Here is a 105007-nt window from a genome sequence, read left to right on the forward strand (position 1 = left end):
CCAGTCGTATTTAAATGAGAAAAGAGAAAGGCCATAAAAAGATGAGATGATAAATTGCATGTACAACATAAAGTGTCAAGAGACAGATATAAATTGAAAGGATTGGAGGATACCTACGCTAACTGGCAAACAAACATACAGAAACATACAAAACTACAAATAAAGTACTATTAATTAGACAAAAAACTACATAAGAAATAAATAAATAGTATATAATACAGTTAAAATTAAGATTTTTAGATTATTTATTGTGTATATAGATAGATAGATAGATAGATAGATAGATAGATAGATAGATAGATAGATATCTATCTATCTATCTATAATACAGTTAAAATTAAGATTTTTAGATTATTTATTGTGTATATAATTTTTTGTACATGTTCATATTGTTGGTTTTATGTTTTATTACACTATCAAGTAAATAAAAATTAATATAGTTTCTATGTCAATATTATCAATATAAATACTAAGTACGATATTTTTTTAATGTATACTTAATAAAGATGAACTTTTATGTGTATAATTTTAAAAGCTTGTACCGCAGAAAAAACATTTATTTTTTATTTTTTTATACTTTTATATAGTATCGAAACGAACATTTCCAAATCTTATTAATTTCTTATTATTACACTAAAATTCTTTAGGCGGATACAATAACATATATGTTTATTGTACAATTTAGCAAGGTTTTGGTACCTTCGCTGGTGCGAAACATGCAACTCTACCATTAAACAAAATTTTATCGAACCATCGAAATCATCACTTTCATTGTAAAGAAATGCGATAGTATCAAGTCCCTACTACCAGAGCGCGTGGAGCGGGGCGAGTGAGCAGCTTCAGTAGAGCAACAGCGATGCGTGCGCTTGCCGCTTTAACCACGGTAATCGCGTGGTGCTTCGCGCTGGCACTGACTGAAACGCGATCTCGAGAATCAATATCGCCTTTTCTGCTCAATGTACTAGGATTTAAAACTCAAAAACCTGTGCACCGAATCATTGCCTGTGCAAAAACACTCGGACCCACAAAATGTTTAAGCGCTTTAAGTGCATGGCGTGCCAAAAATGCTATCGATGCATTCAAAAGAGATCGAGGGACACAGTTCAACTTGACTTCCGACGTTGAGCGGTTCCCCTGGGAACAGTACACCAATACTACAGAAGAACAATTGTACTCTGAACTCTGCAGTGGTACAGAGAAGTTGCTACAGTATAGAACATTGAAGTTTACATTAGTACCTGGTTACACATTTAAGCTGGATTCAAAAGGGAATGGAACATTAGGTGTTGATATTTTAAGAAGTAAGTGCCAGTATTTTTTAAATTGACTATCTATTTCCAGTAGTTTCACCTGCGTGAACTCGTATATCCTGTATCGGAATTTCAAAAAGTTCTGTCTTAGTTGTTCTTGTTATTTATGTAGATATAATGCAAAATTTCATATTTATAGAACCAGATGTTTTGGATTTACTTTAATGTGTTTGCTAGAGTTTTCAATCAGAGGGTACCTTATTAATTTTTTTATGCAAGTTGGAATGACAAGCTAATTGAGGGTCTATTTAATGGAAAGTTATGAATATCGTCTAAAAACGTCACTACCCTGGACATCATAGAAAACGCTATGACATCTATGAATCACCTTATATGTTTCTATATCTACGGACAAAGTCGTAATATCTTTATAGACATCCTATAGGGTGTATTTTACTATCATATTTCAAACTTCATAATAATGAAAATAAGAACGTTTAAGAAAATGTTTATTAAGAGCGACAAACATGATTAACACACGAATAACGATGAATAACTCTATTAACTTACACACAGCATTAAATGAGTTGTGTCTACAAAATTAAATTTTCTTAATTTATTTAAGTCATTTCGTTTTCCACAAAACTCTCGTGTTATAATTATATAATTATGTATTAAGTGAAACTGAAATAGTTGAAATCTTTCTCTAAACTGTGTGGTATAAATAACGGATGTACTGACTGCATTAATTTAAATTATTATTCTTCTATACAATAGTTACCATAATTATATGATAATTATTCCATAAATTTAAAAATATTTATGTTATAGTTAATTGTATTCCATAAAAAACTAACTTCAATTGTGACTAAAGCAGTTATTTTAATGAACTAAACTACTACACCGATTTTGATATTTTTTTTGGGAACCAATCTGTAAGTATATCTTTTTAGATAAAAAAAAAATATTAAAAAATTTTTCAATTCTGTTTAGAACTGATGGAGTTATGAGGTGACAAAAATAAAAAAAATACAACCAATTTAAGAACCTCCTTCTTTTTAGAGTCGGTTGAAAACAGACTTATTATGTGCAAATTATAATTATACTAATATCGTAAATGTGAACTATATACACTGTACATATACCAGTAAATAAATAAATAAAATAAATAAATGTGATAGTTTGGAAAAATGTTTAACTGTTTGGATGTTTGTTACTCAATCACGTTTAAAGAGCTGAAGAAACTTGAATAAAATTTAGTATACAAGTAGGTTATGTCTTAATATATAGGATAGGTAACTTATACACTGATCTGATTCACGCTAGTGAAACTACGGAGTCAAACTAGTAACTCTATAAGTTACATGTTAGCTTACCGATACAATGCTAGTATTACAAAAATAAATAGGAAGAGACGTATACAAACAAGATTAGGAACATCCTTGAGACAGTATATAGAAAATATATACAAATATTCAATGGCAGAAAGGATATTAATGAATCCCTAATTTGGCAGTCGTAAAAAAGCAATTTATATGCGGCTGATAATAGCAATTAATGTGCCTTATTTGAAAAACGAGGAAACAAATACACAGGTAGCTTTATGACAGCATTGACATTATAAATGTAACAATCTAATTGCTAGGACTATTTACGTTCATCTAAGTACCGTACGATAACTGATTACCCGACCGCATCGAATATACCCGTTATAATGTGCATAGGTAAGCAGGTTTAGAATATTTATCTGCACATGATAGCAGAAGTAAGATAAATTTTCACATGTTTAATGAGTTTTTGATAAGCTAATAACTTCTTTCAATAGTTTTTACGTGATTTTTTTTATAAGTAGTATATATACCGGAGCGATGAAGCGATATTATGGGATACATACCCATTAAAAGCTTATTATGCCATCTGATGTCTCGGAAGACGAATCATGAGTTTGCGTTTACGGTAGAGACCGTGACCATAAATGACATATAGTTCATTACTATAGATCACTAAAAATAATGGTAGTAGATAAAAATATTTGCTTGTCAATTTAAAGGGTCGAAATATACTTTTCTAATACTCTTATTCTTGGTAGAATGTGATCAAGTTGAGCGTCGCGTTTGAATCAATCATTTTGACTAATAACTAAAAGTGTGATTATTTATTTGTTATTTTGTAGCGCCTTAACGCCTTAATCAATCACTTTGAAATGTAATATTTTATAATCCTCATTAAATACGCGTGACTAGTATATCACGCGGACGAAGTGGTAGGTAAAAGCTAGTGATAAATAATATGCATATATGGGAAAGTTTATTTATATATTATATGCATATTGTTTGCTATTTTTAAGGATAAAGGGAAATAACAGCGTGCTATCTGGATAAAATATGCGCAGAAATGCGCCATATAAATACAATTTTGGTTGGATATATATAAATCGGATATTAAAGATGGAATCCAAGTCATTGACAATAATAAGTTTTCCTTATACATTCTATTACATGGTGTTACGTATTTTCATATATTGTTAATAAAGTTCTTTGAGTATCAGAGTATTTTTAATTATAGTAATGTTAAAAGAGTTGTTACGAGAGAATGAAAACTAAATAAAATAAAACCTTATTCCTCAGACCTTAATTTATTAGACCTTAGCAGTATTTCGGTCCAATAGCCACTGTAATCTCTAACACAAACAAAATTTGTCTTTAGAAACGGTAGAGCAGTTTATCCATGGCGTTATTAATTTCAAAGGGCGTTTACCATTCACCATCATATTGACCGTAACTCCCTTTAAACATAAAAAAGAAATACACAAAACGAGTTATGTTTGATCTGTACAAGCGATTCGTAACTGAATGTATAAATATATATATATATTTTGTTATTTTCAGGCAATGAAATAGAAACCGCCCGTGGCAGTATGAAGAAGAAATTCTACAATATAGTACCTTATTTATTATTACCTGGACTGATAATGTCTGCCATCTTGCCTTTTGTCTTGCCAGCGATGAAGTTGATGACGATAGGTGCGGTCATGCTGAACAATATGGCGTTCACTGGAGCAGTCTTCACACTTCTAAGGAATAACGCATTCAATGATAAATACGAATACAAAGTGAAATATATTAACGCAGGTTACACTAACGAACATCTCACGTACGAACACGATGATGCACATTCAGATCATTACAATCATTACGATTTTAAACATAGTGGCAGCCATTTAAATGATGTTATAGATGATCATGGGCATTTTGAAAACCAGGAAGCTGTAGAAGATATACCTATTAATCCTGATTGGACCAATCAACATTACAGTGAAAAGGAATATATACCTGTACACTTCGCATCTCAAAAATATAATCAAGTTCTACAAAGAAACCTTTAGTTAGAGTTTTAGTTAATTTACTAGGTACCTGTACATATATTTGCTGCTAGTCTTTGCCTTTCCAATTAATTGTTTTACAAGTTAATTATTCATTGACGAATATTTGTTTACAACATAAGATTTAAGACTTTATAAATGAAACTTAAAAAAGATTTCTAGTATCTTTATTTCACCCTATATTGGAATATTTAAACAACACAATTATGATGGACTATTATGTAGTACTAAAGACTTTTTTTCTATCTTACTCATTTGAAAAAAATATAACAAGATGATGTCTGTCTATACATGAGATATATTTGAGAAAAATTGATATGAGAGGTCTTAATAAAAACAATAAAAGACAAATCAATATTTTTTAGGAATGTTATTTGTCTGTCTGTCTGTGTCAAATTAGATGCGGTTTTCATAAAAAGTAATAGATAATCCACTAAAGTATTGAATACTACGACAAATTCATCAAAAGTGTACGTCTGAAGAGAGAGTGTGAGTATCACGCAAAAATCCGATATCAGTTTTTGATGGGTATTTACTAAAATATTGCATAAGGGACTGACAATAAATTGGCATACATATTATTATACTATTCCTTACTAAGAGACTGGGAGCGGAGCGGTTCTTTTTTATATTTAGTTCATATTACGTGAAATATTTTGTTCGTTATAAGGTCAACGCCATCTATCGTTAAGTAGTTGCAACAATTTGAAACAAAGTTGATATATAAACATCATCACACCGAAATTTAAAAAAATAATATTATTATTCGTTATAAACTAATAAAAATATGTATCACTACGTTGTATTTGAGGTTTCTATTAACAAAAGAAAGTTAGCAATATTTCCAAAGAGGGATATTTTTCATAATATCGACAACGCCATCTATAATACTAAGTAAAATCTATCTATCTATAATACACAGGTACAATAAAGCTGCACCGGTAGTAGGTATGTATATTAAATATTTTTCAAAATATCAATCGGAGTATATCATGCACGTTATGCTCTTGACATAGAAGAAAAATATTTTTTAAATTATTATGTGTTCGTAGTACCAAGCAAAATCCAATGAACAGATTTTGAAGAAATGCACTAATATCAAAGTACAACTGCCGCAATGAAAGGCTCTGAAAATGAACTAGCATACATGTTATCACACTATTCCTCATAGGAGTAGAGCAGTGGGACATTGTTCTTTATACTTAGTATCTATTAAGTAAATTAATAATTCATAGTAAAGTCAACACCATCTATCGTTAAGTAGAAGTTACAATTCAAAACAACGATGAATGTTGATATCGGAATGTAATCATAACGAAATTAAAAATTATTTATATTTTTAATTTCATTATGATTTTATTATTTATATCTAAATGACTAGCAACGTTTTCTGTTGTCGAGTAGTCTTCGCTTGGAAATTTTTTAGCCTCAAGAATTATTAAATATTTTGTTTTATCATCAACATTACTAGAAAAAGGTGAGATGAAATATTGTGCCAATGTGAAACTAAAATTAAAAAACAAAAATTTTGTTAACGACATTAGATAAGTACTAAAACGACAGTAATTTGTATTAAAAAAAAAAAAAGGTTCTTTTTTTTTTCAGAACTTTACTAGCTCATATGATAATAAAAAAAAAAAAAAACGGAAATTGTTTCTTTTATATTTGTAATAAAATTTCAGGCTAGAATCTCAGGTTTTGTTAATAAATACAACGCCAAGCACGAGGTTCTCTCTGCCTATCTTTTCATGTCAGGTGGCATGGAAACAAAAAAATATTGTAACGAAAAGTACAAGGTGATTGCTAAGTAACAGCAACAATGTAGCATCAGCTACACAGAGTTGGTTTTTTATTTTTCTGTCTACGAACGACATCGCAGGAACAGCTAGTCTTCAATATGAAGATAGATATAAAAGATAGAGAAGATATAAAAACTGCAATGATGAGTTTACATTCAAAAAGGCAAAATAAAATTTTAAATACTCTACACAAGTAATATAAATGTTAATTTAAATTGAGTAAATTCTAAGTCAGATTATTGACCGTGTTAAAAATTAACTAAAAGGGTGATAATAAAAATTAATTATTATTAATTAAAACGTTTCTCTCAGCTCAAAATATCCTCCTTCCTCAAACATATTGAATTACTGATACTGAAAGGTAATTAAAATTGAATCCAGTGAATTCTCATTGAAAAAGACTATATGAAGACGCTTTTCGCCGGATATTGTATTTAATATATCACGAAATTGGTAGCAATAGATTCAAACGTAGTACATAATAAAATGAATTAATCTTATGAATACAGAATACCTATGTATTTTTTATAATATTGTTTTATTATGCAAACATTTCGAAAGGATAAGAAAGCACTGCTATTAGCAATTTACAAGCACTGACCGTCGTGGTGGTCATGGTAACAGTAGTGACAGCCTCCTTCGTGTTACAAATGGCGTAAAGGATCGTGACGGTGGCGCCCTCTACCGCTTGCGGCGTGGTGAGCTAACCGTCGAGGGAGAAGCCGTCAAGTTCGTGTCGAAACCTCTCCCAGTTTGTCCCCCATCTGAATGGCAGTGCGAGAACCAAAGTGACCGTAGCAACTAAAGCAACTAGGCTTGCATAGCTGCGTATTGTGTGTGATATTACAGGATACGGAGAGATCACACTTTAGTACTTGCTAAAGTGTGATATTTCCGTATCTATATATTTAGATATATGTATATATTTAGATGGATTGACAGTTTGTTTACCAATACAACACCCGTAACTTATAGTCTTTCTTTAATATATTATTTTCCATTCCTATAGTACCAGTTATCAGTATGAGGAAGTACAAGAATGTTTATAATCATTAGAAGAGAAACAAAAGTAATTTATATTTTAAACTTGATACAAATTCAATTAAAATATTCTCACTGAGGTTCAAATCGAGTTTCACAAATCTCAAATTTCAATATTACTTTATAAAACTTACGTACCGAAGTCTGGCTGCTTACATAAACCTGTCATTGTTAGCACTCATGCCACTTGATTACCATGCCAGGATGGGTAATTATTATTATTTTGGAGCAAAACATTTTATTCATTGAAATTTAAAAACGTACCTATTCTAGAATTTTTTTTATCGCTTAAATATTATTGGAGAATTTATATGTCATTTATGCATCAATGATCTATGATCTTAAATTGAAATTCAGCAATGCAATCTGCATTGCTGAATATCATTACTTAGTTTGGCACAAATTCACATACGTCCCTACTACTTACGACTATAGAAAATTTAATAGTGTGCATAAATTTGGAAAATTTCATATAATTTGATCAGATTATAGATTTTTAAGATCTATAATTATCCTGATCTATAAATATCGTAGTAGGTTATTTTTTTTTACTTTATTATTGTATTAATAGTAAAAAATCTGATAAAAAAATACATAATAAATTACAATCCCACGGCACATTTATCTATTAGTATGATAGGCTTAAAGATTTTTAATGTTTTTCAACTCCTGTTTATTTGAAAAGTTCAATTTTACTTTTAGAATACAAATGCAAATGAATACATATATGCCTATTTTCGATTTTACACTGTATTTAAAAATATAAAATAAAAACCAATGTATAATAAATAATTTATTTATTAAATTATCTCTTTCATATATTAATTAATAAATGGTTTAGATAATTTAGGATTAGGATCTTGCATTACATTTAAATATTCACTAAGAGCCTACTACATTTTTGGTTATAAAAATTGAAAAATGAAATACCCATCAAACAATATAGTTTCCTTTTTGATAAAATTTTTCATTATTTTCCAAACAACTTTATAGAATTATAATCTCAATCCATTAGAGATTTAGGCATTTCAATAATCTTACTCGTAATAGGCCCTTAATAAAATATATCAATATAGGTTATCAACTAGCAGTCACCGAAAATCTTCTAATGATCCTATAATTATATCAAAGAAATATTGTAGAAAGTATTTATTTTTAATCTAAAATCCAATACAACAATATCACATTTAAAATACTAAATATATATATCTAATTATTTCTAAATTACTAGATACTAATGTCCAGCAGTAGATAATTTGTGTCATAGAAACCAAAATAAAAATATATAAAATTACTAAATACAGAAAATGTTTGTATTCTTCCACAAATGATTGGTATTTTCTAGTCTCTATTAAATTATTTAAAAGTAAACTGATATGCACAGTCACGGTAACAAGCTTTAAATGGTCAAGAAACAGATGCAAAATTTCTAATAAGCCAAATTATGAATACAGAATTTGTGTATGTTCAGTCCATAGTCCAGTTCTGCCACCAATAATACAGACATGCAGACTATTTAAATTCCATTCTGAACTAGGTGTCAAATCAAATACAAATAAAAAGCTTTCGATTCAGATTACAGACCAAAACGATATAACCATTAATAATAATGACTAAAATAATTATTCTACCATTTCAGACGAAAATCTTACTAAAACAAACCCTGACTATTTCTGAACAACCAATTTCATCACGTTCATTGATAAAAAAAAATAACAAAGGAACAATATAATATAACACCTATAACATTTATGTTTCTCAAAGAAATAGTAGTCATTTATATAAAAAAAAATAGAATTCTATCTTGCTTATTAAAGTAATAAAATATTATAACAACAAAAGACTATAATATACAATATAACATGTATATATTAATATACAATAGAATAATCGAAATACTAGAATCTGAACGTAAGTAAACTGGCTTGTATTTGGTATAAAACCTAGCAGATAAGTTAAGAGTGTACTGTAATTACCCGACCGCCGCAAATTTTAATCCTTGCATTAATCGCATTTAAACTAGACTACAAATAGCTTAATTACCACTTATTAGATGGAAGCATTTAATCTGACTTTCTATGCGCAATTTCAGCAAGTTTTCGATCTTCCTCAGACATATCTTGGTCATCCCATCCCCAAACTGGATTTTCTGGGTGATAATGATGATCATTGTTAAGAGTGTTTGAAGCTTTAGATGATGGATGCGTACCGTCACCAGTCCTCGATGCTCTTTTGATTATCATTTCATTCGATACTGTCTTCAAGTCATAAGCCAAACCTGGAAGTTTATTAAAGGTAATTAGAATAATCATTATTCATTAAACTAATTTGGAAATGTAAGATCTCAGTCTCTCTAAAATAATATCTATCACACTAAATTTGGAATAGGTACGTAAGCTTATTTAAAAATAGTTTATGCATATTCAATGACATAATTCTACAAATTTACACTCAAATACAGGTATTCCAAACATTTGTTCAAAATATAAGTATTGCTTCATAGTTCTATACATACATATATCGAAGGTTATTAAAATCACAACAAAATTCGATATCGCAGCTTATTTTTTTTTCATAAACAGAACATAATTTTCATATCTTTTGTAGTATGGCTCATTTTTATTCAATTCAATCTACGGAGAATGAAGAGACAAAGTCTAAGACAAGATTGTTTGTGAACATGATTTTTTGGGAAATCCATTACAATCCTTTGAATAGTTAGTTTTAATAGAAATTAATGAAAAAGTAAGTAAACAAATAATTGACCTGTAATAATAATAACAATAATACAAGACAAGAATAAATCCAGTCATTGTATATTTCGATTTGTCACTAATTAGATTTAGAGTGTTGTGATAATTTCAATAAAAGTTTCATCGAAATTTTAATTAATATTCTTACCCCATTACTTACCCCATTTAGCAGCAAGGTCAATCAGTCCAGTAGACAAGTTTGTACTATAATTGCCAAGTTCAGCCGCTTTGTAGTCCCATGGGAAAACGTGGTGATAATTATGCCAAGCTTCGCCTAATGCCAAAGTAGCTACCAACTTGTGGTCAGTAGCGCCAATATTCCTAAAAAATAAATAAATGAACCGTCAAGAAAATAATAAAATATGACTTAATGCTAAATAAATCTCTATGTAAACTATTATCGATATCTTTTATATAATTGAATTAATTTTATAAAATAGTTCTGATTTATATTTCGTAATAACTACTTTTATTAAAATTTCTCAATCAATAAAAAGATATATATCAGGTAATTATGATATCTACTCTATGCTTGACTGGTAAAAAATCCATAAGGTGTTCGTGCACATTATTTTAAATAAATAAATATTAACACATATCATTATACAAAAAAATATACATAAAACCCTATTTCAATCGTTCAAATAATAATAGCTCCAAGTGGGTAGTTGATTTTATTGGAATAAAATTAGGTACTCGGCGTATAAAAGGAAAATGACTTTCACAGATGCTATTTATAACTGAAATATGTATTCTAATAATAAAGGTTAAAAATATCATTGAGTGTTATTTCACTTGAAATTTGTTTTATTATTATCCAATTATGAAATTAGTACGCTTAATATTAGTGTCATTCCATAAGAGTAAAGTATAATTGAACTTTAACCTATTATGATGGCGTGACAATATTTTAAAAATTTTAAGCTTTGAGTTTTATCATTTTAATTTACTTGCTTGTTTAATGGACCTGAACAGTCTTTTAAACAGGCGTTAAAATGATACTTGAAAATCTACCCAAAAATCAACCAGATTTAAGTAATTATTAGACTATCGATGAAATCAATTCATAAAACAATATACCTATGTTTAAGTACTCGTATATAAATATTAATTAAAAGACAAATTCAAATCAATTATATCATAAAAGTACGTAAGTACGATAATGTATATGAAAATAAGTTTACCTCTTAACGGCTTAACCGAGCAATATAAATTTGATTTAAAATACTACATGGGATAGAGGACGTAATTTGGTTAGATTATAAATGGACTACGATTAACCCGCGGTTTCGTCCGCATAACCCGAATATGTTCACTGACCAGGATAAAGCTTATGTCTTTCTCTATAATATATAGTAGGTGTACATCAATTTTTATAGTGATTGGTTAAGACGTTAAGATGATAAAAAGGGGAAATAAACAAAAAAACTTACTTTCGCGTTTATAATATTCGTAAGGATGATTTTTTTATATTGTTCTACAAAGAGAAAGTTGAATATTGTAACAAGAGTTTGTTTACAACCACAACCACAACAAGCGATATGCTATACCGCACTACTACATAGTTGATGACTTGACTTTCTATGATTGTAAGATAAATAATAATAAATAGGTAACGAAATACTACTTACTTATCATAAGGTTTGTTGCCCCAGATATGAGCTGCGGAGTTGACCAGCCAAGTGAAGTGAAGCGACACCGTATACCTCGTGATGGATGCGACGTACCAGGAGATCCAAGGATCCTCTCCCCACCAGTATACTGGTATCATAGCGGGGATGACAAAACATAGGAGAGGCATTCCTACAAGATATGTTCTGGAAAAAAAAGATATACATATATTTTATCATACTAACACTTTACCAGACGTACATATATATAATATAAAAAATCTAAATTACCTATCTGCTAATGTACCTCTGTCGATCTAGTGTTTTTATTGTGAAACACCAGCTTGAACGCCTATATTTCAATTTGTTAGTTAGGATATGACAGTAAAATTACAAGGTATGGAGGCATAACACCATAGTTCTCAGGAATGGCAAAACAAGAAGGGTACCATGAGCATTATTATTTATTCTGTGCTCTTCGTTACTATATATATATCCTAAAAACGCATTAATTTTCCACTGCTGGCCACGAGTTTCTTCCTATAAGAGGAGAATATTGCCCTAGTATTACCAGCCTAGCTTGGTACTAGTTTGGTACAGTTTTGAGTTTTCCTTTTCGAACACTAGTTATAATAGGTATTATACTGATTTCTCCTAAGGACAGTAAATCCGTCGGCCTGTAAGTAATAAGTAGAAGCTTCTATCACCTGTGTATGTGCTAGCCTGACTCGAGGAATGAACGATCATACGATTGTACTACTTTTATAATTGCATGTTAAGGAACTGAACCTGAACTGAAACTGAACCTGAACTGGCAAAACTCCCCAAGGGGAAGACTTATGTTCAGCAGTGGACAGTTAAAGGTTAATATGATGAAGCACTTACTTTTTTTGAAACATCACAATTGGATCTTTCTCCAAATCGGACATGTCAACTAAGGCACCTTTTTCTAAGACATCTTTATGCTTGCGAACCATCAGCCAGCCCATGTGGGAGAAGAAAAACCCTCGACGAGCATTGTGCGGGTCCGCATCGGTTTCTGAGAACTTATGATGTACCCTGTAAACATATAGAATTTTTAACTTTTTAAGGAACTCAAATCTCGATCCCATATATACTGACTCTTTCCGTTTATGAGTAAAAATTGGTAGATCCTTAAAATGTCAGGCGCTAGAGACTTTTACCTTGTTAAGTGCATTTTTGTGCAGATATACATATTAGAGACCTAGTTTTGTAGAACTGAATGAATATACAATGGAATAGAAATAAAAAAAACAGATCTACCTAGGTAGAAAATTTTAAACAAAATTTAATATTGAAATAAAACAAGACTGTGATTAATATTAAGGTATTAAGTTAAGCATATAAATACTAATAAGAATTAAGCCAGCAAAAAGTTATTTTAATGGTGACTTTATATGAATATACTTGGAACCAACATGTGAGAAGATAACCTTATCGGCTGCAAAAAAAAAAACTATCGATAACAATATCGTGAAAATAAAATTCTAATTTGCTGTAAACATCGAATAACATACAAAAAACAACGTTCTTCGTTTTAAAGTCCCTTTGATTTCAATTTGATTTATTTTGTAGTACAAAAAATGTTAAATGTCGGATGTTGTCAAAACGACGACCATCGTGAGAGGAGATTTGTTTTAAGATTCTACGTCGCCGAGTGTTTTATGGACGGAAATTTGCTTTATGCGTGATGTCATAAAGCAATACTTTTTGAAACGAGGAAATATTATGTTACATTACATTATGATTCATTAAATTCCACCAAGGTGCTTGGTTGCTAAGAACATATTTACATGAAAATTAAACAAAGTCACATACATTTTACGGTATTGACAGAAATACTTAATAAAATTTATTTATGCAACTAAGTATGAGCCGCAAGATGTTAAGTTTGATTCTAAACGAACATCAAAGTCTTAATAAACATATAGCGTAACATAATTCTATACCCAGTATATATATAGTTAAATAGGTAGCAAACTTACATCTTTACAAAGTTTCAAATTTATAATATCATAATGACATATGTGTGTTAAACCTATATATCTCTACATTTAATGTAAGTAGCTTTGCTGATCACTAAAATAATAAAAAAAACTCATGAAACTTTAGTCTGACTTATAATGCCTAAACCCTTTCCAACTTTCGATAACATAAGCTCACATTAATGCAGTACTGCAATAGTAAATTGTCTAAACCAATAAACATTAAATATAGCTTATAGATTTATGATAATAAGTATGATAACTATCGCTTCCCATAAATGCACTTTTGAAAAGTATGACATAAATATGTCATACTTTAAAAAAAAATAGTAAAAAAAATATGTTCAGCTCACGACTTTACAATCGTCCTTAATCGAGTAACTAGAGACTTGTATGACGCTGATTGTTGTTACTGTTGTGGGGAACTCATTTCTTCACTCAATGTAGTTGCATCATCATGTTTATATTGCTATTCATATAATTACAGATCAGCATCACATGATACACTTTTTTTTAGTTATACAAAAGTATACGTACGTTCCTATATTCGGAATATACGAAATATTTTCAAAATTCCCTCGGTTTTCTAAAATTATAAACTAATCTAGAAACCATTAATGTATATTGGGAACTATCACCGAAATTTTGCAGTAATGCTTGATAAATCAGTCATAGGCATTATCGCCGACATTGAACGATAAGAGATTAGATGACGCTTCACTGAACATATTCAAATTCAACGTGATTGGGAACTATCGTCAATTTTATGTTCAATAGCATTTGCAATTTAAACAGATAATGTTATATTGATTCAAAATAAAGAAATATAATAATAGTCAATAGATGCAAGTAACGCCTATTAAAAGACCAATCTAGTTATTAATTTATTTTGTGTTGTTTTTTGTATGTTAAAGAATATCTTCACTAACTTTAAAGCGATTTACAATTTTATTTATATAACTTATTTTCATTACTTATTTATTCATATAACTAGACAAAGGGAATTCAAAGAATTTCTTCAGTTTGTAATTGCCGACAATTAATATTCGGTTATATCCATTTGCATAATATGTGAGTATTGATTCTAAATCTATTAATTTGTTTGTTCTTGTCTATTAGTGACTCCAACTTTATGGAGAATGGAATTCCTTTATACAGGTGGATTGCCAGCTTGTATGCCATTCTAAAAAAATAAAAAGTTAAATTTACATATTCATAATTGACCCTATCTTTACGGAAAGCGGCCTTCCTACATAAAGGTAGGTTGATAGTTGGTTTTCCATTCTAAAAAAAAGTAAATTATACCTGTGATCGCGGACCCATTCGTAGATGTGGTTTTGGAAAGCCATTGTCTGCATAATTGCAAGAAATAACCGCAACGGCCATCGTGCTTTATACGCTCGGTGAGCCCAGAGACGGTGGGCACCCGCCGTCACGCCCAGTGCTGAGCCTATAGCGAAAATTATACCTGAAAAATAAAATATAAGTCACAAATTCTCCTTCACAAAGCTCTTTGTAAACATTAAACTTTTAAAACATACTAGGCAACCTCGTTCTATCAAAAGTGATGCCATACGTTAGTTTCTAGAAACAGCTTGTATAGGAAAAAGAAAACTGCCCTTTTTACATTTTGCTTGAATTTTTCTCTTCATAATTTCAACAAATATTTCAAATAAAAGAAATAAGCTAACATTGCTCCAGCCGTTCTCGAGTTTTGTGCTTAGCAACACATTTAGCGTATTTTTTTAATTTTTATATCTATTTGTATTGACACCTATCATAGGTAATAATAAATAGTATATTTTAATAGAAATTAATAAAAAAAATAACCAAGTTTTATTGACATTATTATCGAAACACTATCTAAATGTTATGATTAACAAATCTGAACATTTTTATCAATTTGTTTATGTTACTACTGGACAGACTGTCTTATGATCGGATCAATTATTCGTTTGTTTACATTTTCATTAAATTCTATTAAAACAGACCATAAATAATTATTTAAATTTTACTCTGTATATATATTATATAGCGTGTGTCATGTGGTCCCGGCATAGAATGGGTCACCCCTTCCTTTTCCGTGGGTGTCATAAGAGGCGACTAAGGGAACTTAATGGTCGAGGGATGGGCAGTAGCGTCCTTCTTAAAACATCACCAAAAATTATTTGAGGTTGCCAATCTGCTTACCAAGCGTGACATTGTATATTTCTTGTGTTTAATAAATAAATAACATTTAACGGTGTCTATTTTCCATCTGATAGACCAACTTATTTCCAGTCTACATTGCATAAAAAATAAGTTTAAAGTGCCTCATTAATAATAAATTATGACACTTACCAAATACATATGTCCATAATCTAGCTTTGCCTGTGAAGATTAAGTATAAACCGTACAAGGCGGCAATGTGCATGTACACAAAGGCTAATACGTTTCTCCACACTATCTGCCATCTGAAATGCAGAAAAAAAATATAATTTTACTTTCTAGTGCATACTGAAAGTAAACACTTTCTCAGTTCAACCAACATATACTATGATGTTGTACGAATTCTGTCAAATGAATTACATTATCCTCAGAAATTATAGTGTATTCTGTCTATGGTGTTATGCATAAGCGACAAATTACTATTATCTATCAGGTGGGCCTGGTCAGGCTTTAAGTATCACAAAAAATCGTGTAACAGTCATGTATTATACAGAAAGTAGAAACAAGTTTGAACTTTTAGCGCCTAGAAATAAGAATACGCAATAAATTGTCGTCTGTACATTTTATTATCTTTACATTATAAAAGGCTTTAATTAACAGATGGTAGCTATTTTATTTATTGATACATCAACACGACATTTATCAATTTATAGACAGCATAAATTTACACTGGAATCAGTTATAATGATTTTATATTACATACCTTCTTATCTATGTATTGTGGGTACTTATAATAGTAATACTTGACCTTGTCATTTTCAAAAATAGATATTAAAATTTGTTTCAAAATCGGAATAATATTTTTACAATTCCGTTTAAGAACCTTCAAATGACGCCCTCAATAATTAAATCGTACTTTAAATATAATGTAGATATTACAATTACCGAGTTATATAGATTTACTTACTTGTAATACGTCTACTGTACTAGAATAGAAAACAAAAATTTAAAAATTATGGTATTTAGTACACGTAAAACAATAACAAATCACGTAAAACAACACGTACTATAAATACAACTCTTAAAAAATATACAAACAAATGAAAATATTCGTAGGAATTTTATTTTGGCATTTATTTCCGTGAAGTATTTGAAAACGCTTTTATGGATGACGAGTAATTTTATTCCCCTTCCTACATTAGAATATAACCAACCAACCTGAAAAGAAGTAGATTCTCAATTCGGTTGTGTTTATGTTTGTTATCTTATGACTTTATCAGTTATATACCTATTTAAAAGAATTCACAACAAACTAATCCTATAAAATTTTGTTAAAATCGCATCAGTACTTTAGCTTTTAAATCACAATATTAAAGGTATATAGATATTTGTATATATATTTTTAGTAATAAGTACATTAATATACGTATAAAAGTATAAGTAACAGTAATCTCGAAATCGGTCGCAAATATAATTATTAAAAATAATAAAAACAGTCGGACAAACCACAAAGTATATATATTTTAAATTATATTATATAGTCAATATAATGATGTTCCGTAACTCAAACAGTGAATCTAAATTTATAATATAAAATGGTTGAAGTTTGTTCGACAATTTTCACCCTATGATAAAAAATACAGACATCAAATACGGCCCAATTTCATTATAATCCGTTTCAATAGAATTTAATGAATACGTAACCAAACTTTAATAAAATTATTACAGAAATACTCTCTAAATAACATTGATAACAAATCAAATTAATCTCAATAAATCAATCTGTTAATCTATTTTCGATGTATACTAGGTACTACTAGAAATCAGGAGACTGTCTTTTAGTCGGATCAAATGTTTGTTTGTTTACATTTTTATAAAGTTTTAAAGGGACAAACTATAATATATCTACCTCAACATGTTTATTATATTAACACACTTACTCGTGGCTTCGGTTCTTTTGTTCCGAAACATTAAATATTTTTGGCATGTCATCTTCGTCCAACGACTTCGCTTGCTTTGTCAAATAAGTGTTCATTGAAAGCAACGGAGATCCTGGCATATTGTACAAAATCTGGAAACAAAAAAATAATTCATTAAATAATGTAAATATGGATATGTACAAAGTTATTATTAATTTGCTTTAGTTGTATTTTATTACATTTAATGTTATTTTCATAAAGTCCATATGACTGGTTAATTAATTTAAATTATTTTGTAATTCAGCTACCATTTGTATAATTCTCTTAGTATTAAATGTTAATAGTCTCACACGTTCTTAAAATATCAAAATTAAAATAAGAATAATAATAAAGTGGCTAATTATTTTAGCTGAATAAAAAACGTTGAAATTAGCTTCCTCATCATATCACCCATTCAGCAGTGGACAGTAACCACTGCTGACTATAGACCTGCCCCATAGGGACCTGTAGGAACATAATAGTCGGTAGGTTAGTACACCATACTATTCCATAAGAGCTAAACTGTCCACTGCTAAACATAGGCCTCCTACTATTAGGGAGTTTTCCCAGTAGATGTCATGCTTGGCAGGCGGGTTGGCAACTGTAGTAAAGCTTTGGTATTATTTTAAGAGGGAAGCTGATTCCTTGACCATCTTTGATCATTACATTTCCATAGTCACCTCTTACCCACGGGAAAGGAAGGGGTGGCCAATTCTATGCCGAGACCACAGGGCATAGGGATTAAGTAGCTTATATTATGCCAATTGTCATTTATAAGTTACTATTTTTACTCGCGACTTCGTCTACGTAAGTGAGATATATTGATTGACCTAAATGAAAAATAGCCTATAAACATTCTTCTCTATACCCCAAATATCACGTATATACTAATATTCCATGACAATTGATTAATCTATTAAGACGCCAAGAGATAACAAACAAACGAATTTTTCATTTGTACTTGTAAAACTGATTAGAATCGTACATCAATGATAAAAAAATTACATTATTTATTTTATGGAAGATAATTAAACATTCCTCTAGAAAAATATATCTATTTTATTTCATCATCTTTTATTACCACAGATAGCCTTCCTGATCCCTGTGAAATACCCTTTTCGAGGAAAAAAAAGTCAAAAACTAATATGCTCACACCTAGTACCTAAGGTGAAGCGTTCAATTTATAATTCGATTTATCAAATGCAAACACAGTCACAGGGAGCAAGTCATCCATAATTTCACTATAGATTAATTTGATTCTCTAGCGATGTTTTACCGTCACGGTAGAGTTAATCACAAATTTTACCAAGAATTTAATTTTTCTCAAAAGCGATGAAAAAAGTGTGTAACATTTGTATCACGATTATTAACACCTACGTGCATCCAGTAGTATTCTTCAATTACGTGTGTCAATTCATGTAGTTTAAAATTGAAAAAAATATTATTTAATATTATTTCACATTTCATTTATCTTTTATGAAAATGACACAGTAAATTTTTTTCTCTCAAATAACTAAAATTCAATTATTATAGGTATCAATGGCAAATAAAATTACTACTTTAATAATCAAATTTAATAAGCATCAATTTGTAATCTGTAAGATATTTTTATAGAACTTAATGTTATAATAAGTTATTAATAAGACATAAAAATACGAATTATTCGGTATGCTATTATTATCTCTACACTCTATATTATAAAATTTTAATTAGATCGAGACGTCTTAACTTGGTCTAAAATAGGGATATATATATATATATATATATATATATATATATATATATATATATATATATATATATATATATATATATATATATATATACCATATATATATATATATATATATATATATATATATAGTGGTAGTTAATTCTCGGTCTTCCTCTTCCTCAAAAATACTTTTGACTGGTTAAGAGTTTTGACTGCAACATATATACTTTTTAATTAATATAATGATTGGCTGTATCGTTAAAGCTTCAAGAAGTAACCAAAAACAAACACATTCACTTTCACATTTATAACGCGTATAAGAATAAGGATATTTATTTTATGGGTGAAAATGAAATAGTGACCACGTTTGCGCTACGGTATACACAGACAGGGCAAGATGCGGAAAGTGAAAGGTGAGGAAGAAGCATGCCAATTAACACGAATTCAACAATTATTAACGATGATTTCCAGGGGGAACCGCGTGGAAGTCCACCTGATAGGGTGTATTGCTAGCAATAGGACAGTTAAACTTCATTACTAATAATCCCACTCCCATCCCCGTATAAGGATACTTAATCATAATAACAATGTATAAGTAATATTTACAAAGTTTTTAATTACTTTATGTGAATACGAAATTAAATAGAAAGTTGAGCGGACAAACTGCAATAAGTGAAAATCGCTGTGTGACTCCGATTGTCTCTCTAAAGTAATAAAGTGTCTGTGAATTTAGAGACAAAAGTATAAACAGTAGACAACTCATAGACATGCTGCGTCTACTTCTTTATGCCGACTTTACATTTTATGAATTATTTAGGTTCGTTAGATTATTGTTATTAAATACATTACTTATTAAATACATTTTTCTTTAAACATAATATTTATAATTACTTTATTAAGTAATCTTATTAAAGTTTCTTATTATAAATGAAAAAAATTCTGAGAATATATATTTAATGTTGCTCAATCACACTATACAGATTTACATGAATTTTTTATTAATTTCTAAACACAAAATCGTCAAAATCAATCAGAAATTAATTATGTGTAATGGGTTTTATGGCCCTTGATTTTTTTTACTTAGAATGACAAATAAGCTGACGATCTGATGGAATGTGGATATATAAAAAAAGTAGATAACAAATTTTTATGAAATAAAATAAGAAATATTGTTACTAAATAAAAATTATTTTCGAAAAAAGATAATTACGACTTTGCTATAATTCGACAAGCTTTAGTATGTATAAGTTTTGGAGAAAGAAAGTAGACTTTTCCAAATGGGCATAGTAAAAGAAATTTTTTGAGCTTAAATATTATTTATTAGTACCTCTCTTTGTGTATGTCATCAAGCACCGGAAGTACAATCAATCAAAAACAGGTTCACTTTCCTCTGTCGAAAAGAAGTGTGTCATAAAAGTCGATGAAGAGTATGTCGAACACAGTGGATTAACGAAATCTACTAATACAATGTGTCTAACAGTAAGTGGTACATCAACATGATAAAGTACTTCAACCTTAGAGAAAGGTGTAGAATGACGTATAGTATATTATTTATTTTTGTTGCTAGTGGCATGTATAAATTATATACGAATATGGAAGTCTTAAGAGTGTTTTAAAAAGCGACGATGATTTTGTCGTATGGCAGGGTTGTGATATTCAGTCAGTTTTAAAAATTAAATATTTATTTTAAACTGTTCTGAAAGCAAATTATATCATGTAAAAAAGATTTTAAAATTTATTATTAGCTAAAGGAATTTGAAAACTTCAGACGTAAAACATGAAGCAAGTGAAATTTTTACTCTTTATTCTTTATTGTACACAAAAGGTTATTAAAATGTAAAAACAAACATAGTAGTGCACAAAGGCGAGCTTATCTCCAATAGAGATTTCTTCCAGCAAATCCAATATGAGAAAACTGACAGTTCATTAGCAGTTACAGTTACAGTAGTAGATTTAGGTGTAACATACTCTGATTTACTAATTTATAGAATAAATATCTGATAGAAATTCCACATTTTATATGAATTTGATTTTTTTTTTTCTTTTCTGGAGCTTATTTCTATTATTTAATTTTTTTATATAATTTAAAATTCTAAATTAGTTGACGTATCCACGTAATAAAAAGCAATAGGCGTCGCCTATAGATTTTAAAAGTATGGTACCCCTCATCCGTTACCATTCCTATGGACTAAAATATTATACGTGCATACGAATATAATATAATTTCATTGCGATATCCCACCCTTCAAACCGAAACACGGCCACATAAAAACAGCTGCATGCTAATTACTGGATGCTTATTACTGCTGGAATATTAGTATAACAAATAGGCCCAGTTGCTTATATTGTCTTAATGCCTTCAATTGATGGGTAAAGGAATATTAGTTATAGGCCTATTGCTGACAATTCTCTATCAGGTCGACATCCACGCGGTTCTCCCTGGGTAATTTATTATGAAATTCGTTACGATGGGCCAACTGATCTGCTTACATTCTCACTTTCATCCATCACTGATGCTTCGCCAGACTATAGTGATAACGCAGGCGAGATTACCATACCACTATCACTCACTAAAAAATTTCCTTTAATCTAAAATGAATGAAATCTAAAAAGACCGATTCTTGTTTCTCAGTGAGGCTAATGATCATACTTTACGCAGTGTCAATAACCTCCGACTTAAATTTCCCACTCATTCTTCTTCCTTTTATTCTAGATCCTTTACTGTACAGGCAGTTCGTCTATCACTACCTACCTCTATTCGGTGCGCTCAAACTCTTACTAGCTTCAAAACCTCTGTTAAATCTTACTAAAGTACTATTTTCCTGTGTTCTCTCTTCGTTTTCCTTCATCATTTTTTTCTGTTGTATGTATGCTGTTAAGTATGTGTATGTTATGTATATATTTAATTGTGTATATATTATATATGTATGTGTATATATTATATATGTATGTGTATATATGTATGTATGTATCTATATATGTTTGTATATGATAATATTTATATAATAGTGCGCCACCTACTCTTTGTCTTTTTCTCAATGTCCTCTACCCAAAGGTTGTCTGGAAGAGATTGCTTAGCGATCCGCCTTTTGTATCACTTTCATTAATATAATAACAATAAAGTGTAAATAAATAAAAATAAAATAAATAAATGAATTCTTAAAAATGTAAAAATATGGATTAGTACAATAATTTTGACTGAAACTATCTTTTTCTTATAATAACGTAATAAAAACATATATCAAAAACAATATGAAAAATAAGAATATAAAAATGCAGAGATTTAAAAAAAATTAACAAGATTAGCATATTTTGATTAAATTTTTAATTTACAAATACAATGTGTAATTTTGCTCATAATATTTACAGAAGAAGATTCTTAAATTGACTCTATTTTTTTTATAACTTGCAATGACAAACAAGTTGATGGTCCATGTGGTAAAAAAACGAGTTTATTTTTTTAAATAATTTAGTACCGATCTTAAATAATAATGAATTTTTTTAAAGCACTTGCTTTATTTGTTTTTTTTTTGTGATGACTCTGTTTATTTATTATTGTGTAATAAAATTTGAGCAAATGGCGAGCTTAATAGCATATGGTATTTTCTACCATTACGTATACTACACATAAGTACTTTTATTAATATAACTTAATATAATACTTAATAATCAAACCAAATCAATATAACAAATATATATGTATGTATTGTCTCCATTTTTTTAATAAAAAGAATATTTCGTTTATTGGCCATAATTAAAATATATCAAATCTTTATTACTCATGACCATATGATAAAAATAACGATCAGCCAAGAATTATCATTGCCTAGTATTATATGTAATATGTACACAGTAAAGTACACAAATCAATAGCTTCATGTACGTATCTATTGATATAGATTACAAATATATGGACAAATAATATAAAACTAGTCTGCACTGTAAAGCACCTCTGTTAACATACGGTTCGCGTGACTGAACACATCATTTTAGTTGTTGCCCTATTTTTAAATATTTAACATAACCCGATAATCATTCAAAGGTCCGTAATCCATACTAAACTACACTCGAACACTCATAGGTATATGAAATAAAATTCCTAGTTCGCCTCTGTAAATAAATAAAAAAAGCGCAAGATGCAGAAGTAATGTAATAATGTAACTCTTCATAGGGTAACACGTGTTTCTTGTATTTAGGATAATAAAAATAAAATAAAAAGAAAACAATAAAAAGAAATAAACGTCTGCAAAAAAAGAAAGAATACGAATGATCAACAACATTACATACAATGTATGCCACAGAAACACAAAATAGTCACAATTCAAACCACTGCTCGACACCAATCTCTCTCAATTAGAGAAGGACATTAGCCTACTATTACCAAGATGTCCAGGCAATTTGTTAAAAAGTTTTAAGTTTTTCTTTAACAATTGTGTATGGTGATTTGATCCTTAGTAGTCTCTTAGAACATCCTGGATTTGAAATTATTAGTGATAGTAACTACAATTACTAATATCATATTTATTTCATATGGAAATATAAAAAAAATTGCTACTAAACATTAAAATTTGACGGCAAATATTATATTTAAATTGAAAAAAATTAAGAAAGATACGTACAATGAGAACTACTTTTACTAGCTGTAGTGCAATAATTAAATTTATAATTTTATTAAAACCAGGTAAAATAATACTTCACCTGCTTCTTTCAAATGTAAATTGGACTTTTAGTTTAAATGACAATCTTTAGTACAAATTGGGTATGATATACCGGTAGTCCAATTTAGAAAAAGTAAAATTTGTATCTCGTAGATATTTATTTATCATTCTTTCAACTTCGCATAAGGAAAAGTTTGCACAGACATTTATGTGATTATTTGTTTATCTTAAAATAATTAAATTTTGTAAAATATTTGTTAATTGTATAGTTAAACAATGGTGTATTTTTTTAATTTGACAAAAGTGGGCTCTTCCAAACATGCCTATTCCCGTTGAAATTATTTGCATAGATTATGCATATTGTTATTGCATTGTTTTAACTTAATGATGGTATTGTATTCCCACAGCTTAATGCCACCTCAAACACACCTATAATATTCAAAAGAATGACTAGTGGAATCTAACAAGTTTTTACAATGTAAGCATACTACTAATGTTAGTAATTACTTTACACTCTATGAGAGGACGATGTTTACTAATCGGTCTTATAGCGCTATTAAAAAATTACTATAAATACAAAAATACAAAACATTTTCAATATATTATCTACTGAATATATTATATTAACGTCATGTTTTCATCTAGGGAAGGATTTTTGATAAACATAGTTCTTTAACCATCAAGTACTTCATCAGCTGAACCTTACTTTTCTTGTCATATTATATGCTAAAATTATCAAAAACGGAAAAATGTTTACATATGTTATTTGTATTGTATCTCATTAAAACAATGACACCATTGCCACAATGCCGATTTTCCCTTTAACGATACGTACGAGGAATCCCAGTATTGTATTGTATCAGGTAACAGACACGATAAGAAGCATCCTATTTCCATTGTAGCGTAAAAAACACAAATTAATCTTTTAATTAATACAAATGCGTAGGTATGTATTGTACAAATACTATTACAGGTTTTATAAAGAAAATTTATAAAGAAAATTTTATGTATTTCATTTTATACTTTAATCGTTTGCTCTTAAATTCAGATTGTTATTTGTAGTATTTATTTAATTTTCGTCTTTTGTTCCAAGTATAAAATACACTATAAAGATGAAATTTCTTAAGAATAATTAATTAGTTAAATTTAATATCAATAAAAAAATTAAAAGAATAGTCGACGTATGACCTTTTAGACACCCTTCTTTCAATGATATTATAATAAAATTTTTATTGTATAAGTAGGTAGGGTATTATATTTATTTATAGTGTATTTATTTATGTAATATTTTATTATGTATTTTAATATTTTATTTAACTGTATATTTGTTTATGTATTAATAGTTGTAGCACTTCAGCTACGAAATGCTTTTATATTGTGTATTGGGTTGACTGGAAGAGATCTCTGTCAGAGATAAGTCCACCTTTGCTCACAACATTTATAAATACATTATTTTATATGTAATTTACAAGTGCAATAATATATATATATATATATATATATATATATATATATATATATATATATATATATATATATATATATATATATATATATATATATATATATCCACTCGAGCGACTACTAATTATGTTCGAGCACGTTGAAGGAACTTTTTCCGTAGACAAGAGTGGAGGCAGCAAAATAAGCACTGGTATTGAGCTTACTTAATAGTGTCATAAACAAATATCCGGACTTGGGTATACTATTTTGTGAAATTATTAATTTAGCAAAATAGCAATAAATTACTTAGAAAGTGTTCCATAATTAAATTTTATTATATTTTATATATTGTGCTTCCTAAAGGAGTGAAATGAAAAACTGTCAAGCTGCCTTTGTCGGTAACAAATATTTAAAACAACAAAGATCGATACGTTACCAACGTCCTACGAATAAAACTTGGGCAAGACTTTAATTAGCGCTTCTAAAAGGGAAAAGAAACACTAATTATCTTGTTTATTATTATTATGTTAATCATTTCAAACTTTTTAAATTATTTGACAATATTAATACATATATACATATGTATATACTCTTTTTTTACGTTGCTATAGAAACATTGCATTTCAACCTGACTACAAAAGTACAATAAGCTGCTTTCATCTACAAGTCCATTCTATTTCATAAACATCATGTTGACTATTACTTATAGTAAATATGAAAGTTATATGTGAATGTATCAACGAACACACTTTCACATGTTTGTCACTGTATAGGTGCAACGTATATACGATAATATACAAGTTTTTATATTAGATGCATGTAAGTACATTAAACATATTACGATAATAAAATATTTTAAAAATAATAATTGTTTTCACCCACGCATCTCAAACTATCCCATCGTATCGCAAAATATCCTTATTATAAATATGAAAGTGTGTTTGACACCTGTTGGTTCCTTAACGGCTTAATTAATCGCCATGAGATTTGGTCTACAAGTATTATTTCTAGTATACAAGCCGTAATACTAAACCGTACTCGATATGATCACGTATCATCAAGCATATTAGCGTAGAAAATTGGGATAGGTTGTGTCACTAAAATTATTAGCTTTGAAGGCATACAGCTTTGATTTTCAGGAATAGCAACGCATAATGCTACTCTATAGGTTTTGTACTATATATGTAATGTTCAATGGCGTTTTTCATGTCTGTAAGCGACGGCTACCACTCTCCATCGGAAGAGTAAATCAGTTCACATTTATCAACCTTATTATGTAACATAGAAAAAAATACAACTATATTGTGGTTATTTTTTACATATTTATCGATACTCTTTATTGTTACCTCCAAAAGATAACAATAGTAAATATTATAAAAACAAATAATTACAAGAAAAGGTTACACTTTCTTAGTGTAACCTTTTCTTGTAAGTGTTTGTGCAATGGACTTAGAGCTTTTATTTTAAAAATTATTTAATAAAAATTACTATTGTGTGACTATACATATATATGACTTTTCCTATTCCATTATTTGATCATTTTCAAAGATCAAAGCATTATGCTTTTGTACCCTGTAATTTTAATATAGAATGTATTTTAGAAATGTATGCCGCATGTAAAAAATAATCACCATTTTTTTACCTGCAATTTCGCCCGCGAGATCGAAACATGTTGATTGAGCCTAGTTAATAGGCTATTCAATGTCAAAAATAATTTTCTCTATCCTATATAGTACATGCATAATAAATTTCATAGTAAATAGTGAACACGTTAAGACGATCAATAAGAGATAACAAACTATCTTGAAATTAAGATAACAAAATAAATAAACTACCGGCACAAAACATTTTATGAGTGCCCTCTTTATTTGTAACAAATTTTAAAAAATCTCCGCGCCTCTACCACCTAACTGTATATTCGATTACTTTTTTATTACTATGTTTTTGCAATGCCTCTCGAACTCACACCTAAGCAAGAACTAATCCAATGTCTTTGCTCAATACTATGATAATAGGAATGTGCAAACTTTATAAAGCGGTAAAATAGTGGATAAATTTTTGGATTGCCATTTTATATTTTAATTATAGTAATTTTTTTTTATTATGCAAACAGCGTAGTATATTTTTATGCGTTCTATAGAAATTTCACATATCTTCATATTGAAATGTCAGTTCATAACTGTGTTTTCTGCTAAAACAATGGATAGATTTTTACCTTTTTTCTTAAGTTGGTTTCATCAAAAAACTTGTTAGCTAGATACCTTATAAAACATATACCCATTACTATTTATAAATGTGAAAGAGAGTTTTTTATTTATTTATTACGTCTCGACGTCCTAAAGACTCAGCTAATTATCATAATATTAACTATACACACAATATTTAGGCTGAAGAAGAACATAGGATACTTTTTATGCTGGGCAATTGATATATCTTAGTTACGCGGATAAAGTCGCTTTTAAAAACTAGAATGCTGTATTTTATTCTTATGTTTTTTTCTTGCATACGTAATATCGAACTTTGTTTGGGATTATGATAAAATTGATACAAATCTTAATGTCCTCTTATTAATAATAATTACCAAGATTTGTTTAATAAAAATTAAAAAGGTACCGAGGCCTAATTTTCTATATTTAGAATTCCCTTGTTATGTAATAAATGTTCATTTAAACTGGATGCCTTATAAATATGTATCATGATAATCAATGCGATAGGTACTACCTTTGTGACGTCTTTTATAAATCATTGCTGGATTTTTTTCAGAAATTATGGGTCGTATGACTTCTCGTAAATAGAAACACAACTACCTTTGACTTTAGATTACATAAATACTAATAATATAAAAAATCGTGACTGACTTATTAAAAAAAAAATTACATTTAAAAAGGCAAAGAAGGTAACGGTCCATCTAATGAAAAATAATAACCGTCGCTTGACTAAATACACATGAGCAGCACCATAAATAATACAGAATACACTGTAATGTTCATGAGCCCACATACGTTACTATGAATATTTTTTCAAACAAAAATATAAACTGTATTAAGTATTACTAGCTAATATTTATTAAATTTTAGAGCACAATCCAATACATCCAGACCTGAGTTGTTTAGAATAGTTAATTTCAACAGTAAATATTACTCTGTATATAAACATATATGCAAAGTTGCATATTGTTGCTCTACGAAGGCCAATAATTCTATACAAATAATATTACAAGATGAATACCGTACTGTTTATTGAGTCCTGATTAAATATCCTGAATAAATATATTATTATCATAGGGATACGTGTAATAAATTTAACATGTGTTAGATACTTAAGTGTGTACTATTTTTTGTGAATTGTCTATAGATCCAATATCGTACCTACTTAGTAGGTAGGTACTGAATTATTTTTTTCTTTTGGTTATTCCATAAAAAAATATTGATGAAATGACTAACTCCATAATATATAATAACTAGAACAAATTTTGTAACCTACTATTGCGAGACACTTTATAAGACTAGATCTTTTTTTAATAACAGCAAAGATAAAATAGATACAGTAAAAAAATAAATACCACTAAGCATAATGTAATCTAATCCCAAATTAATCTGAGCTTGTATTACGAGTACTAAACAACTAATATACCTATCTATTTAAGTACTTCTTTCTTTGTAAATATATATGTTTTTTATATTAAAAATATAGTAGATAAATATTCAAAAACTAAGAATATCTTTATGTTTCAAAATAAACATTCTTTCATAAACGCAATTAACAAAAAGAATTCAGTTTACGAACTATAAAATTTAGACTTTTAACAATCTTTTACAGCCGCCATCTTCATCACCACACAAATCTTACGGGACCAGCGACCGTTAGCGTAATCTACTTTTAATTACTTTCATTTTTTTCTATTGTGGTTGTTACATTAAAATATATTTTATTCCAAATTATAGTTCCCTTTAGACGATCGCAATTTCATCACATTTTTATACGTAAAAGAACTGTAATAAAAAAAAAACTTAGATTATTAATGCCTTTTTTACGATATCTCATTTGTTGTAGTTCAGGAAGGTTTCCGCCGAAGGTAATATATCTGTGTTAGGTATACAGCCAGCATAATTGATGTACCCGCTGGAATAGTCCCTTCTGATATTAAAAACATGAAAGTGAGTTTGTTTATTACCTTCTGGCACCTTGACAGTTCGTCATGAAATTTAATATATACATAGTTTTTATCATAAAATAATATAGACTACTTTTTAACTTAGTCAAACGAACGAAATTGCTGGTAAAAACTACTATTATATGTATAAAGACATTTCTTAATTATTTTATATGTATATCCGGCCTTAATTCTCGCAGTCAATTTAGAAAATATTTTTTTCTTCATTGACATAAGTCTAAGGAATTTAAGCCGGACGTTTTCGTAGGAAACAGGTTATTTATTTATTATTGCGTAGCAATCTGTCGTTGCCATCTATACATTATGGTGTAAATCTATTATCAATTAAAATATTATGTAAGAGGAAAGTAAAATAATAATAACGACATAAAAGAAAGTAACGTAAATAATCAAATACCTAATCGCAAATACTTTGACAAGTACGTAAAAGTATAAAACTAAACATTAACACGTTGTAACGGCAAACTTTTACTTCCTCTCAATGAAAAGTAAACATTACGAACGAAACCTGTTATGCGGCTGACCTCGACTCTGAAGCCAATAAGATTGTATCGAGATACGATCGCGATTTGCAGACGAACGCCACTTTCTCTGCGCGCGCGATGCATAAAAGTGAAGTTAGACCACATATCAACTTATAAAAAAATGCCAAACATATATATCATCAGAAATTACATAGTTATCTACGAGTGGTACTTTGTCATACCAATCTAGAGCTAAATATTTTGAATTTAAGGAAATGATGAATAATTTTTAAAAAGAAATATATATATAACGAAAGAATATTCTTATATATATATATATATATATATATATATATATATATATATATATATATATATATATATATATATATATATATATATATATATATATATATATAATAAAGTCAGAAGAATACAGTGGGGACGAGAATTTATCCATCAGCATGACTGCATTTTAAAAATTTACTTTGGTTACTTGATTATTCGGTTCACAAAGATTAGTGGAATCTTAAAAAAACATATTAGTATTATTCCCTCCCGTAATATTTAAAATAACTAATACATACATAATAAATTAGTCATGTCTTTTGTTTCATCCCACTAATTAAGTGTAAGTAATTATTATTATTAAAACTGTAAAACATGTGGCAGACTAATCCATCGACAGAATCGTTATAGTCGAATGAGAATACAATATCTTATTCATCTCATGTCATCATCATCATGTCTTGTCGGTACAGCAAACTCTTTCAGACAACCTTTAGGTAGGGGAGAAAATAAAAAGGCCGTAGCTATTTGGTGTATTAAGAATATCTAATAAAATAAAACACAATTAAAAATATATATACAAATAATCATATAAATACCGCTAAACTCAGTGTATCTACGAGGCCTTATCACCGTCAGATTACATCCCTACGTCCTATTATTCGACATATCACTAAGCAGATTTATATACATAAAAAGAGGATATATTCTTCTTAAAGTAAAACACCTATAACAAGCCGCTTAGCGCAGCATTTCGAATTTTCCTTTTTTTCCCACTAGTGTTTTTTTTTTCTTCTTACATAATCCTGAAAAAAAGAGTGGTGATGCTGTATTTACCTAGATAACGTTTGATTAGAACAACACTTGTATATCAACATAATCGAGGCTTGACAAAATGTATGTACCTACATGTTACATTTTACCGTTAATAAAATTTGAACATATCTTGACCTGAATGCCTGTCTATTGTATATTTGGTGCCAGTAATAATAATATTGTGGTTTTAACAACTTCAAATTCACCGTTATTTTCTAAATAATCAAACATAATGCTTACAACAAGTGAATTCGTGAATCATTATTGAATAATTGTAAATGTAAATTTTAAAATTTGAATATATAATATAATTACCGATTGAAATATTTTAAATATTTGTAGTTATATAAATGTAATATATCTGTCACTAATTGCAACACTATTTGCAACATTATCTATGTAACATGCAATAAATAAATATATAAATAAAATAAAATTTAATAAATTTTCAATTTAGTATATTATAAAGTTTGTATTCATTACTTATGTGTGTTTGTATTGATCTGAACATTTCTAATTATTGTAATGAACTTATATTCATGTAATATAGCCCTGTGATCCCGGCATAGAATGGGTCACCTTTTCCTTTCCCGTGGGTGTCGTAAGAGGCGACTAAGGGAGCTTAATGGTCGAGAGATGGGCATCAGCGTCCCTCTTAAAATATCACCAAATCTTAACTGCGGTTACCAACCCGACTGCCAAGCATAGCAACTACTGGAAAACCCTCCTTTGTAAGGGAGGCTTATGTTCAGCAGTGGACAGTTAATGGCTGATATTATGAATGACTTATATTTAAAAGAAAATTTAGTATATGTATTAGATTTCGAGTATCTATATTTATAAACTCTGCTAGGTTTGGCATTGTATAATATTTTATTTCAGAAATATATTTTTTATTAATTATAGTACTTAATTTAAACATATCCTGTTTTTATTGTATGAACGTGATAGTAGTTCTGAAGCAAATGACAATAATATTATACTAAATACATAAAAAACTTTTTGAAGTTACTTAAAAGAATATATAATGCTAGTGTTATTATTATAGTAAACAATTACAATTGACCATAAACAAAATATTGAATTGTTCAAATTTAAAGAGGATTACGCCTTTATTTGTGTATACTGTAACCTGAATATTACTTTTATATATAGTTTAAACTACATATAAAAACTGTATCACATTCTTCACACATGTTAGTACTTTCTAAATGTAAATTATTAATGTTATTATGTAAATGAATCCTAGAAATTTTAATTAATCTGGATTATATACTTTCTTTTCGAATGACCGACTTTTGTGATACATTATGTATACCTAATTATTTCTAATTATGTAGGTCTGTAGTCGTAGACTATGGCTTATCATTTTAAACTAGGATTTCTACACATAAGACATCAAACGTCAACAGTCATATTGTTTAAGCGTCTTGACGTTATTACTTAATGCACAATTGTACTCGTATACCTAAGGCATTTAGGATCCAACTATGTTTTCGAATGTTTTACAGCTTGCACGACCTAGAAACGGTTTAGTCATAAAATTTATTCAAGCTATACAAAGAGGTCGGTTCTTATAAGCATACGCACTCTTTAGCAATATTATTATGCTATGATGTGTTCTACAATCTGATCCAACTCAAAGGAATAAATATTTATAATTAATACACGAAACCACATAACATTTGAGCATGTTTCAATTTAAATATCTTAAAAAATATTTTCTGTCATTAAATACGTTTTGACGTAAATAGTGCGACTATATAAGCATGAGAGTTGATGGACCAAAACCCCAAAGATCTGACCCTAGTGGTTAGCTAAATTGTCATTCTGCATTCAACACGACGTGCTGTGATAACTCTCTAAGAAACTGTTTCTGGAACGTGACGATTTTACACTTATTTTAAATAAGTTCGAGATCACATTTGGCACAGTTTTCAAAAAGTTACCTCAATTGAGTAGATGGTTGTGAGGTTGAATCTGTCTGACACCAAAACTTTGTGTGTCAATTTATATTTCTGAACCTCTCATCAACGTCTTGACCATTTGAGCACGCAGCGTAGTGAAAGTAATGCATATATAAATTTTATATAGTACGTAAGCACCAAGAATTCTAATCTACTTTGTACCTACACTTACAAAGTAACTATTGTAGTAGTAATTACGTATTTTTAATAAGAATGTTGTAAGTGTAGTTAATGTAGAAATTGATGATAATATTATAATGTAATCAAAGATATACTTATATACCGCAATTAATTGTAAATCTCTTTATTATAAATTTCATTCATAAATGGTCCTTAGAATAATTATCTTTAATAGATTTTTAAACTGGAATTATTGTTTAAGAGAAATTTCAGAACCGATTTTGCTATTCTCTTTATTTATTAATTTATATTTTATATTATTTACTAAAAAATTGTTAATATAATCGACAATTCGAGATAAGAGCATTAGAATACGATTAGGATACGTATCTAATGTATTAATCAACTTAAATAGTCTATCTGTACACTAAATTATATACAAATAAATTCAGGCATTTTAACAAACCTTCGTATTTATAATTTTATATCATTATACAATAGGATGATGACCTATCTAAAAATTTCTTGCCTAAATAAGCTACAAATTTTAGTAACTAGAATTTATTCTAAAAATACATCCATACGCATATTCTGGTCCGATTTAATAATGTAGTCGTAAATAATTTGCAATTTTATCATGTCTGAACTAAAATCACATAAGATATTTTTAAAAAGAGGAAATACTCTTTTGAGAATATAATATATATAAATATATGCATTTTATTGGATATAGGGAATACATTTTTATACTTTCTAAAAGTCTTTAATATGAGAAACGTAAATCTAAAAACACTATATTTAAATAAACTAGTGCACTAAGTCATATAACGAGTATAGTTGTAAAATGACGCAAACATATCATTAACATGATTTAATGACGGAAAGTAATACCGAACATTTTCAACCTGCTTTCATCATAATTTCCTTTGCGTGAACTCCTAAAATCCTAAAATTGTTTTTACAAGAACAAGTATATATATATATATATATATATATATATTAGTTCTGATACAGTTATCTCACTAGAGGTTCTGATATCACTAGAATACGATTTAGACCAATTATTTTAAACTACTATGTTGTTAATTTTCGTGCATCTATTGCGCATGGTAGCAATCGACTGATTAACTGACGACTAAGTAGTCCATCGTACAGATTTGACGTGGAAGACGGTTAATCTAAAATAAATCTAATTCCGTATAAATGTGAGCACGTGTGGTGCTTGTTTTATAATATTTGCTCTTAGTTTACTTGTGCAAACTATAACTAGCCAAGGTTATGTTGGTCATTAAGGTATTAAACATAATTTCTGTATTGTTTTCTGCTATGTAGTTATAAAAATGAAAACCAGAAATGATTTGAAAAGTCAAAAATGTATAAAGACAAGACGGAATTCGCGACATAAGTACTGGACTAATTTGAATCGAATTTAATGAAGAGACAAACTAAAAACTAATACAGCCTTGGGGTTTTAAACGTAGTTAAACAAATTAAACAACTATGGCTATTAACTACTGACGACGACATTGATTATTATTTAGTAATGATCGTATAATTTTTTTTTCTTTAGAATCTACTTTTGAAATAAACTACAATAGTAAAAAAAATAGAATGGAATAATCAGGAGAATCGGTAAACAATATAGATTACAAAAAAGTCATCTAAATTTAAATAGATTTAAAACCGATATTTTGAAATTTGTATATTGCAATTGGATAACATATCACATATATAGGAAAATGGTACTTATTTTTATTGGCTGATTATAAAAAGAGACTAATTAAATCGTAATAAAATTTTAGAAGTAGTTTAATATCGATGCTTATTGCCATCGGTTATCGGTTTAAAATTAGCCCGAACATAGTGTAATATTCAATAATATTAGCTGTGTGAATTTAGAAACACCTCATTCTCTAGGTCGCTTAAAAATATCTACTTAATAGGTCGCTTATAAATACTATCTCAATCATTTGAGAACCTCCCTTTTTTAAAGTTATTTGAAAATTATTACTTTAAAGTATGGTATCACAGTTAAGATATCTAGACAAAAAAATTATGTCAAATTCACTCGTCTGAAAACAGAATAATATTCTACCTACGTTTAAAAGGCTACAACGCAGTGCCATCAATGAAACGTAACCGCAGAGATGCAATGCTTAGACTTAGCACGAACAGTTATTACACCGCGACAAACAAATTTTGATCTACACTTCTATTTCTTGCTTGACAAATCGAAACAAGCTTAAAATCGAGTCAGAAAAAATTATCATGGAAAAGGCAACGAAAGTATCTAATACGATTATCCCCGGCGTTTCCACGAAAAATTTGTGGTGCGGATCTGAACTGTCTCTCGGTTTTTTATTCAATGATTTTATGATATATATATATATATATATATATATATATATATATATATATATATATATATATATATATATATATATATATATATATATATATATAAGATATTATGGGTATAAATTTATTTTGGCCCTTTTGCATTAATTTCTTTTTACTTCCTTATTTCTGTGTAAGTCTGTGTTTCTGAGTACATGCGTATGTGTATTTGTGTGTTTGTGTGGTTAATTTAAAAATTTGATCAAAACAGCATGAAAAGTCTGTCACTCCTGTATTTCTATGAATCTGGTCGTTTTCTTACAATTAGTGTATTATATTGTAATTCTTCTTTCCAAAATCTAATTGATAGAGACATCCATGTCATCTAAATCTTACACAAACCATGTCACGGGCTATCGTGTAGTTAGCAAAATGATCATGGTTTTGTTGTCTATTAATTAAACGACAAACAAGCTTCAAGTACAAGTATTTTGTGAAAACATTAAAACTAGGCATGTGTTGCATAGATATTGAGCGTACAGAGTAAATACTATTTACTTAAATGCTTGTGTAAGGTCTTTGGTCAGACTATATTTATTTAAAGGTACCTCTAATATATAACTATTCTGAGCACCGTATCCTTACTAATATTATTAATATTAAAGTACAATTGTTCATTTATTTGTTTCTTATTTAAATGAAAAAATCATCATAAAATTTGGCAAATGTAGGATACTAAAAAATAACAGTCAAATAACATATTCCAATTATGTGGTAAAAATTAAGGTTAAAACTTTATGAATGCCGCTTTCAGTATTTTATTAAGATATTATTTTTCATAATTGTGGCTAAACTATTATATTATATTGAAATATAAAAGATTTATATAACAATTGACGTGATGAAGTTCACTTAGTTAAGCTTTGTATTTTCTTTTTTATTACTTCCTATAATAAAAAGAATTTTGTGTGTTAAGCCGAATACTGCCGCGATAAATTTCATTAAAACCCGTCCTGTATATTTTACATGATACTTACCTATATAGATACAGACTAGTTACAGTTTAATTAAATAGTTGAAATAGTTAAATATCACAGGAAAATAAAGATATTATGAGAATGAGAAACACCTAAGAAACCATGAAATCAGGTGACAAAACAAAATACTTTATTTTAATTATTATGAATAATCTACGCAAAGAAATGGATTATCATTATATTATGTTCTTTTAAAAACTTTTGTAAAATTGATAATCCGATTCAGACCTCTTTACATATAATTATTTATGTTACACCCATTTTATTTGTTTTTTTTTTTATTAAAAAAAATATAAGTATTAAAATTATACATTTAAAAGCTCTGTCATACTCTATTTCCTCAAACTAACTTCAAACGATTTATATTTGTTATTATGATATAGACACCGCTGAAAAATAAACATGAGTTTTAGTATAAAAATAAAATTTTAATTTGTGCCTAATAAAAATTCATATATACTCCATAAGATGAGTAGTTTCTTCAAATATTCGGTACCACTGACAATATTGTAATGATTTTCGTGTCGCTATATATTTTTAATCAAAAAACGCAATAGATTACAATATTCACCCTCCGTGATTTTGTGGTTTCCCTATTTCACTATACCACTGGCATCCTCATTTTTCTGTCACAAATACTTTAAGTTTGTATACATTACTAATGCACTAATGTAGCACATTACTTACCTAATTTTCCAAACACAATTACCTCTAAGAAGCTAACATATAAGGACTAATGTATTTTTGTTAGTCTTTCTTTTGCATAATGTATTGGAAAGATATATGTTATGTTTATCTATGTTATGTAAATATACACATAGATATACTAAAATAATAATTAGTATACTACTGTAATAACTCATTAATTCCCACTACTGAACACGGAGTTCCCAGAGTGGGAACTCCGTGTCCAGCAGTGGGAGTTTCTATAAGAGAAAGAGCTATTATATTAGCTTATCATTAGTTAGGCGGTTTGGATTTTATTCCCTTGCACTAGCGCTTTGATTTTTTCCCCCTAATAGTTAACTAAAACTTAAAAATAAGAATTATTTATTCTAATCCTTTAACATTATATCGAAAAATGGCAAACTTTAATCAGGCTTCAAACCTGTATCTATTCTGTATCGAATTCAAAATATTAAATAAATGATAAAAATTAACTTATAAATAATTAAGTAGTAAATAGGCAAAAACTACAAGAAATAATCGAAAAAGTTGATACTCTACTCTCTCTGTCTACCCATTAAGGGATATAGCGTGAATATAGTGATAAATAATTGATTAATTGCATTAAACTTTTTTAAATAATATAATATGCTTATTATAATTACATCTTACCTTATTAACGTAGCGGTCGATTATGTCCTATCAACTACAGTAACACTCACAGTGCAATTTCACTTTACTATTACAATCAGTCAATGCATCACCCGTCGAAATGTCTGTCCGTGACAATGTACGTACGCTGAATGAAGCTTTGAGATGCGCGTGCGATCTCTCCACTTATAGTTTCAGATACTGTGTAACACTTTCCCCTACCACCTTTGTATCATGACATACAATTTCACTTTATTTTTTGAAAATTAATACCATCAACAAACATATTAATAATGCAAAAATGACTGAAAATCGGTTAATATAAACAATTTAGATAAATCGGTTTTTACCAACCTCAACAAGAGGGGTTACCTTATAACACTTATTTATAAACCAATTTGTAAAGTTCTTTTTTATCTTAAAGCACATAAATTTAGATTGATTCCACAGAAATCTTATCAAAATCGGTTTAGTAATTTAATTTTAAAATCTTTTTTTTTTGTGAAAGTAAATCATAACTTATTACTAATGTTCAACAAATCGATTTAACATAATAATAATATTAGTATATTTATCAGAGACTAATTTATTTGTAGCATAATCTTAACCTAACGTTAATATATCTATCTTATAAAAAAAAGAGAAAGAATTTGACAAATCTACTCAGCACTGTGGCAACCTACTTGAGATCCCATAACAGTGACTAATGCTAGGGCAAGTCCAACCAACTTGCAATCATATTCAGGATACTGTTGGTGCTGCATCACATCCTGTCCTTTAGTGATGCACATCTTTTACGCATTGTGGTACATTTTTAACATGTCTGGGATTATATATTTTATATAGTTAATCACTTTATTATTAATAATAATATATTTTTTAATTTGACTATTATACTTATATATACTTAATACTTATAATTATTTTCCTTAATGTTTTATTATATTATATTCTGTTAATTTTCTTAATTATACAATACCTACTTGTACAACAGTCCATTACCCTAAGGTTGTCTTGAAAAGATTGCTCTCAGCAATAAGACCGCCTTACTGTACTTATACAATTGTATCGTTATATTTATTAATTGTGTCGTTTTTCAAACATAGCTGTAGCCAATGAGATAGATCAATCAAATATCAATAAATATAAATAAAAAAGGATAAAAAAAATTATCTGATAACTTTTATTTTTAATTCATGATGGTGCGTCAATCGTTTAACTAAAGTAGGTAATTTTAGAAAAATATTTTTAGTAACAGTGTTGATTATTACCAAAAAATAGTGTATTTCTTATATGCTAAATCGAATTAATAATTACAGTTTTGTATAATATGAAATTGAACATAATTAGCAATGGCGACAAAAGCGATTTTCGTTCCATCTTCAAAGTAGATTTAGTAAGGTATATGTAGTTATAATACAACACAGAAACACATTTTTAACATTTCTTCGTTGGTCTAGAAGAAAATTAGCGATAAATGTTGTAGTATATTTTAAAAACATTCGCTTATACTCAAAGAACATGGCTACAGAACATTCCTTGAACGCGTATCTACGCATGAAAAGTGACTGGGCATAATAACATAGATAACAAAATACATAAAATTTATGGTTGTTTTTTTTTTTTTTTTGTAAAATAAGAGATGAATTCAATATGGAACCAATACTCGAAATAATTTCATTATAATTTATATAAAATATTATAGGATCAGATAATTTCTCAAATAAAGTTCTAATTGCCAGTAAGGAAATAACCACACCTATCCTATCAACGAAACTATCTAAAATGATACAATACTTAAACAATGAAAAATATAATATAATAAAGTATAATTATACACTTTAAAAAAGGAAACATTGGAGATTATAAACCTATAAGTCTAATGTCTCATTATCATCATATCGTTAAACCCTTGAAAACCCTTCCCTAAAAGGGGGCTTGCGTCAGTGCCACGTTTGACAACTGAATTGACAACCGTAGTTAGGCTTTAGTGATACTCTAAAAGGGACGCTGCTGTCCATCCCTCGACCATTAAGTTTCTTTAGTCGCTTCTTACGATACTCACAGGAAAGTAAGGGGTGGCTTATTTTATGCCGGGACCACACGACGAATACTTCTTGTATGATGAACATCATAAGGAGTAATAAAATTAGAAATTTAAATATCAGAAAGAACACCATAGCATTATATGCCTCAGAAAAGATAAAAAAAAAAACCTAAAAAGGACATGGACCGCGAATTTTTTTAAAGGTAAAGAAAAAAAGGCGAAACAAAGTAGTAGAGTTACTTTCCATTCCTTAGAAGTACCAAGTGAAGCAGAGGTAAACGATGAGCCGATGATTTTAGGGCAGGTAAAATGTGACACAAATTAACACAAAATAGATATAAATGTGAAAAAGTGGAAGAGGTCTTTGCCAAGAGGCAAATAGACATAATAAATATGTAAGCAATTAGTATTCATTAGTAAGTAAGAAAAAGTGCCTGAATAAAAGGCTTATTATTGTTACTATTTCAGCATTCAACTGTACATAGCAGTCTGCTCCTTTTTCAGAACAAAGGCGAGCTAACGCAAAGACATTTGTATCCTTTTAATTATTACATTCAGTTCAACAAATAAATAGAGAATAAAAATCAAAACTAAGAGAAAAAGAAGCCACCTTCATACTCTGTTCTGTAAACTTGCAACAATTTTTCGAGGGCCCATGTATACATATGAATCCAGGTTAATATTTTTTAAATGATTACTCATTTAAAAAAGGAATAGGAAGCGTGTATCAAATAGGGCAATTTAAAAGAATATTATTTATAATATATGTTATGTAGGGTAATCTATTTATATAGATAATTTAACTATGTAATTCTAACTTTACATGGTATATGATATATAATACAGCAATATAAAGGTTGTAATCCTCTTAGTGATAAATACAAATGAAACAAGTACTAACAGTTCATTTAATTTAGATATCACACTATTAAATCATATATTTACTTATTTTACTTTGCATATAATATATAACAAATAATATATAACATAAATACCCAACTTCTGTTAATCCATTGACACTTATTTAATTATAGCTTCTTTAGGACTTTCATCAACAATAATTGTGTTATGTTTTATATAATGACCACGTGGTTTACTATACTTGTTCACTCTTGATACGTCAGGGAGCTCCGCTCTGTTCAACGGTTGGACAAGAATTGTCTCCCCACCTAAATGACAATCTTATATATCCACATGGCCAAATTCGAGTAGACAAATCAGTGAGACCACGTGTTCTTACAATTTCATTACTTTTTTATTTAAGTATCATGATAATAAATAATTATAAAATCAATTAAAATATACATTAGTGTTCTATAAACATTACAAGAATAATTTATTACCAAATTCGGTATAATAACAATTTTAATACTTTATTATATTTAGTTACTTTGATTTTTATTAATAAATGTAGATACACATTTTGACATAAGATGTTTAAGAAAATTAATATAATTTAAAATAAATATCTGACACGTGCATATATGTGTGAACTTGTAAGATATATCAACATTTGCCGTTTTACTTCTTTGTATATACTTTCCTAGTCAATGTGTCCTTCGTATGATATGTACATTGAACATGATTTACATAGTGCCATATTTATTTATACTAATTGAATAAAGATTTGTCCTAACTGATGAATCTGTCAGTCTCTCAACCCAGTTCTTTTACTATAAACAGTTGTGAGGTCTCATGTGAAACCATGTTAGTTATTTTAGTTAGTATCTATGAAAGCACCTATTCTACAACTTTATTATATAATATTATATAATCAATTACATAGGTAATTGATTAATTTGATAGCAACACCAGTATTAGACATCTTTATTTCTATCTTAATTATAATGACTTGCTATTGGACTCAAATTACTCCGTAAAAGGGATACCCTTTGTAGAGTAATTTGAGAAAAAAAATTGAATTTAGTATTATAAACAATAATTCTGCAAAATTTGAAGCGAATCGAATAATGCAATAAAAAGTTTCATACAAAAATTACCCCTCCCTTACTCCATTCTTTATAAGTTTTTCGTAAGAGAAAGTAACCTATAATTATCTTAAACGACACATCTACCTCCATACCAAAAGTAATCATAGTTAATTATGCGGTTTACGTATAAAAGCGTAACAAACAAATAAACTCACTTTCGCATTTATAATATTCGGATATTCAGAGTTCACATATGGAATACTTTGCACGTATAGAATATTAAGGTATTTGAAATCATACAGTAATAATTAAATAGAAGAATTATAGTACATTTTAACTACCGGTTTAAGTGACGTATATTTTAGTCGAGAAAGCTCGATTGATTTCAAGACCATCCGGGATTCTCAGTCATGAGCCGCTGTGACGTGAGCATCTATCTTTTTTAACGCGCCACCTACCTACTTATGCTTTAATCCTTTCTACCCAAAGGTTGTCTGGAAGAGATTGCTTAGCAATAAGACCGCCTTTTGTACTACACTATACGTATTGAAAATTGTTTTAACAAAACATGTTATGTTGGTGCAATAAAGTGTTAAATAAATAAATAAGCTAGCTAAGTCAAGTATAGTACAATTGAAATTTCCAATAAACACTGTAGCCAAATCAGTAAAAGCTTATTTCCGGATCGCAATATTGGCTAAACCGGAAATGAGACCCGGAATAGGTGTTTGATTGGACCAATAAACACTTTACGCAAATCAAATACATGTTACTCTTGTTTTTATTTTAGATGTTTCCCGTAGCTTCACTTTCATTCGCAAGTACCAGTTATCTTCCATAACCATGACAATTTCAAGTAAGTAAATTTAAATAAATTTATCTGCAATAGGTACCTCTATATCACTTGTATTTTTGCTGTCATTTTTAGCCTGGTTGTACTACAAACACTCTAGAAACAGATTTACTAAAATTATATACATATTATTATGTTGTTTAATCAATGTAATAATGTTTATTTGTAGATTAATTTGTAGTTGCATACATCAAAATTTATAAAGTGTTAAATTAGCTGTTAATAGTTAAATTAGTTGTTATGATCAAAATTGTGATGTTTCAATTTTTAACATTGATTGTTGATAATTACTTTAACAGAAAACTAAATTTTTTGGTCAAAATTATATTATCTGTTAAAAAGTTAATTAACTACATACATAAACAAAAATCTGCTAAATAATTTTTTTTTTAAAGTTATTTTCAGAAATAAATACTTGTTATCTGTGCGAATAGAGTAATTCCTTCCAAAAATTTAATTTTCCTTTACATAACGATTCTTTTATTATTTCTCTTTCTCTATAACAAAATAAAAGTAAGCACTCTTGTACATCATTTGTCATGTTTTGAATGCAGAAGCATGGTTCGTTTATTCAATAGAATAACAACTATTTTATATAGATTAATATTTTTAATACTTTATGATAGATATTGTATTTGAATTTCTATTATTTTTATTTGCTACATTAAATATATGGCCTAATTCTAGTTACTATGTATAAATATTATTTTCCTCTTGACACTAAAGAAGCTATGGTACTAAGGTACCCAGGTTATTCTATTAACGTATTTAGGGGCCCAGCCCACTACAATAGCTGTACTTATTTACAATTATAATATTAATTTTAGTCCTGTAAGTTATTTAAACTACAGTTATATTTTTTTAGTAATATAAAATTTCACAGCAATTCATTTCAATTGATTTTATTTTCGTCGAGTTTACAGCATTATATTTGTGTACTTTTTGATTAAATTTCTGAAAAAGACTTGTTCCTTTATATTAAAATTACTTAATTTGAATCTGTGACATAAAAAAAATGTAACCGTGGCCATTTATAAAATTTTAAATTTTGTTGTTACCCCGTAGTTACATAGCATGAAAATACAAGTAGGTACTTACTTTATCTATCTATACAATATTTTCATACTAATGCATGACAAACTTTTTATTACAGACAAAATTATAAACAAGTACTTACTATAAAATACCGCGAATAAACAAACCTATTTTTTTTATCATTGTAACGTTAGTAAAATTGTAATTCATTTAGTAAATCATTCATTCTCCGTCTTTTATCCTGGCTACTAATAATTATAATAATGAATGCTAATTTTTCAATAATGCACACCAAAATAGAAAATTAGATTAGTCGGTTATCGGGCAACTTAGTGTAACTGTTAACTGTCAAAATATTACAGATTTGATGGTCACGGCTATAATAAATAATACTTTTTTTAAAGTCAAACACGTTTTACCTTTCTTGACCTACTCAAGTCGAGTGTAGAGTATTTTATTTAATTTAGATTAGATTAAATTTAAATAATTTTACTAATCTATTTAACATCATTATATCAGCTTTTAACTGTCCACTGCTGACCATAAGCCTTCGCCAGAGGGGGAGGTTTGGCACTCAGTTCAGGAACGCTGCTGCCCATCCCTCTACTATTAAGTTCCCTTAGTCGCCTCTTACAATATCCACGGAAAAGGAAGGGGTAGCATATTCTATGCCGGGACCATGACGTTATTAATCTACTAATATAAATTTATTTATATTTAGTTTTAATGCAATTTGTGCTAGTTAATTTATGATATTAAAGTGGGTAGTCTTAAAAGTATATTTTATTTCACTTGTAAGTACTATGTATCCGTATCTGGTGTTAATGGGAAAAAAAAAATTTAACACCATTTACCTATTATAGATTATATTAATATTTATTTATTTAATAAACTTTGTTATTGATATTATATTAATATCAATAACAAAATTGCTCTATTCGTACCTTAACTTTATTAAACATGCTGTGCTGAAATAGGCAAAATAGTAAAACTACCTAAAAATGTGCCTTGCGGCTTGTGCGGTGTTTACTAAAATTCCTTTTGCTAAAATATATTTATTTTTCTTTTAATAGATACCAGTGACGGCGCTGAAACAAAAGTTTACTCTCTAAGTGCTTGGAGAAGCAAAGCACAATCTGGACTAGTCATATAATGTCAATTATGAGCTAGTTTACTTTAGGTTCTATTTTTTAACAGATGAGACACTAACTGTATATTCTATTTTTGTCTATGCATCGATTATTCTTGTATTGTATTTCGATTTGGAGACAAGCGTGATAGATACATATATGTATGTATGTATATATTCCGATTGTATATAGCCAATGAATAAAAATGGAATGGTAACCCTGCCTGTGCTTTGGTCACTGGTAGATAATCGGTAAAGAACAATAAGAGAGGAGTCAGATGAATTGGAATTGAAATCGACCTGCCAGAACTGTTAAATTAAGAAATTACTTAGTACTGTGACCCAAGATCATGATCTTGGGTCACAGTACTAAGTAATATGTTACACAAAAAAAAAGAAATATGTTACACAATAGTGTAGCCTCCATCCAATATAGTACGTCTATAACAAATTTTATAGTGATAACGAATTAAAGCCATTAAAGAATTATAATGTAACAAACCAACTCAGATTCACATTTACAATATTAATAAGGATTTCGTGGAAACTTCATTACAACAAAGTATACTCAAGTGGATCTAATCTAAAAGCTACTTTAAATATATTCTTATATAATTTTGTATCTCAAATTTGTTTATTTGATCTAAATTAAATGCGAACATGAGGAATTTCAGAGAAGAATACTTAAAAATGTAAATTGCTTTTCTCGGGACATACATGGTTTCTTTATTCAACAAAGGAAGTACACTTGACGGTGTAAAACCTTGGACATTTGTGTATATTTGTTCTATGGGAGGAACAAACAAAATAAAGTGGTCTATTTGAACAAGAAAATGGATAAAATATTATATATCAGTAATGTTTTTTTTATTTAATTTAGTTTTTAACGTATATAATATGATAGGACTACATTCACCAGTGGACAGTTAACGGCCCATACAATAATATAATTTATACAAGATGGACTCACAAAGATAAAAATATATAAAAAATATAAAAGAAAATATTTTCTTCCTGTCATCCATAGGAAAGTAATAAAAACGTGATATGCTAAGTGATATGAAATTTACCGAGTCATTTAATTCATAATATAATTATTATGCAAATAAAAAATAAATACAATATAATTATTGTAAATTAAAATTCACATTTTAAAATTGACTATTATTTTTCAAATTTTTGTATTTAGATACTATTGGTTTAAAACCTGAATTCTCGAATAAATCGTGCTTTGTTGTCGAAACATTTTGTGTTCATTAGTTAGCTGAGTCTATGTCATGATGGTGTTCATACCAGCTGATTTTTAGGGGTTTCAAATCAGTAATATTTGTAAATTCATCTAAATGAATCACACAATAAATGCATACAAGTAATCCCGCGAGATATATTTCTTCCAAATAAAACTTGGTATAAATTCTCGTCATATTTCTCCGGAGGACACTCGTTAGTAAAATCTTCATATTTTATACATTTAGAATAAAAGTTTTCTTATTATAAGAAAAATATATACCCAAGAACAAAAATGCAATAGTACACCTACCTATGCTATTGGAAAATTTACAACAACGTGGTACTAGGGGTGTAGTAATGATGAGAAAAAATTCAGTTGGCCCACAGTATCAAATTCAGTAAACTTGATGGAATGAATTTCTAAGTATTACTAATAATCGTTTCACATTTTTCAACTGTTATTGTAACAGAAAATATAACACTGTAACGCCTAGACATTTGCAGAAGATGAACTTAACTATTAGCATCAGCTTGGGTGGAAGGCGTCCGGCGCGTCGAGATCTATGAGGGACACAATTTTGCAGTCATGATATCGTGTTTGTTTTTGAAGTTGAAATTTTCAATATCTCTTAGCGGATGCTTACTTTATAAAATAAAATTACGTTTCAAATTTCAGCTTTCTGTACTTAGTAATTTTGCCTGTCAAGACAAACAATTTTATAATAACAGATAATTGTGGAATCCGAAACAGTAAAATTAAAATTAGCACTCTCGGGAATTTTCGTAAATTATAACTTGAAATATTGATCATTTCTTAATGAAATCTATTTTTATGTATTATACCTAAATGTAAAAAAACCTTATTGTGAAAAAAATACATATTTAATTTTAACTCTCATTTGTAAGTAAATGCTAATTGTTAGGTATAAATAAGTTTTAATGCATACAATTAGATTCCTTTTGATGGATAGATATTATTTTAATAGAATATTTTTATTTTCATACTAAACACAAAGTTTAGTCTTATCTGGAAACAATGTGCATTATTCGTTAAGTACAAATAATCCAGTGATAATCTGTGAAACTACCACTACTACTAGCATAGGGGAGTCTTTCTCTTTTACTAAGTTTTTAGGCCGTATTCGTTATCCACGAAGACTTCCGGAGCATAAAACAGGTGACAATCATTTTTAAATCACTGTACAAAAGTCATCTGACTAGGTATTTTTGTCCCATTCAAGTTTCTGTCGTGAAATAGTTGTGTATACAAATAAAACTGCTTCATGACTGTTTTGGTTTAAAGTATAGTAAAATTACAGGGTACCGAGGTATAACACCTTAGTCCCCAGGAATGGCAACGTATGAGCAGGATCAATTGCAACACAGTATACTCTGTGATGTCTATAGGTGACAGCCACGTCAAATTGTTTGCCATCCTAAGTTGTGTGCAAAAGTCATTAATTTTGTACATATAACTTCCTCGTATACACAAGTTTAATTATTATACATTTACGTATATTGTACTCGTACGTACAAAAAATCATTATTTTAAACATGTTACTTATACGAGTACACAAATTTACTTTTTATACATTTACGTACATTGTACATATAAACCTTTCGTAAACAGATATGTAAATAACCGTGAAACCCTTATCAGAATTCATTGCGTGCTAATACAAGCGACTTTGTTTTTATACTGTGTCATGATTTTTAGGGTTCCGTACCGAAAAGCTATGGACGGGTATTGTGAACGTAGCCAAATTATTCCATCCTAAGAGACAAGGATAAATCCCATGAGTTGTCTCTCTGTCCCATTCGTGTTTCAACTGTAAAGTAGTTGTGTTTTGATTTGAAGAACAGGAAATAGCAGTGAATTTACAGGGTACAGAGGAATAATACCTTAGTCCTCAGGAATGGCAAGGCATGAGGAGTATCATCGGTGAAACAGTATTCTCTGTTATGTCCATGGTACTGTTCTATCTATAGGCTATAGTTCTATCTATAGGTTCATCTATAGGCGACGGTTGCCACTTTCTATTAGATAGGCCGTCAACCTACTTACCATAATACTAAAGGGGGTTGGGGCTGTGGCCCCTTAACACAGGTTATTATATTAACCTATTTAGGAGCCCAGTTCTAAAACCACAACTACTGTACCCTTATAAAACTATAATATTAATATTAGTTAAGAAACTACACTTATTTTTTTTTAAGAATAAATCTCATTTCATTTTGAGTTGAATAAAAAAATTTGATAACCAACCTTCACTAGTAAAAAAGGCACTATAAGAATAAGACGAAAAAGGTACGAAGAAACCATCCAGTTCACCCATCACAACACTATATCTCAGCAACTATTAATACTACCGATTTAAAATTTGAAATAGTTTTACTTTTTGTTAACCTACGTTATTTTTATTGCAATATTACATATATTTTAATATATAAAATATTTTTATTTTCTTTGCTAGGGGATCTTAAATGAATACTTAAAAGTTCAAAATTGGCGCACTAGTTCAAGTGAAGTATCATGTGAAAAGGCTTTATTTGTATATTTTAAATTTAATTTCTCGAAAAACAAACTTAGTTATGCCGTCCAGTTTTTTAATTACAAATATGGCTTAAAATAAGAAATTACGAATTGCAGTATCAATAATAATAACTATATTTTGTATGATAAATGCAATAATTTTATTTCATATTTATTTAATTACGAGCGATTTGGCCCCGGCGTCGCACGAGTAAATAGTATTTTCGAAAATAATATATGCAGGCTATGTTGCTCGTTTAGAATGTAGCTCTCTATAAGTAAAATATTTTTTTAAAACCAATTTGTACAGTTTGAGTGTTTATCCATTACAAACAAATAATCTAAGTTTTGCTCATTATAGCATTAGTATAGATATACAGAACCCTCGGCGTATGAGTTTATTTCGCACCTGAGTGGTTTTTTTTTCTCTCGCATGAATTTCTTTCACTTTACATTATTCAGAAATGTTTACGCATGAAATTTGTTTATGAACTGTTCAAACTCGTCAATAGTGACATCCGATTTCCATGTTATTCTGTATATTATTACATTTTTTAATTCAAAAACTCATTTTAATAGTTATTAATTATTAATATTGGCAAATTAAAGCTAACAATGAGTTTTTGTTGCTAACGTGTAATTACGTAGTTTGCATACATTTTTATAAAAAATATATTCACGTCAATAATACTTAATGGGATATATTAATTAAATATATTTGAAACTCAGCACTCGACGGGAAACAAATGTGACGCCTATGATCCGGTGATTTTCTAATGGCGAATATCCGATAAATGTGACGCTAAGTCATTATAATTGTGCATTTACTTAAATTTTCAAAAACACAGCAGATTTATTTATTTATTTATTTTTGCAAAAAGCTCTGCATTCTATCTATATAATCTATTGATATCTGTAAAATTTTTTGTATCATGCTACTAGGTAAGGTATATTGTAGATTACATCAGAGTAAAGTATAACTTCATCCCGAGAGTCAAGCGGCTGAAGTCTTAGAGTAGAGCGTTGGAGTATAGTATTAATTTAAAATCATTTGTGGTGGGAGTGCCCACAGACCGACTGTCGACTTTCATGACGAAAGAAATTTGATCGAAAGATGTTCATTTCTGACGTTTTTGATGTTCTTGACGGAACAGTTACCTGATACGGCATATTACACATCGCCTACATAAAATTTAAAATTTTTATGTTAGACTATCCCTGTAGTCCCAGCATAGAATGAGCCACCCTTTCCTATCTCATGAATTACGTCGGCTAAGGGAACTTTATAGTCAAAGAAATGAACAGTAGCATTCCAAAATTCCAATTGCAGTTGCCAAAATTAGCAACTACTAGAAAAACCACCCAATAAAGGAGAGGTCTATGTTCAGCAGCGGACAGTTAACGGCTAATAAGATGATGAATATAATAATAATAAATAAAATAAAATAAAATATTACCTACAAAAAAACATCAAATTTATCGATGAGTTTGAAGATACTTAAAAAATAAATATCTCGGTTCTTTTTATAAAATTAAATATCAATATAATTTAATAAATATGTAATTTTGCTAGTTGACAACGAAGACAACGAAGAGTAAAGGTCAATTTCGTCACCAATCACGAAAGAATAAATAATAATTCAACATTCCAGTTACCAACGTAAAAGAAAATCGTCAAGTGCGAGTCGAACTCGCAAATTAAAAATTCTGGGAGCAATGCCAATACATCACGTAATTAATTTACAAATATTGAATGTATAAGAATTTTTTAATACCACTGAGATAGCAACAAGCATATGACTCACCTGATGATAAGTGATTGTAGTAGCTTATGAACGCCTGCAATACCAGGTGCATTACGAGTGGGTTGCCGACCTTGACGAACCTCTTTACCCTCTTTTGTATAATCAAAATACCCGAAAACCTCAAAAAAACAAGTAACTTAGTTTACATTTTTCCATATGATATACTTATAGATATGTAGGAATAAAGAGAACGTTATAATAAAAACATTAAATATGAATATGAATGACCGTAGGAGAAGAAAAAGAAATAAAATAAAAATATAGATGTACTGTGAGAGATGATATGGCAAGAAAGGAAGTGAATATTAAAATAGCAATAGAGACAGAAACGAATTAAGAAGTAAAACATGCCGATTCCAGACAAATATATTTTCAACTGGTCAACATTGCTATAATAAGCTAATGTCATCCTCTTATGGGAAAACTTATTCCCAATAGAGGACAATTAGTTGAAGGTGGCAAACAAGCATATAACTCGTTTGATGGTAAACTTTCACTGTATGGATACCTGCAATACTAGGAGTGTCATGTAAGCATTAGCGATCCTGAAGAAACCGTTATGAAGAACCCCACACCATAATCTTTAGCGAAAACCTCGGCAGGGAGCTCATTCCATAGCCTGAGCGTTAGCAGGAGGAAGCTCCTCAATCTGCACTGTACGCGACCATTTAGGTTCTAGCTTGTGAGGCAGTTGTCGATGGAAAGCGGTACAATGATAAAAGCTGGATGTGAGCATCATTTTGAATAATTTATTAGAAACATCCCTTTGCTTGAGCAGTAGTATATACAAATATCGCCATCAACAGGGAGTTTACCCTCATACCCTACAGCCTAAATGGTCGCGTACAATGCGGTTTCAGAGATGTTTTCTCCCACGAACACTCAGGTTATGGAATGAGCTCCCTGCCGAGGTTTTCCCAAAAGGCATGGGGTTCTTCAAAAGGGGAGTAAAGAGGTTTCTTCAGGGTTGGCAACGCGCGCGTAATACCTCTAGTTTTTTTTTTTTATGGGTGCGGTACAGTATTTAAGGCATCCCGTTCTCGCTATTGGATACGGGTGACGGAATGCCTATACAAGAGGGTACATGGTGGGCGCAGTTTAAACGCAATATTTGAGGAGCATTAGGAAGGTACTACGTCCGGATACTGCAACAAATGAGTATGTGGTCGACCCCCGAACTCTCTGTCTACCGAATTGCAAGCGTTCATAGACTACGGTAACCGCTTACCATCAGGTGGACCGTATGTTTTATGTTTACCGCCTCAGTGGTATAAAAAAAAACAATTCTCATATCGCGTCTCGAAACCGAGTCAACAGGACTAAGATTATATCTCCAGTACATCTTTGGATTTATATATATATATATATATATATAAATCCAAAGATGTGAAACAAATGTCAATTATGCACTCAGCTAGACATAATTTACCGCATTTACTGTTGTTGAAGAATTTTTAGAAATTATATAATAATGTACCATTCAAAAATGCTGTGTTACATAATCTAGTTTAGGATATGGTTCATTTGTGTAGTAAATTTTCTTCTAATCGAAAAGCTATTAAACATGTAATCACTATTGAATAAATGATGCGCAAATGTCTTCACGAGCTTTCAAATTTATTATTAAGTAGTATAATATTTATAGCACCTTGATTTTTTAATAGGTGAAATGGAATATTCATAAATTAGGCTCTTTTTTTAATAGATTAAAATGGAATAAACAATAATAATCTTTATTTTCAATAAATAAATAACTAAATAATTTAATACATAATCTTTATTTCATTAGAAATTGCCCATGTGGTAATATTATGTGACTAGTGAGTACCAATATGGTATGATAGGTAAAGCTAGTTGGTCCATTGTGATGAACTCATCAATAATTAACTACGATAGTTTACAGGCAGGACTGCGTGAAGTATGGGTACTAGGCCCATATTTTTTTAATATGATGATAATGTAATAGTAATTCAGCCTGCGTTATCGGTATACACTGACAAGGTACTAGTGAGAGATGGTAGGTGAAGATGAAGCAAGTCAGTTGGCCCATCGTAACGAATTTAATAATAATTCAATATCTATGCTTCCTACGGGGGGGAACCGCGAGGAGATCGTAATTGCTAGCAATAGGGCAGTTAGACCCTTTACTAACAATCACTTTTCCTCCACTAGGCCCCTGTTATGTAAATATAGTCATAATATATTTAAAAAATAATAATTCAAAATTTAAATTCAAAATACCTTTATTCGTATAGGTCTATTACAGACTCTTATGATATGTCAAATCTACCGTCAGTTCGGAATGATTTCGAGATGAGAAGAACTGGCAAGAAACTCAGCTCGTATTCTTTTCAAATATATTGTATACATGTTTACAATATTATAGATTCATTTTTAAATTCAAATTTGAGAGAATAGAATGACCACCAACATATGCTATTGCAAAAGCAAATAGTCTAATCAGTGTTTATAACCCAAACAGACTAGTCCCCACAAGCAGCACCCGTTCACGAGTATGACGGATAAGCCAGCCATCATTGCACTCAACCATAATAGAGGGAGCACATCGACCCGGCCCACCACGCCGCCACAAGTTTGAACTTTATAGCGAGCATGACTGTTTCAAGTTACTCCACTACGTCATTTATAGTATTTACAGCATAAGCTGTAATAATCACAGTTTCCCCCACTACAATATTTGATTTACATTACTTAAATTACAACATGTCATTAATAAATTTATAATAAATTTATCTGATGTTTAATACATTAATAATTATGTCAATGGGAAAGTTATATGCCTCATAACAAAAAATTGTAATTAAGTCCACGCATTGCAGTTTTTCAAGTAGTCGTTTATTTTATAATAAGCTTTAGCGCAAAGTGTATTTTTTACATGTATCTTAAATTTAATAAAAGATATATAAATGGTCCAGGCGAAGAATGGGCCACCCATTCCATTCTCGTGGATGTCGTAACAGGCAACTAAAGGAACTCAATGGTAGAGGTATGGGCAACAGGTAGGCCTATGTTGTAGCAGTGGACAGATAATGGCAGATATGATGATGATGTATAAAATGGTTATATGTAAATACTTTATAAAAGAACCTACAGTCAAACGTTTACCTTGAGAAAAGTATATGCATATTAGTAGGTACGTCAATGATCTGGAGTTTATAGGGAAATAGGTCTTAAAGAGTTCATATATATAATATCGGGGGAAAGGGATTGATAATATCTTTCGAATCGATATCCTCACAATCCCCTATGGAAATCATTTCTGATAAATTCGTCATAATTAGATTAATTGAACTGTTTTTATCCTCACCCATCACCCGGCTCAGGTGCCACGAAACCGTATACCGATAACGTAAACAGGGTTAGCATTCCATTAATCATTCATAAAAAAATAATACATACATATTTTATCAAATACACATGTGTCACATACATATGTATATAGTTCTTTTGTACTCTATGCCTACTTGTCTGTTGTTTTTTGCAAGTATCTAAATTGTTCATGTCAGATTGAGACGAAAAAGTCGATGTTAGAGATCTATAGGCACCTTTCTGGTGAATGAAGTTACAATAACATAACAGTACTGTGCTAGCCGCGAATCCAATGCCAATGAACTTTCCTGCTTGTTTTTGTATCACAGTAGAAGCGTAATAGAAAACTCTGGCGATGTTCCCATTACTGTATATCTGTTTGTAACCCAGAATCTTGTAAATTTAGTTATATCATTTTATTAGACAGTCATTGTTAAATAAATTTGATTGTCTTGAAATTATAATCATAAAATTAAATTAGATAGATTTATAAATTTGAAACATTAGTGACAAAAAGACGTAATTTATTAAAGAATCTTCACATATATAGTAGAATTTTCAAATAGGTTAGATAATCTAGGAGTAACAAATCAATTAAATTGAAAATAAATAACGAATTCGTTTTAACTTCAAATATAAAGGGTTTTTCAAAAAGGAACTAGTATATTTAAATAACTAACAATCCGGCCCGGCTTCACACAGGTAGATAAAATTTTCGAAAATAATACCTTATTATACGATTGAGTAGTTTAAATTTATCAATGACAAACAAATAATCAAATCCTCCCTCTTTGTAATATGAATATAGATACCTAACGATCCGGACTTTTTTTTTATGCATAAAAATGGCATGGTAACCCCGCTTGCGCTATCAGTATACACTAGCGGGGTACCAGTGAGCGGTGATAGGTGAGGATGAAAAGGCAGGTCAGTTAGCCCATTGTGACGAATTCAATGATAAATTGGTCACAATAGTTTCCAGGAGAAACCGCGTGGAGGTCAACCTGATAGGGTATATTGATAGCAATGGGAACTAAACTCCTTATTACTAACAATCCCTTCCCCCCTAACGATCCGGACTGGCTTCGCACAGATAGACAGAATTTTAAAAAATTACATTATTGTACCCATATTACTCGCTGATAATGTAACTTTCTAATGGTTAATGAATTTTTAAACTCAGTTAAGTTTTTGAGTTTATTCATAACAAACAAATCTTTCCTTTTTATAATGATAAATAGAAAAAACAAATTATACGCATTTAGAAGAAAAAATAGTTTCCTTTTTTATTTTATCTGATAGATAGAATTAGTGTTAATTGCTATGCCATAATTTATTGAAACCACAGGTACTTAATATACGTTACAAATAATCTATGGTATAATAATAGCTGCTACTTAATTATTGACATTTTTATTTATTCTTTATTGCACAATAAAATTTTGTACAAATGGCGAGCTTAATGCCATATGGCATTCTCTACCAGCTAACCATTGGGTAAAAACAGAAAGCGTATGATGACATTTATATTTACCTTAAGTACCTTCTTAATTTGTAATTTATATGTTGATCCTAAGATTATTAGTACTTATAAAGATACATCATCATTGTCTCTGTTAATATTTAATTCTGTCAATATTAATTATAACATCACCTATCTATGTATTTACATACTTTGTACGCCAAAAATTACCTACTTATGATTTTTCCCATCCTAAACTATAGGTAGCTATATATTAAATTGCATATCCATTGTATAAGTCCTTAAAACGAAAAGTACCTCTTGATGTTTTAACAAAATGCCATTTTCACATCTTACCTTACTTTCTATTTTTATATTACTATTCTCACTAGTGTTATTTTACAAATATAATAATTGTAACTAGACGATGTCTGTACATAGAAGATAATTAATTAAAATTGATGTGAGAAGTCTAAGAAAAGCAATAGAAATCAAAACAAATTAAAATTTATAATTTAGTATTTTTGCCTCTTTGTTTAACTCATTGTATGTCTGTTCTAAATTGAATGTAATTTTCAGTTGAGTTCCTAACGGTATCACTTAAAAACTGGTGTATATTTCATCTTGATACTATTTCATTAATTTTTTTTTTCTTACTCGATAAAATATCGAAAATTTTTCAAAAGTTTATCAGAACTTTTTACCCTGGGAAAAATATGATCAATAATCAATTTTTCACTGTGATTGTCTGCATAGAGATTTATAAAACTGCAAGAGATAGGCAGTAACTGACTTTATCAATGAATAGTATTATATTTCCATGGGCAATTTTTAAACATTAAATATATTTTTTTTATATTTATTTAAAATAATCTATATGTTCATATATGTAGTTCATTAAAAAAAAATAGATGTCACTGAAACAAATTAAAACAAATTGGTTGATTCTCCATAAAATGATGACAGTCGTATGATTTAATTTTCTCTTTTTTTGTATACTAGATTTCCAAAGCGAATTTCTCTACTAGTTTTCTTAACCGTCTAGCCGGACCACCTGTTTTACTAAAAATAATTATAATATGTCTCTAAAATTATATAATGTATTGTTTGATTCCATTAAAAACTTACCAACAATAAAATTTAAAAGGAAAGTAACTAAAATACTGTTTTTTTTTAGAATTAAGCTTACTTATTCTTAAAAAAATCATGTTTTGTAATATTATTTTTGTGACAATTAGCAAATTAGCAATCTTTTGTAAACTGTTTTTGCTGTTATAGAAAATTATATATGTTATTTGTGTAGAAAAAAATATAAACTTACCTATTTCCACGCGCACAAAGTCATCGTAAAAGATAGTTTATAATTTATATTTTATAATTTGTTTAGTTTGTTCTTGCGTGAACGAAATGGTAGCCAGAGATTAAAGACTGTAATGATGGTGATCAATCTTCGAGTGTTAGCAGTCAAACACACACTAATGGAAGCGGAATTAAACAAAATAATTTTAATCAATTAACCAATAATACGGACATCAGTAAGAAATAAATAATAAAAAAGTTTATATACAGTTTATATTTATATTAGTGAGGACAGGATAACAATGCAATGAAATGATTTAAAGCGCCTGCCAATTTCATATCATGTCACAACCGGAAATAGATAAATTTCTATTATACATTACACAGGAGGTTTCAAAGGCGATAATCATTAACTATATTTTTAGTAACAAATAAAATTTACATTACAATAATAACAATACGAAAAAGTTATATTAATTATTTAGCTAATAACTACTTAGTTATAACGATATTTGAGTTTTGTATAATATATTAAAATGAAATAGATGCCCATTCCATTCTAATCTATTCGTTTGAAGTAGAAACAAAGTAAATAGAGAAGAATAGAATATATCACTTCTTTATATAAGTTAAATAAACATATTTGTATAAGTACAATAATACTGAGAGATTAATAGAACTGTAATCAACAGTATAGTTTCACAGTCAAAGGGTTCATGTGCGCCTGACCGTTGTATGGCGGCACACAATACAAATTAAATACTATTATTATTTGCATAGGCGATTATTGAAATCAGTATTTTTTTCTGTTTAACCTTTACCAACCTAATAATTAAATAAAGTAATTTAATGTTTTATTTCACATAAAATTATAACTTTAATCATGACAAAATTCATATACTAATATAATATAAGAGTAAACCCTCTTAAATTTAAAAAGAATTAATCATCATAATTGAAACCAAATATAAAAATCAAAATGGTTTTTATTGCTGAAGATCATCATCATCGTCATCATATCAGTATTTAAATGTTCACTGCTGAACGCAAGCCTCCCTCTTGGGGAATTTTGCCAGTACTTGCTATACTTGGCAGGTCAATAGGCAACCGCAATTAGCCTTTACAAATGTTTTAATTGGGACACTGCTCCCATCCCTCACCCTCCTTTAGTAGCCTCGACACCCACGGGAAAGGAAAGAGTGGCCTATTCTATGCCGAGACCACACAGCCATTGCCGAAGATATTGTGTAACATACACATTAAAAAATACACAAGCGAACTGAGAACCTCCTCCTTTTAGTGCTTCATTTTTACTCCTTCAGTTTGAAAAGAAGAGGTTTCTCGTGTGAGTAGGTATGTCGCCATCTGGTGTAAATTTTCTAGAACTTTTGTTGTATACAAAATCTTCTGACATGACTTCCCGGCACTTTGAAATACAAAATAATTAATTAGTAATTTGATTCTTTTGATAATATCACCGTTTATATTTAATTTTCAATAAATTTATAGAACAAAGATGTCCATGTGTTATTTAACTTCCTGAAATAACCACAAAAAGTTGCTTATATAACATATAGTAACTGTACCTCATAATTTATTTAACATAAATGAATAGTGTTAGTTTATTTTAATTAAATTTCGTTGAAAATATATTTAATATAATATAGCCAGACATTACAAGAATTGGAGTATTCATATTATAAACCATTGTAAGTGAAACGAAGAAGAAGAAACAATCCCTTTGCATTAGAATAACGCAATCTAAAATCAATAAAATCTAAAATAAATAATAATCGATTTTATACAAGAACAACTTGTAAGTACCTAATTATAAAATAAAATTACTTACATTCATCATCATCATCATATCAGCTGCATATATATTTAACTGCTCACTGCTGAACATAAGCCTTCACCTTTGGGGGGTTTTGCCAATAGTTGCCACGCTTGGCAAGCGGATTGTCAAGCGCTTTGGAGACGTTTTAAAAGGGACGCTGCTGCTGCTACCCATATTTATCCATATTTTATTTCTACTTACATTGACGTTATTGAAATTTAGTTACACTTATTCAATAAAAATCTGGGAATAGCAATTAAGTTGATGGTTCAAATGAAAAATGAAAAGTGTTGCCTATAAATATGTAGGACATCAGAGATAGGTACTAAAGTAAATTCTATAATAAGCCAAGGACACTATATGTAGTATAGGTACTGTTGCATCGCCATTTCTTGAAACTGCAAAAAAGACGCCGTTTGTCGTATCTCCTCACTTTCAGGGCACTTCCCTTGATAAAAAGTCGAGTCTAGGAATTCTGGGCGTTGATATATTTTGCGACGCCCAGTTTTACGGTCATCTGGAGAAGAAGGCTAAGATAGCTTCCAAAAAGTTAGGAGTGCTTAATAGGGTGAGACGGTATTTCATGCCGAAACACCGCCTGAAATTATATAAAGCTCAAGTCAGGCCACATATGGAATACTGTTCTCACCTATGGGCAGGAGCGCCACAGTATCAACTCCTTCCGTTAGACCGCGTTCAAAGTCGGGCGGCTCGAATTATTGATAGTCAACGCCTTACTGTCCGACTTGACCCACTGAAACTGCGCAGAGATGTTGCATCTCTGTGCATCTTCTACCGAATTTATCATGGGGAGTGTTCTGAGGAATTGTTCGGATTGATACCTGCTTCTGATTTTCACCACCGTACAACCCGCCACAAACTAAAGTTTCATCCCAATCATCTGGACGAGTGGCGGTATTCCACCGTGCGTTTTTCAAGGCACTTTCTTCCACGCACAACCATTCTTTGGAATCAACTTCCAGCAGCAGTATTTCCGAACCGATACGACAACATAACTTTCAAGAAAAGAGTATATTCCTTTTTAAAAGGCCGGCAGCGCACCTGCAATGCCGCTGGTGTTGTGGATGATCATGGGCGGAGGTAGTCACTTACCATCACGTGAGCCGCATGTTCGTTTGTCCCCTGTGTTGTAAAAAAAAAACTAAAATTTTATTCATCATGTATTAAAAAATTCACTAAATATAACTATTTTCAATCGGTATATTTCTTATTTATTGTATAATAGCTACATCGCTGAGAAAGATACTTTGTATGTTCATTTGATAACATATTTCATAAATGCTAGCTACAAATGTTTTTTTTATAACACTTATCTGTACATGTTTCCAGGTTCAGGTAAAGCAGCTTTTTTTATGCCAGGTCAAACTTGAACAGACCTTAATATATTCTTTTTGCAGAACCTATATATTACTCTCTAATTAATCTCTTCAGAAAACCTCGGCAGGGAGCTCATTCTATAGCCTGAGCGTTCACGGAAGAAAATTCCTCTGAAACCGTACTGTATGCGACCATTTAGGTTATAGCATGTGAGGATGAAATTATTGTCGATGGCGAACAGTTCATTGATAAAAGGTGGCTCTGGGCATCATTTTAAACAGTTCCTTAAAACACAACCCGTTATACAAGCAGTAGAAAACCCAAAGGGATGTAAAGTCTCGCCTTAGACTTATGGGCTAGATATCATCTGCGAGCTTAGGACCTTCAACAATTCTCATAACCCATCTTTGAATTAAGTCAAGAATACCGAATTAGTATACAGATGTTCCAGGCCACAGATAAGAAAAGTACTCAATGAGGAACTGGATTTACAACTTGTACTATAATAATCTCGGAGTGAAGTACTATTTTCGTCTATTAAGCACCCTGAGCATTTTGAACGCTAGCTTGACTCTATCTTCAAGAAGATATCGTAACTTAATAGTGCTGGAAATGTCGACAACAAGGATCTCAAATCTTTTGGAGATAGTAACGTATGTATTTTAGGAATGGCGGATCTACAGTAAATGGTTTTCTAGCGTTTTATTAATTATAATTTATATAATAAATTAGTTATTTACTAGGTACATTTTATAAAAAAAAAAGTACTTAGTAAATACTATTTATAGCTTTAAGTATTTTTACAATTTGCTGTTGGTAATACCGTATGGTAACCTACGACATTAAATTAAATTTCCTGCACGTTCATAATATTATAATATCGTGGATGTCTACGGTAACGTCGGGATAAATTACATATATTGCACTCTCCTATAATAATTTTTCACATAATTTCTGCACATAAATATCTGCCTGACCAATAATAGTTTTAAATAACACTCACTACACAACAAGTGCAAGAAGAACCCTTATGTCTCTACATCCCTTTCCTGTCCACCTACTCATTTATTAATATTAAAGCCGACATCATTAAAATTTTAATTTAGACAGCGATATGAAACAATTTTTTCATTATTGACATTTACCATTTACATTAAACATACTCATTAAAATACGAATAAATATATTCTGTTTAAATCTTACCTACTTAATATAATGTATATGTTGAAGGTTTCTTAACTATTAAGTAAATCACTAACAAAATATAGCAACATGTGTGAAGGTGCTCTTCGATTGTCTAAACCAATTGCTCTGCTCTGCATCCAAAAGTTCTATGGTTCCGACACTGCTTAAGATGCTATAGTTTAAGTGTGCCAAACACGTCCTGTTGACACTTAAGCAGTAAAAGTGTTGTGTTGGTGTTTATAATGGAGATTGCGTCGAGAGTGCGTGGGCCGTCGCCGCGCCCCGCTGCCGTCTAGTGACGCATCGTCGCCTTCATCATGACATCAATATCTAAGGATAAGTCACAAAATAAACACAGCTGCGCTAAATAATACTATACAAGTTATTAACTGCTTGTTATAGTCTACAGTACTGATAATGTTAGTGATTACATGTATAAAAGAGTAATATGAGTAGTATATAAGCAAAGAAAATGTGATAGATACATAGATGTACGAGTAACATACTTGTAATTTGACGAAAATAGTATATTATGAAGTTGCATTACTTTTGTACTTAAATCTGATTCAGTTATAAATACATTGTAAGCACTTTTTATGAGCATTATATTTATATGCTTCTCCCTCATTAGATATATATATATATATATATATATATATATATATATATATATATATATATATATATATATATATATGTAGCATCAAGGGCAAAAATTGGTTACTCCGTGTATTTGAATCCTTTCTCAAAAAATTGAATAAAATTACAATAACACTGTCACACATCTGAAAGCACAAAGTGAATCTATATTTTTTTAACCAATCTGTCGATCCTATTCTACGTTCCGTTGCAGCAAATATTGATTAAATTATTATTTTTTTCCTACATATTATATATATATAGGAAAAAAAATTTCTAATATGAACTTCGACATCACTCAAAATCTCTCAATATTGACAAATTATGTAAAGACATGAGATTATGTATTTCAATAGTGATAGCCATAAATACCAGATACTTTTCAATTAGTAATACTTATAAGTACATTAACTGTAGAGAAGGAGGAGAAACATAAGTTTTGCGAAATATCTTGAGACTTGTCTCCGTAGGAATCGTATGTTGTACGCTTGTCACGGACTTCTATTTGTTAGAATAGGTAGGTTTATGCACTGTTTGGTCGGCCCCGACCCCATCCCATCAGTTGGGACATAGAGTCAGACCACCAGTACACCATAGAACGCCGCGCGCGCCACTAGTCCCACTCCACTGTCCCATCACCGGTCATCGCCACCACAGTGAAAACGTGACTAGTTCGCCGCTTTTCCGCGCACAAATTCATGCGACCAGAACGACAAGGTCTTTAGAAACTTTTTTGCCCGAAACTGTGTCACTTCGTCGTTTCAAGCCAGTGTTATTCTTGTTTAATTTATATGTGTTTATTTGAAAGTGTGAAAATAATCGATGATCACAACGTCGTATTGCCGGCTTTTAACTAGCGTGTCAAGGTCGTTGAATACGATGTCAGTTTGACTGTCAACCGCTCATAAAATAATTTAAGGTTAAGTGTTGCAATAGAGCCTTAATTAAGATAAACTTATGCTTAACACCAATTAATTCTAACTACATTAATATTGCATAGTTAGTAACATTAAACTATTAACTACCGGCTAACCTTTTTACGCTGCTTAAAAACATGGTGAAGACAGAATTATAAATAATTTACCTTATACGCAGAACGACATAATCTACATGTGTTAAATTCGATAGGTAGAATTTAATATAATTTAATATTAATACAATAAATAAGTAAGGGACCTGGCAGAAAGATGAAATTTAGTATGTCACAATTACATAAATCTATTATTATCAAAAGATATATTTTTTATTTCGTTTTATAAAATTTTTATTTTATTGTTATTTACCTCAATAACATTATTATCAAAAATTAAAAACGCGTTACATATATAATCAAAATTATGAGACGACTTACACAATAGTAAATAACAGTTACTTACTGTTACCATGTAGATATCAACCATCCATTCAAAAATATCCAAGTTAATTTCAATAAAAGCCAGACAAGATGTAAGATATTCAATAATATAATAATGTTTACTTGCTTTCATACCTCTTAATACATTTTTCCTTCAATAATATTTAATATGATTTGGTAAATACATACAAATTGTATTACACAAGGATTTATTGATACATATTTTCTATAAAAAATATTACTATAAGGAAATAAAGAATGTTTTAACAGAGTTAAGGTTCGATGAACTGTAGGTTAGACTAAATTGTAATTTATCTATTTATTCATCATGTGTGTGTGTGTTTAGGTATTTCAATATTCAATACGTATATACGTAATATTATATACGTGAAATTTAAGTAAAGTAATATTAACGTTTAAACATAAAAATTCCATCAGATGGATCCGACCGACTCAGTGCGCATGACATAATATAGAAAATGATGTCATCTTCTCGAGTACGTTACTAATAAATCATACCAATAGCGATAGGTAATTAAGTGTAGTAAAATTATATAGTTAGCCTAAATTTTATGGTTACATATACTTTATAAAATGCACTATAAATATAAATACCCTTGTAGGTAATCTTATTAAAGTTTTTATAGAGCTATATAATATTTCGGATTGTTGTCAGGATTCGTACAGGCAATCACTGAAGGGCGAATATGACGAAATACTGTATCGATTCTATGATTATGGTATGACACATCCATTTCGTTGTACATATAATATATTGATGCATTGAAAAATAATGTACCTACTTGACATAATTAAAATTCCGCATTTTCTTTACGTTGTGTTTTAGAGATATTAAACATTGTCACATTATCAGGTTGAAAAAGTATAGAATAAGTTGTCTATGGAATTAAAAACCATTAAAAGCATAACATTGTTAAAAAAAAACTACCAAGAGCGGGTTGAACTCACACACTAAGAGTTCTATTCATAAATCATAAATAGTTATTAAATAGATTTTCATTTTTTAGATAAAAATTATATACAAAATTTATGAGATTATATAAAATAAAATCACCTTATTATATTTTATATATTGGTATCATACATTATTTATTTTGAGCCATAACTGTGATTCAAAATCAAACTGCATAAATTTGTTTTTGGAAGTTATTTGATAATTTCTAAAAAACTATGCTATTTAGAAACCTCGTTCTATTTTTTCCTATAATGCTCATATATATTTTATAAACAGTAATTATTTCAAATTTTTTTCTTTGTAAACTTTGGAGGTAAAGGGGAAAAGGGGTTCTTTGCATTTTCTATCATAAGTCGAAAAGTAAGCAGCAAAAAAAGCAGTATTAAAATATACAAACAAAGCTACCCGATTTGAACTAGTAGGTCCGTTTTGAAATTTTGGAACTGCTGTCACAGAAACTAAAATATTTTTTCAATTATTTCTAATGCAATACATAATATTAAATAAATCTATGTATATTGCAATAGAAATAATATAAAAAACTATTCCAAATTTCATATCGATAACATTAATAATTGCTGAGATATAGCACTGTGATAGACAGATGGAAGAATAAAATAACACTATAATTATTCCTTCATATCATTTTGGTACGGACCCTAAAAACTTTTATAATTATGGCTTAAATATTAACTAGACCTCTTATACATATATAAGTGTAAGTTTTACATTACATTCAATGTCAATTTGTAACATTGTATGTGATTGTTTTATATGCACTTACATACAAAATGTGAAAATGCATTTGTTTTTTGTTACAAATTTAGTATACACGTACTATATAAGGATAGAAAATTAATAACAATGTTAGCAAAGGCGAACTTATCTCGAGAAGAGATTTCTTCTAGTCAACCTAACGCAATGGCATAGAAAGTAGTGAGTGGGCAGTAGTAGTGCAATAGCAAAAATGAGACAATATAAGGAATTATTATATGCCTTTAAAATCCCAAACTCTATCTCCGCTACTTCAAAATGACTCGCCACCCGTATCAAATAGCAAGGACGAGTCGCTCAGTTGCCCAAATGACCTACAACTGTGTTGTGATGATGGACGTAGCCGTTTTTCTCTGTGGAACAAAAAACTGGTCGCAGAGCTAAATCTACGTGATTACATTATTCATCGTTATATTTTTTAAGACCATTCTACACCGGCTTATTTTCACGCCTATTTTCTAATTGCTTTAACTCAGATTGAACGTTTCGCTTCAACAACGGTTTGTTAATTCGTACCTATATAGATCGAAACCTTGAAATGAGATTAAAGAAACAAAGATAAATAATAAACACAACCAATTTTTGTTAACTATGAAAACTGCATTCAATTTAGTGCAGTTGTTTCTGCGTAGTACTGGAACAAACAAACAAATCGTCAGCTTGTTTGACATTCTAAGTCGCATAAAAAATAAACAAAAAGACTAAATTTCTAAAAATGATTGTTTTAGCATCAATTGGTCTCATTTAAACCCCTCATGTTATTTTTTCTTATCTCTCATATACAGTCATCCTTTACTTTTTTTTTATATTAGTAAGATAAAAGGAAAATGTTTATTTTAAAACAAGATACGATTTCGCTATCTATTATTATAGAATGAATATGAATAATATATTTCTATGGTGTTATTTATTTACATCAAATTTCTGAACTGTTAATAGAAAAGTTCGAAATAAAGAAATAATTTCAGATAAAAAATATGATGTATCCGTTTCTAGCCCAAATGCGCCGTCAAAAAGTGACATCTAACAATTGATATAGAATTGTGCTTGATAATTTTAAACTATAGTCATATCGGTTACATAACAAATATGAATATTTGTTTTTGTTACGGTTGCCTCTTTTCCTGTGGAAGAAGATATAGCCTATTACTATACTGACCATGTGAAATACTGGGGTTGGAATGAGTGATTATACATTATATTCTTACTCCGTCACCACACATTAACTACATATATTTAAACAACTATATATGCCAAATTTACAAAGATGCATTTTATTTATTATTATTATATTATAATTCTGACAATATGCATAATAATGTGCACCGTAATGATATATAACGTGACATCTTAATGATTTCATTATTCCCAATTACATACGAGTACTATCAAATAGGTCTTGTCTTCCGACATTAATGTAGTTTTGTGACTTGCCTTTTTAATTATTTTTGGGGCCCCTTTTATCGGAAAAACTATAATACTAATCTAAATATAATAGTGTTTTACATCTTACTCTCCTGTTGTAACAATATTTATATCGTAACAATTATATGGTAAGCAACAGCTAAGTTCCTTGTCCGTTCTTCTTAGCTGAAATTACATTCAGAACTAGGCGGTAACTTCATAAAAAATTACTCTATAAAAAGGCTTATAATTAAGTTAACTTAAACAAAAAATATGTTTACTTATTTATTTAATAAAACCGAGCCCTATTACGATAAATATCCAATGGAATGTCCAATGGAAACAAAAATTTTAGCAGTATAACAAGGGGTTTCGTATCCGAAATTCTCTTTCAAAGTATGTAAATATTAAAATAAAAATAATCACAATGTGACGAAATGCAAGCGCGACTGTAACTAAATTGAAACGATTTCACAAAAGTTCAAGAATAATTGATAGAAAATTGTACAGTTTTAGAAGCGAAGGTCGATCGGTCAGTTGAAATTGCACTTAAGATATTTGTATAGATATTAGTATGAGTTTTGCATGACTGTAGTGACAGTGTTTTTGTAGTAACTAATAGATATACAAAAAATAACACACGTATTCAAATTTTGAAACATTCTGAAACGAAACTATTACTAATGGAAAATAAAAACTATGACTACTACGGACTTTTCAAAGATCTCTCAAGGTATTTTTTAATCATTCTAATTAACAATCCGTTGTTAATTCAGATATTCGTACTTGTATTAATGTTTAGTGAACAAATAATGGAAATCGTGAAAGACCTTTTTCACACAAGTTTCAGAATAATTAGAACAAACGTATACAGTTTTCAATAGTTCTTATTTATACATCGGAACATTGTTACCTCTTCACGTAATGATACTACCTATTAATTTCTATGCTCATTATCTATGTTCGTAACTTAAATACATCATAATTTTCTTTGCCGTCCTTACAAACATTGACAAGACTCGGATCTGTGTTATTAAACCTCAATTTTTCATTTGCTTCACGTACCTAAAAAATAAACCAGTAAATACTATATTTATCTGCAAAATCATCATCAACAATCTATCAGATATCTAGCAGAATGTTTTTTGATGATGATCAACATCTGTTATTACGTACCTGATATTTGTTTATTATTATATTTCGGTTTAATATACGAATTTTTCATGTAGTTTATAGTATAAGAAATAGATTATATGTTGTTATAATGATAAATTGTCAAAAGTCTATAGATAAGATAAACCTATATTAGGAAACACCTGTGAAATGACTAATACAAAATAATAGAAATGTTATTGTAAATTATATTACAAGGAATTTATATTGTAAGCAAGTCGTATAGGTATCTAACTCAAATATAGTATATATAGGAGTTTGTTTTTTCGCCAAAATTAAGTAGAGAAATTAATTGTGAATTTTAACGAAGACCTATGTTGATTGATAATTTAATATTGAACGACTTACTTGAGTTTAATACAGGTTCAATATCGAAATCTCCGCAGTGGTTTTTCATTTTTAACATTTTACGTAAAACATTATTACATGTGCTATATAATAATATAGAAAAATCGTTGTTTATAATATTTTTAATTATGATTACAATTGAAAAAAGAAACTAAAGAAGAAGAAACAAAAATCCACAATATTTGAAATATTAGTCTATTTATATATTTTTAAACTTATATAATAAATGTAATATACCTGTCATGATACACGGTATCGAAATGTGAGTACTTAGAGATAAGACTAGTCCACCTACTGATAGTCGCTCAACGAGTGATGGAACGAATTCGGAACGAAATAATTCGACAGAGGACCAAAATTACCGATATAGCTCAGCAGTCACTGAAATGGCAGTGAATTGGTCATATCTGCCGTAAAAGTGGCATCCCGAATCTCTGAATTCTGAAGTGGTGACCATGTTCCGGCAAGTGTAGTATAGAACGAGCTGTGGCTAGATAGAGCAACAACAAACGAAGAATTGCTGATAAAAATTGGAAATGAAGAACCGAAGATCATGCTCACTGGCGTGTGTTAGATATTTATTTTAAATTATATCTATTAATGTTCTTAAACATCTTGTGTCAAAATGTGTACCTACATTTATTAATAAAAATCAGACTAACTACTTTAAATATAATAAAACGTTAAAATTGTTATTATACCAAATTTGGTAATAAATTATTCTAGTAATGTATATAGAACACTAATTGATATTTTAATTAACTTTATAATTATTTATTGTCATGATACTTGAATAAAAAGTAATGAAATTGTAAGAACACGTGGTCTCGCTCACTTTTTCACTCGAATTCGGCCTTGTAGATTGTAATTTGAGTGGGGAGGCATTTCTTGTCCAACCGTTGAACAGAACGGAGCTCCCTGCCGTATCAAGAGTGAACAAGTATAGTAAAACACGTGGTCATTATATAAAATATATCACAATTATTGTTGATGGAAGTCCTAAAGAAGCTATAGTTAAATAAGTGTTAACGGATTAGTGTTAATGGATTAACAGAAGTTGGGTATTTATGTTATGTTATATGATTTAATAGTATGATATCTAAATTAAATGAACGAAGTGAACTTGTGCTTCATTTCTATTTATTACTAAAAGGCTTACAATCTTTATATAGCTAAAGAATATATTATATCATATACATGTAAAGTTAGTATTACGTAGTACCCAGTATATATATATATATATATATATATATATATTATAAAAAATAATAATAAATTGCCTTTCTAATACATGCTTTGAAAACGGCCTAATTCTAGCAGTGGACTGCAGTAGGCTGATAATAGTGATGATATTTTTAAACTTATTGGTTTACACTTAAAAATGAAGTAGGTAACAAAATATTTATAAGATAAACTAACCCCAGTTTAGATTTGAATAAGATTTGAAGTGGTTGATTACAAAATGCATAAAAAATATTCCTACAGTTTAAATATGAAATATATTTTTCAGAGATTATGGTCTATAAATATAACTAATAAATATTTCTTCATCAATTTGTTATTGAATAGATAGCATTCTCTAAAAAAAAAATAACAAAATATTCTACCAAAAAAAACCGTAAATCTGTATATTATTATGAAAACTGTTTAGGTAAAAGATATTTGAAATATACGACAAGGAAATAAGGATTGTTAACTGCGCACGGACGGACACATCGATATTTATCCTATATAAAAGAATTTCTATTATCTACCTCTTTTGAGTAATGCCATCTCCCCTTTAGTATGCATTTATTAGGAACATGTAATCATTCAGATAAGATTACTTCGATGGAAACACAAAACAATAACTTCTACACAAGAAATTTCTTTTCGTACATTAATAAAAACATAAAAGTAAATTTTAACTCGTAAAAATCATCGATTACTTTTGACCAGTTATATTTTTTGCTTTATTAATAAACTCAATGTTTTTTCTAATAACAATATAACATAAAATGGGCTTGATTATATCATAAAAAGCCCGACTGTGAAATAAGTTTAGCCAGTTTATAATAAGAATAGAATTTATATTTTTTATCTTGTATCAGCCGTTAACTGTCCGCTGAATCCCCTTTATCGTCCATTAAAAAACCAAAAACCACTATTATATAGTTACCACGCTTAGTAAGTGAGTTGCCAACTGCAGTTAGGCATGGGGAAAAGGGATTATTTATTAGTAATGTGGACTATCAGTTCTATTAGGTCGTTTTATAAATTAATGTATTCATACTTTCTGACTTGCCTTTCCACTGGACAAATTCAACAATAAATTAGTCACGATAGTTTCCAGGGAGAAATTATATTCAAATCATTTGACTCATCATAACATAACGCTTTCTAAGTCAGCCAAATCTATTGCTATATTCTGTATTGCTAGAAAAGAGACGGGCTAAGAAATTTTACTAATGATCCACTCCCTCGTTCCCATTATTAAACTATTTAGACTGTATGCTGCGCCAAATATTAAAAACACTAAAAATTTTGGCACAAATACAGTAATATAAACTAGATTAATTATCCACTAATCGTTTTAAAGTTAAAAGTAAATTTGGATGAGGGTTATTACTATATATATATATATATATATATATATATATATATAATTCTGTTTTTTGTTCTATTCCAACCTATTCAAATTATTCAGTTTTATAAATTAAGTACTTTCACTGGTTTCGAATTATATTTTTTTCTACTGTGCCCTACATGTATACACAATACATATTTATTGGGGTAAAAGGAATTGGTAATGGGGTTTAATATATATATATATATATATATATATATATATATAATGCTCTACAAAATATGTCAAATTACTTTCTATTTACTATATTTATTTATAAATATTAAAGCTTTGTAATTTGTTAATTTATCTTTACGCCAGGTCCCAACTGTTTTTAATCCATCCTTATATAACTCCATAATTAAATCTGCTTAGCATGCAAATTTATTTTTATTTAACAGAACATCTACTTGGGTATCAATAGGCCACTACATAAAACACAAACACATTTAAATTCAACTAAAAATATTTTGAATTGTAATAAGTATCACACGTGGCCACATGCAATATTCAACAACCAAAATAACATTCATTTTTCCGCCTTCTTACAAAACTTACTATTTTATTTTCATCGTTTAACTTACTTTTTATCGTAGAAAAATTACAAATTCTGTACATAGAATTAGTTTTAAATATCTACCAATGTACCTAAATATATAAATACTTTAGAAATTTACTGATGCTTTAGAAAACCGATGATAATATACGCTAATGGTCGGGAGCAAATCTATTCTTAACTAAATTGTATGTATAGTATTATAATGCCTTTACATCAAATATAAGTGCACTACTACCCAGTGCACTAGATATAACATGGCACTGATAAACAGCTAAGATTTTGGTAATTTTTACTGTAAAAGAACTTATATGTATACTGGGATTTTCGAAATCGAATTCAATCTAATAAAATAAACTAAAACTTTGTGGTAACTTTAATTTATATTTTCTAGGTCATGCCATGCCATGCTATGCATACATGTAGTTTATCTACAATCTCTAACCGAAAACTACTGAACATTTTCTAAATTTATCTTCATATAGATAATACTAGAAAATGATATGGTACATTAACTTAAATAAATTCTAACATAATATTCTATTTATTATTCAGAATGGCTCCAACACAACAAAACGTCGACGCATGCGACGCACCTCCACATTCTCAGCTAAAAATGAGACTTATATCAAGTGATTATAAAAGTGATAATTGTGTGAACAGCTGTGATAATAACAATTCAGTGTTACGAGAGAGTGCTAGTGACAAAATAAACAGTGAAACAGACTTCGACATAAGCAAATATGAGGCCATGGAATTTAGGCCAAAAATTAAATGGCCAGATCTTATAGTGCAACTGTCTCTGCATTTAGTTTCAATTTATGGACTATTTCTTACATTCACAAACCAAGTTAAACTTTACACTATATTATTTGGTAAGTACCTTTGTTTTTATTTTAATGTTTTGTTTAATAAGTTTTTATATTTGCACGCCTACAATGTGGCAGAATAAGATTGGACTATTTTTCTTGTAAAGTAAGACCTAAAAATGTACCTTATTCCAGCAAATAAATGATTTCAATTTCAATTAATTAAAATTATTTAAAAATAATATAATTTTAATAATATTAAAATTATACTTATTTCTCAAACTATTAAAAAAAATATTTCTATTGGTTCTCAATTCAAATATATTTTTTGTGTAATATGATATTATTTCCAACATTAATTTCTTTTCTTCTAATCGGTTTAGTAAGTCATTTTTAATCAAAAGAAATAACAATTATAAGTAAAAAAATATTAATTAAGAGACTAGAGTCGCCTGAAAACAAAACACCTTTTATAAACACCATAACTTAATGATCCTATTTCTTTTTTACTGCCAAATTAAAATAAGACGTTGTTTTGTGGAGAGTAAAATTATAACAAGCTTTTATAATTAATAAAAAAAAAACAACAACAAAATTCTATTATTCACATTTGAAAACGGCTTGAATTTTTTTTAAAAAATATATACTAAAATGGCTATTGTTGAATTTTTTTAAAAAAAAATTATAGCCAGTGTTACTCAGAATGATTCATAAACTCTATACTATATCCTATAGACATTAGAAAACATTTACATTACGTGGACCCTGAAAACATTCACTTTTTTTTGGCAGTCATGTAAAAATTCCCAAAACGGAAAGTTTTAAGTTAAGGATATATCCTTAACTTAAAACTTTCCGCTTGTTGTTATACAACATTTACCGGTAACTGTTGTACACCCTTAACCACTACCTTGTATCAAGTCACCAGATTGTTTACAATTGCAACTAAAACAATAATAATAATAAAATTATCTCTTTTTAATTCTAAAACAAAAAAAAAACTTGTTTTGAAGTTTGCGATCATTACCATTCCACCAGGTAGTCTTTCAGCTTGTTTGCCATTCTAAGTCTCATAAAAAAATCGATACAGTTTGCTTTCGTGCTGGTCCTTTATTATTTATGCAATGTAATAGCTGACTCGTTATTTTACCCTTTACCGCCATATACCGGATTAACTTTTTCTTATAGTAAAAAACTATCCTCTCTCAATTGGATCTAACAAGGCTACGATAACCGCTAACCATCAGTTGGGTCGGATGCAGATTTGCCACTTCAGTAGTATAAATAAAATATTTACAAAATTTCAATAAAATCTGTATGATTTTGGATATTATCGTCAATCGTAATGTGAGATTTTTTTATCAATTTTTTGAAATACCCAACCATCTATCAACCCATACTTACAAACTTTCGTATTTACAGTATTAATAGGAGTAAGATTACGCGCACACACGATTATAGGTACCTATTATATAATGCAAAGTAACTGCTGTTTTATGGACCAAATTCTTAAATAATCGTCATTTAAATATTTTGGCACCATATTGCAGTCGTCACTCTGCTATACCTATTTTCATGTAAATGAGACAAAATGACTAAATAAAAAGCAATTCAAGAGCTACAGCAATGTTAATAAAGCATGAAAATATAATATCAACAAATATATTTTTAAAGAAGATTTTCTTTTGAGATTATTTCATTAATTTTTAATTTTAGGGAAAGATTTATATAAAAAAAATAGCAAAGAGAGAAAAAAGGACTTTAAGGATATAATAATAAACCCTCGTTCGTATCTCTTTAAAAAATTAAATTGGACTAAAAAAATTACCTAAACATGCTGTGTATTTAAATTATTTCGAAGCACGCTGTTAACTACGGTTTTTTTTCAATCATCCAGTAATACTCGTAATATAAGAATATACATTATGATTTTTCCGAACGTTAAATATTGTAGATATATATATATATATATATATATATATATATATATATATATATATATATATATATATATATATATATATATATATATATATGTACAATAATAGCGCAGTATCTTTTTTTTACAATTTAAAATGGCAAACAAGCTGACGGCCCACCTGATGGAAAGTGGTAACCGTCGCCTATAGACATGAGCAGTGCCATGGACATAACGGAGTATACTGTTTCGTCCATGATACTCCCCATGCATTGCCATTCCTAAGGATTCAGGTGTTATTCCTCTGTACCCTGTAAAGTAAATTCACGCCATATCCCACCCTTCAAACCGAAACACAGCCATGCAAACACAACTACTTCAGGGTAGAAACACAAATGGGATAGAGGTACCCAAGCAATCGACTTTTGTACAAAGTCTCCCTCTGGTAAAAATATAAAAGTGTAAATACTATCTAACCATTGAATCGTAAAATCCCCTATCAGAAAATTGAAACAAACCCTGTCCAATCACATCGAAGTAGACATTCCGTTATTAATAATATGGTAGCTATCTAAATTCAGTATCAGGCAAAGGAAATTACTTCCAGTTTCTTGGAAACTTTATTAATCACCAATCTATATACATTGTGTAGAATTTTCGATAATGTTTACAAATAAAATAAGAGATTTTTTTTTATTTTATATATGGGATTTACTTCCATATAAGTTCTATATTATTATTAATTATTCCTCTGCAACCAATGGTTGCCTGAAAGAGATCGCTTTTATAACAATAGGGCTGTACATATTTTTCTCAGTGTGACGTTTTCTTACTTTTTAAAATTATTTTATTAAGTTTACTACTGTACTCTTTTGGAGGGAATATATTTCTAATATATAAAATTCTCGTGTCATGGTGTTTGTTACCAAACTCCTCCGAAACGGCTTTACCGATTTTTATGAAATTTTGTGTGCATATTGGGTAGGTCTGAGAATCGGCCAACATTTATTTTTCATACCTCTCAATGACCCTATCATTGAGGGGTATGAAAAATAGATGTTGGCCGATTGTGACCTACCCCTAATTTTTTTTTTTATTTTTTGACAATTCTTTTTAATTTTTATTTTATTATGATTTAGCATTGAAAAATACATACAAATTCAAATTTTCACGCTTTTACAATCAACCTCTGTTGTTTAATCGCAATTTTTATATGCCGCAATAAGTTTACAAGATGACAATCGAATATAATAATTGTAGTACAGTATATTTTCGTGTATAGTTCTAGAAATAATGTATATGGTGAAACAGCATTTACCGAGTCAGCTAGTATTTATATATATATATATATACATATTATATATATACATATATATATTTATATACACATATATATATACATTATATATTAATTGCAAAAATATAAATTATCAAATTAGATTATAAAATAACGAACATATCGCGCAACTCTTATGCACGTTACATAAGACTAAATACGAAGCTAAAATAATATTCTTTGACTCGACGATTTTCTATCCAAAAAATATTTCTTTTATCTTCGTTATTACTTCGGGGCAAAGGAATTCCCATTATTCTACTATCTCTCATTATGAGGTTTATTTTATTAAAAACTTTCCAACGCCTTTTTCCATTGAAATTAATGACCTATCTGACTTCTTTCTTATCATAAGCCTAATCTAATACAAACTTGAAATGTTTTTTGGTATTTTTTTAAATGGAATAATTAATACAGTTACATATCTACTTATATCGGAAATATTTTTTCAAAAAATTCGTGATAGTTAATAAAAATAAAATAAAAAATTTTCATCTGAATACAGATATGCTTTTCTTTTAATTCATGTATCATATTTTAAGGAGTTTTCAACTATTATCAACCACAGTTATTACCTAGGTAACAAATTATAAATCTAACCTTTACATATTCTTCATTTTTATGTTATATACACGTAGTATGTCAATATTAGCGTAATGACACTGTTTAAAGTCTTATTTTTATGACATGAAGATTTATATAAGACATATACTCATACAGTAATTACAGTCATATTAGTTATGGAATATACTATATTGCCAGTTTTAATCTAAGTATGATAAAACAAACTTACTTTTGAGATTATGAGATAATTTTAAGAATTCGCAAAGAAAAGCACTTGCAAATTAAAAAATTAACATAAAACTAATAAATCCTAAATATTACAGTCTAAGTATCAAAAATGGCTAAAATTTTCAAAATAATAAAATTTCTGGTTAATTTTTTTTATCATCGATGATTAATAATGCATTTTAGAGTGATAAATACATAGACTATCTGAATACTGTTTTCTGAACTCATACGGGGATGTTAAAGAGAGTGGAATACCGAAGACCTCTCTCAAGCAATTATTTAAATCGTCTCATGAACATTATATAGGGAGAGCCCTAAGATATATGTATAATCTAATTATAATCATGATAAGTTAATTAGCCCTCCTCAAGTTGAGTTCACGAGTAGATAAGTATTAAAGACATTTCTTTTCATAAACAAAGCCTTTTCCAATACAAGTATATCCATAATAGGTGTACTTTTTAAAATCAATATCTTTCAAATTCCCTAATGCAAGGTTTTTAAAAAACAAAAAGTAATATCTTATATTTTATCCACCAGCATTGGCGACAATCTACACTTCGGGTTTCGGAATAACGGCAGGAGTACACAGGCTGTGGTCACATCGGGCGTACAGAGCACGAACACCGCTCAGGATATTATTAGCTGTGCTGTTCACCATCACTGGCCAGGTGATGATCAAATTATTATTTACTACTTAATGTATAAGTATCTACATCCATACTATGTACCATCCATATATATGGAATACTCAATGTAGTATTTTTTACAAACAGATATACAATACATATAATAAATATTCATGATTCCTTCAAGAGAGGCGTGAAAAATTGTTTAAATAAACTAGCATAGTGTGGGCCGCAAGTTAGATGCAATCTCGCGTTGGATTTGCGACCTACATAGATGGATTTCATAATCAGTTACCGTCAGGTGGCTATGGAGTCAATCTGTCGGATTTTATAGAAAACAAATTGTTGTTTTGTGCGGAGATATGTGCCGCGACAATCGGAAGGTGCGACACCACCATATTAATCGAGTAAAGTTCAAAATATCGACCGATATACGTAAGTTGTACAGAAACAGTATAGCTTAATGAACTCACCTATTTATCTTTTTACAAGAGATATATCTAAAAACATTTTCTCCTATTACATTTACAGTATATAAGAAAGCTCTATACTTAATATATCAGTAAGCCAGTCAGAGTCAGCATTTTCATCTGAGGTAATTAGTAGTAAATGTGACAATTACTAGCAAAACTGCCCATACGGGGAAGGCTTAAGTTCAGCAATGGTCGGTTAACGGTTGAAATGATAATAATGAGGTAGTTAGTTTCTTATTTTATTTAGATAATATCAGAATATGTCTTTAAAAAAGACTTAAACTACTAATATACTACAAGTATCGAAAATATAAAGCGATTCCATATATAAATAGTGTAGGTGAAGAAATAAAAGGCAAATGTCAATAGCGCTTGTTAGTCGGCCGACGAAATGTTTAGCCTAAATAAAAGGTGAAAAAATATAACTCCGCATTGCATGGTATTACCATATACCATTATTATAGGTTATAACCATGTTTAATTTGATGAATTTACTCATAATTAATAAACTCTACATGGGGGAAAAGAGATTGTTAGTAATACGGACTACCAGTCCCATTACTAGCGATATACTCTATCAGGTCGACCTCCACGTGGTCCCCCTTGGAAACCATTGTGTTGAATTCCAGGTGTATTCATTACAACGGGCTAACTAACCTGCCTTTCCATTCTCACCTATCATCCCTTACTTACTTGATGCCCCGCAGGCATATACCGTTAGTGCAGGCGGGGTTACCATTCCATTATCATCCATTAAAAAGAAACTCTACAAATCGTTAGACCGTGCAATCAACTGAAAGAACTTAATACTCTACTAGTATTAATGAAATAAATAACTTCCTTGTTTACTTCCTTATGCGAGATAACTTACTTTAAATGCTTCTTTTGTAAACACAAAGTCTCAATTTATTTTTTTCAATTAATAGATAAACAAAAAAAATTAACTCTATATATGTAGGTTGCCACGGAGCTTATTAAAAACTTTTAAGTCCATTTCAAATTTTTATTCTTATTACTTAACTAACAAATGAACTATGTGGCTAAATAATCTTTAAACACATGCACCTCGTAAATAGAACATCTGGTTTATATGTAAATGTAAGAACTTTTCATTTTTTATATTAACCCATTCATGTTTTATTAATATAATTTGATTAACGGTATTTAAGATGGATAACACAATAAACAGGGAGGATAGGGATTGTTTGTAATAGGAATATTAATCCTCTTTATTAAAAATGTAATTCATCAGGTCGACCTCCACACGGTTTCCTCCGGAAACCTTTGTATTTAGTTCTCTTTGAATTTGTCACATATTTATTGTCATCTCTTTACGTTAGGTATCTCAGTTTCTGGACAATATTTGTATGTTTTCCTTCTAGAGTACAAATTAGCTTGTATTTAATTCAAATAGGTGTGGCTTAGTAGCCAGTGTTGAAATGTTAATATGCTTATTAGTTTGATTTAATCAATATTAAATACCTAATATTCATCACTAGGGAGACATTAACAGCGAAATTAATTCCACGAAGTTACACATGACCTAATTCGATTTTGCTCTATTGATGTTATCAACGACTAGGCGTGCCCGCGATTTTTTATATTAAATTGATTATTTAATATATACATCATATACATAATAACTAAATATGAACATATCCCCACTCTCTTTCTCATAGATATACAAAAAAATTAAGAAGTCACGACATTTGCGTGTATTATCCTTATATTAAATAGTACCGTATAATCTATATTCGTATGTTAAACAAACCTGTGACATTTGTAACTATGACATCTGTATCCATGTATATCACTTAATTAACATATTAATGTAACTAAATATATCATCACTGTCATCGTGTTTTTTTTTTTTATGATAATAGAATACTACCCTAACGGTATACGCTGGCGGGGCACCAGTGAGAGATGATAGGTGAGAATAAAAAGGCAGGTCAGTTACCTTATCCTGATGAATACACCTAGTATTCTGGACGATGGTTTCCAGGGGGGACCACGTGAAGGTTGACCTGACAGGTCAACCTTCTAGCAATTGCTAGCAATGGGACTGGTAGTCCTCACTACTAACAATTTCTTATCGCCTGTTGAACATAGGTTTACCTCATATTTCGCTACGAAGTATAATTCAACGACTCCATCTTGCGGGAGTCATTCCAGGCTATGCTTTTCTGTACGAAGTTGCTGTTTATGGACTAAATGGACATGGACGAAAACATGAACTACTATTCATCCCATTCCATTAACAAATCATCGGTTAAGCGGACGAAGTCGAACAAATATTCAAAAAAAAATACATTTCTTTATTAACGCGACTTCCGAAAAAATAATTTTCATTTCATTCTCAATATTTTTATTTTTATGGATCCACACAATTAATTTTAAAGATATATACGCCGTACTATTTTTGACATAAGTAAATTATTTTTTTCCGACCAACATTTTACATTATAGCTGATAGTTGCTTAACTATATGCAAATAAATTATTTATCTATCTATCTTATTTATCTATCTATGTGTATGTATGTACGGCCTAGATCCCCCTTAAACATATATTAAAAAAAAAACTATAATCTTCGCTAACAGACGCTATTTTGATATACTGGTCTCCCTTTATTGATTGTTCCCTGGCGTGTTTACAAGCAATATCACGCCATCGCTACCTAGTTGCCACCTCCGACCTATAGACTATAACTACCTAATACATTAAGCACACCTCACACATTATTGAAAATCTTTATGCAAAATATTAATAGCTGTAACCTACAACTGTAACTGTAACCTTGTCCACTGCAAACAATTACCGTATGGTTCCGACATAGAATATGCCACCCTTTTTTTGCTAGGTAAGAAAGGAGAGGCCTATTCTGTGCCGGGATCACACAGTTAGATTAGATACGGTAGAGTAGAGTACGTAGAGGGAAAAATAGACAAACATCGTACTATCTAAATATCTAAAAAAATTGTTGCATAATTTATCCAATGTATAAATACATAATTACTTATTTAATTTTCATTAATGAAAAACCAACAGAACTAGATTTAATGAAATGCATATGATATAGCTAATACGTACAATCAACTAAATTAGACCTGATGTAAAAGGCACAAACATTGTAGGTAGGCAGTTATGTAAAATAAAAAGTTGAACTCACATGTTCAAAGATGAATTATCAAAGAACCACTGACTCAGTCCACATATTGCAGATTAAATCTTAGAATTAAATAAATGTAAATCGAATTCTCTAGATATTTCATTAAACTTATCGCTTTTATTTAGTTTTATAAGGAATACAAATAAAGGTAGATCTCTCAAGTTTACTCTTAACTATGTATTGCATTATAAAAACATTAATTCACCTCAATATTTTAAAAGCTATTCGTTTGCCATAATACAAAATCTAAATATTGATATGATTTTTTGCAAACATCAATAACGAAAACTGCAGTACATGGAATATAAAAATGCATCTTATATTTTACGTACTGCTTATATTCGCTCAAATAGCTGGCAAAAAATTCCAATAAGTGTAGATTATATCCAGCTGCTACGAACTTCGCCAGAAAAAGGTCATTATTGACAGCATCGGAAGACTTATTGAACCTAAGCAAGCAGCGTTTACTCGAAAATTTTAATAATTAAAGTTTACTACCTATTGTATAATTAAGTCAATCAAAGTAAATATATATAATGATTATATGACACACTGTTACATATTATATACTCATAACATTATTAAAATCGAAAAATTCGTAGGTACTCAGAATATTTTGTTCCACAATTGCTTGCCAAATAGACTACAAATAAATAGTGGAACAGTCATTCATATAAAGAAAATATAAATGAATGTCTATTTACTCGCAAGAAATGGCGCAGATTTTAATGTAATGTATAGATTTATTGCAACTTAAAAACTGGTATATGTTAGACTTTGTAGCATATCAACCTATGTAGATGAAACTATGGTTACCTTTCTGTTACTGGCTAGTTATACTTACGATAGATGTCATTCTGTATCTAAATAAAATTCTGTCTATTTTTCCTTTGAACAATTCGTAATCTTATTTTTCCTAAATATCTTCATAATAAATAACACGGACTCTATTTATCATAAAGTGGTAGCAGAACGTTACGTGTACTGAGTGAATCGCACTTAACCGTCGATCACAAATATTTTATTTTGAAGATTAGACACCGGGTTCTTCATAAGTGTGAAAAAGATTAAACTAGAGTTATCGCCATGGACGGAATTACAAAGTTTCAAGTCTTACCACTAAATGAACACAACTGGGTCACATGGAAATTTCAAATAAGACTAGCTCTAAAAGGTCATGGTCTCCTACATGTCGTCGAAAAAGACTTCGTAGACAAAGAAAGAGCTACGACTGCTGAGCTTGAAAAGTATGCCAAGGAAGATAGTACGAGGTTTGTCCGGAAAGTACGTATAAAAGTTTTTTAAAAATTTTATTTTACAATTATTCAGGTAAATCAATTTTATCCCCTTCAAAGTACTCCCCCTGTGACATAATGCACTTGTGCCAACGCCGTTTCCACTGTGAGAAGGCTACTTGAAAGTCCTCTGGTTGTAGGTTTCTCAGCTGCCCCGTCGTAGCTTTTTTTATCTCATTTATGTCCCCCAAATGCCGCCCCCGAAGTACCAATTTGGTTTTTGGGAACAAGAAGAAGTCACACGGGGCCAAATCCGGCGAATAGGGGGGGGTGTTCGGTCACCGTAATGGAATTTTTACTCAAAAACTCACGGACAACAAGAGAGGTGTGGGCAGGGGCATTGTCGTGGTGAAGAATCCAACGCCCCTCTCGCGCCAATTCTGGACGAACTCGTGCCACACGAGCTTTGAGGCGTCTGAGCACATCGACGTAGAATTTTCCATCAACTGTCTGGCCTGGAGGGACGAATTCTTGATGGACAATCCCCCGAACATCGAAAAAAACAATCAACATTGTCTTGACATTTGAGCGGGATTTTCTTGATTTTTTTGTTCGTGGTTCCCCGGATATCTTCCACTCTTTGCTTTCACGGCCATTCTTGCCGAGTTTCGAGAGAAACTTGATTACGACGCGCTGCTCTTCAACGGAAGCGGGCTCCATGCCGACGGGGTTTCGTTAAGAGGTAACTTCACAGATGGCGTGACAAGCCAGTTCGCACCGCACGGCGGTCAGACCAGAACAGCATTGTTAGGGACATAAGGAAGGGGTCCTGCGCTTACCTGGCCTCCCCACTCCTCTTTCTCGCATTCCAGAACACTTTTATACGAACTTTCCGGACAGACCTCGTACAGCATTTCTTATTATAACGACTAACTTGACACAAGAAAACATCATGAAGGTGATGCGCTTCGAAACAGCAAGAGAAGCTTGGTTGGAACTTCACCGAATTTATGAAGGAGATACAGAAGATCGAGCCTTTGATTTGATTATGACCTTCTTCAAATTCGTAAAGGATCCTGCTGACAATATTGGTACGCATTTACCTAAACTACGAAATATATGGAGAGATTTATCATTAGAAATGAAGAAAGAAGGAGTCAAAGAACTACCAGAAATCTTTCTTATGGGCAAGACTCTAGAAAGCTGTCCTGATGAATATTTCCAGTTCATTTCAAGTTGGAAGCTGCTAGCAAAAAAAGATCGAAGTATAGAGAAATTGACTGCCCACCTGTGTTCTTTCGAACGAGCACTACAGTCTCAGGGGACTCACGGTCAAGTAGAAGATGCTCTCATGCTTACCGGAAGTAAAGGCAAGTCTAAATTTCGAAAGAAGTCAGCTGTCAAAGATAAGTCGAAGAAATGCAATTATTGTGGTCTAAACAATCACTATATACAAGATTGTCGTAAATGGATATCAGATGGACGTCCGTTAACATCAATGGAAAAACCATCAACATCAAAACAAGGTAATACCTCTAACAACAATAAATGCAAAGCCAACATGATGCTAATGTCGATTGTTGAGGTGAACGCTATAGGAAATAGTGATAGTAATCAATGGTATGTTGATAATGGCGCAACTAGTCATGTCACAAATCGATCAGATTTATTTGAGGATTTTGAATCATTTGATAGCAAGTCACATACAGTGACAACAGCAAGTGGACAAACAATTCCTGCTACTGGCAAAGGATCAGTAATAGTTGAAGCAGATATTTATGGTCGAAAACAACTCATAACATTAAATGACGTATGGCTTGTTCCAGAAATTTCAAAAAACCTTTTCTCTGTCTTAGCTGCTCAAGATTGGTTAACTGACAGTACGTTTGTATCTAAAACAAACAGCTGTCAATTGATTGTAGATGGAGAACCTGCTCTTCTCGGAGATAGAGAAAAACATGGAGGTCTTTATAAGCTGAGATTATGTAACAAACCATCAAATCCGATCAAGATAAATGTCAATTCAGTGGATGCTATAAACATGCTACAGCTCTACCATGAGAGGTTTGTACATCAAAATAAGTCTCATGTGAGAAAACTCGTAGAACGGGAATTAGGTATCAAAATATCAAATCCTAATGATAAAACAGTTTGCGAAGGATGTATATATGGAAAAGCTCATCGTTTGAAATTTGGAACGAGAGATGGGATGTCAAAACCTGGGGAACGCATATATGGGGACGTATGTGGTCCGTTTGTCTACTCCGTGTCCAAATATCGTTATTTTCTACTATTAAAAGACGATTTTACAAAATATCGCTATTTATTCTTAATGAGATTGAAAAGTGAAGTCCAAGATAAATTGGTACAATTTATAGCTCAAGTAAAAACCACAGGACATGTTATCAAAGAATTTTTCACCGATAATGGAAATTCGTAAATGATAATATAAAGAAAATTCTACAAAAGGAGGGCATTGTGCATAGATTTATGCCGCATACACCACAGCAAAACTCAACTGAACGTGAGAATAGAACTGTTGTTGAAGCTGTCAATACTCCTGGAAGAGAACTATAAAGGCTTATGGGCTGAAATAACAAGAACAGTTGTTTATGTACTTAACCGTACTGGTCCTACCAACACAGATAAAACTCCATATGAGTTATGGTATGGTAAAAAGCCAAGACTTGGACATTTAAGAATAATAGGAAGCAGTTGCTATGCTCATGTACCGAAAGTATCACGCAAAAAGTTGGACAAGAAAGCAAAAAAGGGTATTCTTATTGGTTACAATGATGATGAAGGATATCGCATTTGGGAACATAAAACTCTTTCAATTATTAACTCGAGAGATGTAATTTTTGACGAAAAGACACTTAATCCTGTCGAGGACAATAGATCTCCTAGATCTGAAGAAAATATCAATATTGAACTTCAAGTCTGTCCCGATTTTGCAGATCGAGAACCGAACGAATCAAACATAGCGATTGTTCCAATTAATAACTATTATACTGAATGTGAAGATGAGGTTACTTCTTCAAACATAGATAATTTACCACAGATTGACACAAATCAAGAAAACGTATCAGAGGACAATTTAATAAGAGAAGATACTTTATCTCAAGAAGAAATTCTTAATGAAGAGCCTCAAGAGAAAAATGTAGATATAGATAAAATCACTTTAAGGGATCGCTCAAAATTAAATCCTCCACATAGATTTGACGAATTTGTCTTACACTGTGTTGAAAATGTTTATAACCATGAAGAAGAACCAAAGACATTCAAAGATGCGATGAAGTCTGTTGATAAAGAAAAATGGCGTAAGGCTATGGATGATGAAATCAACTCCCTGAAAGAAAATGAAACATGGGACTTAGTGTCATTACCCAATGGACGCAAAGCTATATCCAGTAAATGGGTATTTAAGATTAAAAGGAACTCTGATGGGTCTACTGACAAGTATAAAGCCAGACTCGTTGCTGTTGGTTACTCTCAAAAGAAAGGCGTTGATTACGAGAAGACGTTTAGTCCCGTAGCAAAAATGAGTACAATTAGATTACTATTGAGTATTGCTGCTCGCGACAATATGATTCTTACTCAATTTGACGTCTCTACCGCATTTCTTTATGGAAGCTTGAAAGAAGAGATATATGTTAAGCAACCTGAAGGATATGATGATGGAACTAACAATGTATGCAAGTTAAAACGCAGTTTATATGGACTGAAACAAGCACCATTGTGCTGGAACAATTGCATTAAAGACTTTCTTCTAGAACAAGGGTTTGTAGCTGGAGAAGATCCTTGTTTCTTCTCCATGAAGAGGGGGAAGGTAAGCTACTACTAAATATATACAGGTACTGATTAATGAGTTTCTCGAAATGCTACAGAAACGCTTTAAAATTAAGGGCCAAAGTAATAAAAATTTCTATTACTTTCTGGGACTTGAGATAGAAAAACATGAAAACTATATAAAAATACATCAAGGTGCCTATACTAAGAAAGTACTTACAAGATTTGGTATGCAGAATAGCAAATACACCAATAGTTAAAGATTCTGAATTGAGAGAAGATACTGAAGACAATGCATTTCCTTACAGAGAAGCAGTTGGAGCTCTCGCATACCTTATGGTAGGAACAAGACCCGATATTGCCTATGCAGTTGGGGTTGCCTCTAGACACTTAGAAACTCCTACAAAAACAGATATTACAAAAGTGAAACGAATATTTCGCTATTTGAATGGTACAAGGGATTACTGCATTACCTACAGGAAAGATACAAAGAAAGAACTGATCTGTTACAGCGATGCTGATCATGGTGGTGATCCTAACTCTGGAAGATCGACTTCAGGCCTAGTATGTATTTATGGAGGTCTAATATCATGGCGAAGTCAACTACAGACATCAGTAGCGATTTCAAGCACTGAATCCGAAATTGTAGCCGCTAGCGAAGCTGCCAGAGAAATAATATGGCTTAAACGTTTTATTGAAGGTATAGAACAACCAACGAGTAATCCTATTCTGTACTTAGATAACGAATCAGCCATCAAACTTGCATTAAATCCACCATATGAGTTCCACAACAGAACGAAACATATTAAGCTAAGACATTTCTTTATTCGAGAAGGCATAGCTGATGGGAATATGAAGATTGCAAAGATAGATACTGAACATCAAGTTGCGGACATGTTCACCAAGGCACTCTATAAACCAAGATTGGTGATGCTATGCCAACAAATTAATGTATATACATAATTTACAGATACTAGATCCTGAGAAAGGAACCATGAGCTTCAAGAGAAGATGTTAGACTTTGTAGCATATCAACCTATGTAGATGAAACTATGGTTACCTTTCTGTTACTGGCTAGTTATACTTACGATAGATGTCATTCTGTATCTAAATAAAATTCTGTCTATTTTTCCTTTGAACAATTCGTAATCTTATTTTTCCTAAATATCTTCATAATAAATAACACGGACTCTATTTATCATAAAGGTATATATGTATTTTATCAGACTCAATCAGAGATATTATAAAATACTACAGTATGACCTCTCCATTGGATGACAATGAACGTACAAACACTTGCTATTGTTATTTGTTTGCGATAATAATTAAATTAAAATTTTACTGCGCATAAATTGCAATTTCAGTCGTGGCACTGTAGTGATATGCAAAATGAGAATTATTGAAATCAGTTAAATTTCCACTATCTATATATTATTGGTACACACAAATGAATTGACAGACGTTATTTTACCCCCTACTGCTTTTCAATGGGTCAATTTGTGTAATAATTATAAAATCCTATATCTGAACATTGAGCAAACAATGTAAAGAGGGACACTCTGTGTTCATTGCACGCAACCGCGTAGCCTAACTTCAGGCTGTAGCTAAAAATCAGTGCTTTGTTTTTAAGCAAAACTATCACTGAGCTGTAGCCTATTTGAATCACTGCAACACACATGGCGAAAATTTATTTTCATATTTTATCTATTGTTTTATATTTAAAAAGATGTAATTCATTTGATTCTATGAACTCATTGTTATTAATTTACGTGTTCATAAATGGCTCAAATAAAGTGTTTATCTATCTATCTATTAAACTGTAACAAAATCATATATTCCATTGAACGATTTCGAAGATGAGCATGTCGTTCATTCATAGTGTGTAGGTACTGGGATTTTTTTATATTAAAATGATATTTATATTTTACTACGACTTAATTATTCAGTTGGAAACTCTTTTCATTCACTATTTTTGTTGTGATGTCAGTATTTGTTTCAAACATTTGAAATAGCAACTGAAACAATATGTATGTGGAAAAACTGAGAATTTACTTTTACCAAGCATTTTTTCTTCATACAAAAATACTTTTCTGGCTTCATTAAATATTTTTAATAATAAAATAGCCGAATTGTATAGCTGACTAGCATCTTATACCAATTCATTTATTTATTTTTATTTAACCTTAGAAAATTCCGCGTTTGTAATAATTAAATAACAAGTGGGAAATAAGATTTAATATAAAATAATTTTATACCATTTTCCACTAAGTTAGCACACTGACTTCTCCGACATCAACACAGGCAGAGAGAAATTCTAAAAACCATTTGTATTTTGTCTTATTTTATATATCCATAGCCTGTTATTATAAAAATATATTCAATATTTATAGATAAAAATGTATTAAACTATTTTTCCTCTGCTGTTTTATATCCCTACTATTGAATATAAATTTAAATACCTCTTAAATACTTTTAAATCTAAATATTTAAACTGCCTCCTATTATCTTTAATAAAAAAAATTATACTAAATATTTTTAATGGAGGATGAAAATAGGTAATATATGAATGTCATAAGCAGCACTGTATACTTAACTATATGTAGAGTGACGTCCTTAGTTATTTCTTACAACTTTTGACAACTAGGCCATCATCTTATTCGCTATTGTCGGTATCAAAAAACCCCAAACAAACAAAGATAGGTACATATATTCGTATTAAATACAATGGACTATCTAATGGTGTCTTATAGAAGGCCACCTCAAGAAACGATATAGGGTTAACAAGAACAATTGACTTCGTTTGCTGACGAGGTCAGTTTTATTATATCCAGTAAATAATATCTATCTTAAAATTTGTGTCGTGAAGCGAAACTTATAATGTAAATAAATTATTAAATACAATATATTCAATCTAATCCAAGATACAACAATCTAATACAAGATTCGGGTTACAATATAAATATAACAATCTTGCTACTATCTTCACGCATGGTATCTTACGAGGCGGGCAGAGAAAATGAGTTGCCTAATTCCTATATACTTCCATACATTTTTTGTGTCATATTCACACATGCCGGTTCCGAATACTCTTGTATCTCTGAGGTAACACATGGTCTGTCTAATTCTTGTTGGTTAGATTAAAACTGCCCTATTGCTTTATTCTTCTATACACAAATACATACCATAAATCGTTATACAAAATTCCCACAGATTTAACTACATTACACTAATTTGACATGATTGAAGAGATAAAAACCGAATCGAAGAAAGTCTTGATAGCTATACCGGAAAAAGAATATTACGACTGTTTCGTGGACTGGAAAAAGCGTTGGCAAAAATGCGATTTATCGGACGGGGATTATTTTGAAGGGGTTGAAATTGATTTGGAAGAATAAATAAATAATTTACATTTTACAAACAAATTCACCTTACTTTTTGATCACAGTAGTATAATTAATAATATAAGTATTTGATGCAGGCAATACCACAGAAAATAGCTAAGAATAATCTAGCCATACATAATATTATAGATGTAACATTTTTTTTATTTGTTACCTGTAGTACTTTAACGGCTCAACCATACAATATAAAATTATTCAAACATGTAATGTTTGGGATGGAAAAGGAATAAGTCACATTTTTACCGGTCAAACCATATATTCCGGTTACGCGGATGAAGTTGCTAACGAGTCTTGTTGATAATTTTAGTTAGGAATTTATTAATTAGATTATGGAATAATGAAATAAATAAATTGCATATACCTATAACTTGAGTTGTAAATGCAATTGTTAAATAGTAAATACCTAATCACAATACTGCTAGTTTCGATCCAACCTCAAGCGAATATTGTTAGCAATTCCTATAAATAGATTCAATAATTTACCTATGGTAGCAAGCGAGAAGTCAAATATATTACAAGTTATAGAGTAAGATTTACACTTCGTAAATTCTTGGGTATTTAAATTATGAAATTTGAAATGTGATAGCTTGAAATAAATTAAATGTCAGTTATTTAAAAGGCCAATATTTATTATCAAGTATTTTGAACTTTCTTACTTGTACAAAGTATACAAGTAGAAATATAACCCCAAAACAATTTTCCATTTAGTACGTAATTATTATTGTTGCTAAAATTTATGTTTTAATTAATTCAAATAAAAAAAATGTTTTTAACTATATTGCCTTCTACGTAATAAAATTTATGTATAGGTCTGTACTAATAGGCGTTTCTTTTGTACTGTTACCTAAAGCATAAAATATGGTCGTCTCGCCGTTCATCCTTGTTAGAAAGAACAAAACTAAAAAATACTGAACGGACTCAATACAACACTAATGAATAGAGAGATTTCTCAGAGAAGGTTTAAGGTATATATTTATATTAGATATTAACTGAGCTGTGACAATTTATATTGGAAAACTTACTAGAACTCCAAATAAAAATATGAATACCAGCGTTTCGACTATGTACTTAGAAATCATTAATCTCCATGTACATGGAATACTGAATGGTTTTTATTCAAATTTCCACAAATACATAAAATATTTACACAAGAATGATATGTTTTGTGTATTTAGTTATCACAATATATATAAAATATAAAAGTATATGTCAAATAAGTTACGAAAGTAACCATTCAAACTTCAGTTTTTTACATAAGCCGTCTAAAGCGTAACTTTTTAGTAGATTGAATGTATAACAAAATATAGGCTTGAAATAAATCAATTTGTCCAATATATATTTTACAATATAAACATTAATTTCGTTACATTCAAAATATAAAAAAAATAATTTACAATATATATAACAATCTACTTAATGCTTAATAGATAAAGTTTATCCATTAAGCTTTAAGTAGATTGCTTATTAAAATAATTAAAGCCGTTACCAAAGAATTTCATTGAGTTAACATATACTGTTTACAGAATATTCTTAGTTGTACCCTTACTTAATATATAATGAACTTTTACATCTTATAATTACGAGTATTATAAGATGTGAAAGTAAGTTCGTTTATTTGTTAGCTTTTGACGATTTAATTTGGTAGATATTCGACTATTCTAAATGAAAAAGGACTGTATTAAATAGAAGTACTGAATTGGAATGTATTACTATAGAATTTATTATATATATGTCTTAATATTACTTTTTTATAGATGAAATGGTAACTTTGAATGCCTCCTTGGTATACGCTTGCGGAGTACTAATGAGTGCCGATATATAAGGATAAAAAAGTCCTATAGCTTTTTATAACAAATTCAACACGAATAATAAAACACGATCGTTTCCAGAAAACTAACAGAACTACGTAGATGTCGACCTGATTTTAGACCAGATATAACTATGTAAGCAGTTATTGACCTGCTATAACTTTAATGTAAACGTACTCCTAATTAAGATACAATAAAAATCGAATCAACGTTATCCTGCAAACTGGATTTTATCTGACATATACATAGCTGGGTGGTACCATTTTAATGTTTTTTTTTTTTTTTTTTATAGTATTTATTTTATTCTTAAAATATTTTTATGTCATTGTGTTTTTTCTATTCGATCAAACTGCAGTTATATCGAATAAAACTAATAATTATAATGCAGCGGCATTGATTATTATAATTCTATTTATTTATTTATCTATTTGCCATAATTATGAACCAAGTGATCCCGGTATAGAATGGACCACCCTTTCCTTGCCCGTGGATGTCATAAGAGACGATTAAGGGAATTTGGTAGTCAAGGAATAGGCAACAGCAAACATCCTAACTGCTGTTACCAACCCACCTGCCAAACGTACAACTAATGGTAAAACTCCCCTCACAGAGTGGCTAAGTTCAGCAGTGGACAGTTAACGACAGATAAAAAAGCCTTATTGATCAACCCGCTAATTAATTATTTTCTCTCTAACTACACTGGGTTGGCTGGAAGAGATCTCTTTCAGAGATAAGCCCTCCCTTGCTAACAAGTTGTTAAACTAATCGCTATATGTATTGTTCAAGTGCAATAAAGAATATACATAAAATGTGATACAAAAGACGGACTTGATACTATAGGCATTCTATGTTATTAATTACAGCAAACAAACGTAGAATAGAAATAACTAGTAAATAGCGTTTCGGAACTACGAAAAATAAATATTATTAAGTTTTCCGCTTTCACCAACAAAGTAACGTCCATTTAATGACATTTTTCGATTTAATCCCAATATGAATGCTTCGAATGTCATCTGCATGATAATATTGATTTGGTTTCTGATGCATTTTAATTATATTTTCCATGAATAAAATATGAATATATATTTTTTCTTTAACAGAGGGATATATATACATGGGCGTTGGATCACCGCGTACATCACAAATACTCCGAGACCGTTGCCGACCCTCACGATGTTAGGCGAGGATTTTGGTTCGCTCACGTGGGCTGGCTAGTCCTCACACCTCACCCCGCAGTAGAGAATCGCCGGATAGCCCTTCAGAAGACTTCCTTAGATCTCCTAGCTGATCCCGTCGTGAGGATACAAAAACTGTAAGCTTTTTTATATTTTTTAATACTGTATAACACGTATCACATTAATTTACTATTTAATTTATTTTATTTTAGTTATGTCCTTTAGTATGTGAAATCAAACAACAACGTGACGCAAATGATACACCACCCTGACGCAAATAAATTTAAATACTTCATTTCCAAAATTGAAAGGACCGATAATCTAACAAAGAACCTTATACACTAAGCTACACATTAAAATATGGATGATGTAAATTTAGTTTTCATTTCTTTTCTCCAACAATTGTAGATATAACACTTAGATCATATACTTTAAGGCGAAGCAACTAGTGTCAAAAAGTCAAACCAAAAACAAGACATGTTTTTTTATAACAAAACGAATACTACAATTTTTTAGAGTCGCATTGCAAATAATTTAAATAAAGATTCGCAGATCATGCTGATTTTTCAATTTGAATTCAGAACTATTATTTTTCTTATGTATTTATAACTTCTTTTTTTAATGAAAAATAAACTTTTTAAACATTCAATACGTAGACGCTCTAATATGAAATCCACCTAATTTGTCTCTCGATTTCGTTCGGTTTCGGTTCATAGCGTGAACGTCCAACGCCGTATCGTAGCATGATTTGTGTTCAAGGTTCCGATCGGGATGCCTCATACATTATGTAAGCGAAATCACAACAACACTCTAATAATGGCGAAATTGAACAAATTGATACTGATTTAGTGTGTCTGTAAATAATTATATTTAATGATTGTTTTCTGTGAATCTTGCGAATTAAGCTGACAAGTCATCTACGTATAATACAAGAAGGTACTAATGCGGATTACTACGAAAGAAAACTACAGTGTTTCGGATTTGCGAGAAAAAATAGCAAATACAAGGTTGTCTGACGATGCGGAAGTGAAAAGATAAAAATATACCTACCTACTCATATATGAGAGGAAATCAGAAATGAATTTATTTTGTATAAATGTACGGTATTTATAGAAGGAAGGGATTACGTTACCCTTATTATACTTTGCATAGACGTCCAAATACGTTGTAATTTTTTAACTATTTGAAATTATATATACTAACATACTTTTTTATTATTATAAATGTTACATAATACGTATATTACATCATATGATGTAATATTTGTAATATTAATTTATATATATATATAATATATATATATATATATATATATATACAATAATATTATTTGTTAATATAATAATTTCATTAATTTTTTACTTTATTCTACAACTGCAATACTTATGTGAAGAATGTATAAGACGAAAGTTATGCTATGTGAAATATTACGTGTATTGTAAATGTATATTGTTTCTATAAAGATATAAACTGACAGCACTAAGATATAATACTCGTAGTAATAAAATATCTGAACCCAGCGGGTCTACCATGAATTGAAATTCCGAAATTTCGGACTCAATTTCGTGTTTTTGTTTATACCAAAATCGGACCAATAAATGGAGTTTAACATTTCGTTCGTCATACATTCTATCATAAAAGTCCAAAGGAACAATATTTTAACATTTTTAATATTTCCAAATGACATGTATTATGTAATTATAACATCAAATTTCTGTTTCGTTTGCCTCCGAAATTTCGGAAAACATTTCATGATAAGCCCTCAGATAACGAATAGTAAGAACAATTTAGGACATACTCAAACCTATTTAAAAAAACTATTTTCTCGTAATTTACATTCAGAAGTTATCCAAGCTTATCATTTTCTTTGCTTTTTTTATATTTTTATTTTCTCACTAATAAACATAAAAGGTTTTCTCAAAATAAATTATTATAATTCGTTATTTTATTTCTCAGAAAATTCTCAGTTATTTCGTTTCGCAAATAACATAGTTTAAGTAATTGCAATATAATCAGACATAATCCAAGAGAAGATGATAAGTGGGCATATCAAGTACATTCACCACAATAGCAACATTCAACAAATGTCTCTGACAATTACATCAGCAATTAAAGTCGTGAGCATTTTTTTTTAAATCCAATAATTTATACGAGTAGAAATGTTTGATATAAGCCATCTTTCGTCAATTTCACAGAATTTGTACTTTCCTACAAACAGTCTTAATTGGTCAGATCAGTTTTTGTCCTTGACAACGACTTTGACTCCTAGTCGGCTTACAGATGGTACACTCAATGATGACTAATGAAGCCAATATTTACGACATACTCTGTACGCTTCTAATGATCTGCTAACAGAAACGTACTATGTCAGAAGTACCGACTACAATCTCACATCATGAAATCCTTCATTAATAATACTTATTTACGTAACACGTAATATATTCGCGGTGTCGTGTTATCCCTTCAAATCAAAAGATGCTTACGTTATAAAATAAACTTATATTCAAAATTTTAATTTCCTAACCTTAGTAGTTTTAGTTCTGTGTTGTTAATAAGTCAGGACAAATTATTTTATAAATACCTATTTTCATATAACTGTATGGCATATGCTTGTTTGCCACCTCAGTAGTATAAAAAAAACCTGTATATTAGTAATACTCGCTTTTTAAATACGTAATCAGAATTAAACAAATTAAAAAAATGTACTACCACATTTATAATATTAATGAAGTAATAAAACTATACACACATAATTTATATATTCTTATTTACTAAGTACCATCAAATCGATATAATATAAATTTACCAACTACAATAATATCTAAAGTACCTACTCTCAGTTATTATACGATAGGTACATTCGGATTTGTATAAAAAAGCGTTTACCTTTAGAAATACAAAATATAAAGAAATATATCCAGTGATGTGACTTTTTATTGCTTGTCAGAATATATTTTAGTATATTAAGTTTCACTGGCAGAACACTTCTTTCAAATGTTAAATAATAAAGTAATAATACTAAACAATAATAATAAATTGTGTTAAAACGAATTTCTTAATTTAAAAACTATATAATTTTTAAAACCGCTCTTGATTTAATTTCTATGGGTTAAATAGGAAAACATATCCTTTTGGATAAAAAAATGAATTTAAGAGTTTTCCAAGTCATTTTATAAATGACAGCTTTATGAGGTAACAAATATAAAAAATGCCACCGAATTGATAAGCTTCTCCTTTTTTAATTGAAAAACAATATTTGTTTCCTTTCTAGGATCTTCATTCCTTCCTTCGGCCTGCTAAATATAGCACTGCCGGTATGGATACCTTGGTACTACTGGGGAGAGAGCCTACTCATCAGTTTCGTCATTAGCTTCGTAACCAGATTTACCATCACACTGAACGTCGCTTACTGCGTCAATAGCTTCGCTCACCTTTGGGGTAACAAGCCTTACGACAGGTAAATGTTTGTTTCATATAAATTATTGTTTGTCTTGCCAAAATAAATAATAATTTTGTCTTGTATATAACTTGTATCTTTCCAGCACAAGTGAGTACTAATTGTAAGTAAATTGCTACAAGCACAGTAGTAGTTGTAAGTGAATTGTCACTAGTGGATTTTGTATAAAGTTTATCCGCTTGAACATCTCTATCCCACTCGTATTTCTGTTCTAAATTTGCGGTACTTGCATAGCCGTATTTCAGTTAGAGGAGTTGGCAGTGAAATTACAGGATACAAAGGTATAACGTTTTGGTCCCCAAGAACTACCTGACTTTTAATGATTTCTGTTAAAATATAGATGATTTCTATTCTATATATTACATATAATAATAAATATTGAGTATAAGTAAGAATTATTAAGTATTTTAGAATGTGCACTCAACACCTCTTTTTTTATCATAGAAAGTAATAACTAACGCCTATAAACTTTAACAGTACCATGAACATCACAAAATACTCTGTGACAACCTTAATACCTCTCATATTTGCCATGTCTGAGGACTAAAGTTTTATACTTCCGTCATCTATAATTTTCCTGCCACAACCCATCTTTTAAACAGAAATACGGTTATGTAAGTATAAACACTTAGCGATAACAACTATTCCAAATGCTATGTCGACAGTATTTTAGGTGCTGGCTAAAAATAGTCATGAATATACCGACGGGCGTAGAGACATGAAGGTCTATACCGTAATATGTTCCTTGTAGTTATTCATTCTTTTGTAATACAGCTATTACTTGCTGGAAAATAAATCCCCATTCCTTTATAAACTCTTCTACGATTGACTGGAAGCGTTCTCCCTCGGGTTTAAATTCGTTCTTGTATATTTATCTTGTACTATGTCTTTTATCTTTGTATGTACCTAATATTTTTGTGAATTATGTAATGAAAACATCTATACAAACAATGGACAATAAGATTTATAACCATGAACTACTTTTCACTGATTTTTCTATCTCTTCCTTTCTTATTTCACATACTGGAAATAAAATGGTCAGTAATTCCAAAACAGGAAAATAATTAGACAAGTAATAAACATATCTTCATCATTATCATCGTATATCAATGTAGGTAATCTGCGAGGATCGAACCCACAACTATCGGATGATCATCACTTACACTCCTAAAGTTGTCAAATTATAAACATCTAGTAATTAGATGTTTATATATATATAGGCTAAAAATGAACATAAATTTTAAAAATAATATCCAGCAATTTGCCACAACATTACAAAAGTTACTTTTGTCTTCTTTTAGTTACCTCCTCTATTGTAAAATAATGTAAAGGCTTACCTGATTCAAAGGATTACCTGAAGATGAAGAATCGCCTATAAATACATACAGCTCTCACTTCTGCGGACTCAGATATAGACCTGTTATATCAGAATTTACACTATTTCAGCCTCCGGACTGAATAATATTGTTGCTTTATATATATAAAGTGATACTAATAATAAAATACAAAGTAACATATAATTCTGCTACCAGTCAATCGTTTCATTACCTATCAACCCGTTCCATATTCGCACGGATGCAAATTGTATATACAAACCTACCGTAAAAAAATATATTCAGTGAAATTCATAACAAACTGTTGCGTGGTTAAAAAGTAAGCGGACTGACTAACATTAACAACAAATTTGTATTCAAATATTACAATGTTATTATATATTAATAATAAAACAAGTTCACAGAGAAAAATCCTCGGGCACCGATATCACTAAAATCGATCTCTACCAAACAATTTTTTCAATGGAGAATCTAATATATAATATAGAATAATATAAGAATATAAAAAAGTAGTCAAGGCATTCTGTGTAATAACCTATCTTCCCTTATAGGTTCATACTCTCCGTTGAAAATCAAATGGTGAGTTTAGCAGCACTGGGTGAAGGCTGGCATAATTACCATCACGTGTTCCCGTGGGATTATCGCACATCAGAGCTTGGCCGTTTCAATGTGTCTACTAGATTTATCGATATTTTCTCCAAAATTGGCTGGGCATATGACCGTAAGTTTTTTTTTTATATATTTCAATAAATCAAGTAGGTATCAGTACTATAAATTAAAAATCAACCACATTAAAAACCAAGAAATAAATAACGTAAACTGATGGCAGGTTTCATTGTGCGTAGTATGAATGGAGTTTTTCAGAACTCAATAAGAAAAATTGTTGAAAATAAATATTATGCATTCTTGTGGTAATAGCTTCCATGAACTTATTTGCAGTCTGTAAAAACTCATTTTTTTCTCAAGCACTTTTTTATTTGTGAGAATTAGTTTCTAGATAGTTTTTAGATTCTAACAATCACAATTCATTTCCACTTTATACAATATATGCAAAGTTCAATAAATTTGTATATTTACATTAATACAAATCTGAATTTTCCGATATATTAAGTTGCATAAAATAAATCTTCACTAGTAATGTAAACGTAACTTTGTTTGTTTCTTACCTCTTGGCACCTTGGAAATTGGAATGCCAAACAATCTGACAGCCCACTTGATGGAATGTGGTAACCGTCGCCAATAGAAATAAACAGTAGGGGTGGGTAATATAATATATAACAATATTTATATATTTTAGTTACAATATCTATATACAAGTCCAACAAAGAACATGTTAAAAGTTTGTTATCTATAAAATAATATTGGATAATAGGCTTTTAACATATTCGAAAATAGACATCCGACCGATATGGGCGAATTCGAAATGGGTGGTGTCCTTCTTGATAACCATCAATATCCAGAGAAACTCAACATACGAATCGATATCCATTTCTCAGGACTTAAATATTATGACTCCGTTCTCTCTAATTTCATTGACATATCCTACCCTTTTGGAATAGAAAAGGAGATAGACTACTATTTATCTCGGTCTATCAATATATCTCAATTAGAGTTGTGAGACTCGATGCTCTATATATATAATGTTATACTCGTATGTTACTCATAAGTTGGACCGGGACGGATCGGGATTTGTGTACGTTTTGGAATTTTTCTTCTGAAAGGCACAGAAATCCAAATAAATATATAAAGAATAAAAAGAAATCCGATGTTACATAATTAATAAGTTGAAAAATTTACCTTCCGACTACATTTAACCCTGTTAATAATTTAAGATTTCAAAATGCAGAGTTACTCATTAAAATATTATAAAATTATCCAATGTTAATAATTTATAAGAGACTGGAATTAACGTGTTTTTTAATATATAATAATGGAATAGTTTACTCAGCCTACGCGTATACACTGAAAGAGCATGATAGGTGAGGATAAAAACAGGTCAGTTGGCCTATCGGGACGATGTCATCAGAAATTAACCACGATTGTTTCCATGAGAGACTGCGTGAAATCAACCTGACAGCGCATATTAAGTAATAACTATACATATTTACAAATACTATTCTTCTATCTATTTTCCACTTGATAGCTTGTTTCTGAGGAACTTCTAAGGCAAAAATAAATTATTATTTTTGTATTTTTTATAAATGTCAATCATTTGACATTTTTACAATCACAAAATAATTATTAGAATATGTTTTTTTCAGTTTTTAGTAATAAATCGTATATACCTTACAGAATATAAGATATTAAAAATATGGACTTATACTGTTACATTTCAGTATATATATACACTGAAATATTAGAAAAATTAAAAAAGAAAATTTAACGGGTGTCTAACCCGAAGAATTTTTAATATGGTTTTAGGGGTTTGGAATGGTAATGCTTTCACGATGCGATGGCGAAGCACCAGCGAGCGATAATAGATGAGAATGAAAATAAGTATGAAGGTCCCCTAACCGGGATAATATACCACTAGGCTACAATAATTACATTAATTACGACTCTCATAATTAAAGAAATAACTATGCTCTTTGTTACAGTTAAGGCGGCCACACCATCGATGATATCAAACCGGGCTAAACGAAGCGGAGACGGTACCTTTGAAGAAATAGAAGAACCACATCCCGAGTTCACCGAGTACAAACATTAAACAAATAATTCAATCATTGGACCAATTTATTTAATCATGATTTCAAAACTATTTTTGCAACTTTGCTTTAAAAATAACAGCATAATAACCGTCTATTGCTATAATCTAAAGTCTCAACTACTCTCGATGTTCATTATATAATGAAACAGATACGAGGTTATTTGGCATTTAATGCTTAATTTGAAATCTTGAGACTTAATTTTCGTTTATTCTAATTAAAAGTCAATCAGTTATAGAAATGTCCTTTAAAAATACGGGTAAAAATATTGTATTCTTAGTAAAACAAAATTTACGTACTGTAAACTACATAAGTGATTATTTGTATATGTAAAATACCAATTATGTTACAAAACTCACAGACTTTTCCAAGTGTATGTCCTAGATCTTTGTTTAGTGTAATAAATATTGCTTTTATTGTACTGAAACCATAAAAAAAACATATTTTTTATTATTATAAATTAAAACGTATACCTACTGTTTCCATAATTTTCAACCAACTTCAAAAAGAAAGAAGTTCTAAATTCGGTTATATTTTTTATGTTTATTACTTCATACCGAATTAAAAAATGGTTTTTTATCTAAAAATATATACTTACACATTGGTCCAATAGGATTTTTATCGAAATCGGTTCAATAGTTTAGTTTTTAAATCAAAATAACTGGTTTTGCCACAATTGAGGTCGGTTTTTTTATGGAACATAATTTTTAATTATTTTATCCACAATATATACTTTTATAGAAACATTGTACCATTGTAATTTTAATTGATAAATCAGCTAGTATTGTAATAATGTTTATTTGATATCCAATTACTTCTACAATTATTTTAGTAAATAATCGAAAATTCTTAAGTAAGCAGATTTCGTTACTTGTTTTGCCCAATTAATTTATCTTTAAGTACTTATTTAAATATTATATAATTCTTTAAGTCACGTCTGAATAAAAAAAATATACGTATATCTTGTCACATATAAAATACTATACAATGAGTTGTATTTACTTATCGATTTACATACATCATATGAATTTCTATGATATACACCATTACTTCCTTAATATGCCTATTCTACCAGTTATTTTATACAGTTTTTTTACCAGATATAGTCAGCGTACAATCTACCATGTTCACCAAAAATTATAATCTTTTTTTTTTATTCAACTTAGAATGGCAAACAAGCCGACGGCCCACCTGATGAAAAGTGGTAACCGTCGCCTATAGACATGAGCAGTAAGTACCATGGACATAACAGTATACTGTTTCGCCCATAATATCCCCCATGCGTTGCCATTCCTGAGGACTCGGGTGTTTTTCCTCTGTACCCTGTAAATTCACGCCATATCCCACCCTTCAAACCGAAACACAGCCATGCAAACACAACTGCTTCACGGTAGAAACACGAATGGGAAAGAGGTACTCAAGCAATCGACTTTTGCACAAAGTTTTCCTCTGGTAAATTCATAATAATAACTAATTTATGCCCTGAACCGTTGATTTTTTATTTATAACTTTTTAAATTGAGTTTTATCGAAAACATTACGAAAAATTGTGTTTTTTTAAATAGATAATACTAAGTTTTGTAGTTCAATTATGCTACAGATTGATATGTATTATTCTTTCCACTTGTTTACTAATGATTTTTTTGCGACATTAATTATTTTTATAAGAAGACGATCGATGAAGATTTGTGATTTTCTTTAACACCAGAAAAGAAAATTTTACACAAATATTCAGTATACTCAAGATACTGGCAGTATATATAGTATAGTTTGTTCTTTATTTTGTAATTCTTCCCAAATTCAAATAAAATGTGTTTTCTGTAAATAAAACTCATTCTGTGAGAATATTAATCTATGCAACCGATGAAATTTATCTCTCAATCAAAAAATATATAAAAGAGAAAGGCATTCCTGACGCCTTCCTTGTAGAGAAATATACTTTGTTTTTCTTTTTGTATAATGAGATTAATATAAAATCACTTACCCCTATGTACTTGTGTATATTTTTACATAGATAGCTAACTAATATTACCCTAAATTACTCCAAATCTACACAACAAAATAGACAATGGTAACAAATATACGTAAAATTAATTAAATTGTTTATTTAAGTATTTACAAAAATAATTTCTTGGTCCACGATTAAAATTAGTTCATTACCGTGGGATCATCAATGAGCAAATAATTAAACAACTAGGCCTAATTTTCTACATAAACTTATTGTAGTACTTATCTAAGAGTATAAAAATAGCTATAATTTTACAAAAAAAAATTATTTGTGTTTATTTATTAGTAAGATGTTTTTAATTTATTGTACAGGTGTATATTATTTGTTTCCTTTTTTTAAAATATCACAAGACTATAAGTACATGAAATTGAAGATATTTTACTTATTTCAACTCATAGAAATTAAATCAACAAAGATATTATTACATAAAATTTCTTTTTGTGCCATAAAACTCTATATTCATTATTCTGCAGGTAAATATAAAATACTAATCAGCTTTTTTTTTTTTATAATTTCTTTATTGTTTTATTAATAGTTATTTATTTAATATAAACAACTTTAAATCTATTATCATTACCAGCCATTTCTTGACTTGTTATGCTAACGTGTACCTAAATTTACTGTATATCGAAATACTATATCTTTATATTTAAGAGAATACTTAAATTTAATACGTGTAAAATATCGTTTATTAGTTTCTGAACATTTACTGTAGTTTTAGTTTTATATTTTTAAAAGAGTACAAATAACGAAGTAGAATATATAATTTCCAGTATTTACTATATTTTAAATTGTTACTAATAATAATTAATTTAACATAAGGAAAAGTCTTTATTTCAAAAATTAAATTTTTTAACATACAAAGCTTATATATTAAAGACAAAGTGCGGAAATTGTATTCCAATTTATAATTGCTTTTTGTCAAAAAAGTGTCTGTTATATGACCTTACATTAAAATAATTTTATCTGATGCATACAAAAAATTTTTTGCTATCTAACGATGTATATATCTTATTTGTGGTTCTCGTGCTAAAATTAAATTATTTTCTTTCATTTGTTTTCCTTTTTCAAAATTCAAAATTCAAAAATCATTTATTCATGTAGGACATTTTAGCCGCTTATGAACGTCAAATTTTTACATTAAAATTTTATTTTTTTTCCCTACCGTCCAGTTCGGTATATAGATCCAATTGAGAAGAACTGGCAAGAAACTCAATTGAATTACTTTTTTTTTAAAGCCAGTTTATTTACAATGTATATTTATATAGGTGTCTATGTCTAACATTAAATGAAAATTCAGTGCATGAACAACTATTGCCATGCACACTCGTCATTCAAGTAATCGTTTAGTGAGTAATAGGCTTTGCTCAGTAAATATGATTTAACAGATGTTTTGAATTTATTTAAGGGTAATTCCAACATATCCTTTGGTATCTTATTGTAAATTTTTATACCTATTCCCATAAAAGACCTATTAACTTTTTCTAAACGATACTTGGGGACAGCAAGTTTGTCTTTAAATCTAGTATTAATATTATGAATATTGCTGTTTTTTGGAAATAAGTCAAGATTTTTATGAACATATAGGATATTTGAATATATAAATTGAGAAGCAACGGTGAGAATATTTGCCTCTTTGAATTTCTCTCTTAATGAGTCACGACTCTTCATACAGTAGATCGCTCGAACGGCACGTTTTTGTAATATGAATATATTCTTAATATCTGCCGCTTTTCCCCATAGTAATATTCCATAAGAGAGTAAACTATGAAAATAACTAAAATAGACTAATCTAGCAGTATCAGTATCAGTGTACTGTCTAACTTTACGCACAAAAGCTGCTGAACTTAGTTTCGCTGCAAGGCTTTGAATTTGTGCACCCCATTGTGTTTTATTATCTAGTGTGATTCCTAGAAAGACAGTAGATTCTATAAATTCGAGAGATTCGTCATTTAATTTAATATTGCAATTAGTATTAAAACTTTTAGACAGAGAGAAATTAACACATTTTGTTTTTTTAGCGTTTTTACTAAAGATTGTTAGTTGTAAACCAGTGCAGGAGATGCCGCAAAGCACTATTTACATCGTCATAATTATTAGTCATTCTATTAACTTTAAAAATCAATGAAGTATCGTCTGCAAATAATACTATGCCGCATCTATCCTGCATGGCATATGGGAGATCATTAATGTAAACTAGGAATAAAAATGGACCGAGAATAGATCCTTGAGGTACACCCATTTGCACAAGTGACCCGTCAGACGTAGCGTTGCTAATCTTCACTTTCTGTATTCTATCAGATAGATAAGATTTTATTAAATTTAAAGCATTGTCTTTGACGCCATAAAAAGCAAGTTTTTTTAGCAATGTATTATGATCAACGCAATCAAAAGCCTTAGAAAGGTCACAAAAAACACCTATCACATCCATTTTAGTTTCCCACTTTTGTATTCTCATAAACAGCTATTCTATAAAATTATTGACTTATATATAAATATATCATTGTATAGGTCTTATATATAAAAATTTGTAGTTTTCAAATAAAAACTACTATATAACTTTTATATAATGATATTTTTACACAAAAAAAAATAAACTGATTTCAGCTAATCTGAGAATAATTTATTTATTTATTACATCCACTGGGTGAGCCTTACAGTCTTCCAATACGCTCACCCAGGATAATAGGATTGTGTACCATAAATATAACAATATTTTTTCTTTTCTTCTATGGTAAGTGCGCGATACTGTTATTAAAATAAACTATATACGAGAAGCTTCGATACAAACTACGACAAGTTTATTTTAATTATAAAAAGTAAACTTCAAATAACTCACCATAATCATAGGATTGTTTTTATGATACTTATAATGGCAAACAAGCTAACAGCCTCCTTGATGAAAAACAGTAACCGTTACCTATAAACATGAATTAAATGTGTTGACATGATTTTCCATGATTTTCCTCATTTTTTGTCATTCCATAGTGTTATATCTATGTATATATTGCCATATCCCACGGCAATTACATTACAGAATCTACCCATTCTTCAAACCAAAACACATCTATCTAAGAACAGCTGCTTCACGGCAGAAACACGGATAGAACAAAAATATACATGCAAACAATTTCTGTGCGTCTCCCTCTGAAACCCCCTTTTAATTAAAATACACTCAATTATCAATTATAACGGATTGTATCTAAAGCGCTTTTCAATATGATGCCTACAGCCACCTTTCACAATCGCATCGCTCGCCATTGCTAAGGAATCTATCCTCACACCTTAGAATCAGAATGGTCACACACAGTGCGATTTCAGAGGAACTTTTTCCGGCGAACACTCAGATTGTGGAATGATCTTCCTGCCGAGACTTTCCCCATAGACTACAGCAGAGGGTTTCTTCAAAAGAGCGTAATAAGATTTCTTAAGGGTCGGCAACGCACGTGTGATATCCCTGGTGTTATAGGCGTCCATAAGCTGCAGTGGTTACCGTAGCCTATGGATCCGTTTACCATCAAACAGGACGTATACTTGTTTGCCATCAAAATAGTATAAAAAATCCCTCTAGTTCCCTAAAGCATGCTAAGGTTATCTGAGTTTACTACCTGAATGTTAGATATACTGAGAATCAGTTTTCAATGTTTAATTAATTGTACAATTCATCGCAAAATCGACAATTATGATAAATTTCCTCTTTTCTAAGTAATTCTACTTGAATTAAACTTACTTCTTTATTAAAACAAAAACTACAAATATTCGACTTTATAAACGTTCGTCAAGTACCATCGACTATTAATTTTATGAAACGTTATCCATCTACTCCAGATAATAATATTTTAA

General features: G+C 29.8%; 3 protein-coding genes across 5 annotated transcripts; 2 read left to right on the forward strand and 1 right to left on the reverse strand.

The window, feature by feature from the left end:
• The first annotated feature begins 599 nt into the window (after positions 1–599).
• Positions 600–4771, forward strand: LOC113512505 (uncharacterized). Its single transcript, XM_026896405.3, has 2 exons — positions 600–1301; positions 4139–4771. The coding sequence occupies exons 1-2, from the start codon at positions 857–859 to the stop codon at positions 4633–4635; spliced, it is 942 nt and encodes a 313-aa protein (XP_026752206.2). The 5' UTR covers positions 600–856; the 3' UTR covers positions 4636–4771.
• A 3481-nt stretch (positions 4772–8252) lies between these two features.
• LOC113512457 (acyl-CoA Delta-9 desaturase-like) lies at positions 8253–61745 on the reverse strand. 2 transcript variants are annotated; one of them, XM_052900096.1, is made up of 9 exons: positions 61315–61745; positions 59887–59916; positions 17930–18060; positions 16182–16294; positions 15147–15309; positions 12721–12894; positions 11857–12042; positions 10386–10546; positions 8253–9750 (listed from the first exon to the last, which is right to left on the reverse strand). In XM_052900096.1, exons 2-9 carry the CDS (start codon positions 59887–59889, stop codon positions 9536–9538), a joined length of 1146 nt encoding a protein of 381 aa, XP_052756056.1. In that variant the 5' UTR covers positions 59890–59916; positions 61315–61745; the 3' UTR covers positions 8253–9535. The 2 variants fall into 2 exon arrangements, with proteins under 2 accessions (XP_052756056.1, XP_026752155.2); XM_026896354.3 differs by lacking the exons at positions 59887–59916; positions 61315–61745 and adding an exon at positions 38304–38430.
• Positions 61746–62496: 751 nt separating this feature from the next.
• LOC113512317 ((11Z)-hexadec-11-enoyl-CoA conjugase-like) lies at positions 62497–102217 on the forward strand. Of its 2 annotated transcripts, none has more exons than XM_031914877.2 (7): positions 62497–62816; positions 71681–72000; positions 76521–76651; positions 91587–91798; positions 94933–95118; positions 97004–97173; positions 99050–102217. In XM_031914877.2, the coding sequence occupies exons 1-7, from the start codon at positions 62758–62760 to the stop codon at positions 99157–99159; spliced, it is 1188 nt and encodes a 395-aa protein (XP_031770737.2). In that variant the 5' UTR covers positions 62497–62757; the 3' UTR covers positions 99160–102217. The 2 variants fall into 2 exon arrangements, with proteins under 2 accessions (XP_031770737.2, XP_026751921.2); XM_026896120.3 differs by having other exon boundaries at positions 62507–62652.
• The last annotated feature ends 2790 nt before the right edge of the window (positions 102218–105007 follow it).

The sequence above is a fragment of the Galleria mellonella genome, unplaced genomic scaffold (genome assembly GCF_026898425.1).
Source record: "Galleria mellonella isolate WM207_F2 unplaced genomic scaffold, CSIRO_AGI_GalMel_v1 utg64, whole genome shotgun sequence".
In the NCBI taxonomy this organism is placed as follows: domain Eukaryota; kingdom Metazoa; phylum Arthropoda; class Insecta; order Lepidoptera; family Pyralidae; genus Galleria; species Galleria mellonella.

Bases quoted from the DNA above. Each gene is read 5' to 3' on its own strand.
- LOC113512317 (XM_031914877.2), top strand. From the start codon at position 62,758: ATGATCACAACGTCGTATTGCCGGCTTTTAACTAGCGTGTCAAGGTCG. The intron at 76,652-91,586 runs GTGATGATCAAA...TTTCTTTAACAG, and splicing joins TGTTCACCATCACTGGCCAG to AGGGATATATATACATGGGC. The intron at 97,174-99,049 runs GTAAGTTTTTTT...TCTTTGTTACAG, and splicing joins AATTGGCTGGGCATATGACC to TTAAGGCGGCCACACCATCG.
- LOC113512505 (XM_026896405.3), top strand. From the start codon at position 857: ATGCGTGCGCTTGCCGCTTTAACCACGGTAATCGCGTGGTGCTTCGCG. The intron at 1,302-4,138 runs GTAAGTGCCAGT...TGTTATTTTCAG, and splicing joins AGGTGTTGATATTTTAAGAA to GCAATGAAATAGAAACCGCC.
- LOC113512457 (XM_052900096.1), bottom strand. The intron at 16,295-17,929 runs GTAAGTGTGTTA...TCTGCATTTCAG, and splicing joins CAAAAGAACCGAAGCCACGA to ATGGCAGATAGTGTGGAGAA. The intron at 12,895-15,146 runs GTATAATTTACT...ATATGTTTACAG, and splicing joins GAATGGGTCCGCGATCACAG to GGTACATCATAAGTTCTCAG.